Raw genomic sequence first — 144,179 nt, forward strand, 5'->3', positions numbered from 1 at the left:
AACTTTTTATTACAAAAATTTTCAAGCGTACAGGAAAATTGAAATAAAATTACAATGAACACACATACATACCCCTTCTTGATTCAAAGTTGTTACCATTTAGCCATATCTATTTATGTGTTTTCTGGACTTTTTGACAACTAGTTGCAGACACCAATACACTTTACTCCAAAATAGATCAGCATGCATTTCCTAATGATACAGACATTCTCCTAAATAACCACAATATCTGAGGGTGAGTCTGTTTTTTTTTTTTTAGCATCTTGTTTTTAATGTAGAAAACTTAGTTAGAAAACAGATAAGCATAAATAAAAACCATCCATAAATCCAGTGCCCAGAGATAATCACCATTAGTAGTTTGGTACTATCCAGAAAAATAGCATCATCTTGTACCAATGCTTTGTCCACACAGAATGAAGCACATCTATTTTTTTTTTTCTTCCTTAACAAGAACATTCCTTATGCTTTCTGTGGTAGGCAGTATAATGGCCCTTCAAAGATATCCATGTCCTAATCCCCAGAATTTATGAATATGTTACACTACATGGCAAAGGAGACTTTGCAGGTATGATTAAGGGTACAGAATGTGAGCTGGAGAGATTATTCTGGATTATCTGGGTGGATCTAGTTTTAATCACATGTGTCCTTTAAAGTAGATAGGGAGGCAGAGAGTAGGTGGGAGAGATGTGACATGAGAACTAACCCTCTTGCTGGCTTTGAAGATGGAGAAAGGGGGGCGATGAACCAAGGAATGAAGGAAGCCTCAAGGAGCTGGGAAAAGGGAAGGAAACTGATACTTTCCTAAAGCCTCCAGAAGGGAACTCAGTTCTGCCAACACTGAGATTTTAGCCTAGTGAGACCCAGGTGGACTTCTGAACTACAGAATTTTAAGATAATAAATTTGTGTTATTTTAAGCCCTGAATTTGTGGTAATTCACTCTAGCAGCAGCAGTAGGAAAGGAATACATACCCATTTGGAGGGGTTGCCCTATAGTCCTTTTAAGAAAGTCACTTGGACAGCACCTCGCTGACTCAATTTGTAGAGCATGTGACTCTTGATCTCACACTTGTGAGTTCAAACCTCACATTGGGTATAGAGTTTACTTAAAAAAAATCACTTGGAATTATGGAAACTTTATTTTAAGGAAAACAGTTTACTCTTAATCTTTTTCACGGATCTTTGTATTTGCCTTTCATAGCACTTGTGACAATTTGTAATGGCGGATGACTATAACATCTTAACGAATGTCTGCTTTTGGACTATAAGCATTTTAAGAGTAAGGTCTGTCTGGTTTTGCTTTCTGTTGTTTCTTTAGTACTTAGTGCAGTGCCTGGCACATAGTAAGCACAAAAATATTTGTTAAATGATTGGATCTTTGGCTATGCAAAGATCTGGTTCTTGAGTGGCTATTGCAAAAGTAAACTGTGCAGTATAATAATATTTAAAATAATGTTAAATTACATATAACATTAAAGTAACTTTTTTTTAAAGAAAGAAAGAAAAAGCTGTGTTTCAACAAGAGCTTGGGAACTTCTTTGCAGATGAGTATGCTTTTATGGAGATTTCTTTCCTGGATATAGAATCCGACTACACTTTCTGAATATCATTCTGGAGACATCAGTGTGTTCTTGTATATGTGTGAGTTCCTTCCAAAAGTTCTTTCAGGAGGTCAGGAACAGATTGCCAGGAAAGACAAAGAGCAATGTCTTAACTTCCAGCTGACAGCAGACCCTCGAGTCAATCAGGCAGGGAGCCTATCCCGGGCTATTGTGCTCAAATATTGTGCTCAAATCTGTGCTCAGCTTGTAATTTTACCATTCTGGGGCAATGGAATTAAAATAGCCACCGACTAAGAAGTGCCCCCTTGCTAGGGACCTTTCTAAGAGCCACACCTAACAGAAAGATTGCTCTATTTTTCCAGGAACTCACTTCTGGAGGTGTCATTAGCCTGAACACCAGTGTGTTGATCCTGAAAAGCACTTCCACACTAAGCTTTGAGGAAGGAAGGGTGGACCCAAGCCCAACTTTTTTTATGCAACTTAAGTTACCGTTCTGTTTAGGCAAGTGTTTTTGAAAGCAACATTTTTCTTTTCTTTCTTTTTTTTTTTTTTTTTTTAGTCATCTGTTACTAGTGAGGCAGGCAACACAAACTAACCCTGACCAACCTAAGCCTGTGAAAATTATTGGAAAGACATGGGAGTAACTCAGAGAATGGAAATAGATGCTGAAGAAGCAAATCTCAGGAAGGATGGGAAGCAAAGCTGAGAAACAACAAGAGCCAATAAGCAGCCTCTTCAGGAGGCCTCTTCAGCACCAGCTGCAGGAGAATTCAACAGACCTCTTTCAGTCCTTGAGTCCCTGTCCTTGAGATTCAAATGCCACAGAGACCACTGACCCAGGTAAGGTTACACGCCCATTTCATGGCCAGAAGGGCGGGGCACTTTGAAGGACCATCCCACTAACTCCATCCAATGAAAGAGAGATGGTTTTCCAAAGCTGTTGTCAGAAGGGGAAGGATTGCTGGGCAGGAAAAAGCTCTAGATGTCCACTTAGCTTACTCACTGAGAGTGCATTCAGGAAAATTAGTCTTCTCCATGAGCACCTTAGCAAAGAGATTTAGCTACCTATGGAATCCAGGCCAATAACCTCCTATGTGACCTTAGACAAATCTCAAACCCTCTCTGAGCTGTAGTTTACTCATTTATAAAATTTATTGAACAGTTTCGGGGTACCTGGATGGCTCAGTCAGTTAAACATCTGACTCTAGATTTCAGCTCACCTCATAATCTCATGGTCTGTGATTTCAAGCCCTACATCAGGCTCCAGGCTGACAATGTGGAGGCTGATTGGTATTCTCTATCTCCCTCTCTCTCTCTCTTTGCCCCTCTCCAACTCATGTCCTCTCCCTCTTTCTCTCTCTCTCCCTCATTCTCTCTCTAAAAATCAATCAACTGAAAGGGAAAAACCACTTTTTGAAATTTATTGAACTGTTTGGACCAGATGATTCTTAATGGCTTATAGAGTGGAAAGAGCCAGAAGAGAGGATCTCATCTCAGTTACTGGCAATGTGACCTTGCCTGACTCATTTGCCAAATTCTGGTTTTCCCCTGTATGTAAAATAAAGTAGACACCTTAAGGTTCCTTCCAGCTCTTAGATGGAAGTAGCCAGGTCACTTTCCCCCACCCCAAAATCAATGGGATATCTTTGTTTTCAGGAAACACATACTGAAGTATTAAGGGATAAAGGAGTATTATATATGCAACCTACTTTTTTTTTTTAATTTTTTAATGTTTTATTTATTTCTAGGAGAGAGAGAGAGAGACAGCGTGAGCAGGGGAGGGTCAGAGAGAGAGGGAGTCACAGACTGAAACAGGCTCCAGGCTCCAAGCTGGCAGTCAGCACAGAGCCCGCCGTGGGGCTCGAACCCACGAACCGCGAGATCATGACCTAAGCGAAAGTCGGATGCTTAACCAACTAAGCCATCCAGGTGCCCCTATGCAACCTACTTTTAAATAATTCAGAAAAAAATAGATATGTAAAAAGAGAATGTGGCCAAACCTTTTAAAAATAGTAAATTTCAATAAAGTGGGAGTTCTTTGTGCTATTCTTGAAACTTTTCTCTAACAGTAATTATTTCAAAATAAGTTTTAAAAAAAGTCAAAAGGAAATCTGCTCCTCCACTTGCATGTCCAAAGGCTTTTTGATGAATATTTGTGTGACAAATGAATATTTGTATGTGCAGATTGTTAGATCCAAACTCTCTCGGGGAAGTTGGTAGTGCCAAGGCATGGATTCTACAATGAGTTCTCACTGTCAGTGTGACAAAGCTCCACTGTGGACCTGGAAGACCCTGGATAAGGCCCATCTATTTGCTCCTCCTGAGGAGTCTAAGTGGGTGGAGATTTCCTGTCAGCTTTTATGCTTTTCTTTCATTTTAATGGTTGTTTGGGGGAACATATTTCAGACACAGCATCTTTAATGATATGTTCTTTTAGTACTCATCTATAAGCCAACAAATGTCTCTATCAAGTTCTTACTTATTTGATTTGAAGCCTAATATTACTACCTTCACACAGTCATTTCTTATTCCAAAATGCTGTCAGTATCTAGAGGGGTATTCATTGCAGGGTTATATTAGCAAAATGTTGGAAACAACCTACTGGTCCATTAACAGAGTACTGGTTAGTTACATTCATGCAATGAAAAATTGTGTAGATGGTTAAAAAGAATGAAGCAGCTTCCATTTTAGGCTACAGAACAATCTCCAAGTTAAAAATAAAGGAAGCAACTCTATATGAATACATATGGAATAATCCCCAAGGTACAATTTTATTAGCAACATGTAAAATTATGTGTAAGTGTAACACTATTGTATTTAAAAACTGCTTGAGTGAGTAAGCCATGAGTGGACAATTAATGTTTTTGTCTGCTCAGCATGTCTGTGTACACATATGCAAAGCATTTTCTGGGAAAATATACAGGAAATAAGTAGCAGTGGTGACCTCTAGAGAGAGGAGCAATGGGTGAAATTACAAAGCCAGGGAATAAGGATGGGAGAGAGAATTACTATTCACTTACATCTTTATACAGAGTTTTTTACCAAATTTAAAGCAGGGGTCATTGCCCCTTTAAGAGTAAATCCTTAGGGTCCATTCCTATCATATAGGCTTAAGTAAAGATAAGTCACTGTAGCCGAGGAATTTGTGCTATTAGGGTGTGAGTATTCTGGATACTGAGTTCATGGCTTCTCATCTTTTTGCTCCCACCAGCTAACCTTATCTTTGCATGTGGTAGTCACTTATTTATTTATTTATTTATTTATTTTTTACTGTATTGAGTTCAACTGGATTTATCTACAGTGCTTTTAGGGGCACTTTAAAAATTTTTTTTAATGATTATTTGTTTTTGAGACAGAGAGTGAGTGGGAGAGGGGCAGAGACACAGAACCGGAAGCAGGCTCCAGGCTCTAAGCCATCAGCACAGAAAGTGGGGCTTGAACTCATGAACTGTGAGATCATGACCTGAGGTGAAATCAGTGGCTTAACCGACTGAGCCACCTGTGTGCCCCACTTTGGTGCTCCACTTTTTTTTTTTTTTTTTTTTTAAGTAGGCTCCACAACCATCATGGGGCTTGAACTCACAACCTTGACATCAAGAGTCCCATGCTCTACCTACTGAGCCAGCGATGCCCCTTTTAGGGGCACTTCTGTATGCATTCTCACTTGCTGGTTTAAATCTAGGTATATTAGCCCTCCGTTTATTTCCCTCTTTTCTATCCTAAAGGAAAAAAGATAAAATACTCATTTTCTATTCTTAAAAATTTAAAGCTTAGCCATTCAATAGAGATGTAAATTTCTGCCTCCTTTCTGGCAGGTATTTTGGTATCATAAACCAGCATGTAAAACATATTCAGGTTGTAACCCCAGTAATCCCATCCTTAGCAATTTATCCTAAGGAAATAATTACATAGTTCAGAAGATGTATGTACAAGGATGTCCATTGCAGCATTGCTGATAATTTTGAAAAATTGGAAACAATCTTACATGTTCATGGGTAGATAAGTGGCTAATTAAAGAATGGTATGTCCACCTACTGTGCCCATATCGATGAGGAAAGATATCTATAGCATATTGTTAAGTGGCAGAAACAGATCGTATATGTGTATGATCCCATTTTTATCAAATTACATAAATCACTTCACGATAGGTATATATAAATAGATACATGGGAGAAATTCTATCAAAATATTTTAAATGTTTATCCCTGTATGATGAGTGATTTTTAATTTTCCCTCTGTATTTTTTCATATTATTTACATTTTTTCTGGAGTACACATTGTGTCACTTTTACCAAAAACTGAAATTATTAAAAACAAAAAGTACTGCAGTGATTTCCCTAGTTTTACGCTTTGATTCAATAAATATTTGTTGAGTACATCAGAGTATTCTAGATTTATCTCTATCTCTCCTATTTACAGTCTGAAGAATTTTCTATGTGCCATGTGAGAAAATGTTGAAGTTAAGTACTTACTAAACTTATCTTTAAGTTTTAAAAACTTAAGGATCAGAAAAAAAATCAGAATAATAGTTGTCTCTGGGGGAGGTTGGGATGGGGATTGATTGGGAAGGGGTATAAAGGAATGTGTTAGGGTAATGGTGATGTTCTAGAGGTTTGGTTTACAGAGGCATATGCATTTGTTGAAACTTGGCAAATTCACTCTTAAAAACAGTACATTCCTCTGTATGTCAATTTTACATCAAAATGAAAAAACTAAATAAATTGGATTTTAGTTAGTGATATTTGTCTGGAATTTACTTTGAAATGCACCAAAAATAAGACAGATTAATAGATGATTTGAAGAATGGATAGTAATAAAGCAAATATAATAGAACATTAGTTGGAGAATCAAGGTGGGGTGTATACACATGTTCATAATAAAATTCTTATAATTTTGCTGCTTGAACATTTTTCATAATAAAATGTTCAGAAAAATGTAAGCACCAATCATCTATTGATATACTGAATAAGTATATATTTTATCCTTGTAAAGTAAATTCAGCAAATTGAGTTCTGGAAGTTGCCTCCAAGAAAAACTCAACCTTTTTGGATAGATAAGCTATATAAACACATACAGGTACATATGACATAATTAGTGATAGGACTATTTTGTGAGTGTGCTCACTGTACAGTTACCCAGGGTCCCACACTTTAGTTTAATGTTGTGTGCTATTGCTGTACTGAAATTCTTAATAATTTTTTAACACGAGGCCTTGCATTTTCATTTTGCACTGGGCCCTACAAATTATGTAGCCAGTCTTGACTAATGAACAAAAATAATATCACTAACACAAATTATCTTCTCCTTGTGCCAACCACTGTGTTAATCACTTTACATACATTATTTCACTGACTCCTCAAAAAAAAAACCAAAAACCCTAAGGAGGTAGGTACTATTAATATCCACATTTTACAGATGAACATACTGAGGCTCAAAGAAAATAAGCTATTTGCTCAAGTTCACAGATTCATTGTACCTTTATGATGCATAGTAGTGTAGTACATATGGTAGATATTCAATAAATATTTATTGAATAAATAATAATGGTTTCCATTTATTGAGCCTAGATTGCTCTTACTAAAACCTGACATGTTTCCCTACCTGACACTCCGCATCTTTGGCAGTACTACCTCAAGGCCACATTCCCTGGCACCCTAATTTAGGTCAGGTATCCTTTTATAATACCCTAGGCTGCTGCTTTATAGCATTCACCACACATGTAATTAGGTACTTCTTCATTTAATGCTGGTCTTCACTTCTGGAACTGGAATCTAAGTGAAGACAGTGGCTCATTTTTATGTGTTCACCACTCTATCCCCAGCACCCCCTGCTGTACCTGGAGCACAGCCTAATCACCCGCCAAGGTTTGATTATATATTTTCTTTCTTTCTTTTTTTTTTTTGGTTATATATTTTCTCATTTAATCTTCAATCCTATGAGGTATAGATTATCACCATCATTTTATAGGGGAAGAAACCAAGGCTCAGAGAAGTGACGTCTGAGTTACCCCCATAGAGGAAGCATCACTGTGATGTGGCCCAACATTTGCCTGACTCCAAAACCTCTGATCACTTCACTGCAGCCCACTGCTTCCACATGACAATCTGCTCGACATTATTTTCTGTCTCTAGGCACCACTTATTCCTTTAGTATCTCTTTCGGCTCCTATTTTTGCTGTCTGACCTCGGGGCTCTCTAATGAAAAGAGGCATGCTTTCCAAGAAGTAATTACAGCAGGTGACATAACCGGGCTGGCTGTAGCCAGGGTTTTATTTTTTAACCTTGGTGAGTAAAGCAGCTGGAAACACTACCATCTAAAAGCAAAGGATCCAATTTCCTTTTGGTACTAACTCTTCTTTAGTTCTGGGAAACACCTTAAAGTGATCTCTTGGGCTATGTAAATGTAAAGCAATCACCCATCTCTAGTTCTTGGGGAAGGCTCAAAATAATTAAGGTAAAGCAAATGTAGATGCTTTGAGATATTAATAAGACATCTCTTAGTACTTTTATGCCACGACGGTTTATTACTAATGTTAAGTGTGAATTTAGACTGTGCTATGCTTATGCATCACTGAATGTCTTTGCAGAGCTGAGAGAACTATTCTTTGGGCAGTTGTTTGTAAACATCATGGAAGTGGGATGGAAAGGAACGTTGGGAGGGGGCACAGGCTCACTTCCTTTAGCCAGTGCTAGGAGAAAGGCTGTGAACAAAAAATAGAGAGTGCTTGGCCCAACATGCCATGGTGTGGATTGCTGAGTTCCACCTGCGGAGTTATTTAAAGACTGAAAATCCAAATCCTTAGGACTGGAGTGATGACAGCTTATGTTGCACTTTGTCTTTTGTAGGACATACAGCGAAAGAAGACCAACTGGCAGTGATGTAGTTTCCAGAGGACCTGTGTTTAAGCTATTTGAGAATTAGTGCAGACAGTGGACTTCTCAGAGTAACCACTGTGAATAGCAGTATAAGTTATTCTATTACATTTCTTTTCAAGTACTTCCAAAGACTTCCAAAAAGGTTTGTTAATGTCACAGCCTGGCCTTAGTTGTGCTCCTGAGCTTGTTCCACTTTCTTAGAGGAATATCAAGTATTTGCTAAAGTCAGTGGTAGAAATAGTGGTGACAGTCATCTGTGCAAGACAGTGGTACCCAGTGGGCTGCATCCTCATAAGGGTGAGAGACGGCAGGGCTTGACTAGATCCAGAAAGTTGGAGTATAAGAATGAAAGGGATTGATCCTGAGAAAGATCTTGTAGCAAGAATCACATCAGAAATACAGAAGAGGGGCGCCCGGGTGGCTCAACCGGTTAAGCGTCCGACTTCGGCTCAGGTCATGATCTCACAGTTCGTGGATTTGAGCCCCACGTCGGGCTCTGTGCTGACAGCTAGCTCAGAGCCTGGAGCCTGTTTTCAGATTCTGTATCTCCCTCTCTCTCTGACCCTACCCTGTTCACGCTGTCTCTCTCTCTCTCTCAGAAATAAATAAAACATTTTAAAAAAAGATACAAAAGAGAAAGAGGTTTCTATTTCTAGGAAATAGGCCATGAAGGCAGGCTTATACCATCATAATTTGAACACTGAAGGTATGTATTATATTTTGTCATCACTGGCTAGTGAGATATGATGAATATTTGTTACTGTGTGTCTTAGCCAGTCTCCAAGATGGCTCCCAATGATCCTCACTTTTTTGCATTCATGTCCTTATGTGGTCTTCACCCAAAGTGAATCAGGGTTGGTCTATGTAAACAGAGGTTATAGTAGGTAACTTCCAAGAGTAGGTTGTAAAGGACTTGTCACCTCTGCTTTGGCCTCTTGGATTACCTGATTTGGGGGAAGCCAGCAGTCATCATATGAAGACACTTAAGCAGCTCTGTAGAGGGGCCCCCAAGAGGAGAAACTGAGGCCTCCACCAATATCCAGCACCAATTTGCCAGCCATGTGAGTAAGCCATTGGAAGTGGATCTTCCAGCCCCATTCAGGCCCTCAGGTGACTGCAGCCTCAGCTGACATCTAGCTGAACCTCATGAGAAGCCCCTCGCCAGACCTTCCCAGCCAAGTGGCTTCCGTATTCCTGACCCATAAAAACTATGAGAGATAACAAATGTTTATTATCTTTTAAGCCACTAAGTTTTGGAATGATTTGTTGTGCAATAATAAATAAAACACTACACTACTATAGATTCTATAGAATAAATGTCTATCTGAAACTCTGCCTAAATAGGTCAGAAAAGTCTTCAGAAAATGGGGACATGAGTTGAGTCTTCAAGCACGAGTAGGAGCTTACAGATGGATGTAGGGTAAAGGGGAGTCATTTCAGGCTGAAGGAACAGCATGCCCACAGGGCCAGAAGTAAGAGGGCATGACTTGTTCAAAAAACAAAAATCAGTTCACCATGACTGGGGTGCAGTATGTTTAAAGAATGAGGCAGAGAGAGATTAGAAGAGTAGACAGGAACCAGTTCACAAAAAATCTTATGTGCTATGCCCAGGTGTTCGTTTTTTTTTTTTTTTTTATCCTGAAAGCAATGAAGAGCCATTGAAGACTTTTTTTTTTTAACATGATCACTTTTAAATGTACAGTTTGTAATTGTACATTTTAGAGTGATGGCCAAATGGAAACTGGATTGGAGGCAGAAAGGCCATTTAAAAAGCTATTGCAAGTCCAGGCACTAAGTGATTAGCACCTGAACTAAGTCCTTAACATTGTGAACAGAGAAGGGGGAATTGATTCAGAGGGCTTTTAGGAGGAATAATTTTTAGAATGTGAGGGATGAGGGAAAGGGAAGATGTGGGATCCAGGAGAAGGAGCAAGTTTTGGGGCAGTGAGTTTGAGTGGACTGTGGTCGAGCATGTATAGTGGGCCACTAGAAACACTGGTCTGGCAATGAACCCAAAGCGGGCAAGGTCAGGCTGAAGATGAACACTTATGTTTTGAAGGCTTTTTTATGCAAGCATCCCCTACTAAAAATGTAAATAAGCCCATGGGTGGAATAAAATCTGAATAAGATTTAGAGTTTTAGGTTTATCTTTCACTGATAGTAAAGCCATTTATACACATGATTTACAGGATTGAAGGAAGAAAGTTAGAACTAGGTACAGGTAGTGAGAGTTAATTTTAAAGCCATTATTTTTTTAGGTGAACTCTTCACCCAATGTGGGACTCAAACACATGACCCCTGAGATCAAGAGTCATGCTTTATTGAGTGAGCCAGCCACGTGCCCCTTGACAATTATTTTTTAATATCTTCCAGTTTTGCTGGGAATTCAAGCATCAGCAGGACCTGGTGACTGATTAAATATAGAGAAAGAAGGATAGGGTAAAGTCTAATAAATTATTATTTGCCCATCCAAATAAGTTTCCTTTTTTATTTAGATATACTTGTTTCATCACCTCTAATATCTTATGGTCTATGCCCTATTTCTATTATCACTGATCTACATTTTTTCAAATTTAATTATGCTTCTGTTTACTTTGCCTCTCTTCCAGTAAATTTGTATCTGTTTCATGATCTACTTTGTTTTCCCTTTTTCCCATTCCTACTTTTTGTGAACGAAAGAAAATAAAATGTCTCCTTTTCTTGACTATAAAACAAGTATGGCTTGATTTCCTTTATTCAGCATTTTCCAGGTATGGTACAGGTCTTGATTTCATTGTCAATGGCCTTCTAATTCTTTGAAATTGTCTTTCAACTAATATAGTGATTTTCGTCTTTAGCACGTAATAATGGCCTTGAACCTAACACTCCAAGAGTTGGATTTTAACCAGTCATCTGATTTGACCTCATCTATTTATCCAAGAACCATATATTTAGAAATATCATAGAGATAAACTCAGTGTCCATAGCATTAGCATCTTAACGTTTATCGAAAAAGTAACTTGCAGGTCATACAGCCTTGTAATCAACTTGGAAAGAAAGAATTATTGTGAAAAATGTGATAAAATCCCAGACTTTGAACAGTACTTTTTTCTTTGGTTGTTTTTAAACTATTTCTGCCTCAGTAAAAAAAATTAATATCAATGGAATTCATGTAATCTTATTGGTGGAAATAACTGTGGTTTAAAAAAAAAACCACTTAATTTTTGTTAGGAAGAAAGCCCAAGGAAAGTAATGTTAAAAATTAGTAAATGGAGCTGAGTGCTTTTACCAAAGTGCTTAGCGGTTAGCATAAAAAGACACCACTTAATGTACCTAATGTTTCAACATTTAATTGATAAAAATGGAGGCTTAATAAAAATTTTCCAAGGCACAAAAGTCTAATTAATATTCTAAATTTAGCTTTAGATAAAACTGTTTCACAGAACAATTAAAGATAAAACTGCAAAATTCTAAGATGAAACAATTTTTCTGATTACATAATCAAGACATGCTCATTTAAAAAATTCAGTTAATCCGGAAAAGCAGGAACTAAGTTAAATTACATAAACCTCACTAGCCACAGATAAGCATTATTAACATTTTGTGAACTTGCTTCTGTCTCTTCATATACATATTTGTTTATGCATATGTATGCACATGGTTTGACTTGCACAGAATCATACTCCACATTCTGTTCTGTAAACTGATCCTTTCATTCTGTAACACATTGTGTCCACCTTTCCATATCTATAAATATAGATCTGCTCCAACTTTCTAAACAGATACATAGTATTATACTCTATATAAATAGCATAATTTAATCAATTATTCTCACACTGTTGAACATTTAGTTTGTTCCCAGGGTTTTCCTTTAATTAGCAATGCCAGAATGAACATTTCTTTCAGCTTTCCTTCTTTCTTTCCTTCCTTCCCTCCTTCCCTTCCTTCCTTCCTTCAAATAAAACATGGCTCAGAGCTCCCACTCATCAAAGTGGGCAAGAGTTATTTCTGGGATTCTTTTACCCATTTCAGTGAACTGTACAAAACCTCTAGGGCTTGAGTGGTCCTGGGACACTGAATTGTTATGCTATTGATGCTCCTTTGTCTGGCCAGAGACGGTCGTCCCCAGAGGTCTTTTCCATTCTGGGCAGCAAAACAGCCCAGCACTCTAATGGCACTTAGGGCCTTAGTGTTTAGTAACCTGTTTTCCAGACATCCTGCAGCCATCCCAGCCTGAGTACTGTCCTTTGCTGGGTGCTCTGGGACAGGGAGACACTCAGAAATCCTAAAATCCTACAAACCGTTCCTAGATTCAGTGTTGCCTTTACGTAAGAAGGCTGTTTTCTTGAGGAGATGGGAAAAAGGTAAACTACTACTCAGTCTTCCCAGATAAACCTATAACAGACAACTAGACAGTTGACTTTGGAGGAGTTATGGAACTTCCTTAAACCTCAAATTCTTTATCTATAAGATAACAACGAATAGCAATTTCATCCCACTAATTGTAGAGGCCCAAACACTCAGCTGTCTTTAGCTATTCTCATTCTCTCACTGCCACCTATATTCTGCCTCCTGAACCTTCTAAATAAATGCAGAATCTGCCCACTACTCCCTGCTTCCATTGTTTCTAATTTGGGCCATGCCTCCATCATGTCTCATCTGGATCTTTGCAGCAGCTTCCTAACAAATCTCCGATTCTTTTAAAAAAAATTTTTAATGTTTTATTTATTTCTGAGAGAGAGAGAGGAGAGAGAGAAAGCAGGAGAGGGTCAGAGAGAGAGGGAGACACAGAATCTGAAGCAGCTCCAGGCTCTGAGCTGTCAGTACAGAGCTCGACATGGGACTCGAACCCACGGACCGTGAGATGATGACCTGAGCCAAAGTTGGATGCTTAACCGACTGAGCCACCAGGCACCCCCAAATCTCCGATTCTGCCCTTGTTCCCCTGTGATCAATTTTCAAGGCAATAGCTCCTAACTCCTTTAAAAAGGACTATGGCTTCACATCTAATTTAGAGGAAGAGGCCTTATGTTATAAGACCCTCCTATGGGATTTAGCCCCATCTCCTCTCAACTCCAACCATCCTCTTCTTCAGTCACTCTCTCCTTGCCAACATGTGTCAAGCAGACCTTTAGCATTTACTTTTTTCTCTGCCTCCAGTAATCCTCCAAGGTAGCAGTTGTCTTTATTCAGGCTCAAATCATTCCCTTTGCCAATATCCCTATAGTCTGCTTCATTTTTTTTCCCTATAGCATCTATCACTGACATATTGTATGTCTATTACCTGTCTCTTAAACTGCAATGTAAACCTGTTGAAGGAAGGGAGTTGTCTATTTAGTTTTAAGTGTCTGGCACACCTCAGGGGCACAATAAATATTTGCTGAGTTAATGAATGGACAAACACAATCATCATTACCTTGCAGAGTCATAGTAGGAATTCATTCTGATAATGTGGTGCCTACCAAACAGTAAATATCTGGCATATAGAGATTGTTGTTAAACATCATCATCGTTATTATGTTTAAACAAAGCTTTGAAGAATATATTAGAAAAAAGGCATTCCAGCAAAAAAAAAATTTTTTTTTTTTTGACTAGAGCAGAGGCCCTTCAAATAGGAAATACCCTGAACAAAAGTGGATATTGGTGAGAGTTAGAGCTGGAAATTCAGGGCTAGGGCAGAAGTGGAATAAATGAGGGTGGCTCAGTTGGATAAGTGTCCGACTTTGGCTCAGGTCATGATCTCACAGTCCGTGAGTTCAAGCCTCGTGTCGGGCTCTGTGCTGACAGCTCAGAGCCTGGACCTGTTTCAGATTCTGTGTCTCCCTCTCTTTCTGACCCTCCCCCGCTTGCCCTCTGTTTGTCTCTCTCAAAAATGAATAAACATTAGGGGCGCCTGGGTGGCTTAGTCGGTTAAGCATCCGACTTTCACTTAAGTCATGATCTCGCGGTTCATGGGTTCGAGTCCCGCGTCGGGCTCAGTGCTGACTGCCAGCTCAGAGCCTGGAGCCTGTTTCAGTCTGTGACTCCCTCTCTCTCTCACCCTCCCCTGCTCATGCTCTTTCTCTCTCTCTCCTAGAAATAAAAAAAAAAAACATTTAAAAAAAGTAAATAAACATTAAAACTAAACTAAAAAAAAAAAAGGAAGTGGAAGAAATTGAACTCAGAGCTCAGAAGCCTAGATTTATCCCTAATAGGGGGAACCATCCAAGATTTTCAGCAAAGAAAGATATAAAATCTAGAAGTTTTTGAAATTTCTGTGGTGATGATCAGTTATCCTGTGTGACAAAGTTGCATTTTCTAGCTTGTGGGAGGTGGGTTTGTTAATCAGAGAGAACAGTGAAGCTTCTTAAAGGCTGGATTTTTTGAGATAGGCTGATAAGACCTGGCCTGTGACCCTATCTGTGACCACCCTCTTTTCATGCACACATAAAACATGCTCCATGTAGGGGGAAAACCTTGGTGATTCACTCTTAGCCGGTATGAGTTAACCAGCTACCTTCCCTTTCATGATTCTGATTTGTTTAACCTTTGGATTAAGTCTTTTTTAGACTGTGGCTGTGTTTCATGTCTTAGTTTTCCACTTCATTTGCAATTTCTGACCATGTCTCTCTCCATTACATAACCCCACTTTCAGCTGAAAGAGCGTCCTGGGACCATCAGCATTGGCATCACCTGGGAGCTTGCTAGACATACAGAATCCTCAGACCCACTCAGCGCCACTGAATTAGAATCCACATTTTAACAAGATCTCTGATGATCTGTCTGCACATTAAAGTTTAAGAAGCACTCTTCTTGGGGCACCTGGGTGGCTCAGTCGGTTAGGCGTCCGACTTCGGCTCAGGTCATGATCTCACAGTTCGTGGGTTCGAGCCCTGCGTCGGGCTCTGTGCTGACAGCTAGCCTGGAGCCTGTTTCAGATTCTGTGTCTCCCTCTCTCTCTGACCCTCCCCTGCTCACGCTGTCTGTCTCTCTCAGAAATAAATAAAACATAATAAAAAATTAAAAAAAAAAGAAGCACTCTTCTTCAGCATTCCTTAACCAATTCCTGCACCAGTGTCCCTCATCATCTTAAATAAACATACAAGGTGTCTCTTTTCTTTTTCTTTTTTTGAAGCCTATTTATTTATTTTGAGAGACAGAGAGAGAGAGAGAAAGAGAACAAGCATGCAGATGGGAGAGAGGCAGAGAGATAGGGAGAGAGAGAGAATCTTAGGCAGGCTCTGAGCTGTCAGCACAGATCCTGACTCAGAGCTTAATTTCATGAACCAAACCATGAGATCATGGCCTGAGCCGAAGTCAATAATCAGATGTTTAACAGACTGAGCCACTCAGGTGCCCCCAGGGTGTTTGTCTTCTAAGCAAACTTTCTGGATGAGTCCCCCTAACCACTCTCTCCAACTAGAGAGATTTCCACACTTTACTTTCTGTACAGAAAATGTGAAATATTGACTGCTCTGAATGTGCAGTGTTTCTCAAGGTACAATCCTCAGATCACCTACATTAGAATCCTATAGGGTTTGTTAAAAATGCAGATTCCTGCCTCCATCTTATATAATATTATATACCTAAACACTATACTATTCTTCAGGGCCTGGGAGCTGAGGAGCAGAGAAGTGCTAAAACAAGGCCTGCGGTTTACTGCTCTATCTCCTTATCCCTACAGACCAGGTCAAGGGCTCCTGCCACTGACATGAAAGCTGAAAAAAGTGGGTGAAAGAAGGGTAGCACTAGTTGCATAACTATTATGAAATTAGATTACACACTTTGAATTCACATTAATAGATATTAAATGTTAAATTAATAAAATGACACCTCTTGCAAATTAAATTTAAATGAAGTCTGAATCTTAATGAAGAGGGATCTGGAGAGACAGAGAGAGAGAGAGAATAATTTGTATTCCAGCCTTCAGTAAACATCAAATATACTATTAGGCAGGGTATACCAGATATTACAGAACAGAAGCACTCACCGATCAAATTAAAATGCTTCAGTCACAATAAACTTAAAAAAAAAACTTTAAAAAATGCTTGAGTCACACAGTTTATTTATTTAAAATACAGTGAAAACCAAGGGAAAAGAGATGCAAGGGTAAGTTAACACATTATTAGGAAAGGGTGCAAAAGAAGCAAAAGATCATGCTACTTAAATCCTAGGTTATGAAATATTTGTATGTCCTACATCTCTCTGCTGCATTAGCCTTCTCTGCTAATGGACCAGAGTTGAAGTTCAAGCAAGGGAGCCCACAGACAGAATGTATCCAAGGCCAATGACATACATTTGCTCTACCAGAAAGACATGGAGCCAAGTACACCTTGCCAATAGCTGTAGCTTGCCAGTGAACCTGCTAAACAGCTATGGGTTTTATTTGAGCCATGGGTTTATGTGTTTTAGGCAAAGGACACATGGACCAGAAGAGATATTACTAATGAGTTGGTGGATTATGACCTTATAAATATTAAGTGCTCATGTATATTTAGTGTATTCTGGACATTAAATACCTCATATATATTTAATTTGTCATGAATGTTTAGTGCTTAGGTGCCGCATGTATATTTAGTGCCTCTCAAACATGGTCCTTTAATCACTATCCACAATTAACACACATGTGCTCTATCCACCAACTACTTCTCTATACTTTAACACACCTGATGAGTTTCATCTATCCTGTGTTTTCTTCCTCTGTATCATAACTCAATATTCTCTAACAGTGTAACAAATGATATCATACCTCTGCATGTTTCTTCTGTGTAGTGTGACCTTCCTCTGGCTCATCCCATAACAAGCTCCTATAGCCTTTAGGTCTCAGTGGAAATGTCAACTCCTCTGAAAGGCCTTGTCTGATCCACCCTTCTGTTAGAGACTGAATTGTGCCCCCCACTCCCCTGGCCATATTCATAGTTGAAGCCTTAAACCTAATGTGGCTATTTTTGGTGACAAGGTCTTTAGAAAGGTAATTATGGTTAAATGAGGTCATAAGTGTGGGGTCATAGTCCGATAGGACTGCTTGGTATCCTTAAGGGAAGAGGAAGAGATGCCAGATACTCCTAGTCTATGGTATTTTGTTAAGGCAAATTTTGAACTGTTTTTACTAACAATACTTTTGACACCAAATGTGTCAGGTTTTCCCTTACATCAACCAATTCTCCAACTCTCCAGATACCAACTGGGTGTTCGACAATTCAGTTTTGACACTATCTACCCAGAGTTAGCATCAGTTCCCTCAAATTAAAGGGCTCAGTTCCGTAAGACTGCCCTGTCTTCAGATGTCATTTGGAAGTCCCAGGCTGCACCTGCACTTCAGAATGGCTATAAATCAGGGGTTCCTACAACCCTTTCCTCAGGTTTGATGATTTGCTAGAATAGCTCACAGAACTCAAGAAAACCCTTTACTTACTCTTTCCCATGTATTATAAAAGATACAACACAGGCACCTGGGTGGCTCAGTTGGTTAAGCCGCTGACTCTTGGTTTCAGCTCAGGTCATGATCTCACAGTTCATGAGATCGAGCTCCATGCTGTCAATGCAGAACCTATTTGGTATTCACTCTCTCTCTGCTCCCCTACTCACACTTTCTCTCTCTCATTCTCTCTCTCAAAATAAATAAACGTACAAAAAAAGATACATCATAGGAACAGCCACATGGAAGAGAAGCATGGGGAAAAGTAGAGGGGAAGAGTGTAGAGATTCCATGCCCTTGGGGCGCCTGGGTGGCTCAGTCGGTTAGGCGTCCGACTTCGGCTCAGGTCATGATCTTGCGGTTTGTGGGTTCGAGCCCCGCGTCGGGCTCTGTGCTGACTGCCAGCTCAGAGCCTGGAGGCTGCTTCAGATTCTGTGTCTCCCTCTCTCTCTGACCCTCCCCTGCTCGCGCTGTCTCTCTCTCCTAGAAATAAATAAAAAAAAAAAATTAAAAAAAAAAGAGAGAGAGATTCCATGCCCTGTCTGGGTGCACCGCCCCCTGAGTCTCCATGTGTTCACCAACCCAGACACTCTCCAAATTCCACAATTTAGGAGTTTTTATGGAGGTTTCATTATGAAGGCATGAGTGATTAAATCACTGGCTGTTGGTGGTTCAGCTTCTCTTCTCTCTGGGAGGTCATGGAGTGAGACTGAAAGTTCCAACCCTCTAATCAAGCCTCTGTCTTTCTGGCAACCAGCCCCCACGCTGAAGCTATCTAGGGACCCCAGCCACCAGTCATCTCATTAGCACACGAAAGATACTCTTATCACTCCAGAGATTTCCAAGGGTTTTAGGAGCGGTGTGCCAGGAACTAGGGACAAAGACCACATACTTACTTTCATTATATCACTCGGAGCCTGCAGGCACATATGCCAACTATCAGATCCATCTAAAGTAAGACTTCCCACTCCCGTTAATCTGCTTCTTACCATGAAAAAAAAAAAATGGATCAAGAAGATGTGGTTTATCTATACCATGGAATACTACATGGCAATGAGAAACAATGANTCTGCTTCTTACCATGATGTTTACTTCTTCACACTTAACATTAATCATCATTATTTTAATTATTTGCTTTTTTACTTTCTTTTTACCTGTTTTCCCCAATAAACTGTAAGCTTGCTGTGGCTGCAACGATGTCTGTTTTGCTCATTTTTGTAACCTCAGCAAGTTATCAATATTTATAAATGGAACTTCAAAGCTCATGCTGAAACTGAATGAAGGAAACTCCAAAGAACATATTAATGCTTGACCAAAACAATAATCCTACAAATCAGCAAGTCTGGCCCTCAAAATTTATTTTTACGTACTTACATGCCTAAAGCCCTAATTTCTTTTATTGTGGTAAAATACACATAACATAAAATTTACCCTTTTAACCTTTTTTTAAATTAAAAAAAAATATTTATTATTGAGAGCCAGAGAGAGATAGAGTGTGAGCATGGGAGGGGCAGGGGTGGGGGGAGATACCGAATCCGAAGCAGGCTCCAGGCTCTGAGCTGTCAGCACAGAGCCTGATGTGGGGCTTGAACTCACAAACCCTGAGATCATGACCTGAGCTGAGGTCGGATGCTTAACCAACTGAGCCACCTAGGGGCCCCTTGTAACCATTTTTTTAAGCATAGAGTTCAGTGCCATTAAGTCCATTCACATTGTTGTGCAACTTACCACTATCTCTAGAATTTTTCATCATTTCAAACTGAAACTTTGTACCCACCGAACAACAACTTCCTTGTTTCCTCTTTCTTCCAGCTTCTACTTTCTGCCCCCATGAGTATAGGTACCTCATATTAAGTGAAATCATACAATCTTTGCTTTTTCCTAAATTTTTTTTTAACGTTTTATTTATTTCTGAGAGAGAGACAGTGTGAGCAGGGGAGGGTCAGAGAGAGAGGGAGACACAGAATCTGAAGCAGGCTCCAGGCTCTGAGCTGTCAGCACAGAGCCCGACGTGGGGCTCGAACCGACAAACTGTGAGATCATGACCTGAGCTGAAGTGGGACACTTAACCAACTGAGTCACCCATGTGCCCCACAATCTTTGTTTTTTGTGTCTAGCTTAATTTCACTAAGCATAATATCTTCAAGGTTCATCTATGTTGTAACATGTCCCAGAATTTTTCTTTTAAGACTGAATAATATTTCATTGTGTGTGTGTGTGTGTGTGTATAAACACATTTTGTTTATCCTATATAGATGGACATTTGGGTTGCTTCCACATTTTGGCTATTGTGAATAATGCTGCTATGAATACTGAGGGACAGGTATTTGTTTGAGTCTCTGCTTTCAATTCTTTTGAATGTATACCCAGAAGTGTGTCTGCTGGGTTATCTGGTAATGCTATGTTTAATTTTTTTGAGGAATTTCTATACCATTTTCTATCATGGCTGTATCATTTTAAATTCCCACTAGCAACATACTAGGGTTCCAAAACTAACACTTGTTATTTTCTGGGTTTTGTTTGTTTTTCATAATAGCTATCCTAATGAGTGTGAAGTGGTTTCTCACTGTTATTTATTTGAATTCCCCTTATTCTATAGCCATAGAAATTCCCCTAAAAAAGAGGTTTTTGAGCATCTTTTCATGTGTTTACTGACCAACTGTACCTCTTATTTCGAGAAATGTCTATTCAAGTCCTTCTACATTTTTGAATTGCGTTGCTTGTTTTTTGTCATGGTTCAAGTTGTGGGAGCTCTTTACATATTAATTATTAGATATTAATCTCTCCTCAGATAAATTATTTGCAAACATTTCCTCTTATTCTGTAGGTTGCCTTTTCACTCTGTAGATGGTGTACTTTGATGTTCTCAATTTTGATGAAGTCCAATTTACCTATTTTTTTATTTTGTTGCCTGTGCTTTTGATGTCCTATCCAAAAAAGTCATTGCCAAATGCGATCGCATGAGGTCTTTTTTCCTATGTTTTCTTCTACGAGCTTTATAGGTTTAGCTCTTATGCTTAAGTCTTTGATGCATCTTGAATTACGGTTGACTTTTGAACAACACAGGGGTTAGGGGCACTAGCCTCTTGCACAGTTGAAAATCAACATGTAACTTTTGACTCCCCAAAAACATTACTAATAGCCTATTGTTGAACAGAAGCTTTACCAAAAATATAAACAATTAACACATATTTTGTATGTTATATGTATTATAAACTGTATGCTTACAATAAAATCAGCCAAAGAATGTTATTAATAAAATCTTGAAGAAAATACATTTACAGTAGTGTATGTTTATTTTAAAAATCCACACATAAATGGACCTATGCAGTTCAAACCTGTTTTATTCAAGGGTCAGCTGTATTTTTGTATATGGTATAAGGGCACAATTTCATCTTTTTGCATATGGGTATCCAATTTTTCAAGCACCATTTGTTGAAAAAACCATTCTTTCTGCATGGAAAAATCATTTGATCATACACCTAATGGTTTATTTCAAGGCTCTATATTCTATTCCATTGGTCTACACGTCTGTCCTTAAGCCAGTACTATACTGTTGAGGTAACTGTAGCTTAAAGCAATGTTTGTAATCAGAAAGTGTGTCCTCTGACCTCTGACTTTGTTCTTCTTTGAAACAAAAATTTTAATCCACTTTCTCAAATCATTCATAGGGAGTTCCCACCTTAGTGACACTGCAAAAATACATACTTCATAGAAATTCTTTCTTTCTTTACAAAGTTTATTTATTTTTTTTATCTGTGCTGCCAGCATGGAGCCCGACACTCAATTTCACGAACCAGGAGATCATGACCTGATCTGAAATCAAGTGTCAGACTTTTAACTGACTCAGCCACCCAGGCGCCCTAATAGCAATTATTTCTAATGAGAACTAGTCTTCTTTGTAAATACTTAACATCAAGGCATTAGGAACAGCAGTACTAATTTGGAATCATTGCATTTCCTTTATTTTCTTTAGACACAAGTCTTACAACAGAATTAGAGTTGGCAGTGTTCTAGTATTTTCTGCAGGCTGGCACTGCCTCGTTGGGAAATCAGCCAGGAAGGCTTTCTGGATTAAGTTTAACTTAGCTAACTCTTTTAGTTTCAGCTACCAGACCCCATTAGTTTGCTTAGAATACAGAAGAGAACAAACATGTTCTCGCTGTTTGGGATTTTTTTCCAGGCAGGGATGCTACACATTCAAGGTTAGCCTAATAAAAAGCAAAAGTCAACAAAAGAAAAACCATTATAGACATCGAAGGCAATCTCTGATAATTGAGGCAGAGCTTTACTATTTTCCCTCTGTAAATGATAAAAAGAGAGTCAAACTTATTTTAGTGTGATATTTGAGATTCGCCATTGTAGGTTGAACAGAAGAAAAGTTTCTCAGAGAAACTTCTTGGTATTTTGCTGTTCTCCTAACAGAGGTAGGGTGGGGTGGTAAGAAAGAATGTTGGACTGTGTCTAAGGAGGTCTGGCTTCTAGTGGTATTTTGCCATGGGAACTAAGTCACTGGCTCTTTGAGTTTCAGTTTCCTCAACCATGTGTTGAAAGAATTCTTGGATCTCTAAGAACTCTAGTGGCTATAATAATATTACAGATTTTTTTTTTACCTCCCCTAGATATTATTCCTTAATGTTCTCTGATTTTCAGAGAATATTGTATATAACTGTTATTAGCATTAATGTTTTGTCTGCTCTGCTAAATTATAAGGTCCTAAAAATCACATTCAGTTTGCTATCCCTCACAATTCAGCACTATAAGTTTCATAAATTAAGTATTTGAAGAAGGAAGAATGAGTTTTCTTTTCTGGTTCTGAAGGTCATTTACCAATGATAATTCTTTCTTTCTTTCTTTCTTTCTTTCTTTCTTTCTTTCTTTCTTTCTTTTTAACTTTTTGGTGAGATAAATATCCTTTGGCTAGAGTATAATCATTATATTATAGTAATCATAATATTTTTTCAAATTAAAAATAATTTGTGGGTTATTTTATAATATAAAACCTAGAAGCAATACATTATATTAGTATTCTATAATACTGCTTTTTTGGTAAATAAACTTTCAGGGCAGATTTCCTATGAGCACTTGATGTGGTAAAATGTTAATATGATGAATCAGGATTATTTACCATGTGTAACCATATTAGTCAGGACTCTCACAGTTGCAAATGTCAGAAGATCTAGCTGAAACTGGTTCAACCAAAAACGAAAGTATATTTGACTCATGTATCTGAAAAGTTCAGACTTGATTGAATCCAGTCCTGAATGATGTCATTAGGACTTAATCTTACTCTTTACATTTCTTGTTTTTTTCTCTGTTGGCTCCATTCTGGGCCTAGCTCTTCATTTATAGTGATAAGGCTGCTAAGAGCTCCAAGCTTACCTTCTATCCTGTCTGCAATCCTGATGTTAGGACAGTGCCTCTTTCAGAACAGCTCAAATGACTGACAGAGTTAAGTTGCACTGTTTGATTGGGTCATGCATAAGGATGTGTCCATACTTATCACTGTTCTAGGTATACGGAATACACTGATTGGCTAAGACTCAGTTAGGTGCCCACACTGAAGTTCAGGGATAGCATTTACCTCCTCCTGACGCATGGACTGAGAATGATGGGCGGGCGACTTCCTGTTGAAAAACTGGGGACTCTCCAGCAGAAGAAGATACAATGGATGAAGGGCAAATAAGAGCAGTGCGAATCCAGAAAAAAAAACAAAAAACAAACCCAACCAAACAAAAAACCAAATCCTAGTTCTGCAAAACAAAACTATCTTTTAAGTCTGTTTTTGTATAAAAGCAATTAACTGAGTAGTGAACTCTAAATACAAATTTGTTCTAACCCTGCCTACCATTTGAGTTTTTTGATGTAGCTTTGTACATCGTAATAGTTTTAATGCAAAAGCTGACTCATGTCAGTTATTAATTACATTTAGTTGCAAGTCACAGTTCTAACTACAGAGGCTTAAATGGATGAGAAGTCCAGAGATAGGTTGTTGGTGACATTGGTTTGGTGTTTTATGGATATGGGTCTCTTGATATTTTCTTCATAGTCCCAGAATGGCTGTTGGAATTTTGACCCTTATGTCTAGGTTGGCAGGAGGAGGAAGGTAAGGAGTACAAAAGGGCAAGAACTGCTTGCTGTGTTTATTTACTTTTTTTTCTGTGTGCTTTCTAAAGAATATAACCAGATGTCCCGATGACCACTTTTGCAAACATTTTATTCATCACATGGTCACATATATTTTTCTATGGAGGCTGAGAAATACAGCATTTGACTTGTGCTCAGTGCTACCCCAAATTAAATCAGGCTACATTCCTAAGGAAAAGGGGGATAATGGCTATCGGGTGGCTATGTTAGTCACTTTGAGCTGCTGTAACAAAATACCATGGACTGGATGGCTTAAACCGTAGGTATGTATTTCTCACAGTTCTGGAGGCTGAGAAGTCCAAGATGAAGATGCTGAATGATTTAGTTCCCTGGTGAGTGCTCTCTGCAGGGCGTACACATGCCCCCCTTCTCTCACGTGGCAGAGAGAGAGAGGGCTCTGGTCTCTTCTTATAAGAACACTATCACATCCCGGGGCCCCAGACTCATGACCTCATCTAAACCTAATTATCTCCCAGCTCCAAACACCATTACATCGGTAGTTAGAGCTTCAACACATGAATTTTGGGGACACACAGTCAGCCCATAATATTCTACCCTCAGCCCAGCCCCCAAATTCATGTTGTTGCGTGCAAAATCTGCTTATTCAATCCTAATAGCCCCCAAGTCTTAACTCATTCTAGCATCAATCCTAAAGTCCTAAAGTCTAAACTTCAAAGACGCATGAAATATCTTCATAATCAGATATGGGTGAGATATGATTCATCTTGAGGTAAAATTCCTCTTCCTCTCTAGCTGTCAGCCTACAAAACCAGATAAGTTATATGCTTCCAAAATAGGATGGTGGGACAGGCATAGGATAGACATTCCCATTCCAAAAGAGAGAAATTGGAAGGAAGAAAAGGGTGTCAGGTACCAAGTAATTCGGAATCCCGGTAAGGCAGATAACAATAGGTCTTGAGGCTTGAGAATAAACCTTTTTGTTGTTGTTGTTGGATGCTCTGCTTTTGGACTCTCCTGCTTCTGCAGCTTTGTCAGGTGGGGGGTCACACTCCCTAAGCTTTGGGTGGCCCTGACCCCAAGGCTCCAGGTGGCTGCTGTCTGGCATAATGAATAGAAGCAACAGCCACTACTTCCTGCACCTCCCACCCCCAACAACACACACACACTGAACTGAGGAGGCAGCCCTGATGATCTCTGAATCACCTCTGTGGTTATTCTTCCTTTGTCTTGAAGAATAGCACATGTTTGCACCTGCATAGCTCGATGATCCAGCCCTGTCAGATCAAAATCTGATAGCCTTCCCTCATTTTGTGTTGGGGTGGCTACTGGTTCTGTGGTTAATCTCCTCATCAAACTGTTGTTTGGCCACATCCTAGGGTTCTCTTCAGACCAAATTCTCTCTCTCTATTTTTTCAGTATGAATAGGCTGATGATTTTCTGGTTAATTTTTGCTTAACAATTCCTTCTTTGATTCATTTCTCTCTTGCTTTTTTTTTTTTATTTCTAGGAGAGAGAGAGAGACAGCGTGAGCAGGGGAGGGTCAGAGAGAGAGGGAGACACAGACTGAAATAGGCTCCAAGCTCTGAGCTGTCAGTCAGCACAGAGCCCGACGCGGGGCTCGAACCCACGAACCGCGAGATCATGACCCAAGCGAAAGTTGGACGCTTAACCGACTAAGCCACCCAGGCGCCCCCTTCTCTCTTGCATTTTACTATAAGCAGTCAGGAGGAACCAAACAGCCCCTTAAGTACTTGGCTTAGAAATCTTTTCAGTAACTATCCAATTCATAGCTTTCAAGTTTTACCTTTCCCAAAACACTAAAAATATAGTTTTTTAAAAAAAATTTTTTTAAATGTTTATTATTGAGACAGAAACACAGCATTAGTGGGGGAGGGGCACAGAGAGAGGGAGTCACAGAATCTGAAGCAGGCTCCAGGCTCTACGCTGTCAGCACAGAGCCCGATGTGGGGCTTGAACCCGCGAACCATGACATCATGACCTGAGCCTAAGTCGGACACTCAACCGACTGAGCCACCCAGGCACCCCAAAACACTAAAAATATAGTTAAGTTCGTTTGTCATTTTATAAGGATCACCCTTTCCTCCACTGTCCAAAACCATGTTCCTCATTTCCTTCTGAAATGTCACCAGAATGGCCTTTACCTTCCATATTTTATTAACATTCTTTTGCTGATTATTTATGTATTCTCTAAAAAGACAGAAGCTTCTTCTCCAGCTCTCCTCTTTTCTTTGTGAGTCCTCACCAGAATCATTCCCCTTACCAGCCATATTTCTGTGCACATCAAAACTCCTCTAGCCTCAACGCCAATATCCAGTTCGAAAGCCATTCCACATTTTTAGATATTTGTTATATTAGCATTCCACTCTCAGTACCAAAGTCTGTATTAGTCTCCAGAGAAACAGAACCAATTGGATGGAGACTTACACTGGGTGGGAATTTTATGAAATTGGCTTGTGCGGTTGTGTAGGCTAAGTCCCACAATCTGCAGTGGCAAGCTGGGGACCCAGGAGAGTCAATGGCAAAGCTTCTATCCTACTCAAAGACCTACACACCAGGAGAGCTGATGGTATAAGTTCCAATTTCAGTCTGAGTCAGAAGGCAAGGGAAGACTGATACCCCAAGTCAAAGATAGTGAAGCAGAGAGCAAATTCTTCCTTACTCAGCCTTTTTATGGATTGGATGAAGCCCTCCCACACTGGGGAGAGCACTCTGCTTTACTCAAGTCTACCAATTCAAATGTTAGTCTCACCTAGAAACACCCTCATAGACACACCCAGAATAATATTTAACCAAATATCTGGACATCCATGGCCGGTCAAGTTGACACATACAATTAATCATCACAGTGGCATAGCAGTATCTGCCACAAAGATATAAGTAAAAGCATTGTAATTTAATGTCTTTCCCTTCTGCTTTAGCTGATTTCTCATTACATATATTGAAAAAAAGCTTTCAGGGGCACCTGGATGGGTCAGTTAGTTAAGTGGCTGACTCTTGGTTTCAGCTCAGGTCATGAATCTCACAGTTCATGGGTTTGAGCCCCACGTTGTCTGAGCTGACAGCTCAGAAGCCTGCTTAGGATTCTCTCTGCCCCTTCCCCACGCACAGGTGCTCACCTATGCTCTCTCTCTTTCTCTAAATAAATAAACTTTAAAAAACAGCTTGTAGTTACCTAAATCTTAAACAGATGAAGAAAACAATGTTTAATTCCAAACAAAAAATTTCTATGTCAGGATATTTTGCATCAACTCTAGCGCTTTTTTTTTTTGCAAATAGTCCATTAAAACAGGATCGTTCACTATATATTTTGTGGCCTACCTTTTTCTACCTAAATATGTATGTTGAACAGTTTTATGCTATAAAATATTCTTCTATGACATTTTAAATGGCTGTATGATACTCTGTTGACTGGATATAGGATATTTTTCAGTCAGTTCCCTATTGTTGGACATTTAGGTGGTTTCCAGTTTTTCACTATTGTAAGCAACTCTTTTACACTCTTGTTATTTCTTAATGTTTAGTGACAAAAGCAATATACGCCCTCTCTAAATAACTAAAACAATACAGACGTGTATAAGATAGAAAGCAAAGTTCCCCATTTCTATTCACCAGCACCTCTATTTCCCACCATTCCTATTCCCCATGAGGCAACCACTGTTAACAGTTCACTGTGTCCTTCTGAACTCTGTTCTCCAATTCTTTTTTTCCTTTTCCTTCTATTAACCTGCAGCCTTTTGTTTTCTGCTGTTTTCATGCTTAGCCTCAAGCCTCCTCAATTTCCTTACTTGCTGCTTACCCTTGTCTGGGAAGCCAGGCAAGCATATCTTTAGAGTTATATGTGAATTTAGACAAAATAATGTGTAAGTGAAGGCCTCACACCTCTGATAAATGATCATGAACTTTATGGGTTACTTTTTCTGATTTGCATGTTGACTGCTAATAGGCCTACTAACCTGTCTCCTGGTACAAACGGGGTCAGGAAGTTGGAAAAGTAAATTTTCAAATAAGTGAGGTGTTACTATCTTTGGTTCTCATAAACTGAGAGAGAGCTACCTTTAAGAAACATTTTTATATTGGGGTGCCTGGGTGGCTCAGGCAGTTAAGAGTCCAACTCTAGATTTCGGCTCAGGTCATGATCTCATGGTTCCTGAGTTTAAGCCCTGCAGTGGGCTCCATGCAGGCAGTGTGGAGCCTGCTTGGGGTTCTCTCTGTCTCTATCTCTGTCTCTTTCTCTCTCTTTCTGTCCCTCCCCAGCTCACTCTCTTTCTCTCTCAAAGTAAATAAATAAAACTTAAAAAAAGGAAACATTTTTATATTAAGTTTTCATGTGTTCTTACAACTGACCATGAAAGGAGAACTCTAAAATAGGAGATGAGCAATTAGAGATTTTTTAAAGTGCATTCATCCACTTGGTAAATATTTACTGAGTTCCTGTCATGTACGAGGCACCAAAGAGCCATAGAGATATTGGGAATGTAAAGATGAAAACCAAAAGCTCTTCATCTTCTTTTGTTAAGCTTTCATAAACACTATTTAGGAAGCACCCAACAGTGTATTTTAGTGTCTTCTTTCTCTGGATTCTCCTTTATAAATGTGCAGTTAACCATTTTGTCTCCCAGAGATGTGGCAATAAACTCCATTCTCTGTGTAACACGTTGGCATTTGAGCCTCTGTATCTTTCTCCGTGTATTTTCTTACCACCACAAGTGGAGTTATGCTGCAGCAGCTGCAGCAGTATTTAGCTCAAAACCAAGAGGGAAGTCCTCTAGCTGCCTACGTAGGTGGATATCTGGGGCATTTGGACTCCCTCCCTTTTAGGAAAATTAAGTCCAGATATCTGGCATTGCAATTCACACCATTATCTAAAGCTCACCCTTTCTTTTCAATTTTCTTTCTTCTTTTTCTTTTTTTTTTTTTAACCATAAAAATTGCTGAAATGCCAAGAGTTTGGTTGGGGTAAACAGGGAAGTTTGGAATGTTTTTAATCCTGTCCTCAGTGTTGTTGGTAATATTAGAAGAGCAGCAGAGCCATGAATACAGTCATACTCTTGGCTAAAGCAGCCTTCCCTGACTTACGTACTCCTCACATGAAAAAAGACCCAGGGATTTAGTTGACAGTGAATGCAACCTGAGCCAGTGATGTGACCTGGCTGCCAAAAGAAACAAATGTGATCTGAAGCAGCATTAATAGAAGGCTGGTGGCTGGGACAAGTAAGGTAATAGCCCCCGAGGACACTCTACAGTGGTCAGATCACACCTGGAGGATGGTGTTTCCTCCCGGGCTCTGCATTTTAAGATTGATGTTGATAAGTTGGAGTATGCCCCAGTTGGACAACAGGTTGAATGGCCTACAAACTACATCCTTTGAGGAACGGGGTAGTTTACTCCGGAAACTAGAAGACATGTGGATGTGGGATAACCATTTTCAAATATTTGGAGGGCTATCATGCAGAAGAGTTGGACCCTTCTGTGTAATCTCAGCAAACACAACTTAGACCAAAGGGTATACATTACAAAGTGGCTGATCTTGTCTCCATAAAAGGAAGAATGTTCTAGTTCTTATGAACATCCAGAAAATAGCAGCTTTGCAAGATACTTTACCTTAATATGGGGTGTTGGAATCGCAGCTGGCTGACCAAACATCAGAAAATTCATGAACAGGATGGGAAGTTTGGAGAGATGACTTGATCAAAGATCCTTTCAGAGTCAAAGGTTCTAATGACAGAACCTAAAGAAGGAAAAAAATATTATTAGTACTTTCCCCCTAGCACCCATGTAAGTATTAGTACTTTCCGCCTAGAACCCATATAAGTATTATCGTTAATATCTATGGTTAGAAACTAGGTTAAAATTGGTGCTAAGGCCAAATATCAAAGCTATGAGGATGAAAAAAGAAAACCATAGGAACTTTCTGTTTTCCTAGTGGCTGTGGACTTTGTGTATAAGAAATTTAGTAGTGTTTGTTAGGGGCGCCTGGGTGGCTCAGTCAGTTTAGCACACATCTTTGGCTCAGATCATTATCTCTCAGTTTGTGAGTTGGAGCCCCGTGTTGGGCTCTATGAGCAGACTGATTTGGCCACAAAGTTGACTTTTAACTTGAATGCTGTCCCTAGTTCATCTTATGTCCTAAAAATAGTCTTTAGCAAACATCACTGTTGATGTCTGATGATAATTGACCCTTTCCTTGAAATTGATGCTACCACTCCAAATAAAAACCAGAAGGATGTGTACAGAACAATGTTTGCCAATTGGGGTAGATTTGACTGGGCAGTGCAGCAAAATGCTTAAGAGCTTTGGCTGAGTCAGAGATCTGGGTTTTAAGTCTTTGTTCTGCCACCTATTGGCTGTGACATCATTATCATCTCATGGAGCCTCAGAATCCTTACCTGTAAAATGGGAATGATAATAAGACCTGTCTTTTTGGCTTGGTAGGAGGATTAGATGAGATAATGCATGTAGAAGCATGTAGACCGTGTTGTTTTTTTAAAAAAAAAATGTTTATTGTGGGGCACCCGGGTGGATCAGTCAGTAAAGCGTCTGACTTCACCTCAAGTCATGATCTCATGCATGGTTTGTGAGTTCTACCCCCGTGTCGGGCTCTGTGCTGACAGCTTGGAGCCTGGAGCCTGCTTCATTTTCTGTGTCACCTTCTCTCTCTGTGCCCTCCCTGCTTGTGTGCTCTCTCTCTCAAGAATAAATAAACATTTTAAAAAATTCTTTTTAAATGCTTATTGTGAGTTATCCATTGTCTTTTACTCATTTTTCTATTAGGGTATTGTTGTGTGTTTCCTATTGACTTTCACTGTGCTGTTTATACTCAGCATAGTAGGTGCTGAATAAATCCTAATCAGTAGTATCACACTGGGCCAATAATCAGTAATAATTCAATAGATCAAGTGCCTCCTTGGCACAGGATGCAAACCTGCTTGGGGTGCCTGGCTGGCTCAGTCCCTAGAGCATGCAACTCTTGATCTCAGGGTTGTGAGTTCGAGCCCCATGTCCAGTGCAGAGATTATTTAAAAATAAAAGCTAAACAACAATAAAGCTGCCTGAGACTAGGCCCTTGCAAAGAGAGAGTGATCCACAGGTTGCTGTGGAGGCCAACCTGGGGTTTCATAAAGCACTGCAGATGTTGTATGAGCATTGAATGAGTCACAGGCAACCAGGCCAAGAAAGGTGGGTGGAGCCTTGGTAAAAGGGAGCAGCTAAGCGAAGGAACAGATCTCTGAATCAGGAGACAAGAGAGCAAACTGAAAGCGGCATTCGAGTTGTAGTAATACTTGTCGGACTAGTCATGTAACCTCTCGGAATCTCAATTTCCTTATCCGTGAAAAGAAATCATGAAGTCTACCTACTAGTCATGATGTGAAGATTCAGTGGAGTAATATTTGTAAAGTACTTGTTGGCACATCAAGTGGCACAGAGTTCAGTAAATGTTAGCCACCTTAATCATTATGTGTAATAATTTTAATAATACCTTATAATTATGAACCTTGTCCTGCCAAGCATAATACCTCCCCAGATCGTTGAACTGCGAAGAGTGTCGGGATTCATAAACCACTCTTGAAGAGCTTTAAGACCAAAGTGCCAGGGCAGGATTCACAACTCCAGCTAAGCTCCAGCACTACGACTCCACGTCTGCGCGGTGACAAGGGACAGCCGGCGCCGAGCCCAGCTCCCAGGGTCACGTGAGCCCCGNCTAGGCCCCTCCTAAATACTTGCTGAGGTTCGTTTTTGTTCGTTTGTGTTTTTAACCCGGTGTCACGGGGTGACTGAAATGGTTAGCGGCACCCCGAGAAGGCTGCAGGCAAGATGTTGGCGACTTTTTGAAGAAACGAACAATGCCCCTGACATAGGATGAACTATAATAGCCAAACATCACACAACCAACTTCTTGGTTTCGGTCATTTCCAGTAACTCTTAGACTTACTGTTACTCTTAGACCACCCAGACTGAGCCGAAATGCTGATCTCAGCAGGATTTTCTCCGTTTTCCCCTTTTGTTCCTCATTTCTGTTGTTTTGGTTTTTTTTTTTTCTTTTCTGTTCTTAATTGATGTTGCTTCTGAAACAGTTGGCTTGAAAGCTACAGTCAAGATGACCGTAGGGAAAATCCTTTGCTTGTGAATCTGTCAAGTTTTCCATTTATATGGCACCTTATTGAAAGGCCTTCCAATGTTTATTCTTCACATTGTTTAGGATCCCTTTTGTAGCATAAGACGTTGCTCATCTTTGTGTCCAAGGGAAACGTTATCAGAAGGAAGCATGTTTAGATAATTTCTGTTTGTTTTGGTGACAATGTCAGCTTTTAACAAACCATCTCATTCAGACTTTAGTGGCGTGAGTTGGCTATGAAAATTGGCCAGGGAGGTTGCAAAGCTACTGCTTTTGTATTCAACCTGTCTTCTCTGTTTTATCATTACACAGTGCAACCCATGCATTAGGTTTCCACTAAGATCTAGGCATTATGCTGGTTGCTGGGCATCCGAATGTGAACCAAATGCTTCAACCTGTATTTGCAGGTTTAGACTACAATTTAGAGGGGAACCAAGAATTAATCACAGGAGGAAATAGGGGACAAATGCCATGCCTGGCACATAGTGGTGTTCCATAATACTTAATTGTTAGAATAAGTGAATATGTGAGCAATTCTTTATCTTACCCTGACAGAAGCAACAGTTTCCAAAGACTTTAGAGATGTATAAGCCATCTATTGTTTACATCGACGTGTTGTATGTGTAGTAAAATACAGTTTAACCAGAAACTGTAGGATTGAGTTGTAGTTGATTGCATTTTAAAATAGCTAAATGAGATCCTTGTGGACTCTTGTCATTTGGGACATTATTTATAAGGATGTTTTTTTGACCAAATAAGCAGTGTTTAACATAATTGAGGTGCTACAAAAATGTGAATTAAAGGACTTATTTTGAATTTCATTTCCAATGGAATATGCTACTCAACAGAGTTTTCTTTAGGTCATTGGTTCTTTTTTTGCATCCTGGACCTTTTAAAAATTAAGAACTCCATGAACTCCGTTACAAAAATGCTTACTAATACAAAATTATGTATATGCTTCTGTGGATTATCTGGGGGTCATCTATGGATCTTCTATTTAATTGTCCCCAGATTAAGAATCGCTCATTTTGTTAAGAAAACATTTTTTAATGTTTATTTTTGACACCGAGAGAGAAAGACAGAGTGCAGGTGGGGGAAGGGGAGGGAGACACACAGTCTGAAGCAGCCTCCAGGCTCTGAGTTGTCAGCACAGAGCCTGATGTGGGGTTCGGACTCACAAACCACAAGATCATGACTGGAGCCAAAGTTGAACGCTTAACTGACTGAGCCACCCAGGCACCCCAAGAGTCACTGATTTTAGAAGGCATAAGATGAAGTTGGGGAAGATTCCCTAATAAAGGTTCCAAAGAAAGAGAAATATATTAAAAGAATTGCAACAGAACTTAATTTTGTTTTGTTTTCCTGAGAAATGTAGAATATTGTACTTTGCCACTTTTAAAAGAAGAAAAAGAAACACAAATTAGTGATGAATATAATGAAATAGTTGAGAAATATATTTCACTTGTGTATTATAGCTGTATCCAGGCCAAAAATGGGACAAGAAAGTGAATATAGAATCATGTTGGAGAAGTGACATGTAGTAGCTCTAGCCCTAATTCCTATGATGCACAACCACGGAAATCAGTTAAAGAATAGGTAAAAACTAAGTCCTAGAAGCCACCTGTGACATCACCATCTTTGAATCTTAGGGTTAAAAGAGATGTGAGAATCTGTTGTGGCATGACAGAAAGTACCAGTTGCAAATTTTAATCAGATGCATAAACAGTGCCACTTAGTTAAGCTTAAATCCTTAACAAAGAGGGGCTCAGTCCGTTAAATGGCCGACTTCAGTTCAGGTCATGATCTCAGGTCTCATGGGCTCAAGCCCTGCATTGGGCTCTGTGCTGACAGCTCAGAGTCTGGAGCCTGCTTCAGATTCTGTGTCTCCCTCCCTCTGTGTCTCCCCCACTCACACACACTCTCAAAAATAAATAAACATTAAAAAAATTTTTTTAAATGCTTAACAAGGAGACAATATATATAGGACATCGATCAAGGACTTAGACTCCAGAGCTGGACTGCCTAGGCTTGAGTCTGTGACTTTGGGCATATTAGCTTCCCTCACACTCCTCTGTAACAGTACCTGCATCATGGCATTGCTGTGAAAATTAGATAAATTAATGTTGGTGAAACATTTGGAATAGTACCTATGACTCAGTAAGACCTATGTCAGTCTGTATTTGGGAAGTATTGAAATCCTTTTTTTTTTTTTAAATGTTTATTTATTTATTTTGAGAGTAAGAGTGGGGGAGAGGGAGAGAGAAAGAATCCCAAGCAGGCTCCATGCTAATAGTGCAGAACCTGACACACAGCTTTATCTCACAGACTGTGAGATCATGACCTGAGCTGAAATCAAGAGTCAGATACTTAACCAACTGAGCCACCCAGTTTTTATTTTCAATGGAGAGAATCCTTAACTTGATTGTAAAGATGAGGCCTTTGAACCTTAATTTCCTCACTAGTAATATGAAGTTGAGGTAGTAGAATCAATACTTTTATTTTAAAGGGAAACTTTTTTCCTTGTGTAAATAAAAATCTAATATGGGACCTCAGTGGCTGACCTGGTTGAGATGGGGCCTATGTTGTGTATGTTTGTTAGCTGACAACAGAAACTAAGCTATAGCTTAAGTGGAAAAGGAACTTGCTGTAAGGCAACAGAGATTTTTTTGAGCTCTCCAGGGTCCAGACCTGGTGGGACTTCATAAAATGGCTTAAAAACCAGGAAGCCCCTGGCTTATGCTCTTGTTTTATGGGATTTTGTTTATGCTTAATGCTCCCTGCAACTTCTATTCTCTGCTTCTATAATCTTTTTTGGTGGACAAGTTGTGCTTTTCAGCCACATTAATGAAGAGACACCAGAGGAATGTACTCAGGCCTGGTTTGGGGCTAACCATCAACTGAAGACCTGTGTGGTTAGGGGAGTGGTCCATGTTGCATAAAATGTCTGTTAGGTCCTATTCTCAGTAAAGGGGACAGGGAAGGGTATCTTTTAAGTTGGAAAGAGACTATAGGAGGTGTGCTCAGCTTCTTCCTTTTCCCCTGAAGTGGCCCTGAAACATCACCACAGGATCCCAGTGTCCTCTGGAACAAGGTTTGAAATCCTCTGGATTTTATATACTCTATGGATTTTATATACTCTGTGTTACTTCTAGCTCTGAAATTACCTGATTATGTAGTAAAGCCTTAATTATCTGAATCCAGAATTGCCTCATTTATTCAAAAATTTTCCCTGATTGAGTAATAATATGCTCATTGTTGAAAACTTGGCAAGAAAGAAAATTATAAACACTAGAAACATCACTCGTAATTACTGAGAAACAAGTGCTATTAATATTTGACATTTTTGTTAATGCTTATTCTTCTTTACGTAATTTTGTATCTGTCAAGAATTAATTTGTTAGAGGGGCACCTGAGTGGCTTAGTTGGTTAAGCGGTTTCGCTTAGGTCATGATCTCGCGGTTCGTGGGTTCGAGCCCCGCGTTGGGCTCTGTGCTGACTGCCAGCTCAGAGCCTGGAGCCTGTTTCAGTCTGTGTCTCCCTCTCTCTCTGACCCTCCCCTGCTCACTCTCTCTCTCTCTCCTAGAAATAAATAAAAACATAAAAAAAATTAAAAAAAAAAAGAATTAATTTGTTAGAAACAGAAACTCTCTGACATAAATTTAAGAAAAATGATTGTAAGGAACCCAGTCGCAGGAAGAGAATGAACCTCATGGGATCTGGAAGGCCCCAGGCTTTTTGGTCTTTGTTTCTTTGGAGTTGTGTGGTCTTTCCTCTCTGCTTCTCTTTGCGAGTCTGCCCTGTTCTCCAAGCTGAGGCTGGTTTCTCCTGCAACGGTCTCAGTTTCTGCTCCCCCATTTCTCTTGACTTTGGATTACTGTAGCTCTGATTTTAGCCAAACTCTACTTTTGTATTCTGGAACCAGACTGAAGCTTAATACAAATACGGAGTATCTGATTGACCCAGCATGGGTCAGGTACTCCCTTTTGTTCAGTCAGCTGTGTTAGGAGACACGGTTTCTGTCTACAGTAGTGGCAACTTAGGTTCACCCTTGTGAAAGGAGGAGGGGACAACTTCCAAAGCATGGGCTGGACAGCAGTCCCCCAAACAGGTCTACTGTAAGAGTCTGCTTTTATTGATAAACATTCTCATAAAAAATTTGCCAATTGAATTTGCCAACAGTTAAATACTTCATAAATACAATTTTATGAACCATAATTTATTTAACCATTTTCTTTAATTTGGATATTTAGTAGTTTCTTTTTTCTTAACACTGTAGAGAGTTATTCGCTGCTTGTGCATACATCTTAGCGATGTTTTGCATTTTAAGAGCCTTTAAATCATGCAAACTTCTAGAATGTCCTAGGAAGTTGACATTTCTACAATTAAAAAAAATTTTTTTAATGTTTTATTTATTTCTGAGAGAGAGAGACAGAGTGAGCAGGGGAGGGTCAGAGAGAGGGGGGGATACAGAATCTGAAACAGGCTCCAGGCTCTGAGCTAACTGTCAGCACAGAGCCCAATGTGGGGCTCGAACCTGCGAACCATGAGATCATGACATGAGCCGAAGTCGGACGCTTAGCCAACTGAGCCACTCAGGCACCCTGACGTTTCTATAATTTGAAGTCACTTCCCGAAGCTCTCTAGTTTCTGATTTTATAAGAATTGAGGCATCCTTGGTGGTTTTCCCCCCTTGAAGGCTTTATCTGTCAACGCTTTGAACAATTTTGAACTAGTGAAAAGAGCACAAACTGGGGTTTTGGACATCTGCTAGTTGTCTGATTTTTGTCCAGTTTCTTCAGTTAAGTGGAAAAATAATATCCTGAGAGTGTTGCTGGAAATACGAAGAGACCTAATGCATGTAAGAATTAATGCCTGTCATTTAATACATGCCCACATATCGATCCCTTTTTATGGTTAGTGTCCTGGCATATTCAGTAATCAGTGTAGGACTATTTTTGGCTATTCTCTCACTCTTATTTTGCCTTAAATTGTTTTAAAAAAGAAAACCTCATGGTTTTGGATGTGTATCACAAGTATGTAAAGCACTTCCTAGGGGGACACCTGACTGGCTTAGTCGAAGAGCATGCAACTCTTTTTTTTTTTTTTTTTTTTTAATTTTTTAAATTAGGTTTCCTCAATTTGAGAGAGAGAGAGAGAGAAAGAGAGTGCGTGCACATGCATGTGACCACAAGCAGGGGAGGGGCAGAGAGAAGAGACAGAATCCCAAGCAGGCTCTGCACCATCAGTACAGACCCCAGTGTAAGGCTTGAACTCATCAACTGTGAGATCATGACCTGAGCTGAAGGCAAGAGTTGATTGCTCAAGTGACCAAGCCACCCAATCTTTTTTTTAAAGATTTTTAAAAAAATGTTTAGTTACTTTTGAGAGAGTGCGTCAGAGATGGGACAAGAATATCCGAAGCAGGCTCTGCACTGACAGCAGCGAGCCTGATGTGGGTCTTGAACTCACAAACTGCGAGATCATGGCTTGAGCTGAAGTTGCACACTCAGCCAACTGAGCCACCTAGGTGCTCCCACACCCTAAAGTTTTAAAAAACAAATTGAAGATAAAGCTCTGCTCTGGGGGGGAGGTGAACTTCTATGTCATTTTTTAAAAAGCACTTAAAGAATTGACTACCCTTTCTTTTTCACTTCTGCTTTTTAGAATCACTGCCTATTCCCCTTTATGCCTTAAGCAGGGTGGAGCCAGAGTAGTCACCACAGTTTACTTTTCCTAGCAAAGTTTCTTGTTTATTATTCTGAGAAGGGTGAAAGCAGTTGTGTGAAGGGTTGTTTCCTTTCTTTCCCTCTTAAACTGGGTGTTCCATAACCTCAGTATTTGATCCTTAGCAAATTTACTGTTTTAATGAAAATGGATGTTATGCTTAATTGTATGTTGCTGGACTGTCTCATTGAACTGTCTATTCTTCAGATATTGGGTAACTACCACATCCAGACCCCATTGTGTTCTGGAGATAAAACGTTGAACAACCCTCCCTAGACGAGCGTACAGTCTAGCATGGATGGTAGGCCATTAAACAGTGAGGGTTTGCGGACACTCATAGTGGCCTGTACATTTCCTTGTGAGCTTGTAGCACTTCATAGTAGCTTGATGTAGTTCTGTGGTTTGAGAGTTAAAGCTTTAGTGGCCTCCTGAGCTTAGGCTCCCAGATTTTACAGAGACTTCCTCAGTGTTACTAAACTCTGGTTCTGATATGAAATTGTATAATTCCAATATGGAGATAATCTGGGATGTCCCCATGCTGCCTAGTCTGTTCACACATACTTGGTGATGAATGATGTGAAACATGGACAATTGTATCTAACTTTATTCTTATTAGAGAGAAATGTTTCACTGTCTATTCCATGTGCAAACTGATCACATTTCCAGTAGCATAGTGTTTAGGTATTGAATGAGCTATAATCTTATACTTAGATCCATCCTGTTCTGATACTGTGATGTCAGGCCATTTTTTTCTACTTTTTAAAATAAGTAAACATTTTTTATTGCAGTATAACGTACATGTAAGAAAGTGTACAAATCCTAAGTTCAGTGAATTTACATTAAGTGAGCATACTATTTCACTACCATAGAGATTAAGAAATAGAATATTATCATTGCCCCAGAAATTTCCCTTATGTCCTCATTCAGTCATTACCCATACCCCCCACCCCAGACCCTGGCAACCACTAATCTACTTTCTGTCTGTGGATTCTCCTCTTTCGTACATTTCATATGAGTGGAATCACAGCCTATGGCATTTTTTGTCTGGCTTCTTTCACTTAGTATAATGTTTTCAAGGTTCATCTATGTTGTAGTATATATCAGTACTTCATTCCTTTTTACGGCTGAATTTTCTGTCATTTTTAAAAATTTTATATCATTAAATGGAAATACGACATTTGGTTTATCCATTCATCATTCCATGGAAATTTGGCTTTTTTCCCCCATTTTTGGTTAGTATAAATAATGATGCTATGAATATTCACTTATAAGCTTTTGTATGAACTTATGATTTCAGTTGTCTTGGAGTGAAATTGCTGTGTTATAAAGTAACTCTCTCTGTTAACTTTTTTGAGAAGCTACTAAGCTGTTTTCCAATGTGACTGTTTTTTCACATTTCCATTAGTAATGTCTGAGGGTTCTAATTTCTCCGTATTTTGCCATCACTTGTCACTATCTATCTGTGATTACAGCCATCCTAGTGGATTTGAGGTGGTATCTTATTGTAATTTTATTTGCATTTCACTGATGACTAATGGTGTCGAGTGGCCTTTCATGTGCTTATTGGCTATTTGTATATCTTTTTTGAAGAAATGTCTAATCAGATCCTTTATCCATTTAAAAATTGGGTTATTTTGACTTTTCTGTTGAGTTGTAAGAATTCTTTATATGTCTGTATATTAGACCCTTATCAGATACATGTTTGCAAGTAGTTCCTTCCATTTTGTGGGTTGTCTTCACTTTCTTGGTAGTGTTCTTTGAAGCACAAAAGTTTGTTTTTGTTTTCGTTTTATTTTTTATACTTTCGTTCTCTATCTTTATTCATTCATTCATTCATTTAGAGAGAGCACAGCGAGAAGCGGAGGGGCAGAGGGAGAGATTGAGAATCTTTTTTTCTTAATGTTTTTTAATTTATTTCTGAGAGAGAGAGAGAGAGAGAGAGCATGAGTAGGGGAGGGTCAGAGAGAGAGGGAGATATAGAATCTGAAGCAGGCTCCAGGCTCTGAGCTAGCCATCAGCACAGAGCCCCAGAAATTCACGCAGGGCTCGAACCCACGAACTGTGTGATCATGACCTGAGCTAAAGTCGGATGCTTAACTGACTGAGCCACCTGGGTGCCCCAGAGAGAGAATCTTAAACTGAGTGCGGAGCCCATTATAGGGCTCAGTCTCATGACTGAAATTGTGACCTGAGCCAAAATCAAGAGTTGGATGCTTAACTGACTGACCAACCCAAGCACCCCGAAGCACAGAAGTTTTAAGTTTTGATGAGGTCGACTTTATGTTTTCTTTGGTTGCTTCTGATTTTGTTATATCAAGAAACCATTGGCTAATCCACAGTTATAAAGATTTATTCCTATGTGTTCTTCAAAGACTTTTGTAGTTTTGGGGTGCTTGGGTGGCTCAGTCAGTTAAGCATCTGACCCTTGCTTTCAGCTCAGCTCATGATTTCATGGTTTGTGAGATCAAGCCCACGTTGCTGAGCAGAAGGTGTGGCGCCTGCTTTGGATTCTCTCTCTCCTCTCTGCCACTCCCCCATTCCCATGCACTTTCAAAATAAATAAACATTAAAAAAAAGACTTGTAGTTTCAACTCTTACACTTAGGTCTTTAGTCCACTTTGTGTTACTTTTTGTATATGATATGAAGTAGAAATGTTACTTTTTTAACCTTATTTTGATACAATTTTTGGCTTACATAGTTACAAAAGTAATTTATTTAGCTTTGTGTAAAGTTAACATTTTACATAAACATAGTGCAATAATCCAAACCAAGAATAGATCATTGATACTAGTTACTAGACAACAGAGTTGGAGATTCACCAGTTTTTCTACTAATGTCCTTTTTCTGTTTCAAAATCCAGTTCAGTTTCCTACATTGCGTACAGGTATCATATCTCCATAGTCGTCTTCGATCTGTGGAAGTTCCTCAATTTTTTCTTGTATTTTATGACCTTAATACTTTGGAAGAATATTGTTCATATATTTTGTGGTATGCCTTTCAATTTTGGTTTTTCTGGTGTGTTATCATGATTAGTCTTAAGTTATGAATTACTAGGAAGAATACCCCAGATATGACATGCCCCTCTCAGTACATCATATCAGAGAGTACAGGATGTTAAAATAAAAAAGTCTTATTATTGGTGATTTAAACCTTGATCACTTGGTTAAGATGATGTCTGCCAGGCTAATCTACTATAAAGTTACTAGTTTTCTCTTTGTAATTAATAAGTGTTTATTTTGTTAGAGATTGAGACTGCATTATCTTGTTTTCCAGACTTTGCCTGCTAATTTAGCATCCATAAGTGTATCTTACCTGCAGCAGTTATTCTGGTGTTCTAAGAGTGACTTTTTATTTTCCTTACTCCTATATTTATTAGTTAGAATTCTTTTAAAAGGAAAAGTTGACCCTTCTTGCTTATCCATCCGTCTGTCTATATCAATGGGAACTCAAGGATACTTACCTTATTATTTGGGTTATCTAATACTATCATTATTTTGTTAACCAAGTCATTACAGATTTGAGCATTGGCATCTTTTTAGGTTGGCTCTTATGTCCTTTAGACATGTTTCCCACCCCCATCCCCCAACTTCTTTTGAACACTTCCTTTCTGGCATCACAAGATGCTCCATGCTCATTTTGCATTTTTCCTGTCCTAGCCCTGTAATCAGCTACCTCCCTGAGAAGCCCTGATTCTTTTTATTGCAGAATAGTATTTAGCAATCAGCATCTTGGTGTTAGGTGTACTTACTGCTACTGAGGTGTCATTGCTTTATTTTTCACATTAAATGCCATTAAAAGAGATATTATATTGTATTTAATATATCTTAAAGTATTTTCCAGCCAGTTTTTAAAAATTACATGGAAAAGGTAGACTTGTTTTTTTGTTTTGTTTTGCTTTTTGGGTTTTTTTTTTTTGCCTGTAAGCAGTTTTCCATTTTCGGCCTGGAATAAATGTTATTGTCTAATATTGGAGACATAATTTTTTTTAAGAATTTGTTTTTAAGTAATCTCTGCACCCAACGTGGGGCTCATAATTACAGCCCCATGATCAAGAGTTGCATGCTCCACTGACTGAACCAGCCAGGCACCCCTGAAGACATAACTCTTATTGAGTTTACAATTGATCCTCTTTTTAAGATTTTGGTGTTTGTATGTGAGTTAATTTTTATGTAGGAAGTCAAGGCAGGCCTGAGATGACCTAGGATGTAGTTTCTGCCAGGCCTGAGATGCTAGGTAGGGTTGTGCAATGGAAACAGACACTGAGTGACATGGCAGCAGGCAGACAGCTGTTCACAGATCACTGGGTTGCATGGGAGGCATGAATTTTTCCCATGTCCAACTGGTACTAGCAATAAGTTAACTGGTGTTTCTAATTTTCTTTCTCCTGGGACCATAATTAACTCCCACACTGATATGGGAATGCCATCCCCATTAGGGTGTGCAGGGGCAAGTGGCAGATAGACATACCTGGGAAGAGAATAACCTAATTTAAAACATTTTATAATACTATTTTCCAGTATAAATATTAATATTTTTTCTGGGGTGCATTTTTTCCTATAACATCATGATGTGAAATATTTATGCTACATCAGCATTTTTAGGCCTTGATAATTATATCAAATAAAATTTATGTTTTTCTTGGCTTATTACCTGGCCACCTCTCCCTTATTTCTCATAACATGGAAGATCTTAACATAGGTCACAGATCCAGGGTGACATTAGCTGATGCTCTCTGTCCCCCTTTGATGCCTCCCAGGAATGCCAGTGGCCTGGGGGACAGAGATGCCTGGACTTGAGCTGTGGAGAGAGGAAACTTCAAGCGAGAGGCGTCTCCAGGTACTGGGGCCAATCCACAGTTGATTAATGCCTGTATAGTTATCAGGAGCTAACTGACTAAACTAACATTTATTGCCCAAACTTATATTTATCCTTTTTTTTTTTTTTTTCAAGATAAAGTATGTACAATGATAATCTAGGAGCTGTGGCAATTAGTGCAGTTTGAGATACTTGACAATGGTTACTTTTCTTGATTTTTTATGGAGTTTAATTGAGGTTTTAAAATTAGAGTTTTTTTCTATTTTTTGATCTCAAGTGCAGTGTGGACATTGGATACCTATAGCATATAAAAATGCATTATTTTTTTAAATATCTATTTCAAAATAAAACATTGGGTAGTCCTGACACAGTAAAGTGAAATGAAATTCTAGAATACTATTTGACTGTCTAGTACAATCAGAGTGTTTAAAAGGCACACTTGATAGGTTACGGAGTTCTTACATCTTTTTAGTTTACTTAAATATAGATAGCATACATAAGCCCCTGATATACACATACATACACAGAGATATACACACATGTTGTGTATATTTAAGGTACTCATATATATGGGGAAAACATACAAACATTTCTTTTCCATATTGTCAAGCTGGTGTTTTAAACCATAGGAAACCAAAGTCCAAAGAAACCACTGTGATGTCTTTATGTAACAAAAAAAATGAAATTGTGTATATTTGCTTTTGTGTTTATGCTTTAATTGCAGGAAATAAAATTCTGAAGGGCACTCACATAAAACTGAGTTTAGAGTCTAAGATAAAGCTATTATGGACCACTAAACTTACCAGTATGATAACTCTGAGATAACTTACATGTACTGAAATTTTCATAAAATAGGGCTAACTTGTTTATAAATTTTCCGTTTCTGCTTTAAAGGTAACAAGGCAAAATGGTTTCAGGGTAAAGCAAGGGAGATATCTGTATGCATTAAAATAGAAGCACATATTATTAAATACTAAGTTGTTGGATGGTACTAATTTGAGGGTATATCCACTGGTTGAAGAAATATATATATTTGTATATATATATATACACACACATATATTTTATAAAGTATTATTTGTTACATTAATGTAAGGAATTTTTTTTTAATGTTTTATTTATTTCTGAGAGAGAGAGAGAGACAGCGTGAGCAGGGGAGGGTCAGAGAGAGAGGGACACACAGAATTGGAAACAGGCTCCAGGCTCTGAGCTGGCTGTCAGCACAGAGCCCGACACGGGGCTCAAACCCATGAACCATGAGATCATGACCTGAGCTGAAGTTGGATGCTTAACCAACTGAGCCACCCAGGCACCCCTGAAGAAATATATTATTAGTGTTTACTATGTAGCAGAGACTGTTCTAGGTGTAAACATAGAGTTGTGAACAAAACAGACCAGATTCTTGCTTTCATGAATTGTGGAGCCAAGGGTTAAATCAGATTGGTCAGAATGGAGATAACAAAGCAGAGTAAGTAGAGAGAATATTGGCTTTGGTATCATTCTCTATATCAGGAATGGTGTTTGGTTTTCATGTAATATACCAGCTCTCTAGACCCTCTCCTTAGCCCTGGATTGAGAAGGATTATATGTCACATTCTTGCTAGGTGGGAAAGAGAGCTGTGATTGTGCAACAATGATTGCTTCTAGGCACAGGGAGTGAGGAATGGTGGCTTGTGTACTTTGGAATCAGACAGGCCTAAGCTCAGCCCCTATCTCTGGTACCTAGTAAAAAGTAAATTTTAGGAGAGTTATTTAACTACTATGAACTTGTCCCTTCTTCTGAAAAGGCAGGGAGAATTGACACAATTGTGAAAATTAAAAACTCTGGAAGATACTCATGAAATTGATTCTCCCCATCTTTTTTCTTACCTTAGTTTTCTTACATAAACAATGGGGATACTGGGCTGGTCTGTTATTTTGAGAACTAAATCAATGAAGTAAATATGTGAAACCACTTCAATATGGTTTATAATGTGATATTACTATATGTTATATCTGGAGATGGAAGACTTTTAGGCTCTTGGGCAGCTAGGAAAAGGAAGAACTCATGAATTCTTTCAGAAGTGGGAAGTCATGGATCCCCACATTAGCAACCCAACGTTAACATAATGTAGCTACATTTTGTGTTATTGTCTCTCCTTTTTGTTATCAGCCACTAGCTAACCTGCCGCTCCTAATCGCATCTCTTCTTCACATTCCTAAGAGAGTCTGAATCAGCCCACTTGAACACTGGTATTCTTTTGGGCAGAATTTTCACACCCAGTCACATCTAGGCAGTTGGTTGACTGGCCTATAGAGTTGTTTTTGGATCTAGTGTTCACTAGTGCTTATTCTGACAGTAGTTTGTACTATTCTTGCTTTCTTTGCAGTGGCTATATGCAGGAGTTTCCTTTAGAAGGTGGCTGTGATCACTGCAGACGCTAAACTGACCTATCCTAAGAAAATGCAATGATTATTTAAAGGGATTGAAGGAATTAGGATAGACTTTATAGTGGGAGATGGCCTTTAAGATTTCTCAAGCTATGGATAATTATTTTCTCCTTTCATTTTTCTTTTAATAAGTAGCTGGTGATTTGCAGTACTTCTTGGAATTGATTGAAAATTATACTTCTTGAAGTATTTATCAGCTGATAGATCAAATTCTCTTTAGATTTTAGGCTTCCAAAGAAAAGACTCAGTAAACTTTCAGTTACTAGTAATTCAGTTGGTAAATTCTTTTTTTTTTAATATTAAATGTTTGTTTATTTTTGAGAGCGAGAGAGACAGAGCATGAGTGTGGGAGGGCCAGATAGAGAGGGAAACACAATCTGAAGCAGGCTCCAGGCTCTGAGCTGTCAGCATAGAACCTGACGCAGGGCTTGAACCCATGATCTGTGAGATCATGACCTGAGTTGAAGTCAGACACTTAACCAACTAAGCCACTCAGTGCCCCTAAATTATTCTTGATAACCCAAGATTTCACCAGTCTGTTAAGTCTTTTACATTTTTTTAATGTTTTTATTTATTTCTGAGAGAGAGAGAGAGAGAGAGACAGCATGAGCAGGGGAGGGTCAGAGAGAGAGAGGGAGATACAGAATCTGAAGCAGACTCCAGGCTCTGAGCTAGCTGTCAGCACAGAGCCCGATTCAGGGCTCGAACCCATGAACCGTGAGATCATGACCTGAGTCGAAGTTGGATGCTTAACCAACTGAGCCACCCAGGCGCCCCTTCACCAATCTGTTAAAGTTAATTTTGACTCAGACTTTGACTTGGAACTTTTTTTTCCCCTCATGTAAATCCTACTTAATTCTTCCAAGCTTCTTCCATGTTTCATTATTGGAGTTTGTGAACTATTTCTTTAATGTTCATTTATTTGTTTTGAGAGAAAGAGAGAGAGCAAGCAGAGGAGGGGCAAAGAGAGGGTGAGAGAGAATCCCAAGCAAGCTCTGCACTGTCAGCACAGAGCCTGAGGTGAGGCTTGATCTCAGGAAGTGTGAGATCATGACTTGAGCCAAAATCAAGATTTGGATGCTTAATCAACTGAGCCACCCAGGCACCCCTTGTGAACTATTTCTTAGAACTATTTGACCATAGCCAACTAGTATTAGAAGTACCTGCTAATGTTTATAATATATACTCAGTATGATTATCTAACAAAATTTAATTCTTTTTCTTCCAGGTAATTTATCCTCAACATTCCAAACTTACTGATAAGGAAGTAAGTAACATATTGCTTTGTATAGTCTACTATGGTGTTTGTGTTTGTTTTTATTGGTGTATGTGTGTCAATGTATATAGCTTTTGTTTTCTTTTTCAGAAAACCAATATTTGCTATTTGTCTTTTCCAGATTCAAATTCAGGTAACTATTTTCCATGTGGTATTTTTGTTGAATTTTATACTGAGAATGTTGATTATACTCTTAATATATGAGAATGGATTGAAATGGAATTTTAGAATGCAAACTCAATTTCAGCCTAGCAAGTCAGTGATTGTGATTCTTAGTTTTGTGTTGCCAGCCATGTCTTTTTGATTTTAGTTGTTTCAACTTTTAAAATAACTGTTATGTTGTAATGAGGTAAAACATCAAGGAGCAATAAAATGTTGAAATAGTGAAGAGGCTGAAAACCAGCAACGTTGGTATGTTTGGGGATTTATAGTAAGTAGTCTACTTTCGGTTTGGGATTTGGAAGCTGACCAAGAACTCTTTAAAAGCAGCAAGTTGAAAAAAAAAAAACAAACAAAAGAGTGAATCTGGTATGAAGCATGGCCATCAATTACTTGTAATAGTTTGTGTGAGTTAATATACGTAAAGACTTAGAATAGGGCCTGGTGTATAGAAAACACCATATAAGTGTTTGCTATTATTATTAAGCTTGGTTTTACTGGTCTTTTTAAAATTCTCCCTTTGTGTGGTCCTAATTGTTGAAATCTTTCAGGTTACCTCTTTTGTTTCACTTTCAAAACAGCTTTTCAGTCTTATAGTGACCAAAACATTCAACATTTTAGACCACACACAGCTAGAACCCTATGAAGCAGAGGCAGTCCAGTGTTCCCTTTCCTTTTGTGGTTACTTCTAATATCCTTTAAATTTAGTTTAGTTAATATGATTTGGGAGATTTGACATTTTAATTTTTAAGAGCATTTTCTCCTTTCCTTGTGAATCCTTCCAGAGTTCTTTCCTATACATTTCCAACTCAGCTTTCATGAATTATGTAAAAAAGAAATGGTATCCTGGTTAAAAGAAAATGCTTTTGAGAAATCCCAGTTGGACTTTTGTTCTAACCTGGAATTATTAGAATTTCTTAGTATGTTTGTCCATTAATGAAATAAATGATAGAGGGGTCTTATAGGACTTTTCCTCATTTTGGTTAACATTTTCCTTACAAAGTCCACACATGCAGTTCTGAATGTAGTGAGTGTTGGATAGGACTTCCAGGACTCAGGGTAATGAGTTATATGCATTGCACGCAGGGTAAGCTGACTTGATGTTATTGGAGTCCCTGTGGGTTACACTGCACACTCTTTGAGATCATAGCTGGTTTTCATGGCTCTCTTTTTCACCTCTCTGCATGAGTTTCAAGGAAAAGAAGATAATTAAATAGTATTTGGGTAGCCTTTTTCATTTTTATTTTTTATTTTAGTCAGTTTCTTCATGTACCCTTTCTTGTTAGAAGTTAAACTCCAATGTAAATCTGAATTTGTTCAGTATTTTAGTCACTAGAGTGACCTACAGGTGTTTTGTAATGCCTTTTTTGAAAGCTGCATATCAAATGAAGGAGGGTTTGTTTGATTTAAAGTACAGTGGATATTTAGAAGTGGAAATGACAAAGGGTCTTAAAAAGAGACACCTTATCATCCTAAGAGATGAATATTAATTTAGATAGCAATAGGCTGTGAGTTTTGATGTATTTGAGCGTTCTGTTCTCAGTTGTGATTATTCAAACAATTTGTTTCACTTACATATTTATGAAATGCAAGTTGGGATTCCTGTGCCACTTCTTTTTTTTTTTTTAATGTTTTTTATTTATTTCTAGGAGAGAGAGAGAGAGACAGCGTGAGCAGGGGAGGGTAAGAGAGAGAGAGGGAGTCACAGACTGAAACAGGTTTCAGGCTCTGAGCTGGCAGTCAGCACAGAGCCCAATGCGGGGCTTGAACCCACGAACCGCGAGATCATGACCTAAGCGAAAGTCGGACGCTTAACCGACTAAGCCACCCAGGCGCCCCTCCTGTGCCACCTTTGAAATGGATTTAAATTTTTCTCAAAATAGCTTTTATTGTTTTGGAAGGAAATCCAGGCACAGTGGAACAGTCTTTAGGAAAGAATCATAATCTTAAGTTTTGTTTCCATAGGGCACACTTAAAAACAGTAAAACAAGATTCAGAGTCAATGGTATATAGATAAAGAAGAATGCTTTTGGGATTCCCAATGGAATGATTTGCCAATCCTCTACTTCCTCCACCTGCTATCCATACATACCTTATTATTTCTTGACAATATTAATATATTTATTTTTTTTAAGTATATTAATAGCTCAGTGGTAGCATCTGGGATTTATTTATTTTTAAATTTAAATCCAAGTTAGTTAACATTTACACATACCTTAGATCCCATGACTTTAGAAAAAAAATTTTTGTTTGGTTTGTTTTTAGGTTTCAGTTTCTTGTTCCATTTGAGTGACTTTTATCTTTAGGAGTCTAAATTTAAAGTGTGCCTTCTCTCTGATAAATAGCTGTCAGATTTTTTTTTCCTCCCTGTTGCTTACCATTAATATCATCTGGATGTAGGTGTTTCTGAGGCTTAAGTTGTGATAGGTACACAACGACTATAATCACTATATTTTAAATATGTTCAGAGCGAAAATTCTATATATTGAAACGGAAAAATCACTTCCAAAATAGTGACGAAATAACGAAAATAATTTTGACCTGAGATTGTGTTTGAGTTCTGTTGTAAGAACATAGTTATTTGGAAAAGGATGGTGGGAGAAGGTTACAGCAATTTTCTTGGTTTAAAGTGTGTTGGTTTATTAATTCTGTTTTCTAAGCTAGTAACCATGGTTTTGATTAAACTGGAACTTACCTTAAAGCTGTGGGGGTCTTACTGAGCAGATATGCTGCTTTCTTAATACCTGCTTTTTTATCAAAGGAAAGGGTTTTTGTTGCTCTTGATCAAGAACCCATGTTAAGGTGTATTTTCATTGGAGAAGAAACTTACGTAAATTAATCCCTATACCTTGGTTTATAGAAGGAAAAAGTCATTTCCATTAAAATGTTTTCCCATTTTTAATTTAATTAGAAAGCTGTGGTGCAAATAGCATAACTTTTAGACCTTTTTGGAGTTTTGTAGAGCTTAGTGAATATGTTGGGTAAAGAATACTTAGAATTCAGTACAATTATAGCTTAGTTGTAGAGTTTTATTTTAGAATAATTTAACATAGCTGCTGGAAGTGACTTTAGAGATTATCATATGATACGCTTTTTTTGACAAGGAAATTGAGAATCTTTGGTTAAGTGACTTCTAGAATGCTAATTATTGAGAGACTTGGGACTAGATTCCTTTGATCGTGATGCCTTTGTCCTCAGGTCCCAACTTTCCCCCCATAATCACACTCATGCAATCGGCTTTCACATGCAATTATTATGTTGTTTGTGTAGAGCTGCAGTCTTTTGTTACTGACAAACTGAATGGCTCGTACTAACAGTATAGATTTATTTTTGATGAGGTTGTAGGGTATCAAGATTTCCTTGCTCTTTCTAGGTATCATTTTCTGCATAGCAAATGCAAAAAATCTGGTTGCCAATCTGTAATGCTTCCTTTCCTATCATAATGGTGAGGTCAGAATGGAGAACAAAGGTCTGGCAAGATAAGGAGTTTTTCTTTCTTCCTTCCTTCTTTCCTTTGCTTCATACCTGGTTTGGAGACCCACATGGCTTGAACTCATGACCCTGAAATCAAGACCTGAGCTGAGATCAAGATTCGGATGCTTAACTGACTGAGCCACTCAAGCACCCCAGAAGTTGATATTTCTTTAGTAACCTTTAGTGTGTGAGGGGACAGACTTCTGAAACATAAAACAGGAACCATTTACCTCAGTTGTCAAGGATAACATGGCTAAAGCTTTTTGATTTGGTGAACTATCTTCCTGACCAATTCTGTACAGCTTGTGGGTGCAGCTGATTACTGGAAAGTTCTCACAGCATGCCCATGATTTGAGAATGGAGCTGGATGGGTAGGGACTTAAGGCTATGGGAGCTTCATTACTTCTCTTTCACAAAATTCAACATTCCTTGCATTTTCCAGATGCTACATATCTGTTTCTTAAAATCCATTACATTTTCCTGCTCTATTCTAATAAATATCTCAGAAAAATTAATGTGTACTTCTTGGGGGGGGGGTTTCTTTCTTTTTTTTTTAATATTTTAAGTTTTTAATTTTAATTCTAGTATAGTTAACATACAGCATTACATTAGTTTCAGGTGTACAGTATAGTGATTCAGCAATTCTATACATTACTCAGTACTCATCACAAGTGCACTCTTTAATCACTATCACCTGTTTCACCCACCCTCACCCCCTTCCCCTCTGGCAACCATCAGTTTGTTCTCTATCATTGAGTCTGTTTCTTGGTTTGTGTCTTTTTCTTTTGTTTTGCTTCTTAAATTCTGCATGTGAGTGAAATCATACGGTATTTGTCTTTCTCTGACTTTTTTCACTTAGCATTATACTCTCTAGATCCGTCTTTGTTGTTGCACATGGCAAGATTTCATTCTTTTTTTATGACTGAGTAATAATCCATTGTATGTATGTATAATGTATGTATATGTATTGTATATATATTATCTACTCATCTATTGATGAACCTTTGGGCAGCTTCCATAATTTGCCTTTCTAAATAATGGTGCAATAAACATAGAGGTGCATATATCCTTTTGAATTAGGTTTTGTATTCTTTGGCCAAAAACCCAGTAGTGTGATTACTAGATCACAGGGTAGTTCTACTTCTGATTTTTTTTGAGGAACCTCCATATTGTTTTCCAGAGTGGCTGCACCAGTTAGCATTCCTTCCAGCAGCGCATGATGGTTCCTTTTTCTCCATATCCTCAACACTTATTTCTTGTGTTTTTGATTTTAGCCATTCTGACAGGTGTGAGATGGTATCTTATTGTGGTTTTGATTTGCATTTCGCTGTGATGAGTTATAGTGAACATCTTTTCATGTCTGTTGGCTCTTTTTTAAAAAAAAAACACAATATTTAAATGTCTTCTAAAGGGAAAAATTGAACAATCAATATATAAATCTCTTGAACTAAAACAATGGTAGCATTTTCTATTATTTCAGGTTTCATGGGTTTTCCTTATTTTTTAAACTATCTACTGTAACAAGTAAAGAAATTGACTTGACCCATCCTCCAGTCCCCTGTGTTTCTTTCCTTCACCACCAAAGAAATAATAGTTTCTTTGAGCCTGGGTGGCTCAGTCAGTTAACCAAGCTAACTCTTGGTTTTGGCTCAGGTCATGATCTCATGATTTATGAGATCAAGCTCCACATCAGGCTCTGTGCTGACAGCGTAGAGCCTGCTTAGAATTCTCTTCCTCTCCTTCTTTTGCCTCCCCTGCTTGTACCGTCTCTCTGAAAATAAATAAACATTCAAAAAATTAAAAATAAATAAATATTAGTTTCTATAATTGCAGTTAGGTATATTGAGTTGTTTTTTTAAAAACTTAAACATATTAACAAGTTTCTGCTTCCTTTATTGAGAACCACATATGTTAAGGAAATATAAGTACTTCTGTGTGTAATAGTAAATAATAAAATCTTGAGCATATTTCATATTTAATATTACCTTATTAGTTCTTAAATATAATAACCAGGAAGAATTTCAGTGACAAGCTACTTAAGTTGTCTTTGACTTTTTAGACTTTGGTCTTTTGTAATTATTGCCAGACAATTTAGGTAAAGTTTTCATGTTTAAGAGGTTTGCTAGAAATGATTAATGTTTAAAAACTTTATTAATCAAAAACCTTTTAAATTAAAATAAGAAAAATAGTGAATCTATTACTTGGGCTCTTCCTGAGTTTGCTAAATGATGTCTTTTTTAAAAAAAACTTCTCATTGTGAAATACAAAATACATACAAGGTCTAGAAACAGAACATTGCTAAGGTCTTAAAAGCCCCCACATATTCCCTCATGGCCCCTCCTAAATGCTGTTTTCCTCCTTGCTCCAAATGCAACCACAATTCTGATTCTTACAGTGATAAGTGTCTTGCTTTTCTTTATACTTTCATCACCCAACCATGCATCCCTAAACACTATAGTTTAGTTTTGTCTGCTTTAAAAAGAAGAACGAAAACTGTATAAAAGAATTTGAACTGTATACATCCTCTTGTATTTGGCTTCTTTTTTCATTAGTATGTTTGTGAGTCAACATTACATGCCAACAGTTTAAAATTTTTTTTAACTACTTGGGGAAAATGGAATAGGAAAAATAGTAAAGAAATATAGGAGTTAAGATGCATGTTTTGCTAATGGCTTTGCCTCTAACCAGCAAAGATGGCTTTGGACAAGTCACTTGAATTCTCAGGACCTCCTTTTCCTCTTCTAAAACATGATAGAGGCCTCTTAAACAATTGATAGTACCTCTTTAGCTCTAACTTTTGATGAATCTGGATAAATAAATGTTACACTATGCTATTCTTAATTACTTTCATTTTTGTGATTTTGTGTTTTGTAATTACTTAATTACTTTCATTTTTGTTTTCAATAGGTTGTCTTGGAGATACCCAGTTTTGTTTTAGATTTCGACAATCTTCTGGGAGGAGGGTGTCACTGCATTGTCTCCTGGATCATTATGACAAAGATTTACCAGTTTACTTAAAGGTTGGAAAAGTAGTAATAGAAAAATACCCATGTGAGAGGAAACTTTAGAACTCAGTTACCTCTTATAGCATTCAGAAATATTTTATTTTTGTGTTACTACTATACAATACTGCTAGATTTCCTAAGTGAGTCTAATTCATAAAGAATTAGAAACTTTATAAAGTTACTATTCTTGAAACATAAAATGCCACTGTGAATTTTAGAAGTCGATTAGAATGTTGAGGTCATTTTCTTTCATTTGTTAATACCTCTTTGTTTAGATATGGACTTGGGGTGGTACCATATAAATATCACCAAAAGTTGAAGATTCCCTACTTTATGATAGAATTGTAGTTGTCTCTTTTTGAGTGTTGTTTTCCAGTTATTTATTAAAAACAATTTTAATAATTTAGATGATTTTGGAGTATAGATTTCTGTTTGGTATTCCATCTTTACATCACTGACTGTGTGAGGAACCTTTCTTTCTGAATGTCCTATCAGCACATCCAGTATGACATCATTTGCCTAAAATCAACATTTACAGTTAACCTCCTGGTTCCAGTAATGACAGAAACCCTCTCTCCCAGTTAGCAAAGCTACTGGGAATGTCTTTCGAAATGTCTTAGAGCCATCTACTCCTCTCCATGACATTTTGCTTTTGCTATTAACAAATTCTCTTAATTGATAATAACAGTTACTATTTATTGGTGCTTCTTTTCTAGGCACTGTATTAATAAGCTTGTGTTATCTCGATAGTCCTCATAGTGTTCTGAGAGAGTTCCTTTTGTAAATGAGGGAATTGAGGGCTGATGAGGATAAGAATTTTGCCCAGACATCCCATCTTTTGTGTTTTTTTCAATGTAATATATTTTACACAGTGTTGGCAGCTGAAGTATACATATATGTTATATACAAATAAAATATAAAATGGCTATCTGTTGCTTAATGAGTAAAGAGACAATGATAGTGCTGTTTCCTTGCCCTCACTTTTTGGGCCTTCCAAAATAAGACTTTTACCTTTCCAATTTCCAACTTTATCTCCTTTCTGTACATGTGCCATATTTNGAGAGAGAGGAAGGTACAGAATCTGAGACAGGCTCCAGCTGTCAGCACAGAGCCCTAGGTGGGGCTCAAATCCATGAACTGTGTTCAGCTGTGCAATCATGACCTGAGCCAAAGTCAGACGCTTAACTGACTGAGCCACCCAGGCGCCCCTACATGTGCCATATTTTAACCAAACTGAACTCTGTACTTTTTCCTGAGATAGCTTGTATTTTTCAGTCTCTGTGTGTTTTTGTTCAAACTCCTGGCTCTCTAAATCTGGGATGTTTTTGTCTTTCTTTAAATCATATCCAACTCTTGAATGCTGAGAACAAACTGAAGGCTGATGGGGGTATGGGAGAGGGGAAGGGAGGTGATGGGCATGGAAGAGGGCACTTGTTGGGATGACCACTGGGTGTTAATATGGAAACCAAGTTGACAATAAACTATTTAAGAAAAAAAAATCATATCCATCCTTCAATGCCCCATTCAAATACAGCTGCCTCTGTGAAATCTTTACTGATCCCCACAGACAGAAGTAATCTCTTTCCTCTTGGCCTCCTGTAACACGGTGGTTTCTTCATAGTACCAGCCTTGAGGTTTGTTTTTTTCCCTCTTAGATTGTGGTCTTCTTAAGGAACTATATCTATGCATCTTTTAACTTCTGTAACACAATGCCTTGTTCAAAGTGGATGGTCAATAAATATTTGTGCAAAGAATAATAATCCAGTTAGGAACTGGGTTAAAGTTTGTTTCATTAGGATGTGAAAACTTCTTATGTTTTTTGAAATGTAGTTACTTTCAAATTATATTTTGATAAACAATTTCAGTGTTTCATTTTTATTAGGTAAAAATAGAACTGGCTATGTAAGATTTAGATTGGCATTTAACTCCTTTTTTTTTTCTTTCAAAATTTTAGATTAGGATACCTCATTTTATTAAGACCCCTAGCTCATACTTGTAGGCACAGTTTAAAAGTATATATGTAGCATTGGGGAAAACATAGAATTTGATTGTTTCCTGATGTCCATTAACTAGTACGGATATGAATAAACAACATAAGCTGAGTAAGTTATAGTGGGAAAAATCTAATTTTAGTACTTTAGTTCCAATTATTTCACCTTTGGGCAAGCTAGCAAGTTTATATCTACTGGTTACTGTCATGATTGTGTCGGTGGAAAAGCATAACTAGATCTTTGTGTATACTTCATATCTCAGTTCAGCTTTGTGTAAAGAATGTGATGTGAATAATAAAGAAAGGACAGCAATATGTATTTTTTTATTTGTTACTTCTTTCATAGAAGGATCCTGCTTATTTTTATGGATATGTGTATTTCCGACAAGTTCGAGATAAAAGTCTAAAGAGAGGCTACTTCCAAAAGGTAAATTCATATGCACTAACAGGGAAATTGTTTTTATATTGTGGCTAGAAATTTAGAAACTGTAAAGATGAAATAGTCTTTGATATTTTCTTTAAACATATTAGAACTTACATTTTATTTTTGTTTTTTTAGATGATAGACACCTGTCCCTAGATTTTTTTTTAAAAGTAGGTCTGATGCCCAGGACCAAGACCTGAGCTGAGAAAGAGTCGGATGCTTAACCGACTGAACTACCCAGATGCCCCTGTCCCTAGATTTTTAACTGGGAGTGAATTTTGCCTTTCTGCTATCTCTGTGATAGATTCCTGACTGTAAGTTATAGATCTTATATGAAATTGTCAAAAACCAAAAGAATTTGCTTAATTTCCACATTTTGGAATGAGGGAAAGAATGAACAGATGATTGTACTACTGTTACAACTAATTAAAGTCTGCAGTGTCTTTTTTTGAACAACTAAGAGTCACTAAATACACCCTTAGCAATATCTTAGTCATTACTATTTCCTCTCTAAATGTATGGTCATTTTATTTTCTTTAAAAAAAAAAAAAAAGTAGGGGCACCTGGTTGGCTCAGTCAGAAAAGCATGTGATTCTTGATCTTGGGTTTGTTAGTTTGAGCCCCACATTGGATATAGAGATTACTTAAATTGATTAATTAATTAATTTTAAAAATACCAACCAGCATTTAAAATAATAGTAGTTGGTTCTGATTTAATTACAGCTAACAGGGACACACCTTTACTTTTTGTAACTAAAATGTGCCTTGACCACTAATTGATATTGGATGGAAAGATAAAAAGTAGTTTTTAAGCCAAGTAGACTAAAAAATTGGCATAATCCATATCTGAAGTGGTCCAACTATAAACTCACAGTTTCTAAGTATATGGCTATGATCATTGAAAACTGAAATACAGCAATCATAGGTCTTAAGTTTGAAAAAGCATCACAATTTGCTCTTTCTATATTAGGAAGAGTTCATCTCGCTAATTCCTGGTACTACTGCTTTGCTGATGACAGTAGTAGTGAGGCCTTGGAAATTATCCATGACGTTTGTCTCTTTATAGGAAATTCTCTTTCCTAGAGAGCAAGAGAATCTGTGAATATGCCCTTATGCTCTTAAGGGATAATAATAAGGTTAAAGATCTTGCATTCTGCAACTGTAGTTTTATGCAATTTTTCTTTTAACTATCGACTACAAAAACTTTCTTTCAAAATCCACACTTTTTGCTGAATTTAGCTTGTTAATAATTGATTTTATAAGAAATGACAACTTTAAATTATAGTCATTAGGAAAATAAAAAATCATGTTTTCTTTTTTCTCTCCAGTCCTTGGTTTTGATCAGCAAACTACCTTATATTCATTTTTTTCATACTGTGCTCAAACAGATAGCACCAGAGTATTTTGAAAAGAGCGAACCTTATTTGGAAGCAGGTAAGTTAACCATTGTGTGAGTTAGATACTTTATGAAGGAGTTTTAAAAATTTTCCTGGAAATGGCTGATAAATATAAAGTTGACTTCCTCAAAAAATTTAGTTAAGAATTTTAAGGGCTAGAGATGCCTGGGTGGCTCAGTCAGTTAAGCATCTAACTCTTGATTTCAGCTCAGGTCATGATCTCACGGTTCATGAATTCGAGTCCTATGTTGGGCTCTGGGCTGACATCACAGAGCCTGCTTGGGATCCTGTCTCACCATTCTCTCTGCCCCTCACCCACTCTGTCTCCCTCTCTCTCAAAAAAAAAATTAAAAAATTAAAAAATATCTCTTAAAAAATTTAAAAAAATGAATTTTAACAGTTATATGTAGGAGAGAAATGAAAATCTATTCTTCTTCATCTTTACCTACAAACACAAAAGACCATTATCTTTTATTATCTCCTTTTGCAACATAGATGATGCCTGTTTATTAGGATAATAATGAACAAATAAGAAGTTGACAGCTCTGCGGGTGTTATGCTTTTGTAGCTAATTTTGATAGTAATGAGTGAATAGGAAAACTCTCTTTCAAAAAATTTATGAACTAGTTATATCTTAGAACATAGGTATATTTTGGGGTGCCTGGGTGGCTCAGTTGTTTAAACATCTGACTCTTGATTTTGGCTCAGGTCATGATCTCATGGTTCATGAATTCAAGCCCCATGTTGGACTCTGGGTTGACAGTGTGGAGCCTGCTTGGGATTCTCTCTTCCTCTCTCCCTGCCCCTCCCTCTCTCTTTCCTTCTCTCAAAATAAAATAAACTTTAAAAAAAAGAACACAGATATATTTCTGGTGAAATGTAAGATATTGTCACCACTTTTACTTCTCTGTTACCTTTTTAATTTTTGCTTTTATTTTATTTTAGAGAGAGAGAGAGAACACAAATGGGGGAGAGGGACAGAGGGGGTGAGAGAGAAGGAGAGGGAGGGGGGAAGGGGAGGGGAAGGAGGGAGGGAGGGGAACTCAAGCAGGCTCTACACTCAGCACAGAGTATGATACGGGGCTCAGTCCCACGACCCTAGGATCATGACTTGAGCCAAAATCAAAAGTCGGATGCTCAACTGACTGAGCCACCCAGGCACCCTTCTTTTATCTTTTATCTTCTGTCCTTCCTAGTATATTTTTCCTGCTCTGTAGAACATAGAGTTCTAACTTCTTTTTTTTTTTTTAATTTTTAAAATTTTAAATGTTTATATTTGAGAAAGTGTGCAAGTAGGGGAGGGGCAGAGTGAGAGAGGGGGCAGAGGATCCAAAGTGAGCTCCATGCTGACAGCAGAAAGCCCAATATGGGGCTTGAACTCATGAACCACAAGGTCACGACCTGAGCCAAAGTTGGACGTTCAACTGACTGAGCTACCCAAGCGCCCCTGGAGTTCTAATTTCTAATGGTCCATTTTTCATATTTTACAATTTGAACTTATACTAAGGAAATATTGTATTACTTTTTCAGCTTGTAATGATGTTGATCGATGGCCTGCCCCAGTGCCAGGGAAGACATTACACCTGCCTATTATGGGGGTTGTAATGAAGGTAATAGCTTTTATCATTTGTCTTCTTTCCTGAGACCTCTAGGAAGTTCATAGATGAGTTTTGCTTTTTAACTTCCTAATAATGTTCAGTGTCAGTATTGTTGTCATTTGTATGTGAGGAGTTACAGAGATCCCACAGTTCATCCTGCTGCACAGAACCATTAGTTCCACAACTCCAGGGGCCACCTGTCCCATTTCATCCTGTAGAGTTTGCACAAGGGTGTCATTTTTCTATAATACATGTAACTATAAATACAACCTTGGAGACTTCAGCAACTCCATGGCCCTCCAGAGATGGATGGCATTGTAGAATACTTGTAGAGTCGAGTATGAATTAGTAAAACTGAAAAGAAATTAGGAAAGCCATTGGTTCTTAGTAATAAATTTCTTAATGTGTGATGTCAGACCAAACATGTCCATCCTAGGATACTGTGTTTTTATTTAGTTTTCTTTTCTTTTCTTTCTTTCTTTCTTTCTTTCTTTCTTTCTTTCTTTCTTTCTTTCTTTTTTTTTGATGAATTAACATTTTGCTCTCAGGCTTTGTATGAATGTGCTCGGAATGCTTTTGCAATTCATTTTCAAGTTGGACTTATTTTTGGCAATGCTGTGTTTTTAGATGTACTCATTTCTGTAGGATGTGTTCTGTTTTTTCCCTGGGAGATTATCAAAGTAGTACTCTTAGCTCTGGGTTGAGAGTTCTCATGGTTCCCTGTGAGATTTATCCCATAATTTGGCAAGCTTGAGAGGGTGTGTTTGGGTGTGTGTATATTAATGAAGCAAAGATTGGAACAATAAACAGGAAGCGGTATGAAGTTGATGCCCTTTTTCCATTTTTCAGCACATTTGCTTCTCAGTGAGTTAGCGATTTCCATGTGTATGGGAATATGGAGATGTTGGTTCACCTACCTTCTGCTGTGACTAAAGATAAATAAGACTGTAGTTTTTAAATCTGGTATAAAAACTTTGTTTTTATGGCTTTTTAGGCATTGCTGAGTGTACTTTCTTAGTGGTAAGAATATCTCTGATCTTTTGTTGTGGTGGGACCCACAAATTATGTAAAGGACGTTCTTTTATAGTCAAAGTTAATTTCTTCTCTTTCTCTTTAAGGTACGGATTCCCACATGTCATGACAAGCCTGGGACCACTCAAATAGCGCAGTTAACTCAGCAGGTAGTGTGGTACTTTGGTAGCATAATCCAGCATATATCGTCTCTTTAACAGAATTCTTAAACTAGCAAATGTAGAGCTTCTTGGGGTTTTGGTGTATTTCTGAATATTACTGAAATATCCCATTAAATAATTTTGTAATAAGTTGATAATAAACTTTCTAATGTTTCTCAGATTTTCTTGTTTGTTATCTAGCAGACACTGGAGAACTCAGAATTTATACTCTAACTTGTGAGGACTAGGGGAAAGTACATAAAACCTCTCATCTTCTTAAAAGAATGGTCAACAGTCTTTTGTTTTTAGGAAACTCAGGCAAAAGGATTCTTTAGTTATGATTGCCTTTCATTTCCTCCACAGCCACATCTGTTCGTGGGTGGGGTTGAAGTTTTTATTTGAAATGTTTTAACTGGTATGTTAATGCTCCCATTGTGTGAATTTAATTAAAATGGAAAGCAGTAGGAAAACTAATTTTGCCTGTTATATATATACATCAACTAGTATTATGGTAATATTTTGTGCAGTTGTGAATTAATCTGTCATCTGACTTTTGGATTAATGTTTTATCCAAGGAATCTGTCATCCTTGACCTTCTACTATGTTAGGAGAGATTGCTAAGGCCCAATCTCTTTGTGGCTGCTCCTGGAGGAAGAGAATCTTAAAAGATAGGGCAACATGGCTTATTGATCACTAGATAGGTAGACATTTTTAAAAAAATCAATTTCTGTACATTTTAGTGACATCTTCTGTATTTTTTCTTTTTTATCACAGGCAGACACACATATATCTGTTATTTTACCTACTGTTCATGAGGTGGATCTTTTCAGGTAAATTTTATTAAGTGCCTTTTCTCCTTTGCTTTGTGATATTGTTTTTAATTTCTTTAGAAAATGAATGTTTTTAAATGTGGAGAAAACTGGAAAATGGTTTATCTCTGACTACATGTTACAAGCTTTGATTTCCCTTTCCAAGGGAAATTTGGATGTGGATTGGCTATTACATGGTAGAAACAAATTATTTTTTGTTTGGTTTAGTGTGAGAATGGTATTGTAATGGTGTAAGAAAATGGACTTGGTTTTTAGAGATGGATTTTTAACTATTTTGAGGTGAAATGTCATGAAATTTGTGTTTTATTTTAAAATACTTCAGTAAAGGGGTGCCTGGGTGGCTCAGTCAGTTAAGTGGCTGACTTTGGTTCAGGTCATGATCTCACAGTTCATGAGTTCGAGCCCCACATCAGGCTCTGTGCTGATAGCTCAGAGCCTGGAGCCTGCTTCTGATTCTGTGTCTCCCTCTCTCAACTCCACCTCTGCTTGTACTCTGTCTCTCAAAAATGAATAAGCATTTTAAAAAATATTTTAAAAAATAATAAATAAAATACTTCAGTAAGGGGTGCTTGGGAGGCTCAGTCAGTTAAGCACCTAACTTCGGCTCACATCATGATCTCATGGTCCATGGGTTTGAGCCCCACGTTGGGCTCTGTACTGATAGCTCAGAACCTGGAGCCTGCTTCATATTCTGTCTTACTCTTCTCTCTGCCCCTCCCCCACTCATTTTCTCTCTCTCTCTCTCTCTCTCTCTCTCAAAAAATAAATAAATGTTAAAAACATTTTTTTTTAAATACTTCAGTAAGAAGTGCCCAGCTAGCTTAGTCGGTAGAGCCTGAGACTTAAAAATACTTAAGTAAGAAAAAAATTAATTAAGTAAAAATGGTAAAATATTGTTAACTCTAGATGATATATCAAGGGGGTTCTTACACTATTGTCTTTATTTTTTTGTATGTTTGAAACTTTTTAAAATGCAAAATAAAAAAAGGAAAGAGAGAATCTAGCACATAAAAAAGAATAGGAAAAAAGTACCAATGCCTGTGCCTTACCCAGGGCAGCTGAATAGAAATCTTTGGATTAGTGCCCACGTTCCAGCTCCCGGGTGTTTCTGCTGTATAGCTCAGCCTGAGAAACCACTGCTATTGCTGAGTAGTTATTAAATAGTAATACATACAATCGAGAGTCCTGTGAAAGACTCAGAATGGGATTTTTGGTTTGATTTGTGTGTGTGTGAAATTATGTGTATGTGTGACCTTTAAACTGCATGGAGTACTACTAATCATCAAAGGATGATTAGTTCTATGTGCTTCATTTGTTTTATATACTTGGCCCTAGCACAGTCTACTTATCCCACTTCTAGGAGTTTATCCAGTAAAAAGGAAAGTGTATATCCTCACAGAGACCTATATGCAAATGTTTATAGCAGCTCTATTCATACCAGCCTAAAACTGGCAACAATGCAAATGTCCATAAGCTGGTAAATGGATAAACAAATGTGATTCTTGTATGTGTGTGGAATACTACTTAGCAATTAAAAAAAGAGAGCACCATTGATACAGCCAGTCACATAGGTGACTCTCAGAAGCATTGTGTTTGGCAAAAGGAGCTAGATTTTAAAGAGCTACTTATTGAATGACTCCATTTATAGATATTTTAGAAGAGGGACAGAAATCAGATCAGTGGTTGCCTGGAGGGTGGGAGAGGGAAATTGAGTAAAAGGGGATGAGGGAATTTTTGGAGTGATGGAAGTGTTCTATAATTTGTTAGGTGTGAATTTTACTATATATAAATGATAAATCTTAAAAATAAATTGATTTTCTTTTAAAAATGTTTTAACATTTATTTATTTTTGAGAGAGAGAGCATGTGCAAGCAGAGTAGGGGCAGAGAGAGAGAGAGGGAGACAGAGAATCCAAAGCAGGCTCTGCTCTCTCAGTGCAAAGCCCGATCCAGGGCTTGAACTTACAAATTGTGAGATCATGATCTGAGCTGAAGTCGGACTTTCAACTGACTAAGCCACTCAGGCACCCCCAAATTGATTTTCTTTTAAAAAATTAAATGTGGCATTCTTAGAATAAAGAGGGGGAGTGCCCTCCAAATAAATGAATAATTATTACAGGAAAAATATACTAAGAGGGATCCATACTGTTTGTAGTTTTGATACTTCATTCATTTAGGAATAAGTGAAGAGCTGGCACAAGTTATTATAGAATTTGATTACTTGACATGTTTTCTTTTGAACTGCTGGGTGCAAGTCTAAATGCTTTTCAGTTTGTTTTCAGTTATCTTTGCTTTCATGGTAATTAATTATTCCTACCACTAACACTTTTTACTAGGATGTATCTTTTCTCCTGATTACGAATGACGTTATTATTTTTAAAGTAGGACAAGTTAGTGTGTTGTTCTTTTTCTTTTAATTTTTAAATGTTTATTTATTTTTGAGAGAGAGAGAATGAATGAGCAGGGGAGAGTCAGAGAGGGAGACACAGAACCCAAAGCAGGCTACTGGGTCCGAGCTGTCCACACAGAGCCCGATGTGGGGCTCAAACCCACAAACCGCAAGATCCTGACCCGAGCCGAAGTCAGTCACTTAGCCAACTGAGCCACCCAGGCACCTCAGTGTGTTGCTCTTTTAATTCTTGTTGCTCAGGAGGTGAGAAAATGCAAACTTGAATAATAGCCTCACACAGAGATAGCGTTGCGCTGAGCATTTAACATCTGATGCTCAGATTAGTGCTTTGTCCAGGACAGCACTCTTCATTTTGTGTGTGAGGAGCTTACATTGTACGTTTATTCCTGTGAATAAGAGTTTGAATGTTTATCATTATTTTGAAGGTGATATTTTTATACCAAGAGTGAGCTTGAGAGCAAAGGACAAAAACCTGGAAAGAGTTTGATGCTGAGTGCCAGAGATGCAGTTGAGTGTAGAGGCTTGTCTCCTTCCTTTTACCAGGTCAAGGCTTGTTAAACTATCACACATCCATGGACCATGACTTTGTTCGGATCTCTCCATCACATAAATGGTCTTCTCCTTCAGTTTTTAAGTTGGACTTAGAAATGAGGGACAGTTTTCTGTTGAAAGAAATGGACATTATCTTGCCTAGAGTCAAGGACCTGATGATACTTGCTGTTGGTTCTTCACACAGCAGGAGGCACATCAGTTATGTGTTGTCCTGTTCCTCCTTGCCCTCGTCTTGAGAATGAAGCCATCTTGGCTTTCTACCCCATTGGCAGGACACATAACAGGAGTGTTTTTGTGTTTCAAAGAGTGTAAAAGGCTATTACTGTTACTACATAAAATGTGTCTGATGCTCTTTGATAGATGTTAGTTTCTTTTAATTTTCAAGATTATAATAACATGCTATATCATTCTGAAAAAGGTTGAAACCTTTATTAGTTATTTATATACGTATCTCTTCATTTATTTATCTATTTAGAGTAAGTTTCTCATTTTTGCCAGGGGATGGCTTTTGGCAGGGGTTGGGGATGGTAGGAAAGCTTAGCCTAAAGCGTGGCACTCCAGAATGGAGATATAAAAATAATACTGAGAGGCCTAGGTGGCTCAGTCAATTAAGCATCCGACTTTGGCTCAGGTCATGATCTCAGAATTAGTGAGTTCGGGCCCCGCATCGGGTTCTGTGCTGACAATTCATAGTCTGGAGGCTGCTTCAGATTCTGTGCCTCCTTCTCTCTCTGCCCCTCCCCCGCTCATGCTCTGTCTTTCTGTCTCTTAAAAAATGAATAAACATTAAAAAAATTTTTTTAATAATACTGAAAAAATACCCTATGATTTCCCTACAGACCTCTCATTTTAGTAATTTTATACTGCAGTTAATTAGATGCATACCATCAATATTTATTAAAGTTAGAGCTGGAGATAGGTTTCTTTCTTGAATATTTAATATTTATCTCCCCCAATAAAAGTACTTTATATAAGAGATATTGCTAGTGTACTGTAATTTCAGAGAATGCTTCATCTTATAACTGTACTTGCTGTCTATATTTGCCTTACTGATAATATATACAGTACTTGTGAGAAAAAGTAATTTACAGCTTTAATGCCTTAAGGTATTCCACTATTAAATATATACTTTCCCACATACACATACTTGCCACTTTTCTGTAAATTTGTGACTGTTTCAAAATTGTATATATATTATCCATGTAGAAGCCTGAATCATTTCTTTCATTTTATGATGTCCTGTTGTGTGGCTATCACATTTTATTTACCATTAATTCCCTGAAGGATATTTGGATGACTTCTATTTTTTTTGTCTGTTATGTATAATGCTGCTATGAACATTTGTGTATAAGCTTTTGTGTGGATATGTGTTATCTTGGTTTCCAAGATTTTCTTGTACTTTTTTTTTCCTTAGCCTTGGAATCAGCTATTTCTACAAAAAGCCTTGCCTTTTTTTAGTGGAGAATAGGATTCAGAAGCCAAAATCTGGGTACTGGTTGTGCTCATTGCTATTGGAATATCACTGATTTTAGGCCCTCTCAGTGGACAGAGCTAGGGAGTATGTATAATATATTTGTACAGGGATGCATATGTACCTACTCATATATAATACGTATACATTTTTGCATATATATTTATTTCTATATCCATGTATATTGAAAACCGTAAAGTCACACCAGTACCCCCAATTCCAATCTTATAAGACCAGATTAATTCTAATTTTCTTTCTTTCTTTCTGTATTGGTATTTCTTTTCCCTTTCTGAGGAACTACCTCCTATTATCCTTAATTTATTTACTTATTTGATGAGTCCATGTTAAAACCAGTATCTCATCGCTGCTTAAACCCTCTCCTCTGTGCAAATAACTTTCTTACCCAACTCGTGCTCTGACACTCCACACCCACCTGCCCTTCTTCATAGATGCCCTTCCTCAACCTTCTCAGGCTGTGCTCCATGCCAGATTACCCCCACGTTACCCTCCTACCCCAGTTAGGCATCTGTATTGCACATTAGGCCCCCTGTCCATATGCTTGCTTGTGCTCTAGCTCCTGATGTTAGGCCAACCCCCACAGAAAAGCCCATCTTACCCTCCAGTGCTCCTACACCTCATCCCAGACCACTTCTCCTTGCACACACCCTATTTCCCCTGCTCTTACATCGCACCATTGGACAACTTCAACATACTCTGGCTCTGATACTGCACACCAGGCTGCCCCTCCAGGCCCTTCACACTTTTTGGCCTCTGTCATCTCAAACCAGTTCACCTTCACAAATATACACCTTCCTCACCACATTTGAGTTCCAACAGCCCTACAACAAGCCACCTCCTCCATGTGAATGTCTCCCTTATCTCACATAAGCCCTCATAGCCTGCTGTGAGCCCTCATGTCTTCCTTTCTTTCCTGGCAGAGATGCCTACCATGCACCGCGTTCTGTTGGATTCAATTGTTTAGGAAAGAAAAAGGAAGAAGAAGAGCTCCTTTGCCTTATTCTTGAATTGTTTATTGTTTTGTTTTTGGGTTTTTTTCACTTCCTTCACATTTATTTTCTTGCCTTTGAATAGTCAAAACTAAATTTCCCTAATTTCTGTTTCACAAATCTGTTTTGTATTTTTGCACTTGAGCTTTTTTCTTTTTCTTTCTCTCTTTCTTGTTTAATTTTCTTGTTTTCTTCAAAATATTTACAATAGAGGGGCACCTGGGTAGCTCAGTCGATTGAGCGTCATGATCTCATGGTTTGTGGGTTTGAGCCCTGTGTCGGGTTCTGTGCTGAGCTCAGAGCCTGGAGCCTGCTTCTGATTCTGTGTCTTCCTTTCTCTGCCTCTCCCCAGCCAGAACTGTCTGTCTCCCTCAAAAGTAAATAAACTTAAAAAAATTTTTAAGGGGCGCCTGGGTGGCTTAGTTGGTTAAGCGTCCGACTTTCGCTTAGGCCATGATCTCGCGGTTGTGGGTTCAAGCCCCGCATCGGGCTCTGTGCTGACTGCCAAGCTCAGAGCCTGGAGCCTGTTTCAGTCTGTGACTCCCTCTCTCTCTGACCCTCCCCTGCTCACGCTGTCTCTCTCTCTCTCCTAGAAATAAATAAAACATAAAAAAAAAATTTTTTTTTTAAATATTTACATTAGAAATTCAAATGCAAGAAAACAATGTTGATAAAATAGGTCTACCATATGGTACGATTTAATCATTTTATATGCTTTTATTATTTGGCAGCCATTCTTTGTGTCAATATATTGCATTTCATTTTCTTTTTCTTTTTTTTTTTTTTTACAAATAGTTTATTGTCAAATTCGTTTCCACATAACACNTTCATTTTCTAAAGGAATCAGTCAAATTGATGTTTTTTAATGTGGACAAAAGAGGCTTTCTGTCTTTTTTTTTCTTATGTGTATTTATTTATGTTTTTAACTAGGTAGATTGATTGTGATTTTTATAAATAGATAAGTATTTTTTTTCTCTAACCTAGTAGGAAAAGTTGTTACCCTAATGGAGGAAATTACTAAATAAATAAAGGTCACCAAATGTCTGAGGCTAAGTCATGTACCAGAGCTGTCCTGATAGGCTTCCACCTGGTTCCAGGGCTACTGTAAAAATAGGCACCATTTCTGTAAGGGAAGGATCTGCCCAGGAAATCATTCTGTTCTTTGGCCTTAGAACTCCCTCTTGTGATTTGTTTCCATCATTTTTTAACATTGAATGCCTTGGCTTTTAATTAATTACATCCAATAAACATCCTTTGGGAAATTAATTTTTCCTGTTCTTCAAAATTTTACAATAGAAATTCAAATGTAAGAAGCACCATTGATGAAATAGGTCTATCATATGGTACAACTTAATAACTATTTTATGTGCTTTTATTATTTGTGAGCCATTATGTGTGTTTGTCAGTATATCACGTTTCATTTCCTAAAACTTGGAATGAGTCAAATTGATATGTTTTTTTATGTGGACAAAAGAGACTTATGCATCACCATATTCTAAATGAATTTGTATGTCACAGCAAGGTGCAAAGAGCTGGAAGAATCTATCAGTATGAAGTTTTTAGAATGATTATCTAACAACTTAAACAGGATTGGATAAATAACACTTCTTCTGTATAAACACCTTTCAGGTGTTTCTGCCCAGTTTTCCTTCATAGTCAGATGCTTTGGGAGCTGGTCCTGTTGGGGGAGCCCCTCGTGGTCATGGCACCGTCACCTTCAGAGTCGTCAGAGACTGTACTGGCACTTGTGAAGTGAGTATATTTGGTTCCTGATGGCGATAGTTGCAGCATTTTCCCATCTGTGATATGTTTGTACACTCGTTGCACTGATCCAGACAACACCTCTCTTGTAAGAAGGGTGTGCTCATTATAGCCCTGTTTCATGGATGAGAAAAGTAATTCAGGCTCCAGGAGGACTGGACCCATGTTTTTGGGTTTTGTTTTTTTTTTGGTTCTGTTTTTTTTTTTTTTTTTTTTGTTTTGTTTTTTTTTTTTTTTTTTTTTGAGCAAGAAACATTCATTCACTTGCACAAAGTTGGCCCCTGCAGACTTTACATGAATGGTAAGTGTCTAGTAAAAGACCTGTAACTAGGGAATGGTAATGCCAGAATTTCAACTCATCTTCTGCCCCAAGTCCCGTGTTCTTTCGAACACGATATATCGTACTCCATTCGATATAATTATGTATTTCCATTTGTCTTTCTAGTTTCCTGAAGTGAGTTTACTGTTTACTGAAATCAGTAATCCCATGTGGGTATACTGTGTGTATTGATGTTTTATAGTTATTGAGTAGGGCCTTTAATTTTTGTGTCCTTTATTGTAAATGTTCTTACTCCACAGCTGTATTTCTCCATTAAAGTACTTCAGTGACTTCCGACCTTATTTCACTATTCATGATAGTGAATTCAAAGAATATACTACTCGTACTCAAGCCCCGTGAGTAAACAAAATAACTTTTATTGACCAAGTATTTCCTATTTAATCAAATTATGTAAAATTAAATTTTGAGCTTATTGGCATCTTGATTTTGTAACAGAAGGTTTGAGGAGCTGCTTGTTTCTTGTTTTTGCTTTTGTTTTTTTTTTCTTTGAGGAGCTGCTTGTAATACTTCTACATGTCAAGTGTCAAACTTATTTTTTTTCAATGATTTTATTTATTTATTAGTGAAAGCTGTATTGTCATTAATAGCTATCTGACTATGAGTTCTGTTTTCTTGCTTTAGGCAAGAAGCATCAGTTATCTCTTATTGCTCTATAACTTCCTTTTCCTTCTTCCTCTTCATTGAATTGGCATGGAAACAGGGAAAATATTCCCAATATGTCAAAGAGGAAAAAATTATCTTACCCTTTCCCCTTTAGCTCCTTCTCTATTGCTTACCTTCTTTTCATAGTGAAATTTCTAGAATAACAACAACAAATCTCTGCTTACTGTCTCTGTCTCTACTTCTTGGCTTTCTGGTTGCTTCTTAGTCCACTGCAGCTTGATTTCTTTTTTATTTTTCAAGTTTATTTATTTACTTTGAGAGAGAGTGCACATGCTTGTGCAAGTTGGGGAGGGACAGAGAGAGAAGGAGAAAGAAAGAATCCCAAGCAGGTTCTGTGCTGTCAGTGTGCAGCTGAATGTGGGGCTCAATCTCACAACTCTAAAATCATGACCTGAGCCCAAATTGGGAGCCGGACGCTTAACCACCTGAGCCACCAGGCACTCCACAGGTTGATTTCTCCACTTCCACTAAAGTCATTCTTGCCAAAGTCATCAGACCCTCTCACTGCCCAACCTCATGCGTACAGTATTGCCCTATTTTTCCTGCCTTCCCTTTCTTAATAACACTTAAGCTGTTGAACTTGAAAGCATTTTAATCTTTGACACCTGCCTGCCTGGTGGTGCATCTCAGTCCCCCGTGCAGCCATCTCTGTCTCTGCCAGCACCTTAAGTGTTGGTGTTCTCAGGCACTGTGTTCTGGGATCTGATTTCACATTGATAATTCTTTCTGAGCAATCTTATCTCTACCCACAGACTCTGTTAACACCTGTTTATCGATGACTGAATTTATCTGCCTAGCCCAGATCTTTGCAAGGTGCAGACCTATATGTCCGGGGTTTTGTTGTTGTTGTTGTTTTCTTTACCACTTTACCACCTGGGCATCTTAATGGCACCTGAAACTAAACGTGCACAAACTGAATTCTTTCTGTTTGTGCTTCTTGTTTTCTTCCCTAAACCCATGGTTCTTCCTATTTTCATGAATGGTACTGCCTAAATTGTCATAAATTTATCCTTCTTAATATAAAACACCAAGTTTTACCAAATTCTGTCAATTTAACGCCATAAAATATCTCTCATAATAACATTTGTTATCTTCTTTCCAAAAGTCTATTCTCAGCCTTACTGTTTCCAATCTTTGTCATATCTGCTGTTGATTTTCCTAAACCTCTTCCACTCTTTGTAGGACACATTTCAAATCTCCCCCAGAGTGATTTTCCTACATTTTCATTCATGTGGCATCCTTCCACTTGGTTCTCTAGTAGCTTCCATTTGCCTATAAGATTTCTAAACTTCTTAGCATATTAACTTGGTACTTAATGATCTGGCGAGCATCCAGTCATCTACTTTCATTTCTAACCCATTCATCCTTCTTGCTTTGTGCTGTAGGACTACTGAGCTATTTGTAGTTCTTCAAGCACTCCCCTATTTCATTTCATTGCTTTGCATGTATTATTTGTTCTTCTACATTACCTTTACCTCCCTATCCACTTGGCAGAGAACTTCTGTGCATCTTTCATATCTTTGTGCAAATGTCATCTCTTTGGTGAAGCTGTCTTTTAATTCCCTGGTAGACATAGTTTCCCCTTTGTAGTTATTGGATGTTTGATGCCACCTTCACCGTTTTCTAATTTGTGGCATTGTATTTGGGTATGCATACCTTCTTCCTGTATACTTTTAGAAAGATCATGTCTTTCCGTCTTTACTTGCCTAGGGCTAAATATGGTGCCTGGCATATAGTTGTTATGTAATGCGTTGAGTGAAGGAAAAGATAATGTGTTGTTCAATCTAAAGAAATGATAAACTGTTCTTCGCTAATGGAGCATTTGTCTTTTTCTCACTTCTGTTTTGTTTTATGCAGGCCCTCAGTCATATTAGGAGTAACCAACCCTTTTTTTGCGAAAACACTCCAGCATTGGCCACACATTATTCGAATAGGAGACCTTAAACCTGCAGGTAAAGTATAAACTCATTGTTCTGTTTTTACTGTGTAATGTGGCTGAGCAGGATTATTTCTTCCCCTTCGTTTATAATCTCTTGATTCCTTTTTAATTATGTTGATGATAACCTTTTTGGAGGCAAACTGCGTAAAGGCCTTAAGAGAAGAGCATAATAACTTCCCACTAAAATTATGTGTAACCATCATGTCCTCATCATGTCCTCCTATTAAAAAATGCACATCTAGTGTTACAAACATGGAGTGAATTATAACAAAATGAAACCTTAAAAATTTGAGCTATTTTTTGTATATATATATATGTACATAAACCCAATTAAACGGGGATTTCCAACACTGAATAAAACCTTGTAGAAGCTTGAATTATTTAACTTGGCACAAAATTCTCTGCTAGGTTTCAAAACAAGTATTATATAATTTCTGTGGCACCGGTATTAATTAAGGAAGTGGTCAAATGTTGTACTTTCCTTGAGGAAAAGATATTTTGCTTATGCTAACAACTTAATAAATGTATTTATTTATTTAAGGAACAGTGTTAATTTATTGGAAGGGTATAAGCTGCACTTATGTTGCCAATGTTGAGTTGATAATAGAGAGCTGGGTCTCTTTTTTTTTTTCCAGGTTTATTTATTTATTTTTACTTTCTATATTTATTTTTTATAATTTAGATCCAAGTTAGTTAGTACATGGTACAACAATGATTTCAGGAGTAGATTCCTTAAGTCCCTTACCTATTTATTTATTTATTTAAAAATTTTTTTTAATGTTTTATTTATTTCTGAGAGAGAGAGACACACAGCGTGAGCAGGGGAGGGTCAGAGAGAGAGGGAGACACAGACTCGGAAACAGGCTCCAGGCTCTGAGCTGACTGTCAACACAGAGCCCGATGTGGGGCTCGAACCCATGAACAGTAAGATCATGACCTGAGCTAAAGTCGGATGCTTAACCAACTGAGCCACCCAGGCACCCCAGTCCCTTACCCATTTAGCCCATCTCCCCATACAACCCCTCCAGCAACCCTCTGTTTGTTCTCTATATTTAAGAGTCTCATGTTTTGTCCCCCTCCCTATTTTTATATTGTTTTTGCTTCCCTTCCCTATGTTCATCTGTTTTGTATCTTAAAGTCCTCATATGAGTGAAGTCATATATTTGTCTTTCTCTGACTAATTTCTCTTAGCATACTACCCTCTAGTTCCATCCATGTAGTTGCAAATGTCAAGATTTCATTCTTTTTGATTGCTGAGTAATACTCCTTTCGGTATATGGAGTATTACTTCTTTATTCATTCATCCATTGATAGACATTTGGGCTTTTTCCATATTTTGGCTATTATCAATAGCGCTGCTACAAACATTGAGGGCGCATGTGTCCCTTTGAAACAACATACCTGTATCCCTTGGATAGATACCTACTAGTGCAGTTGCTGGGTCATAGGGTAGTTCTATTTTTAAGTTTTTGAGGAACCTCCATGCTGTTTTCCAGAGTGGCTGCACCAGTTTGCATTTCCACCAGCAGTGCAAAAGAGATCCTCTTTCTCTGCATCCTCGCCAACACCTGTTGTTTCCAGAGTTGTTAATGTTAGCCATTCTGACATGTGTGAGGTGGTCTCTCATTGTGGTTTTGATATGTATTTCCCGGATGATGAGTGATGTTGAGCATTTTTTCATGGGTTGGGTGGCCATCTGGATGGCCTTCTTCTTTGGAGAAGTGTCTATTCATGTCTTGCCCATTTCTTCACTGGATTATTTGTTTTTTGGGTGTTGAGTTTGAGAAGTTCTTTATAGATTTTGGACACTAACCCTTTATATAATATATTGTTTGCAAATATCTTCTCCCATTCTGTGGGGTGCCTTTTAGTTTTGCTGATTGTTTCCTTTCCTGTGCAGAAGCTTTTTATTTTGGTGAGGACCCAATAGTTCATTTTTGCTTTTGTTTCCCTTGCCTCCAGAGATGTGTTGAATAAGAAGTTGCTGCGGCCGAGGTCAAAGAGGTTTTTGCCTGCTTTCTCCTCAAGGATTTTGATGGCTTCCTGTCTTACATTTAGGTCTTTCATCCATTTTGAGTTTATTTTTGTGCATGGTGTGAGAAAGTGGTCCAGGCTCATTCTTCTGCATGTTGCTGTCCAGTTTTCCCAGCACCACTTGCTGAAGAGACTGTCTTTATTCCATTGGATATTCTTTCCTGCTTTGTCAAAGATTAGTTGGCCATACGTTTGTAGGTCCATTTCTGGGTTTTGTATTCTGTTTCATTGATCTGAGTGTCTGTTTTTGTGCCAGCACCATACTGTCTTGATGATTAGAGCTTTATAATACATCTTGAAGTCCAAGATTGTGATGCTTCCACCTTTGGTTTTATTTTTCAAGATGACTTTGGCTATTTGGGGTCTTTTCTGGTTCCATACAAATTTTAGGATTGTTTATTCTAGCTCTGTGAAGAATGCTGGTGTTATTTTGGTAGGGAATACATTGAATATGTAGACTGCTTTGGATAGTATTGACATTTTAACAATATTTGTTCTTCCTATCCAGGAGCATGGAATATTTTTCCTTTTTTTTTCTGTATCCTCTTCAATTTCTTTCATAAGCTTTCTATAGTTTTCAGTGTATAAATTTTTCACCTCTTTGGTTAAATTTATTCCTAGGTATTTTATTGTTTTTGGTGCAGTCATATATGAGATTGAATCCTTGATTTCTCTTCCTGTTGCTTCATTATTGGTCTATAGGAATGCAACTGATTTCTGTGCATTGATTTTATATCCTGTGACTTTGCTGAATTCATGGATCAGTTTTAGCATTGTTTTGTGGAATTTTTTGGGTTTTCCATATAGACTGTCATGTCATCTGTGAAGAGTGAAAGTTTGACCTCCTCCTGGCTGATTTGGATGCCTTTTATTTCTTTGTGTTGTCTGATTGCTGAGGCTAAGACTTCCAATACTATGTTGAATAACAGTGGCAAGAGGTGGACGTCTCTGTCTTGTTCCTGACCTTAGGGGAGAGCCTGAAAATATTTTTAAATAATGTTATGATGTGTTACTTTTAAAGACTTCTTTTGGTATACACATGTGTAGTTTACAAATTTTTTTAAGTTTATTTATTTATTTTGAGAGAGACAGAGCAAGAGAGAGCAGGGAGGGCCACATAGAGGAAGGGAGAGAGAGAAAATCTCAAGCAGGCTCTATGCTAGCAGCATGGAGCCCGATGCAAGGCTAGATCCCACTAACTGTGAGAGCATGACCTGAGCGGAAATCAAGAGTCGGCCGCTTAACCCACTGAACCACCAGGTGCCCCTACACAGGTATATTTGAAATATTATTTAATAATATTATTTTATGAACGATCCCTTCAGGGATGTACATAAATCTAAATAGATATGTTAGACTCAAGCAATACCAGTTCAGATCATATTATTTACAAATATTAGACTCAGTCTTAAACCAAAATCGTTAGAAGCCTTAAGAAATAGAGGAAAGAGCAAATAGCTTTACCTTGGCAGTCCGATCTTTGTGTTTTTAGTCAGAACAGCTGCTTAAGCTTCAAATTCTTTGTTTGCTGGGAGATTAAACAGTTCCTGACTCATGGCACTCTGTAAATGTCGTGTAGTCACCTCCATTTCACTGGTGTCCTCTCTGATTTAATGATAATTTAGAACACAGCAGTCACCAGAGTCTTAGCTTTAAGAAGATACAGTTTTTTTAATCTTAATTTAATATTGACATTTTATTTTCATGCTTTTGTTCTATTAATCTAGACTATTTGATTAATTGTAATACTGTTGTCTACTGTTTATTGTCTTTTTACAATGAAAAAGTCTCTTTGTTGGGGCTTTAAGTAGAGGAACTTTTGCATAAAATCATTGGTAAAGTAGCGTGAATTGATATGCCTGTTTAACTTTTTAAGACACTCCAGACTGTTTTCCAAAGTGGCCCACCGTTTTACATTAAAGAATTTTTTTTTAAGTTTATATTGTTGTTTTTAAGTTCCAGTATTAGTTTTGGGTATACAATATAGTGATTCAACACTTCCATACAACACCCGGTGCTCATCACAAGTGCACTCTTTAATCCCTATCACCTATTTCACCCATTCTCCAACCCACCTCTGCTCTGTTACCATTCAGTATATTCTCCATAGTTAAGTCAGTTTCTTGGTTTGCCTCTCTCTTTTTTCCCTGTGCTCATTTGTTTTGTTAAAGTTCACACATGAATGAAATCATATGGTATTTGTCTTTCTCTAACTGACTTATTTCGCTTAGCACAGCACTACTCTCTACGCCCAGTGTGGGACTTGAACCCACAACCCCGAGATCAAGAGTCACACTCTTCTGACTAAGCCAGTCAGGTGCCCCTCATTTTACATTCTCACCAGCAGTGTGGAGGGTTCCTATTTCTTTATACCCAGCCAGCATTTGATACTGTCTTTCTTAATATAGCCATTTAGTGGGTTTGAAATGGTGGTTTTCATTTGCTTTGCCCTAGTGAATAATTGATGTTGAACTTCTTTTTTTTTTTTTTTTTTTTATTTTTTAAATTTTATTTTTAGANAAATTTTATTTTGAGAGAAAGAGAGAGCACAAGTGGAGTAGGGGCAGAGAGAGAGGGAGAGAAAATTCCAAGCAGGCTCCACACCATCAGCGCAAGGCCCCACGTGGGGCTCAGTCTCATAAACTGTGATCACGATTTGAGCCAAGATCAAGAGTCGAATGCTTAACCAACTAAGCCGTCCAGGTGCTCTGAACATCTTTTCATCTACTTATTAGTTGTTCATATATCTTCTTAGATGAAATGTTGATTTAAATCTTTTGCCAATTTTTGGGGTACCTGGGTGGCTCAATCGGTTAAGTGTCCGACTTCGGCTCAGGTTATGATTTCATGGTCCATAGGTTTGAGCCCTGCGTCAGGCTCTGTGCTGACAGCTCTGAGCCTGGAGCCTGGTTTGGATTCTGTGTAACCTCTCTCTCTGCCCTCCCCCACCATGCTCTGTCTTCTCTGTCTCAAAAATAGATAAACATTTAAAATTTTTTAAAATAAACTGCCAATTTTTTATCAGATTACTTGTTTAGTTGTAGAGATCTTTATGTGTTTTGGACAGAATTCTGTTTCTCGATATATGATTTACAGATATTTTCTCACAGTATTTGGCTTCTTTTTTTTGTTTTCTTAATGGTGTCTTTTGAAGTGTGAAAGTGTTTTTACCCACCAGTTTTATTGAGATATAATTGACAAACAGCACTGTGTAAGTTTAAGGTATGCAGCATAATGACTTACATATATTATCAAATGATTACCACACTAAGTTTAGTTAATATCTATCACTTCATACAGATACCAGAAAAAAAGGAAAATAATGTTTTTTTGTGATGAAGATTCTTGGAATTTATCCTCTTAACAATTTTCAAATATACTATACAGCAGTGTTGAGGAAAGTCATCATGTTATGCATTGCATCCCCAATACTTAATTTATCTTATAACTAGAAGTTTGTACCTTTTGATCATTTTCATCTCTTTCTCCCACTCCTAACCTCTGATAACCACAAAAATGTGTCAATTTTGATGAAGTCTAGCCTATCAGTTTTTTCTCTCCTGGATTGGCTTTTTGATGTTGTGTCTGAGAACTCATTGCTCAACCCAAGGTCTCTAAGATTTTCTAAAAGTTTTATTATGTTAGCACCTACATTTAAGTCTATGAACCATTTTAGTTGCCTATTGTGTATGATATGGGTTAAGGATCCAAAATAATCTAAGTCTATGAACCACTTTAGTTATTTTTGTGTATGATGTGGTTTAAAGGTCCAAAATAATCTTTTGCATGTTGACAATTTAGTTGCTCTAGCACTATTTATTGAAGACTATCTTTTTTCTATTAAATTGCCTTGGTACCTTTGTGAAAAAGCAACACTAATACAATGTCTTTATTACTGTAGGTTTTTAAAAAGTGTTTATTTATTCATTTTGAGAGCGAGCATATGCAAGGGTACATGAGTTGGGCAGAGGGAGAAGGAGAGAGAGAATCCCAAGCAGGCTCTGCACTGTCAGCACAGAGCCCAATGCAGGACTCCCGAACTGTGAGGTTATGACTTGAGCTGAAATCAAGAGTTGGACACTTAACCAACCGAGCACTCAGTGGCCCCTACTGTAGTCTTATAGCAAGTTTTGAGATCAGGAAATGTAAGTATTTTTTTGTTTGTTTAAAGTCTATTTATTTTGAGAGAGTTGACACTTAACCAACTGAGCCACCCAGGCGCCCCTCTAATTTTGTTCTTCTTATCCAAAGTTATTTTAGCTATTCTTGGTCTTTTGCATTTCCATATAAATTTTAGGATCACTTTGTCCATTTCTGCAGATAGCTAGGTGGGATTTTGATAGCGATTATGTTAATATGCAGTCAGTTTGGGTTTTTTTTTTTGTGTCTTCCAATCCAGGAACTTGGGATGTCTCTCCATTGTTTAGTCTTCTTTAATTTTTCTCAGCAATGTTTTGTAGTTTTCAATATACACGTCTAATTATGTTAGATGTAGTTTTTCATAGATGTCATTCATTAGATTGACAAAGTGCCTTTCTATTCCTAGTTTCTGGAGAATGACTATCATGAATTGATGTTGAAGTTTGTTAAATGCTTTTTCTGTATCTATGGAGATTGTCATGTGGTTTTTGTTCATTATTAATATGGCATCTTACTGCATTTTTTAAAATATTTTTTTAGTTTATTTATTTTTGAGAGAGAGACAGAGACAGAACATGAGTGGAGGAGGAGCAGAGAGAGGGAGACACAGAATCCGAAGCAGGCTCCAGGCCCTGAGCTGCCTGCACAGAGCCCGACATGGGGCTCGAACTTGCAGAACCGTGAGATCATGACCTGAGCCGAAGTCAGACACTTAACCGACTGAGCCACCCAGGCGCCCCCATCTTATTGCATTTTTGATGTTAAACCAACCTTAACATTCCTTGTATAAAGCCCATTTGGTCATGGTTACATAGTCCTTTTTTATGTTGCTGTATTTGATTTGCTAATATTTTTGTTAAGGATTTTTACATCTGGATTCATGAGGGATATCAGTCTGGAGTTTTCTCTTCTTGTGATATCTTGCCAGCTAATATAATTGCTACTCTGAGAAGCCTCTTTAGGCAAGTGAAGTTACAATTTATTTCAATTTTTAATTTTTTTTAATGTTTATTTTTGAGAGAGAGCGAGTAGGGGAGGGGCAGAGCTGGAGGGAGAGAGAGGATCCAAAGCAGGCTCTGTGCTGAGAGCAGAGAGCCCAGTGCGAGGCACAAACTCCCAAACCATGTGATCATGACTTGAGCCAAAGTCAGACGTTTAACCAACTGAGTCACCCTGGCACACCTGATGTTACCATTTAAAGGTAAGACAAGTACCTGGGCACCTGGGTGGCTCGGTTGGTTAAGCATCCAACGTCAGCTCAGTTCATGATCTCGCAGATTGTGAGTTCGAGGCCCACGTTGGGCTCTGTGCTGACAGCTCAGAGCCTGGAACCTGCTTTGGGTTCTGTCTCCCTCTGTCTCTGCCCCTCCCCCACTCTGTCTCTCTGTCTCTCTCTGTCTCTCTCTCTCTCTCAAAAATAAACATTAAAAAATTAAAAAAAGATGTTACCTTCTAAAAAAACTAAAATAAATAAAAATAAAAGTAAAACCTAGGACACCAAGGTAGGGGAGGGGACACTTCTTGAATTTATTTTTCAAAATGTGGGTGAGGGCAGGTATGGAATATTAGACTTTATTTTAAGCAGCCAACTTTAGAGAAGAGCTAGCGTATTCTTTCTGATTATTGCTGCACATGTCTTGCTTCAGGTTCTGTTTCTATCCAGGAGTAGTACTCCACATGGCTTCTGTTTTATCCTATAGGCTTTTCTCTTTCACCTCAAACTCTGTTGTGCAACATAGCAACCCTGCTCAGGAGTTCTGTCCATCTGTGACTCAGATCTGCAGTGTGGCTTACTGTTATCACCACCTGGTGTCAGGGAGTATGTTAAGTGCAGATCTGATCCTGTCAGCTCATTTTCCCTAACCGCCATCCCCCATGCCCATGCTTTCAATCTCTCAGTCACCTTAGATGTCAGACATCTTTATAGTTAAACTTTGATCTGACCTTTGAATACCTCTCTAGCTTTATCTCTTGCCCTTCTTAGCATACTCTCCATTCCTACCTTGTAGCGTAGTGGATAAGAGTGATGGCTTAGGGGGTTAGATTGCTTTATTTCATATCCTGGTTCAAGCGTGTTATCTGTGTGTCCTTGGACAACTTGTTCCTCTAGAGCTAACAACGTGTCTAAATGGGACATTGACTAATGAGGGTGGATAATGTGTTGGTGCCTACCAAGTTTGTTTTATCCATGCCTTACTTTTTTCATCTGTGAAATGGGCATGATAAAATATACTTCTTTATGAAGATTAAAAGCGATCACCCGTGCAATATTCTGAGACCAGGACTGGCACAGATAAGGATTGAATAAATGGTGGCTACTACTATTCTTAACATATGTATAACTCTGTAGGCAACATACTCTTTATGCTTCTGGTCTCTACCTAAAAAGGTCTTTTTCCCCTGGATAACTTTTTATTTCTCTTTTTATTTATTTTTTACTTTTTAACATTTATTTTTGAGAGACAGAGCATGAGTGGGGGAGGGGCAGAGAGAGAGGGAGACAGAATCTGAAGCAGGCTCCAGGCTCTGAGCTGTTAGCACAGAGTCCAATGCCGGGCTTGAACTCATGGACCACGAGATCATGACCTGAGCCGAAGTAGGATGCTTAACCGACTGAGCCACCCAAGTGCCCCTCTTATAAGACTGCTTACATATCACCTGCTTTAGGAAACCTAGATAATTTTTTCGCTTCTCTTTGGCCAAGACACTCTTTTGTGTTTCCATAGTATCTTGTTCATAATTTTATCCAAGCATATATCCTTTTGTATTGTCATGTATGTTGATTTGTCTTACTTTGCCATTAGATTGTGAATATTTGATGCCATGAAGTATTTGTTTTATTTTTTATTTCCAGCATCTTCCATTTACTGATATTTACTGAATCAATGAAAAAAATTAGCCTGTATCCATGATATTGATTTCTATAACAAGGGTCTATTTAAAGTTCTTATTAGGGCAATTAATAAAATTAGAATATCACCTTTTTTATACTGCAGCTTTTCTGTAAGATTGAAATTGTTTCAAAGTAGAGAGTTGACAGAAATACCTGTTTTATCATAGTACATCATCTTAAAAATCTTGATACAAGATTACCCGTGAAAATCCTCTTTGTTCCTAGAATTCCAACCCCAGAGGTAACTGTGGATAGCAGTTTGATGTACAACAATTTAAACAAAACAACAACAGTTTAAACAAAAATATGTTGTCAATTTAGAGCCTTGAATTAGATCATCTCTAAGTTGTCTTTCAGTTTTTAGGTCCTCTGACTCATAAGCCAAGAGGAGGAGGACAGAGAAAGGAAAGGAAAAAGTCGGATAAGATAAGTTTAGTGTGCTGATGACACTTGTAAGTGCTTATCTTGAGGCAGTTTTCTGCTGATGAGACGATTATTTACATTGTAGCTTCTCCTGACCCCAAGACCAGAACCACAGCATTTGCTGTGCAAGCTGTCACAGCAGTCCTGCTCAGGAGTCATGTCCACCTGTGCCTCAGACCTGTGGTTGTGACATACGCTGTCACCACCTGGTGGCAGTGTAAGTTTCTACAGTGCAAAAACAGAATTTTGGGAGGTGTCCAAAAAAAAAAAACTTTTCAATAATATATCTGCATACTAACTTAGGAGTTCCTTGCAATTCCATTTACTCTTCAAGGGTATTTTATTAATATTTGCCACATTTACTTTCAATTTCATGTAGTTGGAACAAAGATTTTAAATTACAAGTTGAGTGACAAAAGGAAAATTTTTGAGTTAATGATACATATTAGTGAAAGATCAAATACCCATTTTATATAATTTATACACATTGTTTCTGTAATACTATGATAATCCCACATTCCCTTTATCCAGTTTTAAAGTACCAGGAATAAACTCTTCAATATTATTTGATGTTAAGAATACTTCATGGGATGCCTGGGTAGCTCAGTCACTTGGGTGAGCATCTGACTCTTGATTTTGGCTGAGGTCATGATTCTGGGGTCATGAGATCAAGCCCTGTATTGGGCTCTGTGCTGAGGTTGGAGCCTGCTTAAGATTCTCTGTTTCTTTCACAATAAACTATTTGTAAAAAAAAAAAAAAAAAAAAAAGATTCTCTGTTTCTTTCCCTCTGCCCCTCTCCCCTGCTCATTCACTTTCTTAAAAATAAATAAAAAAGGGGTGCCTGGGTGGCTCACTCAGTTAAGTGTCCCACTTCGGCTCAGGTCATGATCTCGTGGTTTGTGGGTTTGAGCTCCGCGTCAGGCTCTGTGCTGACAGCTAGCTNAAACCTGGTATTAATTTTTATTTTTTTAAATTATTTTAAAATATATACTTAAATGAATACATGAGTCTCACTGTTCATCTTATTTTTTTTCCTTTACTTCTTAGGAGTTTATACTTCTTATAAGCCATATCTAAATAGAGATGAAGAGATCATAAAACAATTACAGAAGGTAATTACTTGCTCATATTGTTAATTTAAATTTCCTCATTCAGGTATGCAATATCCAGTTAGGCAGTATGTGCGTTAGGTATAATGATGTGAAGTGAGGTCTTTCATTTGAACCAAAGCTTTATAAAAATCAATAGACTAAAGCAGCAACAATTATGAGCTTGAAATGTGGGACTGTAGTTACACTTTCTAGAAACTTGGGAGTTACAGTAAAAAATTTATGGACTCTTCTTCCATGAGGTAGTTTAGCACCTAACGGGATAATTACCATTTTTTGGGAAATGTAAATAATACTAATACAGCAAGTTTGAAATAAAGACCATTCATTGTAAACTGATACTTTTAAGTACAGGATGAACATGTGATATTTTACTCTAAGGATTTTTTTTTTCTTAGGATATTGCACAATGAACTTCAGGTTAAATTACTTCAAGGTGAAGTTCTAGGGTTTTTTTTCTAAATCAAGTAAAAATACATATTTACGTATCAGTTGAACTTCTATAATTATCCACTGTTTTATATTCCCTTAGACTAGAATGTAGGTTCTCATTGCTTTTTCTTTCAAGGGCGTACAACAGAAACGTCCTTCTGAGGCTCAAAGTGTTATTCTCCGACGCTATTTTTTGGAACTGACACAAAGCTTCATCATTCCATTAGTAAGTTAACATATATATTCGTTTAATTTAATGACTAGTTGAAGGATATATGCATGTTTTTCTCATTCACAAAAACCTTAAGTTGTTTTGCTTGCTCATGTGTTTGGTGATTAAAAATAGAGCGCTTTACAGGAGACCTGGACTCTGTTCTAATATTAACGTTGTGACTTTTGCAAGTCACTTCCTTTTTCTGACACTCATTTTCTTTATCTGTAAAAGTGACTAATTCCACTTTTCCTAAATATCTTTCAGAGTTGTTGTGAATCTTAAATGAGATCATTGCAAGATGTTATATAATTATTGTATTTTGCACCTTAAAGGAAAGTTAACCTGGAGCTTCTTTCTCTGATACTGTTTTTTTGAGCACAGTTTGGTATGATCTCCATGAGACTGGTAGCTGCATGATGACAGGGGCCTTGTCTGTCTTGTTCATTATCTTTTCCTCGGTCTGGCATCTGATAGCACTCAATATTTATGGAATAAATGGCTAGATGATATGGGTATTCTTTGAAATTCAGTGGAATAACATATTAAAATACTAAAAGATGCCTCCAATATCTAACAGTACCATAATGTGGGTCCAGTCTGAATACTGCATCACAGAGAGATTCCATGCAGTTACTAACAAATATTTTATGGGAGCAACCTGGAGATCTTTGCTCTTACATTTTGAGATGAAATATTCTTTCTTGTTAATTAATTTTGATGCATTTAAATCTGTTTGTCTCAGTAAATTAACTTTACTGTAGTCTTTAAGGGCATGGGCTGAAGTCAGTAGACCCGAATTCAGGTTCAGGCTGTGTGACTTTGAGCACGTTATCCAGCCTTTCAGTAACTGCCACATGGGATGGTTGCCAGGATTACAAGAGATCATGCATGTAAAATGTTGAGTACATTTTTCTGGCACATACTCACCCAGTAAGGTTAATGATTATGCAGACCCTTGGATTATCTAAGAGTTAGTTAAATTTTTATTGAAAGTCTGACTTGCCATTTGAATCTAAATTTTGCTCTGTCTGTTGTGGGGAGTGATGGCATTGCTGCTGTCCATTGAAAGAGCATATGATGAAAAACTTAGAAACCTGTTTGTCTTAAGTGGGTCTGTTTAAATGTTTTGGAAGACTCTCCAGGTAAGAATGCCTTACTTTGACTAATTTTTTTCTTGGTTTTAGGAAAGATATGTGGCAAGCTTGATGCCTTTGCAGAAAAGTATCTCTCCATGGAAGGTATACCTTATTTAGTTAAATTCCTATTTGAGTTCTCTAACTGTAATTAACTTCTGTGAATATATCTATTTCTAATTTTTAAATCAGTATGTCCTAATTTCTAGAGTCCACCTCAATTAAGACAATTCCTTCCAGAAGAATTTATGAAAACACTTGAGAAAACAGGACCTCAGCTCACCTCTAGAATAAAAGGCGATTGGATTGGACTTTACCGGTTGGTCTTTTTTTTTCACCTATCTGTAGAGCTTTATTTAAAAACAAAACAGGGGTGCCTGGGTGGCTCAGATGGTTAAGCATCCAACTTCGGCTCAGGTTATGATCTCACGGTTTGTGGGTTCAAGCCCCGTGTCAGGCTCTGTGCTGACACCTCAGAGCCTGGAGCCTGTTTCAGATTCTGTATCTCCCTCTCTCTCTGACCCTCCCCTGCTCATGCTGTCTCTCTCTCTCAGAAATAAATAAAACAAAAAAAATTTATAAATAAATAAAAACAAAACAAAGGAGCACCTGGTGGCTCAGTCGGTTAAGCATCTGACTCTTGATTTCAGCTCAGGCCATGATCTCATGGTTCGTGAGATCGAGCCCTGCATCGGGCTCTGTGCTGACAACACAGAGCCTACTTGGAATTCTCTCAATCCCTCGCTCTCTGCCCCTCCTCTGCTTGCATGCACTTCCTCTCTCAAAATAAATACACATTAAAAAAATAAAACAAAAAACTGGACTTAAATTTTTTAAAAAAATTTCATTGTTTCACATGGTTCTCTAAGCTGTAATTAGGAAAGATATTGAGGAGAGCAAATAAGTCATAATTGAGCTATGCATTTTTAAAATTTATTTTTATAGGCATTTTCTAAAATCTCCAAATTTTGATGGTTGGTTCAAGACCCGGCGGAAGGAAATGACCCAGAAATTGGAGGCACTCCATTTAGAAGTTCTTTGTGAAGAGGTTAGAAGACACTGTGTTGTGTGATGATTAACAATTATTGAAAATAAAGATAACATTATCCTTAGAAGCCGGGAGATGATACTCATATCCACTACTTTGTAAATAGTAATAACTAACTTTTCTAGATCGTGTGCTATATGCCAAGGACTGTATAGGTATTTTATGTGGATAACGTCTTTTAATCCACACAATAACTAATTGAAGTGGGTGTGTTATGATCTGCATTATGAGATACCCCCCAAGGATTTAAAGTTCAGTGACTTGCTTCAGATCATATCAGTGCTAAGTAGTGGAGTCAGCAGTGAGCTAGAGCCCACATGCACTGAGCCAGGGAGCTATGTACCTCTCTTCCCAGCTTTGCATTTGGTGATCTCAGGTTGGTAGCTTGAAACTGGCTACCGTGGGAGCATGACACCACTCTGGTACATGCTACAAACCGGAGACGTTTCCTGGAGAAGTGGTGGTTAAATATTTACTAGCATATCACTGGATAGAATCAAGATTCAGATTTGAGCACCTTATACAGTTATTGTTAACAATTTTTTTCCTGTATTTTGATGGTTTATAATCTATAATTTGTTACCAGACTATTTTAAATTAAGCTACTCACTACTTAGTAGGGATGTAAATTAGTAGTGAGTAAATACTCAATACTTAGTAGGGATGGGGGTTACTATTATACTTTGAGTTGCAGTTTTTTCTTTATTCATCTAAAAGGGCTATCTCAGATAGGAGTTTATTATATTTTGTTTTATTTCCAAGTATTAGACAGTTGTTCTAGCTAATGTCAAAAATGATCTAATTAATGTTGTTAGAATATTATGTACAGAATTATTCTTGTACTGTGATGCTGTGTCTGATCTACATGCTCTGTTCTCCTTGTTCTTCCTGTCCTTCCGTCAGTAGCCTTGCCTGTTACAATAGAGCAGTTTGAAAAGTGTTTTGAGTATTTGCTGATTTGGGATTTATTTATTCTTCTAGGACTTACTTCTCTGGACCCAGAAACACACAGAGGTAGAAACAGTTGACCTTGTATTGAAGCTAAAAAATAAGCTGGTATGTAGCCAAAACAGCAAAGATCCATGACAATATTTTCCTCACAGTTGAGGTGATAGTTCATGACATGTTGCTGAAGTAGCTTTTTAAAGGAGAGGACTTAAGATTGGTCAGTAGATCTGACTGAAAATACTTGGTCACTCAAAGAGATCATAATGGTGCCATATTATTTTAAAAGTATTTATAAAGGGTCTGTTGAGCTCTACAAAAAACATTGTCGGGGCACCTGGGTGGCTCATTTGGTTAAGCGTCCATCCTACTCTTGATTTCCACTCAGGTCATAATCTCACAATTCGTGAGATCAAGCCCCACATTGGCCTCTGTGCTGACAACACAGAGCCTGCTTGGGAGTCTCTCTCTGTCTCTCTCTCTCTGTCTCTGTCTCTTTCTCTCTCAAAATAAATTTTAAAAAAAATTGTCACATATATATATATATATTTTTAAATATTTTTATTTATTTCTAGGAGAGAGAGAGAGAGAGTGTGAGCAGGGGAGGGTCAGAGAGAGAGGGAGTCACAGACTGAAACAGGCTCCAGGCTCTGAGCTGGCAGTCAGCACAGAGCCTGACACGGGGCTCGAATCCACGAACCGCGAGATCATGACCCAAGCGAAAGTCGGACGCTTAACCGACTAAGCCACCCAGGCGCCCCAATTGTCACTTATATTTAATACCATATGGTACTTACAGGTATTATCTATTAATTTACACAGAAGTCTTTTATTGAGCCAGCAATATATTGTTTAAATGGCATGTTCTTTGCTTTTTTTACAGTTTCTGTAAATTCTGGTGTAAGTTTGAATCTTCCAAATCATTAGTTCATTAAAACTGTTCACTTAGAGAATATAATGTCCTAATACAGACTCAGAGAATAATTTAAATGCTTCCAAATGTTCCTTATGTAGTTGCAGGCCGATCGAGAACATTTACCTGTGAAACCTGACACTATGGAAAAGTTACGGACACACATAGATGCAATTATCTTAGCGTTGCCAGAGGACCTACAAGGCATATTGCTCAAAACGGGCATGACATGATATTTGCCAGGATTTTCCAGCCGCAAAGGATTGTACACCATGAAGCATACTGACATTTCAACCCGACGCACAAAGAAGATGTCTCAGCATGGAAAACAGCCGTGAATGCTAGCTACAGGGTGGAAAGACTATACTGACTAAACAGACCTTTTTAGTGCATTATTTTTAAAAATGGGTATCTGTGGTGGTTCCACTTTAATACTGAAACACTGAAAGGCATTTTTTATATTTTTAATCATGTTCTAAAGTGCTCTTATGAGAGACCTGTGGGGCCATCAGTATAAGTGATTCCAAACTGCAGTGCTGGCATTGCAGATATTTTTTTAAATTGGTGCTGCTTTGCCCAATCATGTTAAAACTCAGGGGGATATAAAAATAACATTCACACTGGCTCTCTTCTTAAGAAGAAGGAAAAGACTGAACTGTCCGACTTAGTTAGAAGTGATTAATGCTTTTGTAGTGCCTTCTGTTGTCCTACATGTTTCACAAGCCCAGCTGCTAGTCTTAAAGCTTTTTCTTGATTATGATACATAATTTTATAAGGCATTCTTCTGAGTAATCACTGCTTAAAGATGCATTTCTTGCCTCCCATCATGTTTATTAGTAGTGCCCTGGTGGGTGATTTTTTTCCAATGGTCATGTAGGTTTCATTTCAGTACATTCTATACCATTTCACATTTAATCTTATCACTTTCTCCAAAGGCATGAAAACATCTAGTATTAATTATGGAAGAGTTTATTTCCTCTTGCCATTTACTGGTTGGACCTGTTTAAGTTAATTAGCTTGGATGTTTTTCAGAGACATTCTAATTGTAAAATTCATAATCAGCTCTATTTCTTAAACTGAACTATTCTTATTTCAAAGGCATTCATAAACCTTTTGAGTCATTTGAGTGATTATAAGATTAATTTTCAGCATTATTTGTTTAGTGGGGGTTTTCCCCCCAAATTCATATTTCTCAGAACACTTTCCCTACTGTTGTTAGACATGGGGAATTTTGCCTAACTCGCTGTTAGAGCTAGTTGTTTGTTGTTGTTTTGTTTTTGTTTTGTTTAAACTGTACTACCTTGCCAAAAATAGAAGACTGTGGTTTGGTAGAGTAAGAAGATTGTTTGGTTTGTGTTTGACTAGGAGTGTCCTCCAGAAGCCACTATTTAAAATAGCCACACATGACATAGCACATATGTAAATAGCTGTGTCTTGAATTACCCTCTAAGTAACCAAATTTAGTTTTTATGTGAATGTAATAGAAATGACGTCAGAGGCTAGCTCTTGTTTTCTGTTACTGCAACTCTTAAGGGCACTGCTGACCCAGAAAGCCTCCTTGTGTTTGTAACTGTGGTCTTTTACCCAAATATGCCCTTTTCTCATGGATACAGTCTCTTGAAGCATACCTCAAAGTCATAGAAAGAATATGGCATTTGAAAGAAATCATTTGCCTTGGATCATATGAGTTATTTTGTGAAACAGCATTGTCTTTATGGAAAAGGGGCAACTACTTTTATATGCTAAAAGTATTTCATATCTTTCTGGGAAACCTTATTTAGGTATAAATGGTCATCTTATTATTTTTCAAAAAGGGGTATTTTAATAATCTTACAATTTATATACAGTTTGTGACCAGAATTTGAAAGTCATTAGTGTCGTATCAAGGATCTTTTAAATTATACCACTACAGGATGTATCATTTCAAGTTTATTTTGCACAGCCAATGAGTAGCAAAGGATGCCAAGTAGCATAATAACAGTATCTTCATATTTAACTAAAACCTAACACATGTTGAAAACCATATCATACTTACCTGGTTTATCTATTAATTTCAAATTATGGATTTGTAAAAATAACTTACAATTGCATTGGGAACCTAAGAAAGACTGACTAGTAACAATTTTTTGTGTGATTTTCAGTGTTGTCCTTTTTTTTTTTTTTTTTTTTTTGAGGCGACATTGTTAAGATCTAAAACCTGCCGTTTAATGTTTATCTCCACCAGCATCAGAAGGAATCACTGCTTTCAGGGTGTTAATGTAATGCCTAGTGCCTTCTGTTTTCAGTGAAAAAGAGGTTTTATGAAGGCATTTATGGTCATTACTGAAAAATGAATTAAAGGCCTTGGATTTTAAAGCATTTGGATATCTTGTGTTATTTCTGAGTAAGGTTGGAATGCTTGAAAAAGCACATAATAAATAAAACTTGTGCATTATGGGATTTCTTTTACTTCCTGACTTATTTTTAAAAATTCAAATGAAAGCCTTATGTTTACTATGAGCAAGTCCATTGTAATAGATAACTAAGTGATGTCATATCCTTCTTGGTAGCATATTGATTTCATGAAATGTTCTGATGAAAAATTTTAGCTTACTAATCTACATAGTTATTGTTAGATTCTCCCTTATTTACTACTTTTTTTTAACCTTTTTTTTAATCTCAAATTATTTCCTCATCTCTATTTTTTAAAGTATATGATACTATTCTTTGGATTTTAATTTATTTGTTAATAATAAAATATATTGGATGTTATTCCTTTTGAAGTCACTAGATAATATCCTTGAACGTGCACTATAAAATATTTCAGTTCATTTAAAAGAGATTTCATTAAAATATGCTCTTTTGTTTTCATTTGCTCATAACTTAATTCATTTGTTTGTGTATGACTGAATTTTACTGACTTCCTCCTTTTAGCATAACTTGGGGAAAAAATTACTAACTTCCCAATATTAGTCTTCTAAAAAACAGTTCAAGAAGACAAAAAATGTGTCTAATTATGGATAAATATCTAAAAACAAAATATGTTAACTCATATTAATAAGGAAATTATCATTAACAATTCAATATCTTCCCATGTATCCAAGATATAATGTATATATGCCATCTACAACTTGGCTGAATTGTGGTATTTATTATTAGGCCAGTAGAAATTAGCACTTGTTAATAAAGTAGAGCTCCTAGATTTTTTTCAGTTACACTTTCCAGTTTGTTTGAAATAGTTAAAGCATGCCAGGAGAATTCTGCTATATCCTATTCTCCAGGTTTACTTCTGCACTTTTGAATTCTAGCCTTTCTCTGTTACCCATTACTTGAATGCTGTGCCTTTCCTCAAATTAAGATTATTGTTTTCTAATAATCATAGTTCTCATTCCATTTTACTGGTGTCACCATTAGGCTTTGGTTCTTCTGTTTTTGTTTTTTGTCTTTTGGGTTTGTTGTTGTTGTTGTTGTTTGCCTCCCCATTCTCTTTGTCATCATAATATCATTTCTGTTTAGCCAGTAGAAAGCTAAACTTCATAGATCCTTCATTTTTTTTCCTGTTCCTCATGTTTTTCCATACTAACCAGTATGAATATATTGTAGCATAAATTACTTCTAGAATGGTTGAGGTGCTTTAGAAAAATAGTTAACTTTACATTCCAGAGTTGTCAAACTTGCCATTAAGTGAATAGATTTTTAGACTTGAGTAGGAAACCATTGAAATGATTGCTTTTGATCAAATGAAATGCATAAATATTTTTATAGCCAGAGGCTGTGGTGCTAGAACCCAGCAATTTGTGTTTCTAAAAACCAGCTTTATTGAAGTATAATTGACATATAATAAACTGAAGACTAAAATTTAAAGTGTACGATTTGATGTTTTGACATTTGAATACACCCATAAAACCATCGCCCCAGTCAAGATAGGAACATACCCATCACCCTCCAAAATTCGTCCATGCTCCTTCACACTCTTTCCTGCCCCTCTTCCCAAACCACTGATCTGTGTTCTGTCACTGTATATTGGTTTGTATTTTTAGAGTTTGATATAAATGGAATTACACTTCTTTTTTTGATCTGATTTTTTTTTCTTAACATCTTATTAATATAGTATTTGTCTTAACATCTGGCAAGCTCTGAGCCAACCACTCGCCCCTGCCCGCCTCGTGGTATAGAGGAAAAGGAATATATAGAGCAGATGAGACATGGGAGAAAGAACTAAGTGGTGGAAGGGACTCCTTAATATGGTGAAGAGGTTGGAAAAGGCTACCATCAGGCAAAAGAGTCCCATGACCTCTGAGAGGGCAAAGCCTAGAATGACATATGAGAAGAGCTGTTGTTTCAAAGAAAAGTTCCTGACATACCCAGTGATGAGGCTTCCGAACACAGTCCCAATCCCAGCCCCAGGGCCAGCCATCTGGTGGTGGCAGCCACAGCCCCAGTGAATTTAGCTGCTGTGTCAGTGTCCCTTGAAACGGCACTGATTTAGAAGTTATGACTAGGGATAAGTGAGGCTGTCCAGTTCCTGAGGGTCTCATTGGCAGTCTCTGTTTGTTTTAGCACTGCTGCAAAAAGTGGTCAATTCTGCAACTGAGTGGTGTTCCTGACTAGTGAAGGGGTGAAGACAAATTTGGTACGCGTGTACATTTTCAGGTAGGAAGGAGCTGTGGCAGGAGAGCTGCTCCCTGTGCAGAGAAGAATCTAACTTCTTTCACTCGGCATAGTTGTTCTGAGATATGTTCATGTTACATGTATCAATAGTTCATTCCTTTTATTGCTGAGGAGTATTCTATTCTATAACAAAAATGTCTTATCTACTTACCTGTTGATGGACATTTGGGTCATTTCTAGTTTCTGGCTATTACAAATAAAGCTGCTATAAACATTCATGTACAAGCATTTGTATAGACATATACTTTCCTTTTGGGTAAATACCTAGGAATTGTATGATGAGGTGAATGTTTAACTTTTTAAGAAACTCAGACTTTTCTGAAGCGGTTGTACAAATGTTTCCACCAGCTGTGTATGATTTCCATTCTCTGCTCATCCTAGCCAGCACTTAGTATGGTCAGCCTTTTTAGTTTTAGTCATTCTAATTGGTTTGTATTGTTACCTCATTGGGATTTTAATTTGCGTTTCCCTAATCTATGACATTGAACATCTTTTCTTGTCCTTTTCATTCATCTACATTTTTTTTTGGTAAAGTTTCTGCTAAATTCTTTTGCTCATTTTAAAAATTGAGTTGTTTAATTTCAAATGGTTGAGTTTTGAGAGCTCTCTATATTCTTGATACAAGTTCTTTTTCAGATATATGGTTTGCAAACATTCTCCCCACCCTAGTTTGTGAATGGTCATTTCATTTTCATAACAACATCTTTTGAATAAAGAAAAGTTTGTGAATTTCTACACAAAATCTTCCTGGGATTTTGATTGCAATTGTATTAAATCTATAGATAAATTGGCAAAGAAGTGATATCTTACTAATTTTGTCCCCTGACCCATAAACAAAATCTATCTCTCCATTATTTATGTCTTCCTTAATTTCTCCCAGCAATATTTTCTGGTTTTCAGGGTGCAAATGTTTCATTTCTTCTGTCACATTTATCACTAAGCCTGTCTTATTTTTGATGTAAATGATATCATTTTTAAAATTCAATTTTCAGTTTTTCATTCAAAAGCTTAGTTCAAAATACTTATATAGTTGATCTTTGTATACTGATATTATATCCCATAACCTTAATAAATTCACTTACTAGCTTTTTTTTGTAGATTCCATCATATTTTTAGAAGATTATTAAATCTGTGAATAAAAACTATTTACTCCTTTCTGGTAGATGACTTTTATTTATTTTTCTTGCCTGATTGCACTGGCTAGAACCCCCAGTACAATGCTAAATAGCGCTGGTGAGAGTGGGTATCACTGTTCCTGATCTAAAAGGAAAGTATTCAGCTTTTAATAATTAAGTACGATATCAGCTGTAGGTGTTTTGTTTTTGGTAGATGTCCTTTATCAAGTTGATGAAGGCCTCTTCTTTTTTAAAAAAAATAATTTTTAACTTTTTAAACATTCATTTTTGAGAGACAGAGAGAAACCGACCAAGCACAAGCAGGGCAGGGGCAGAGAGAGGGAGACATAGAACCTGAAGCAGGCTCCCAGCTCTGAGGTTGTCAGCACAAAGCCCAACGTGGGGCTTGAACCCATGAACTGTGGGACCATGACTTGAGTTGAAGTCAGACATTTAACTGACTGAGCCACCCAGGTGTCCCAATGAAGTCCCCTTCTAGTCCTCGTTTGCTGAGACTTTTTTTTTTTTAAAATCAGGAATGGCTTTGGATTTTGTTAAATGCTTTTTCTGAATCTATCAAGATGCTTTATATGGTTTTGCTTTCTGAGTGTATGAATGTGAATGGCATGTTAACATTGATTTTTGAAAGTTATATCAACTGTATTCCTAGGATTAACCCCACTTGGTCTTCATGTGTTATTTGATAATGATATGCTTTGATGTAGTTTTATTCATGTTTCTTGTGCGTGGGGGTTAGTTGATCTTCTACATGTGGCTTTATAGTTGTCATCAAACTTGGAAAATGTGGGGGCATAGTTCTTTTTCTAATTTTTAAAAATTTTAAAATTTACATCCAAGTTAGCATATAGTCCAACAATGATTTCAGGAGTAGATACCTTAGTGCCCCTTACCCATTTAGCCCATCCCCCTCCCACAACCCCTCCAGGAACCCTGTTTGTGCTCCATATTTAAGAGTCTCTTAATGTTTTGTTTCCCTCCCTGTTTCCATAATATCTTTGCTTCCCTTTCCTTATGTTCATCCATTCTGTGTCTTAAAGTCCCCATATGAGTGGAATCATATGATATTTGTCTTTCTCTGACTAATTTCACTCAGCATAATATCCTCTAGTTCCATCCATGTAGTTGCAAATGGCAAAGATTCATTCTTTTTGATTGCTGATTAATACTCCATTGTATATACATACATATACCACATCTTTTAAAAAATTTTTTAGGGGCGCCTGGGTGGCTTAGTCGGTTGGGCGTCCGACTTTCGCTTAGGTCATGATCTCGCGGTTCGTGGGTTCGAGCCCCGCGTCGGGCTCTGTGCTGACTGCCAGCTCGGAGCCTGGAGCCTGGTTCGGTCTGTGACTCCCTCTCTCTCTGACCCTCCCCTGCTCACGCTGTCTCTCTCTCTCCTAGAAATAAATAAAACATTAAAAAAAATTTTTTAAATGTTTATTTATTTTTGAGACATAAAGAGAGAGAGAGGTGGAGGAGGAGCACAGAGAGAGGAAGACACAGAATCCGAAGCAGGTTCCAGGCTCTGATCTGTCAGCACAGAGCCCGATGTGGGGCTCGAACCCACAAACTGCGAGATCATGACCTGAGCTGAAGTCGGACGCTTAACTGACTGAGCCACGCAGATGCCCCAATACCACATCTTCTTTATCCATTCATCCATTGATAGACATTTGGGCTCTTTCCATACTTTGGCTATTGTTGATAGCACTGCTATAAACATTGAGGTGCACGTGCCCCTTCAAAACAGCATACCTGTACCCTTTGTATAAATGCCTAGTAGTGCAATTGCTGGGTCATAGGGTAGTTCTATTTTTAATTTTTTGAGGAACCTCCATGCTATTTTCCAGAGTTTGCATTCTCACCAGCAGTGCAAAAGAGATCCTCTTTCTCTGCATCCTCGCCAACATCTGTTGTTGCCTGAGCTGTTAATGTTAGCCATTCTGACAGGTGTGACGTGGTATCTCATTGTGGTTTTGATTTGTATTTCCTGGATGATGAGTGATGTTGAGCATTTTTTCATGTGTTGGTTGGCCATCTGGATGTCTTCTTTGGAGAAGTGTCTATTCATGTCTTTTGTCCATTTCTTCACTAGATTATTTGTTTTTTGGGTGTTGAGTTTGATAAGTTCCTTATAGATTTTGGATACTAACCCTTTATCTGATATGTCATTTGCAAATATCTTTTCCCATTCCATCGGTTGCCTTTTAGTTTTGCTGATTGTTTCCTCTGCTGTGCAGAAGCTTTTTATTTTGGTGAGGACCCAGTAGTTCATTTTTGCTTTTGTTTTCCTTGTCTCTGGAGACGTGTTGAGTAAGAAGTTGCTGTGGCCGAGGTCAAAGGGTTTTTTTTTTTGCCTGCTTTCTCCTCAAGGATTTTGATGGCTTCCTATCTTACGTTTAGGTCTTTCATCCATTTTGAGTTTATTTTTATGTGTTGTGTAAGAAAGTGGTCCAGTTTTATTCTTCTGCATATTGCTGTCCAGTTTTCCCAGCACCAGTTGCCGAAGTGACTGTCTTTATTCCATTGGATATTCTTTCTTGCTTTGTCAAAGATTAGTTGGCCATACGTTTGTAGGTCCATTTCTGGGTTCTATATTCTGTTCCATTGATCTGAGTGTCTGTTTTTGTGCCAGAGGGCATAGTTCTTGAAGTATTTTTTCTGTCCCCCTTCCTTTCTTTCAGGGACTTCAATTACTCATGTATTAGGCTATATGAAGTTGTCCTACAGCTCACATATACTCTTCATGCTTTGTTTTATTTTGTTACTCTTTTATCTCTGTATTTCATTTTGAATAGTTTCTACTGCTATGACTTTAGGTTTATTAGTTTTCTGTATTGTCTAATCTGCTGTTAAATTTCATCTAGTCTCTTTTTCATCTCAGACGTCATGGTTTTTATTTCTAGAAGCTCGATTTGTCTTTCTTATGCCTTCCATGTGTCTCTACTTATATTTAAGATAACACTGTTTCAGTTCTGAGTTGGTTTCAACTGATTGTCTCATTATTATGGGTCATATGTTCCTGACTCTTCATGCCTAATAATCTTAGGTTAAATGCCAGAATTTTACTTTATTGAGTGTTGGATATATTTTTGTATTCTTACAAATTTGCTTGAGCTTTGTTCTAGAAATCAGTTACTTGAAACTAATTTGGTCCTTTCAGGTTTTTTTATGATTTGTTAGGTAGGCCCAAAGCAGTGATCAGCTTGTTTATTTATTTAGTTTTAACATTTCTTATAAAAAACTTTTAATATTTGAGAGAGAGCATGAGACAGAAAATCCAAATGACTTGTGTCACTTAGCCTAGTACTCTCTAGCTCCATCCATGTCATTTTTTTATGACTGAGTAATATTCCATGGTATATAGATACTACATCTTCTTTATCCATTCATCTGTCAATGAACATATGGGCTCTTTCCATAATTTGGGTATTGTTGATAACGCTGCTATAAACATCGGGGTGCTTAGCCCTTTGAATTAGTATTTTGTTTTTTTTTTGTAAATACCTAGTAGTGCAATTGCTGAGTCACAGGTAGTCCTATTTTTAACTTTTTGAGGAACCTCCATTCTGTTTCCCAGAGAGGCTGCATCAGTTTGCATTCCCACCAACCAGTGCTCAGTTTAGAAGTAACTATTCTTGGGGCGCCTGGGTGGCTCAGCCGGTTAAGCATCTGACCGTGGCTCAGGTCATGATCTCACGGTTCGTGGGTTTGAGCCCCGCATTGGGCTCTGTGCTGACAGCTCAGAGCCTGGGGCCTACTTCAGATTCTGTGTCTCCCTCTCTCTCTCTCTCTGACCCTCCGCTGCTCACGCAGTCTCTCTCTCTCTCTCTCAGAAATAAATAAAACATTAAAAAAAAAAAGTACTTATTCTTCACTATGGAGGCAAGACCTTCTTAAATACTCTAGCCACTATCTTACAAGTTTTTCCAATCTGGCTAATAGGAACAGGCATTGTTTCCAACCAACCCTGGGCACTATTCCCTTTTAATCTTATTTCTGATGGTTCTTTCCGGAGCTTTGGGTCATTCTTCACATGCATTTGCTTATCAGTACTCTGCTGAATACTCTAGTGAACCTTCAGCAGATCTGTACAAGGGTTTTGTATAAGGGTTTTTTTCTTTCTGTGCTGCTCTTTTCTCTCTGGAATCCCGTCCTAAAGTTTGGTTTTCCCAGACTTTCAGCTCAAGAGTTCACCAAGCTACCCTCTATTCTCCTTTCTATGCTGTGGCCTAAAAATAGCCTCCAGATAGTCAACTGGGGGAATCTCAGGTTCAGGACTCATGGCATTTGTTTTTGGTCTCTCAAGCATCACTATCCTTCACTGCCTGGCATCTAGTGTCTTGAAAACCATTGTTTTGTATATTTTGCTTCCTTTTTGAAAAATTATTTTAGGCAAGAGGGTAGATCTGGTCCTTGTTACTTGCTTTTGACTAGAAGCAAGGGTCTCAGGATTCTGATTTTGACAGCCCTCCAAGGAATTCTGGTGCATGTTAAAATTTGAGAGCCAGATAGATATATGAATTGACTGTTAGGTGATTATTTCACTAATACTCTCAACCATCATAAAGTAAAAAGAGGTTTACATGAGTCAGTAAATCTAATATTTGGAGGAAAAAAATTTTTTGTAAGGAAATTCACTAATTTCTATGCTTTGTAGCATGAAAGATATGTCAGTAATTGTGAGATATCTGTATTCATAACTGAAATATTTATATAGTCAGAGATGGATAGACGGAGACTTGGGCAAGAAGAGGAAGGTTTTGTGAAATTATTTTTCACAAAAATTATTTTGTGAAATTATTTCACTAATGTTGCTATTGTACATAGTCATCAGACATTTAGCTTTAAGCTACTTAATAATTTCTTTCACTGTGAAATTTATTTACATCTTAAATGGTAAATACAAATTTGAGTAGAATTAGTGGCCTCAGGCTATTTACCTACCAAGAAAATCACTCTGCTTAAAGCATACAGAAAACTAGAGTACCAGTTCTTCTGGAAGTTAGAAATGTGACTGCTGTAAATACTTCGAAGGAAACTATCAAGTAGTTACATACATTACAGTTAAGATATGTATATAACTTATGCAACCTTTATGAAGCAGATAAAGCAGAAGTATTTTAAACTGGGGAAGTAGGTAAGTATTAACTTTAATAAACTTTACCAAAATTGTTAAAAAACAAACAAAACCCTGACTCCAAGGAAGGATGAGGGCATAGATTCAGATATATAAGCCTTCCCACAAAATCAAATGGAATCAATAAAACTGTTTTTTAAAAGAAGACTGAATAAAAGGTACTGAAACTGAGGAAAGTTCTTAACCACATGGCAGAAGCTTTGAGTTGCTGAGAGGTAACAGGTTCGGCCAAACTATCCAAAGACTCTGGGAGTTCACATGCCACTCCACTTTGGAAGAGAAAGTGGGTGGACAAGATTCTTTGTAGAAGTATAGATTCTCTTCCACTAGTGCAGATAAATAAGTGTTCAGAGAATGTGAACTTTAAGAAAGATCAGTGATGAATTACGGTCAGAGAATGATACCAAAATGGAGTTTACAGAGGTTGGGAGGAAATGAGGTAAAAAATAATTATACTATTGTACTACTAACAAGTGGACTAGAAACAGAGCTGGGTTCTCCCGAGTCTAGTTGTGTGTCATTCTTGCAGAGAACAAAGTGAATGAAATGGATTAAACTGTTGAAAAGAATATGGGGAGGGGGCGCCTGGGTGGCTCAGTAGGTCATGATCTCATGGTTCATGGGTTCAAGCCCCACATTGGGCTCACTGCTGTCAGCACAGAGGTTACTTTAGATCCCTAACCCCTCCCCTGCTTGTGCTCTGTCTCTCCTTCAAAAAGAAATAAAACATTTTAAAAAAGAATAATGGGGGGCACCTGGGTGGCTTAGTCGGTTAAGCGTCCGACTTTCGCTTGGGTCATGATCTCGCGGTTCGTGGGTTCGAGCCCCGTGTCGGGCTCTGTGCTGACTGCCGGCTCGGAGCCTGGAGCCTGTTTCAGAGTCTGTGACTCCCTCTCTCTCTGACCCTCCCCTGCTCACGCTGTCTCTCTCTCTCTCTCATAGAAATAAATTAAAAAAAAAAAAAAGAATAATGGGATAATATATATTAAGCATGATGTTTGGCACATAGTAAGTGCTCAGTAGCATCAGTTGTTGCTATTAAATATTAGCACTATTTATATAATACATATTCTCAAGTGCTTTGAACATTTCAAAGAAGTAATATGGTTTCTTTAAGAAGCTTACATTTTTAATGTTTATTTATTTTAGAGAGCACAAGCAAGCATGGGAGGGGCAGAGAGAGGGGGACAGAGGATCCGAAGCAGCCTCTGTGCTGACAGCACTGAGACCCATGCAGGGCTTGACTCATGAACTGTGAGATCATGACCTGAGCCAAAGTCAGACACTCAACCAACGGAGCCACCCAGGTGCCCCAAGAGGCTTACATTCTAATGAAACAAACAATCAGCAAAAGTAATTATATTATTAAACCTAAAGAATTGGAATGAATACATATATATGTATATGTATGACTGAAAAGATCCCATAAAAAAAAATCAGGCTGGCTCAGTTGATAGACTGTGTGACTCTTGATCTCAGGGTGGTGAGTTCAAGCTCCACGTTGGGTGTAGAGATTACTTTAAAAAATGAAATCTTAAAAAAAAAAATCAGAGATGAGGAAAACATAATGTAGTGTGTTGTTTACTAATACACACTTTAGAGTTGGGGCAACCTCATAACACCTTCCTCATAGTTGTTAGATTAAATGAAGTATAGGACTTGCTACATGGTAAATGATCAATAAACAACAGCAATTTCTCCCTTTGGGACTCAATTTTCTCATTTTCAAAAAGAAGGCAGTGATAATAGTGGTTAGGAGTGTCATGAGGCACCTGGGTGGCCCAGTTGATCTGACTTCAGCTCAGGTCATGATCTCAAAGTTTGTGGGTTTGAGCCCCTCATTGGGCTCTGTACTGACAGCTTGGAGCCTGGAGCCTGCTTCAGATTCTGTGTCTCTCCCTCTCTCTGTCCCTCTGGCACTTGCTCTGTCTCAAAAATAAATAAATGTTAAAAAAAAAAAAAAAGAATGTTGATGTCAGGGGCTTCTGGGTGGCTCAGTCTGACTCTTGGTTTCAGCTCAGATCATGATCCCAGGGTCATAGGATCAAGTCCCAAGTTGGGCTCTGCACTGAGTGTGGAGCCTGCTTAAGATTCTCCCTCTGCCCCTCTCCCCTGCTTGTGCACTCTCATTCTTAAAAGAAAGGAAAAGAAAAGAAAAAGGAAAGGAAAGAGAAAAGAAAAGAAAAAAGAAAAAAACCCATCAGGAGAAATGGGTTCTTAGCTGCAATGCTAAAAAAATTTTTTTAATGTTTATTTTTGAGAGAGAGACAGAGTGTAAGTGGGTGAGGGGCAGAGAGAGAGAGAGAGAGAGAGACACAGAATCTGAAGTAGGCTCCAGGCTCCGAGCTGTCAGCACAGAGACCAATGTGGAGCTTGAACTCGAAAACTGTGAGATCATGACCTGAGTCTAAGTTGGACACTTAACCATCTGAGCCACCCAGGGGCCCCTCTTATCTGTAATTCTAATGCTTATTAGCTGTGAGGCCTTTAGCAGGTTACATAACCTATCTGATACTGATTATCCTTATCTTTACAATAGAGACATTTCAGCAGGCCATTGACATCCTGTTTTGTGACCTCTATTAGCTACTTGATGTGTAGCATATTTTAAATGGAAATCTGAAAAATCTACTCTGACATCTTCATTTATTCTTTGGGTTTTTTTGTTTTAGGTTTTAGATGCTAAAGATGGGCATCAGAAGTCTTTCTATCTATTTTGCTTAATTAAACCAAAAACATGGATTAAGATTTGGAAGAAGTGGGGCACCTGGGTGACTTAGTCGATTAAGTGTCTGACTTTGGTTCAGGTCATGATCTTCCGGTTCACAAGTTCGAGCCCCACGTTGTACAGCTTAGAGCATGGAGACTGCTTCAAATTCTAGGTCTCCTTCTCTCACTGCCCCTCCCTCACTTGCACTCTGTCTTTCTCTCAAAAATAAATATTAAAAAATTAAAAAGAAAGGTTTGGAAGAAGTTATGAGAAAGAGGATCCATTTTCATTTGTCTTGAGAAATTCAAGAAATTCCCCAGTCAGCTGGGGAAGACCCTTAGAATCAGGTGAACATTGTTTTAAGGAATTCTATATAAAACGCCAAACAGACATAAGGCTACTTAATCTAACAAGCTTCCAAAATGCAATTTTAAGTTACTCAACCGCTAAGCAACTCATTTTATGTATTTCCAGTGCAAAGTACGGTTCTTTTCAAGGGAGATACAGTCTTTAACTCCATGTAAGTTAAATTCTAGGAAAATGTGTAGATCTCTCAGGTAATTATATAGACTTTAGGTTATTACAAATTAAATAGTATTTTGCTTCACACCAGAAATTAATAAACATTTCTATTAACTTGCTTAAAGAGTTTAGCCAACTGAGCCACCCAGACACCCTGCTTAAAAGTTTAAAAGTCTGAGCCCAAAAAACCAATTGCTTTCTCTTTGCATTTCCCTGGTGCTCTTTAAATATTGTGTACTTAGTTACATTTAATTTCACCTTACTTAATGCTATTTCTGGAATATCTGGAAATTTTTACAAAGGGCAAAATAAATCCATTGTAGTCTATAAAATGGCTTTACCTTATTATCCACTAGAGTAAAGTTTTTGCTTTTGACTGCTCAGGGTCATTCTGAGAAATGACAGCTTCTGAAGGGTAGTTCTACCAAATGAAGCTTTACTCAGCAGGCCTTCAAGAATACGAAATATCTTACTCTTTTTCACACCCTGCAGATTTTTCTTATTCAACCCCATCAGGCAGAACGTACCATTTGAAATAAGCAACTACAGAACCTCTTAGGATAGCACTGTTAGAAAGAGATTAAATATTTATCCTGGCAATGGGTCTACTGCCTTAATTTATCATTGTGAAATCATAAAATTGTAGCAAAGTAAAAGCAAAATTGGAATATCTGGACTAGTGACCAGCAAGAGAAAGAAACAAAAGGTGATTAAATGTTTTATTTTATTCATTAAAAATTTTTTTTAAATATTTATTTTTGAGATAGAAACATAGCATGAGTGTGAGAAGGGCAGAGAGACAGGGAGACACAGAATCCGAAGCAACCTCCAGGCTCTGAGCTGTCAGCACAGACCCCGATGCGGGGGCTCAAACCCATGAAACGTGAGATCATGACCTGAGCCGAAGGCAGACACTTAACTGACTGAGCCTCCCAGGTGCCCAGGATTCTTTTTTTTTTTTTTTAAATTGATGTTTCCAGTTTTCTCCATTACAAACAATGATTTAATGAACATTGTTTGAACACAATAAACTTGAGGGAAATTTTCATTACCATAAATTCCTCAAAGTGGAATTTTTGGATCCAAGAGTATGCATGTTTTATAATCTTACAGATCAGTTAAATAAGTTATTTTATGTACCTACAATGGAATGCACCTATTAAAAAGAATAAGTTAAATCTATAAGTACTGTTTTCTTTTCTTTCTTTCTTTCAGAGAGAGATTGTGAGCTGGGGAGAAGGGCAGAGGGGGAGAGGGAGGGAGGGAGAGAGAATTTTTTTTTTTTAATTTCTAGGAGAGAGAGAGAGAGACAGCGTGAGCAGGGCAGGGTCAGAGAGAGAGGGAGACACAGACTCTGAAACAGGTTCCAGGCTCTGAGCTGGCAGTCAGCACAGAGCCTGACGCGGGGCTCGAACCCACGAACCGTGAGATCATGACCTAAGCGAAAGTCGGACGCTTAACCAACTAAGCCACCCAGGCGCCCCCAAAGATTACTTTTTAAATTATGAAAGTAATGCATGGATATAGATTTCTTGTAAAAATAAATAAATACAGATATACAAACACTTGTACTCAAATGTTCAGTCTTATTCCTTAAAGCTCAATACTTTAAACAACCCAAAGCCTATCACTTGGTGAACAAAGAAATTGTATATCCACACAGTGGAATATCACTCAGCAGTGAAAAAGAACAAACTTGATACACACTATAACACAGATCAATCTCAAAATCATTATGCTAGGGGGAAAAAACCATACACAAAAGACTACATACTGTATGGTTTCATTTATATGAAATTTGGGGAAGGGCAAAGCTATAGTGACGGATAAGTGTTTAGCCAAGGGCTGGAGGTGAGGGACAAAGATGAGTACAGAGGAGTAAGAAGGAACTTTTGGGGGTATTAGAAATGATTGATATCATGATTATGGTATTGGCTATGTTACTGTATACATGTTTGTATTCATACAATTGTACAGTTAAAATTGGTTAGTTTTATTGCATGTACAAATTATATTTCAATAAAGCAAAAATTTTAAAGTACAGATTAAGCTCTCTTTTGACTACTACACCAAAACCAGGTTCCCTCACTTCCTGGGGAGGAACCCTCCTCCCTCCAAACAGGATAAAGGAGTAACCACATCACTACAGCAGATTCTATTTCAAAAAAAAAATTTTTTTTTTAATGTTTATTTATTCTTTGAGAGAAAGAGCATGAGCGGGAAGGGGCAGAGACACGGAGACCCAGAATCTGAAGCAGGCTTCAGACTCTGAGCTGTCAACACAGAGCCGACGCAGGGCTCCAGCTCAGGAATCGCAAGATCATGACCTGAGCGAAGTGGGCGCCCAACCGACTGAGCCAACCAGGCGCCCCTCTACTTCAATTCTTATTCTGCATTTATACACCACACACACACACAAACGGGAAACCCACACTTTAATGTTGTTTTACACTACTTAGTCATCATTTGGTATTTTCCACTAGCTGTGTCTTGGACACCTTTTCATTAGAATATATAATTCTGTATTATTCTAACTTGTGATAGTACTACCGAGTACGTATATAACGGCGTATTCAGCCATCCCGCTATCATGCAACCATATTTGAGTGTCATGGTGTGCCAACTCCAGGGAATACAAGCACATATAAAAACCGACTAGAGTCCTGCCTTCTCAGCACTTTCAGACAAGGGTGAGGAAAAGGGAAGAAGGTTGTCAATATTAAATGTGAAATCGTAACAATGAAGAGCGGCTATGATTCTTTGAGACTAATTCATCCAGTGAGATCAAGAAAGTATTTTCCAAGGGAGTTAAACAGATCTGAAGGGCTGGTGATGGGGACTTAACCAACGTATGGGTTTAGGTAGAAGGAGCTCCTAATCTTGAACTGCATTAACGGTATAGAGGAAATAATGGGGATGTGGCGAAAATTATGGGGAACATGCTTTATAAATTGTTTTAACAGGATATATACCAAATTTTGGAATCAGGAAAACGTTAAGATTATAAACATTAACAATTTTTAATGTTTATTTATTTTTGAGAGACAATGCGAGGTGGGGAGGGGCAGAGAGGGAGACACAGAATCAGAAACAGGCTCCAGGTTCTGAGCCGTCAGCATAGCTCCATCCCACAGACCGGATCATCATGACCTGAGACAAGTCCGAAGGAAGTCGAGGTTTAACCGACTGAGGCACCCAAGCGCCCCCAAGATCATAAATATATATATTTTTTAAGTGAGGAGGCTTTCCACTTTTTCAACATAAGGAATAAGCTTTCCAGGGTCCGGGAGGAGAAAAGATACAAGAAAAGCAATCCTGGGGCGCCTGGGTGGCTTAATCGGTTAAGCATCCGACTTTCGCTTNAAAAAAAAGAAAGGCAATCCTTCTTTGTTGGGTTTTTTTTTTTAATGTTTTATTTCTGAGAGACAGCGTGAGCTGAGGAGGGTCAGAGAGAAGAGGGAGGCACAGAATCTGAAATAGGCTCCAGGCTCTGAGCCTGACGTGGGGCTCGAGCCCATGAACCATAAGATCGTGACCTGAGACAACGTTGGACGCTTAACCAACTGAGCCACCCAGGCGCCCCCCATGTCGGTTTCTCTTTGAAAAGCTGCACTAGTCGATGAAAATGTCTCGGAGCTAATCTCATCCTGGCATTGGATTAGGGATGTTCACTACGACCTGGAGTGGGGACGGCAATGCGGCTAGGCCACAGCCTCTAACTGCACGACAGTTTTTAACCACTTATCTCCTGAGAATGCAGGGCCCGTCTTCACTTCTTCACTAGCGCAAGTGCCTGGTTCCGCGCATGAAACGTGTAGTTTCGTGGACCGGGGAATCCCCAGCGTGCATTCAGTTTACGAGTAGGTCGCCCAAAGGCAGGAAGAACAGGTTCACTTCCTAACCCACAATGCACAGGGCGCCTTTCCGGAAGTAAGGACAACAGCCTCCTGAAAGTATTTATCCGGGTGGAAGTCTGATTGGAAGTGACCAGCCAAGGCATGGTGGGACTTTGTCCGTCTCCCAGCACGCATGTGGTAACTGGCTTCGCCCCGCCGGTCCACGTCCGGGAGGAGACCACTGCCAGAGAATCGCGTCCGCGAAGCTGGCCAATCCCTTTCGTGCGCAGGCGCAGTGGTTCAGGCAGCACCGGAAGCGCAGGGGGTTGGGGCGGCGGTGACGCGATTCTGTCCGCGTTGGAGGGGCCGGGCCGCCGCCGGAGTAGCCGCGGCTACCGCGTGACGTGGCATAGCCAAAGCCTAAAACGCCAGAGCCGGAGCTGCCGCGCCAGTCGTCGAGCAGGTCCTCGCCCCGTTAATTCTTCTTCTGGGGCTTCGTCCGACACGCCGGCCAGCGAGCCGTCTCTGTCGCCTTCTTTCTCCCTCAGCTTGTCTTCCTTCGCTCAGTTTGTGGGGAGAGGGAAAGGAGAAGGCCCGGGGACGCCCCAAAACCCCTTCTGCTCCTGCCCATCGCAAGTGCCACTATTGCCATGGGCCTCACCATCTCCTCCCTTTTCTCTCGCCTCTTCGGCAAGAAGCAGATGCGCATTTTGATGGGTGAGTGAGGGGCCGAGAACGGAGGGCAGGCCCCAGTAGGGATAAGGGAAGGCCGGATCTCCGTGCCTGGGGCCGCTTTGGGGCCTGTGTGTCCCTCCGCCCGTCGTGGTGGGGGAGGGGCGGCGGGCTCGGGGTCAAGAGGAATTCTTAACCGGGAACAATGGGGCGAAAGGTGGGCGGTCGCCCCAGAGGTGTGTAAAAGGCCCGGACGGGGCCGCGGGGCAAGGTTCCTTCCTCCTGGCTGCGGTTTTCTCTACTCGATCTTCCTGAAAGCGGGACCCGATCGGGCGGAGATGTGGGGGTAGCGAACTCCCGGTTCGCTAAGCCCGGAAGACACTGGCGAGGCCCGTTCTGAGAGTGCGGTGTGGCTCGTCTCTTCTCCGGTGTGGACAGCGGTCCGCAGGGAGGCCGAACTCCTCTAGCCTTTCTCCTCCTCCTCCCCCTTTCGGCACCGTGCGCACACTCTGCACACTCCAGTGCTGTGTGAGCGAGCGGTCGCCGGGAGCCCGGGGCCGGCTGGGCCAGGAAGTGACCAGGCCCGGAGCCGGGGCCAGGGAGCACCCAAGGTTTCAGAAGAGTCCGGAGTCCTCAGCGCTCACTTCGCCAAACTTCGCGCAGGACTCCACTTCATATTTATTTATTTTCCCCACTGATGGCCCCGTATCTTTTGGCCAGTCTCAAAAACTAAATACATTTGGTTTACTCTCTTCGGTTTTCAAATTGATTTTTATTTAGCTGGCTAAGGTTTAATAGGAAAAAACGTTTAAAGCTATTTTTTTTAAGCCTATAACAAATTTCCAGTAACTGTACATCCTGATACTTAACTGTAAGGTAGCCTTGCTAAATAACAATTCCAAAGCGTTTTTTTTTTTAATTCTTTGGGGAAAATAGGCTTTAAAAAATGCTTTTCAGTGCCAGCTTTTTTGTTTTGAGTTATTTCAGCTGAGGGAGAAGAGGCTTGCATGTCACTTGGGTGATGTAAGCAACCCCTCCCCCATATTACTGTGAGTAGTCTCTACATCACAGCTAAGCTCTGTGGAGCTCAGCTAACTGTAAACGTTGAAACTTGGTTCGTTAGACGTTTATTTTCCACAATAGGGAGGAAGCTTTATTTTCTAGTTCTACTACCATTAAAAGTTTTCCAAAGCAAGATTCAGTCATTGGAGGTGTATGAAGGTTAAGGACATGCCACACTTCGTTCTTTTTTCACTTAACTGTTATTCCAGCTTCTTCACAATTCATGGAGCAGTTGTTAGTAATTTGTTCAAAAATGATGATAAAATACTTTCTCTATAAAAGTTGTTTAGATTTCATTTATAGAGATCATCTTTTAAGGAAGGCAAGCATATTAAGTTTTTAAGGTGGCTGAAAATTGACAGTCTAAAAAGGACCTGAAGTCCTTAGGAGGACTTTGGACTGTGATAAATGAACTTCCAGGCTGTTCCTTAAGGAAATTAATTAGTACGTAGTTATGTTCCTGGAAATGTACTACGTTGGTCCTTTTACTTAAGATATATTCTAAACAACTTGCAGTTTCTTATTCTATGTTTTCTGTGATGGCTAAAAGTTTCAGAGGGAGGAGAAACAATTATCCTATAAGCACTTTCCTAAATTTATAATAAGAGGAGCATTTCTCCCCCTACCCCTAAAAAATAATGACTGAAAGAAAATGAAAAAGTGTTTAACTTTGCAAGGGATTGAAGTCATAATGTGGAATTCACTTATTTTATGTTAAATGTTTTATTGCTCAGGTTTTCTCTACTTGTTTTGCACTTTAATTTTGGGATAATCAGGTTTACTTAATTGAAAACACTTCAGTCAAAAGGTCAACTTTTATAGTAACTCATCAGATGAAGTCTAACCTTAGAAAGGTATGTGCATGGATAGGGAAAGAGGTGATTTGGAAGTTTGAGAAATGATTTTTTTTTTTTTTTTGGTCTAGCTTTATGAGTGTCTGCATAAATAATTACTCTTAAGGTCCTTTGCCCCCATTCAAATTTAAAAATTAGGAGTTGATTATTTTTCCCCCCATGTTAATGTTCTCTTGCAGATATGTGGGCTTCCTTTTCCTTTATAAGGCTCACATAAAATTCATACCTTCTTGAGTCAATGACTTTCATTTTCAAGTGTTACTGAAAGGTAGTAGTGAGCTCATGAAGTTTAAAATTTTTTTCCTACACTTGTCCCAGAAAGTTCAAGTAATTTTCAAAGATGTTTGAAGTTACAGCTTGTAGTTAAGTAATTAAAAACCAATACGATGTTTCAAATGTAATGTCATTTAAAGTATAGATTGACAAAAATTGTCTCCTTTCTTTTTTTTGGAGAAATCACTCACATGAATTATGTAATTGAGCTTAAATTCAAAGATGACCAGTTTCCATCTTAGATTCCTCATGTAGCCCTGCATTATCTTATTTTTAGGCTGATCTCCAGTGTCTTGGTCTGTGATAAGATATAATTTTGTAAATGACTCCCCAAGTTTTGTTTACATTGGAAACCACTAATGTAGGTTCTGTAGAGGAATAATTAATTCTACCCTCTTTGAACTTGAAAGTATTTGTTGAAAAGCTGGAAAAAAGTTGCTTTCTAAAAGATTGCTAATTACAATATAATTCTGTATTGCCTTATGTGTGACTGTTTTGGGGGAGGCGGGGTAGAGAGGTTACTCTATTTGCCAATTTGAAAAATGTTACTAATATTTTAAATGAAGCTTCAAGCCAAAGAGTGGCATTTCATGCTTTTTCCCTAGCATTTTTTGTAAATATAATTATTATGTGATTTTTAATTTTTTGTCCTCAATCTAAAAATAAAATGTCCTGGCGTACCTGGGTGGCTTATTCAGTTGAGCATCTGACTGTGGCTCAGGTCATATCTCACAGTTCGTGAGTTCAAGCCCCGCATAGGGCTCTGTGGTGACAGCTCAGAGCCTGGAGCCTGCTTTGGATTCTGTGTCTCCCTTTCTCTCTGCTCCTCCCCTGCTCATGCTCTGTCTCTCTTTCTCTCAAAAATAAACATTAAAAAATAAATAAAAATAATATGTCCTTTTTGTTAAATTTTAAAAGTACGAAAAAAGAATAAAATGATAGTTAACTATAATTCTACCATTTTACTATTGTTAATATTTACTCTCAGGATTTTATTTTAAAAAATTTTTTTAATGTTTTTTATTTATTCCTGAGAGAGAGAGAGAGTGTGAGCAAGGGAGGGTCAGAGAGAGGGGGAGATACAGAACCTGAAGGAGGCTCCAGGCTCTGAGCTAGCTGCCAGCACAGAGCTGGGTGCAGGGCTCAAACCCACGAACCGTGTGATCATGACCTGAGCGGAAGTTGGACGCTTAACCGACTGAGCCACCCAGGCGCCTCTTCTCTTAGGCTTTTAATAGGATATTTGTGTTCTCTCTTTTTGACCTAACATATTATGAGCATTTTCTGAGGTCATTGGTTGAACACATAGTTGCCAGCCTTTAAAGAAAAAAATGCCCTGGGGCGCCTGGGTGGCTTAATCGGTTGAGCGTCCGACTTTCGCTTAGNAGCCTGTTTCAGAGTCTGTGTCTCCCTCTCTCTCTGACCCTCCCCTGCTCACGCTCTCTCTCCTAGAAATAAAATATATATATATAAATTTAAAAAAAACTCCCTTTTGATTAGTTATGTATTTAAAGAAACAGAAGAGGCAAAAGTCTTTAGTTTGATGCCACTAGAAGTTGATAGAACAATTTTTAATGCACCCTATGGCACTATTGCAAATGGATTTCAGACTGATAATATGCTGCTAATTAACACATAGATCAAAGTACAGATATTTCTGATCTATTTGCTAGAAGTAAAACCTAAGCTTATATATATTTTTACCTGGTGGCTTCACTTTCAGGTTTGATGGTCAGACCTCTGAGGGATTATTAACTTTTAAAATGCAGTGTGTCCATCAGAGAAACCTGAAGTCAGGATGGCAATATATAAATATCTTTTGAGAGCTCTGGCATACACTTAGGGGTTTTTTTTCTTTGCTTTAATTAAAAAAATTGAGATGCAGTTCACATAATATAGAACTTATACTTTTAAAGTGTACATCACATAACGTAAAATTTATACTTTTAAAGTGTACAGTTCACTAGTTTTACTGTATTCACAAATTTGTGTCACCACCACCAGTCTTAATTCTAGAACATTTTAATTAGCCCAGAAAGAAACTCTATACCGTTAGCAGTTACTGTTTCCCTTCTTCCCCACTTCTTTCTGCAACCACTCATATACTTTTAGTTTCTATGGGTTTGTCTATCCATGACAGTTAACATAGTGTTATCATATGATGTGTCCTTTAGTGTGGCTTCTTTCACTTAATACAGTGTTTTCACATTTCATATTAGATCATGTGATGTGTCAGTACTTCATTCCTTTTTATGGCTGAAGAGTAATTCCATAGTATAGACATACCACATTTTGTTTATCCATTCATCATTTGGTGGAAATCTGATCCTTTCCCCATTTTGGCTCTTGTGAGTAATGCTGCTATGAACATTTGAAAACAAGTTTTTGTAGGGGCATATGATTTTAATTGTCTTGGGTTCTGTGTAATTATATTTAACATTTTGAGGAACTGACAAAACTTTGCCAAAACAGCTACACCATTTATATTCCCATCAGCTTTGTATGAGGGATCTAATTTCTCTATAAGACCTGGGGTTTTGCATACCTGTTCTACTCCTGTGATTCTGGGGACATTTCTGAACCTTAGATGCTGTGTGTGAAAAATGGAGGATAGTCGTGAGGTTTATATTATAAAAATGTATGGAATCCACCCAATGTGCTCAGAACACAGTAAACACTCAATTTGAATTATTTTTAAATTGTGAAGTTGTATTTCAAGCTTTCTTGTAGAAAATTTTAAAGAGAAAAGAAAACATGAAGAGAAGTTATTCTGTGTGAAAATTTACCTATCTGAAATACACTTTTTTCATCTCAGTCTCTTTTCTGCATTGTTTTTCCCCCCAAGTTAAGATCACTGGAATCTAGAGGTGCCTGGATGGCTCAGCCGGTTAAGCACCCAACTTTGGCTCGGATCATGATTTCATGTTTCATGGGTTCGAGCCCCGTGTCGGACCCTGTGCTGACAGCTCAGAGCCTGGAGCCTGTTTCAGATTCTGTCTCCCTCTCTCTTTCTGCTCCTCCCTCACTCATGTTCTGTTTTTCTCTGCCTCAAAAATAAGTAAACAATAAAAAAAATTTTTTTTTAATTGTTGGAATCTAGCATCATTAACTTAGAATATTTCTTGCTGCCACATTTTAGTAGACAAATGTTTTAATGATTGGCAAAGATTTTTGGGGGTAGTTTTGCTGCTGTTAATACTTTGGTCAAAGTACAGGTCCAGTTAAGGAGAACCAGTAATTCCAGTATATCTTTCAATACAGTAACTTGTTTATGGGGTGGAAGGGAGGGAGGGCATTACTGGAATGTACAGATTAGTCTTATCTTGACTAGTTGAGAATTGGTTATGGTTTCATTTTGTGGAGACATCTCATTGCCAAACATTGCAACATTAAGGAAATACATACTTAAGAAATGACTCAAGTAGCATAAAATTGTTAGATCAACATGTTTTTGAGTAAAGAACTATACAGTGAGTTTTCAGTGATGGTATATATTAATTGTGCATCTTTAATCTTGCAGTAGAAACTCCTTTTTAAAAACTTCTGGTTTGCATTTATTACAGCATTAATTTGGTTGCAACTCAAAAGAAGCTCTTGTGATTTTAAAGTCTCATGTGGGTGTGAGCTATTTAACTGTTGTCTTATAATTTTTATTTTATTATTTTAAAGTTTTATTTATCTTGAGAGAGAGAGCATGGCACATGTTGGGGAAGGGCAGGGAGAAAGGGAGAGAATCCCAAGCAGATTCCCCACTGTCAGTACAGAGCCCAATTTGGGCCTCAATCTCATGAACCTTGAGTTCGTGACCCAAGCTGAGACCAAGACCTGGCCACTTAACTGCCTGAGCTACCCAGGCACCACACAACTTTTATTTTTAAAATAACTTGATTAAAAACCTTATGGTTCACTATTTTATAAACATTTTCCCCCTTATTTTTTTTATTAAAAATAATTATACAAAATATATTCAAGGCTCTTAAGTAGTCATTCATCTTAAAGAAATGTAACCAGCCCAACATTAATAAAGGAAATCTGCTACTTGGGATTTATTTTTTTAATGAAAGTAATGCATGTTTATCATGTAAAAAAAATTCTAACTAGAAGTAGAATATTAGTTATATACACAAGCAGGTATAACATTTTCATTTATTTTTTTGATTTTAATGTTTTTATTTCTGAGAGAGAGAGAGCGAGAGAGAGATACAGTGTGAGCAGGTGAGGGTCAGAGAGAGAGGGAGATACAGAATCTGAAGCAGACTCCAGGCTCTGAGCTAGCTGTCAGCACAGAGCCCGACGCGGGGCTCTAACCCACGAACTGTGAGATCATGAGCTGAGCCGAAGTTGGACGCTTAACCAACTGAGCCACCCAGGCGCCCCTAATATTTTCATTTAAAAAAATTGGGTTACTTCTCTGCCTTTCTAGAATTTAAAAAATAGTTATATTATCATAATTTGTCTTGGGTTTCTTCCATTGCTTGTCAGTATTTTTGGATTTAAATTGTTTCAGTGATGGTGTGAGGTTCATTTTGACTTACAGTGAGGATGGGCATGTGCTGTATTTCTCAAAACCTAACTCGTGTTTGTTTTTTTCTTATAAATAAATGAATTATTATTATTATTATTTTAAGTTGGGCATGAAGCCCAAGTTGGGGCTTGAACTCATAACATTGAGATCAAGACCTGAGCTGAGATCAAGAGTCTGACACTTAACCAACTGAACCACCCAGATGCCCCTTGTGTTTTTTCTAATTAGCATCTCAGTTTCACTTCTTCTGACTTGGGTTTAATCATATTTTGACTTAGTTACTTAAGGGTGGATTTTGTTTTATTTTTAAATTTCATCAAGGGGCGCCTGGGTGGCTCATTCAGTTAAGCATCTGACTGTGGCTCAGGTCATGGTCTCACAGCTCCTGAGCTCGAGCCCCGCATCAGGCTCTGTGCTGACAGCTCAGAGCGTGGAGGCTGCTTTGAATTCTGTCTCTCCCTCCCTCTCTGCCTCTCCCCCACTTGCATTCTGTGTGTGTGTGTGTGTGTGTGTGTGTGTGTGTGTCTATCTGTCTCTCAAAAATAAACATTTAAAAACTTTTTTTATATCAAAATTACCTGAGAAGTACTTACTCTTTCAAGACCACTTTTTTGAATAAGGAAACAGTCATTTTGTTCTACCCTTCATTTTCTGTATTTTTACTGAACATGTCAAACTTAAGGCAGTTATTTTTGTTTCTTTGTGTATATTTTAGATTTAGGTTTCCTGATTTTTTTTTTTTTATGCTATCCCATACTCGGAAAACAAAACACCTCCTGGTGCCAGTTGGTTTGTCTTATGCCTGTGACTGAGGGCTTAGCTGCTCACTCTGACTAGTAAGCATCATAGTCTTTTGGAAAGAATAAACCTGAATATCTCAGTATGAAGAAGTAGGGAATAGAGTTTGATTAGAGGACACAGGATATGAAGATGTATATTGCTTGAGTGTCCAGAGAGATCTCAAAGCTACCTCCGTAGGGTACAGAACAGAAACGCTTGTTACATGGGTAGAAGGGGTCTGAAATTGCCTGCAGCCTGTAAGTCTATTTTAGGTAAGTAGGGTGATTTCTCTGTGTTTGTTTTTTCAACTTAATAGCATTTGTTTCGTGTGCCAAGTCATGCTTTGATTTAAATATTTAAAAAGTGTCCTTGCTCAAATCAATACTCAGTTGAACTCATTTCAAAATCTGTGATAGTGTAAATCTAGGTAGGCAAATCCTTGGAACAGTGATACATTCCATGAGGTTGTTAGATACCGACCTTCCATTTGGAAAGGTTTGACCATGGGGAATATGCAGGTTTTGAGAGATTCGTACTTACAATGAGCATTTAATTTGCTCGTCACTATCAATGTAATAAAGAGATACACCATCTTGTTCCAGTATGGATTTTTTTTCTTCAGAAACAAGCACTTTCTTCCCTATTTGTATCTGCCCCAAAGGAGTCATTTTAAGAATTTAGACATTAGTTGGGAGCCTGGGTGGCTCAGTCGGTTGGGCGTCCGACTTTAGCTGAGGTCATGATCTCACAGTTTGTGGGTTCGAGCCCCGTGTTGGGCTCTGTGCTCACAGCTGGCTCAGAGCTTGGAGCCTGCTTCGGATTCTGTGTCTCCCTCTCTCTCTGACCCTCCCCTGCTCATGCTGTCTCTCTCTCTCTCAGAAAAAAAAATAAAAAACAGAATTTAGTCATTAGTTACATTGGAAGTGAATATGATAGGGCCTTTCGGTTACCCAAATTAATCAATTTTTTGTTCTCATTTGTGTGCATTTGATGTAGGAATGGATATAGATAGTGGTAAAATTGGCCTCATCTTCCTTTATTATTAAGGATACTAGGGCATAGATACATATTTTTTAAAGATAATTTTTATTCACTTTAAAAATTTTTCATTTTTCACTGTTTTTTAACGTTTATCATATTTTTGAGAGACAGAGAGTGTGAGTAGGGGAGTGGCAGAGAGAGTGATACACAGAATCTGAAGCAGGCTGTAGGCTCTCAGCTGTCAGCATAGACCCTGACCTGGGGCTTGAACCCATGAACCATGAGATCATAACCTGAGCTGAAGTTGGATGCTTAACTGACTGAGCCACCCATGCAGCCCCCACTTTTTAAATTTTTTAATTAAAAATAAATTTATTATTATTATTTTTTTTTTTAGAGAGAGCACGCAAGTGGGGGAAGGGGCAGAGGGAGAGAGAGTCCAAGCGGGACTTGATCCCACTACCCTGGGATCGTGACCTGAGCCTATCGGATGCTTAAGAGACTGAGCCACCCGGTCACTCCTTTATTCACTTGTTTCTGTGTGTTTTCTGATTCAGTTTGTAAATTGTGTTTTTAAAAATAAGAGTAGTTCATAGAATTAAATAAGAACTTGAATTAGAAAAAATCTTATATTAAATGATTCAGTCTCCTTGTTTTCTAGAGTGACTTGTTTAAAGGGAATTAACTAGTTTGTGGCAAAGCAAATCTAGAAGACAAGAGCCTGAGTCAGCCAGAAACTCTTTTCTTTTCCCTACTACATGTTGTCTCTCTAGGTCTAGAAAGAAAAATGGAAAAGCTTTGTGTAGCAAGTGTTGCCCTTGGGGATCAGAAATGAAGTAATTTCTGTTCTAACTCATTTGTGCCTTGACCAGTTGACTTTTGCTTTCAGACTATGAATTTGTTGTAGAATTAATTCTCAAGTGTGCTTTTGGTCTAGATTTAAGATCTATAATGTCTTTTTCTAGTTGGATTGGATGCTGCTGGCAAGACGACCATTCTGTATAAACTGAAGTTAGGGGAGATAGTCACCACCATTCCTACCATTGGTAAGAAAGTTTACAGATGACTTTAATTTATATCATAATAGTATGCTATAAAATGAAATAGAATATGGTTTAATATTGAAACAATTTTTATGGTTTATTTCTTTAGAGCAGCTTTATGTTCGCAGAAAAATTGAGAGGAAGATACAGAGATTTCCCATATACTCCCCACCCTCATGTGTAGATAGCTTCTCCGTTTATCAGCATCACTCATTTGAGTGGTACATTTGTTACAATTGATGAACCTCATTGACACATTATAATCATCCAAAGTCTGTGGTTAACCTTAGGGTTCACTTTTGGTTTTGTGCATTCAATGGACAAATGTCCTGTGGCATATATCTATCATTATAACTGGCTTAGGTTCTTTTTAAGTTTGTTAATTAGTAGGACTTTAAAAAAGCAATTCTGAGAGAATTCTATAATAAAGAGGTTTATTTTCTTTATGACATTTTGCACCACTGTCTTTTTATTCTTTCTAGGTTTTAATGTGGAAACAGTAGAATATAAGAACATTTGTTTCACGGTATGGGATGTTGGTGGTCAAGATAAAATTAGGCCTCTCTGGAGGCATTACTTCCAAAATACCCAGGTAAGGGAATGCTATGCAGTTTGTATAACTTTTCTTTATATGTTTTATGCTTTAAGGTTTCTGTTAATATCTACTATTTGACTGGGTGTTGGTGTTTACTATGTGAGTTGGCATTCTTATCACTGCTTACATATTCTTCAGTGAACTCTCTCACTCATGCCTTTGAAGGCTAAATTATCCAGTGTGGATGATTTACATAGCCATCATAACAGTACATGGAAGATTAGGTGGAGGGTGATTCTCAAGATTGAATGAGATGTCTCATCCATAGTTCTCTTGGTTTTGTTCTTAGTCTAAAAAGTAAGGTCTATATAACTTTATCATTGTAATTTTTAATGAGTAAAGGGTAATTAATAGTCCTTCATTTAGCCCAGTTGTTTATTAAAATACATTAAGAAAAAATTATATTAATATAGATCTACCTTGTTGGTTTATAAGGTATTTTTGTATTTTCATGTAGTATATATAATAGTGGCATGAGAGAGACCTTAGTAATCCTGTAGAGTAGGAGTTCTCAAATTTGGCTACACATTAGAATCACCTGGGAGCTTCAAAAAAACAATCCCAAAGTGCTGATCATTAACTTGAATTGGAATCTCTGGGGATATAAACTAGGTCTCAGTAATGCTTCTTAAACTTTTTTTAATTTTTTTTTTTGTTTGTTTTTAATTTATTTCTGAGAGAGAGCAGGGGAGGGTCAGAGAGAGAGATACAGAATCTGAAGCAGGCTCCAGGCTCTGAGCTAGCTGTCAGCACAGAGCCCAGTGCGGGGCTCGAACCCACGAACTCTGAGATCATGACCTGAGCCGAAGTCAGACGCTTAACCAACTGTGCCACCCAGGTGCCCCTGCTTCTCAAACCAACAGCATCAGTACCACCACCAGAGAATCTGCTAGAATTTCAGGCCTTGGGGCACCTGGGTGGCTCAGTTAAGCATCTGATTCTTGGTTTCAGCTAAGGCCATGATCTCACAATTCATGGGTTCAAGCCCTACATCAGGTTCTGCACTGGCAGTGTGGAGCCTGCTTGGAATTCATTCTCTCTGCCTCTCTCTGCCCTTTATTTCCTCGTGCTCTGTCTCTCTCAAAATAAACAAACATTAAAAATAGTTAACAGAGTAACTATTGTTGGGTGAGGGGAGGCTGTCTGCATTGTAGGATGTTTAGCAGCATCCCTGTCCTCTACCCACTAGGTGCCAGTAGCAAACCCCACCCCACCCAGTTGCAGTAACCAAAAATATCTACACATATTGCAAAATATCCCTTGGGGACAAACTTGCTCCCTTTTGAAAACCGCTGCTCTAGTCTACCTCTCACATAGGAGCAAGCTGAAGCTTGGAATAACTTACAAGACTGGAGGGGTGGTTCTTGTTCTGCATATCTCTTGAAACTTGTTCCAACTCCCTTGTGTTGTCTACCACAAGAGAAGTTTCTCATCAGTTTTTATTTACTCCTGGAGTTGATAAATACATTTTTAAGTAATGTGTGATGTTACAAACCCTTCATATGTGTTAAATTTGCAGATGTCATTCTTGGTCTCCAACTCTTAGAACGTTGTATGCAAGTGAGGTATGTTGCCACCAGGTGGCAGTGAGTACCCTAGGCAGTGGCTGGAACTACCAGGTTTAAGTAGTATGTCATGTCCAATAAACGACATGCTTTTTTATTTAAAAATTAGAATGTTTCAGTTCATTAGCTGTGATTAGAAAAGTTATTTTGAGGGACGCTTGGGTGGCTCGGTTGGGCTTCTGATTTTGACTCAGGTCATGATCTTGCAGTTTGTGGCTTTGAGCCCCGTGTCAGATTCTGCATTGACAGTGTGGAGTCTGCTTCAGATTCTCTCTCCTTCTCCCTCTGCCCCTCCCCTGCTCTTGCTTGCTCTCTCTTTCTCCCTCACAAAAATAAACATTTTTTTAAAAGCTATTTTGATATGAGTCATGTGCTTAAAAAATATTAATGGAAATTGTCAAATGTATGCAAAAGTATAGAGAATAGCATATAAACTTCCACATCTCTTTCACGCAACTTCAATTATTAGGATACAGCCAGTATTGTTTAATCGATATTCCTCTCAATTAAGATACACCTCATCTTTTAGATTATTTTAAAGCAAGTCATAGTCCTTTGATTTACATTTTTGAAGTAAAATTAGGGATGAAGTAAGACTTTGCTAATCCTTAATTTGTTATTCTTGACCAAGAGTAACCCTAATCTCATCCTAGATTTGTTTACAATGCTTTGTAACTTACTTTAGAGTTTTTAATTGAGATTAGACTCATTCCTGGCCTTTTATTTATTTATTTAAAAAAAAATTTTTTTTAATGTTTTATTTATTTTTGAGAGAGAGAGACAGCATGAGCAGGGGAAGGTCAGAGAGAGAGGGGGAGACAGAATCTGAAACAGGCTCCAGGCTCTGAACTGGCTGTCAGCACAGAGCCCGATGTGGGGCTCGAACCCATGAACCGTGAGATCATGACCTGAGCCGAAGCCGGACTCTTAACCGACTGAGCCACCCAGGTGCCCCCATTCCTGGCCTTTTAGATCACCTCATAATCAAAAGTCCAAGAACTTCTTCCTTGAGAACTCATGCCTACAGGAGAAAGTTTTATGTATTACCTGATGTAATCTCAGCTAAGCTTTTGCACCAGCTTTTCTAGTATTCCTGATCAGTTGTTTTAGCTATAAAATACAAAAGAAACCAATACCATTTAACCATGCTTCTCACTTTTTTAACAAGCCAGGACACGGTTTATTGTGTAAATTCCTCTTCCTTCATTAGACAATTCAAATTATTTCGCTATTCTAAATAAGTAAGCATTTGGCCTTTTAAGTAACCTTTTCTTACTGTAGCCAAACTTATCTTTAGGATCTAAGCTTTTCTACAGTCTTGATTCTAGGTTGTCTCAGGAAGTGAATAACTCTGAATTTATTGCTGAAATAGTTCTCTCTCCCAGTGGTGTTACTTTGGGACTGAGAGCATTATTTTACATTTTATTTTACTTTATTTTTATTTAGCTATTATTAGCACACTTGTGCGCAGGACGGGGGTGGGGCTAGGCAGAGGGACAGAGAGAGGGAGAGGGAGGAAGGGAGAGAATGAATCTCAAGCAGGTTCCACACCCAATGCCTAAGGTCATAACCTGATCAGAAATCAATAGTTGCACTCCTAACCAGCTGAGCTACCCGGGTTGCCCCTACGTTTTAAGACAATAGAAATGGATTGTTAGTAGTCCAGGTAAATTTGGATCCCTTTTGGAGGCATTGCCTCTTCCAAAGGGGTAGAACCTAAAAAGGAATAGCTTTTGGAATAGAAGAAGGAGACAGCCTTTCCTGAATGCCTGTGATAAGCGATTCGATGCTAGATTCTTACTGTATCTCTATGGTTACATTTAACAGGCTTATAAAGTTGACAGCATAGTTTTATAAAAGAGGAGGCATGTTCAAGGATTAGATAATTTATATGATAAGTAGTCTTTGATTTGAATTTGGTTATTTTTCCATTATGCCATACTGGCACTCATAGCACCAGAAGTATTTTCAGTGGTTAGGATGTTTAAAATAATGGTTTCCAGCAGAGATTAAGGAAACGGGTTTGCAATTTGCTAGACCAAAGGAAATTGTTATTTAATGACCATAGCCTAAAGTAAATATTTAGTAACCCTGGCAAGCTTAGTACTGTGGTGGTCCTGAGGGGTAAATACAAAATAATATAGCCCCTTGCCCTAAGTGGATTTTATGCTCTCAGTGGATTTAATCTATTTACCCACATAAATAAGTAAACACAAGACAGTTTGTGCTACAGTGACAAGTGATCATAAATACTATAATGGTTAGCGTTGTAGGGAGAATAATATTTGAAGTAATCACTTTAGTATTAATAGGAATAGATTTTAACAAAGTTATCAAGGTAATCTACCCTCTCTCACTCCAGTTGAAAATTTTATACTTTTCCATTTGAAAGTTTTTAGAAAAGTCTTAACTGTTTCCTTAATTCTTCTTCTTTTCTGGCATAGAATTTTAATATTTGTGAATATCAGAATGGTTACTACTTTTCTTTCTGTTAAGGATTTCTTCCTTCCTTCCTTCCTTCCTTCCTTCCTTCCTTCCTTCCTTCCTTCCTTCGAGAGAGAGAGAGAGAGAGAGAGACAGCGTGAACAGGGGAGGGTCAGAGAGAGAGGGAGACACAGAATCCAAAACAGGCTCCAGGCCCTGAGCTGGCAGCACAGGGCCTGACATGGGGCTTGAACCCACAAACCATGAGATCATGACCTGAGCCGAAGTCAGATGCTAAACCGACTGAGCCACCCAGGCGCCCCATCTGTTAAGGATTTCTTATCAGGGCACCTGACTGGCTTAGTTGGTTAAGTGTCCAACTTTGGCTCAGGTCATGGTTTTGTGGTTTGTGGGTTCAAGCCCCACATCGGGCTCTCTGCTGTCAGCATTAAGCCCTTTTCAGATCCTCTGTCCCCCCAACTGTCTCTTTCCATCCCCGCTCTCATGTACACTCATTCACTCTTTCTCAAAAATAAATAAAAATTTTTAAAAAATTAAAAAGAATTTCACGTCTGGAGGCACCTGGCCGACTCAGTCTGTGGGACTCAGGAGCTCAGGGATGTTGAGTTCAAGCCCCACGTTGAGACTAAAGCTTAACTTTAAAAAAAAAAAAAAAAAAAAGTATTTTTTAATCAAGTTAGCAACAGTCTGGAGCAGAACTGACTTTTCCCTAAGAAGCCTATAAAAACTGTAGGGGTGCCGAAGTGGCTTACTTGGTTAAGCATCTGACTTCAGCTCAGGTTGTGATCTCGCAGTTTGAGTTCGAGCCTCATGTCTGCTGACAGCTCAGATCCTGGAGCCTACTTGGAATTCTGTGTCTCCCTCTCTGCTTTTCCCCTGCTTGTGCTCTTTCTCTGTCTCTCAAAAATAAATAAATGTTCCAAAAAAAAAAAAAAACCCCACAAAATTGTAGGGTTCCCTTTCCCCCTCTTACTTTTTTTTAAACACTTTATGCTTGCCTTTGACTGAATAAGCTAATTTCAGTTAGTAAATTCATGGATCTTTAGTCTTTGGTTTATTCTTTTATCTTTACTCCCACCTATGCTTTCCTGCCTAAGGGAAGAGGGATAAAATTTATTCTTAGTGTAGTTGAGAAAAGTGATCATTTGTTTAAGAGTAAGATTTTTATTTTATTATTTTTTTGAATGTTTATTTTTGAAAGAGAACACCAGCAGGGGAGGGGCAGAGAGAGAGAGGAAGGGCAGATACAGAATCCAAAGCAGACTCCAAGCTCCGAGCTATCAGTGCAGAGCCAAATGCAGAGCTTGAACCCAAGAACCATGAGATCATGACCTGAGCCAAAGTTGGACGCTTAACCAACTGGTTGAGCCACCCAGGGCCCCAAGATTTTTTTTTTAATAATGTAAGTTAAAATCACAAATAGTGCTCATCTCTATTTTTAGTTAGGGTCCTGTTCCTTTTTCTTTTAATAAGGAGACCTTGTCTTCCTTAACATTGAACTAAATATAGTTTTTCTGCTTGTACTTGTTTTATATTTAGTGTCTCCTTTAAAGTTAACTGCTACCATTTATTTACACAATTTTTCCCTAGGGTCTTATTTTTGTGGTAGATAGTAATGATCGTGAAAGAATTCAGGAAGGAGCGGAAGAGCTGCAGAAAATGGTAAGAGTATTTTTTAAGTTTATCGTTTGCAAGATGTGTTTTTCAGGGTGACCGCGGTATTGTTAGTGGTTGGTACCTTACTGTGATTAAATAATAGCAGTGAATTTTTTTAGGGCTAGGAAAAACCATGCACATAAAAATCTCTTACAGAGCTTTTTAAAAAACATACAAGAAGAGTAGCTACTTCATTAAGATGGGAAGAAGACTCAGCTTTTTAATGTTCATGGGTGACATGCTCCTCTGGTTGAGGATGTCTCCATTAGTCCAGTCCTTTATTTAATGGATAAAAAAAATCTATGGTTTTGAAACTATTGTGATATAAGAATCTTGGTTCAAATCCCTTATTCCCAAGGTCATTGGGTTCGGTTTTCTCTGTGCTATTCCTGTATAACCTATACTTTGAAATGTTTTGTAATAGCAGCCATGATAAAGAATTCCACCTGAAGGTAGTAGCATTTCGGTTGATGATGGTATTTTGGCTTTGCCATGTATCAGATTGTTTTCATATACAGTTGACCCTTGAGCAACATGGGAATTAGGGATGCCAGCTCAAGCCCCACCCAACTATGTGTACAGCTGGGTACAGTTGAAAATCCACATATAACTTTTGAATACTCAAAAACTTAACTGTTGCTTTCCTGGGCTATAATTTAGTGGCGGGAATGTTGGCTTCTTAGGCCGCATCTTCCCATCCCAGGTGGCTCTTTGTGCCAGTCACAGTGGAGAAGCAGCCTGAAGAGCAAAGCGGCCGCCAAGCCCTCGGACTCTGGAGCAGGAGGCGGGGTGGGGAAGGTGGGCAGCACAGGCCATGGGTGCCCAGGTGGTGCAGCCTGAGGACCAAGGACCGCTCAACCCTGCTGCTCAGGCTGCAAGCACAGACAAAACAACTCTTGGAATATAAATCAATGGTTGATGTAAAGGGAAAAAAAAAAACCAAAACCCAAAACTCCAGCAGAGCAAATCATGCAAGATAAGCAAATTGAAGCTAAAATTGAGGACCTGGAAAATTGCTTTTGAAATGAAAAAGCTTGCATTAGACAGGATGCAACTTTTGACTGCACTTAAAAAAATCTGGAGAAAATTAACCCTAAGTGTGTTCATGGATCATATGAAATCTGTTTTAAAGCTAAATTAATAATGAAATCCTACCAAGAATCTTGTGATTTGGAGGAAAAACTGTTGATGTTGGAAAGAAGAGATTACAATTAAACTTCAGAAAGTAAACTTTTAAAAATACAGACTGAAAAAAATAATACAGACTGAAAAGAGTAAATAGTTGATTTGGACAATATGGAAAATTCAGGCAAGATAAAGCCAATCCAACAAAGCCTACAAATTGGAGATACGCATTTATTCTACATGTGTTCCAAAACCTCATTTAGGGAGTAAAGCCAATTGGGCAAAGGATTTTACTTTAAGGAACCTGTTCTGCAGCTTGAGAAGAATTTCCCCGTGATCTAATAAGAATCCCATTGTGTCAGTTTTTGTTTCAGTCTTTGATAGGTCATTTAAATAGCAAATTTCAAGTAGTTTTTTTTAGTGTTTTCAGAACTATTCTAATACCTGCAGTTTTTTTGTAGCCTCACACTATAACATGGAATCTGTTGTTTTAAATATATTTAAAGTGACTGGCATACTCTAAAAGAATCTGAAAATCTCAGCATTGGGAGGGTCCCAAAAGACCTATAATCCAGCTTTCTGCTGAACATGGACCTTTTTCCTGCAATACTCTTGGCAGTCCCAACTCTAATTTGGAATGTTTCTGTGCATTTGCCAGTCAACTAAAATATTAGAAAAATTAGAAAATGATACACCCACATCTTGATTCTTTTTCTAACTATCAGTTGTATTTTATTGAACTAAATCTCATTTTAGATTTATCTCCCACACAAAAAAACTTAACTAGTAGTATAGTAATAGCCTACTGTTGACCAATAAGTTAACACATTTCACCTATTGTATTTATTGTATACCATATTTTTACAATAAAGTAAGCTAGATAAAAAATGTTATTAAGAAAATTGTAAGGAAGAGAAAATGCATTTACAGTAATGTACTACAAAAAAATCCACATATAAATTGACCTACACAGTTGAAACCCAATTTATTCAAGGGTCAGCTGTATTTATATAGTGAAAGCTTGTTAAGGAATCTTGCTAGAGAGGCACCTTGTCATGATTTCAAACTTGTATAGCCATAAAATATTTACTGAAGTGACATCTTAATTCTCATTCATTACTTCTAAGACTGTAGTGCATTTTGTAAAGCCATTGTGCCAGTAGATGTATAACTAAGTCACTGGTAGTTTGTCTGATGAGATAACTATCACCCCTTCTACTCTTTTTTGTAAATAGCTTTATCAAGATACAATTCATATAGAATAAACTTCACACATTTAAAATGTGTAAGTTACTGGTTTTATGATACAGAATTATGCAAACATTACCACAGTCTAATTTTAGAACATTGTCATTGACCTAGAAAGCCATTCTCTAGAACTATTCCACATTCCTTCCCCTACTCCACCCCACTCCACCCCATACCCCCAACNATACAAATAGAATCATACAGTACGTGGTCTTTTTTAACTTTTTGTTACTTTTCACTTAGCATAAGTTTTCAAGGCTTGTCCCTGCTGTGTCATGTGTCAGTACTCATGCCTGCCATCTTCTACTGTGTACTTTTATTTATTAATTATATTATGATTTACTCTTGCATTATTTCTTATTATAATATACTCTTGTGTTCTTGTATTTTTCATAATACTGCTAATACCCTAATAATTGTTTTGTTGTCCCACTATTGTATGGTCCAGCTGGCTAGAAAGGAATACAAGTTCAAAAAGAATCCTCTAAATACCTTTACTACTGAGTACCATAAAATTCTGCCATAAATACGTATTCCTGTATGTTTCTTGTCCTTGCCAATCCTGACTCTTAATGGATGATCATGAAAGCTGAAATGAATGATTTACTTTAAAGGAGTGCAGGCTGATTGCCTTGAAAAATAGTTTTGCTTTATTTGAAAGATGTATAATTATTTGCTGGGGATTTAAAAAATTGAAGGATATGAGGTTTAAGTTCTAAGAGTGTCTGAACTTCATGTAGTGAAATTAGGTTGATGTTTAATAATGTGCTTAATGTTGAATAAGTGATATACACAGGAAGACAGTATTTTCCCTCATTTGTAACAATAATTGAGTTCCAGTTTGTTAGTTGTTAACCTGTTAGCTTTTATTTCCAGCTTCAGGAAGATGAGTTGCAAGATGCAGTGTTGCTGCTTTTTGCAAACAAACAGGATTTGCCAAATGCTATGGCCATCAGTGAAATGACAGATAAATTAGGTCTTCAGTCTCTTCGTAACAGAACAGTAAGTATTTGGAGATTCATATTAACCTCATGACTTTCAGAAGTAATAGTATAATTGTTTAAGCAAGTATTCAATTTAAATACATACTAAGTAATTGTTCCTTTTGAATAGATAATAAGTACATCATTTGAAATAATACAGTAATATAGTCTTGCTTACAGACATGAGTCCTTTCAGGTTTTTATAAATGTGTGTTCAGTTTTAAACTACCTTAATATCTTCTCCTTTTTTAAACATTTAATATTTATCCCTTAAGAATCCAAATGTTTTGATACCTTTATTTGATTTGATTTGTATTCACTTTACCCTCAAAACATTTAGTATTGATAAAGATATGGAAAATTGTACTTTATGAGAATTATATAAGGATTATTGATATTGTTAATTTAATTTTAATTTTTTTAATGTTTTATTTATTTCTTAGAGAGACAGCGTGAGCAGGGGAGGGTCAGAGAGAGAGGGAGACACAGAATCCGAAGCAGGCTCCAGGCTCTGAGCTGTCAGCACAGAGCCCGATTCGGGGCGGGGCTCGAACCCATGAATCGTAAGATCATAACCTGAGCTGAAGTCAGACGCTTAACTGACTGAGCCACCCAGGAGCCCCTAATTTTAAATTTTTTTTTTTTAATGTTTTGTTCATTTCTAGGAGAGGGAGAGAAAGACAGCGTGAGCAGGGGAGTGTCAGAGAGAGAGGGAGTCACAGACTGAAACAGGCTCCAGGCTCTGAGCTGGCAGTCAGCACAGAGCCCGACGCAGGGCTCGAACCCACGAACTGCGAGATCATGACCTAAGCGAAAGTCAGTTGGACGCTTAACCGACTAAGCCACCCAGGCGCCCCTGTAATTTGGTTTTCTTATTAAAACTGCAATATTTAGCAACCATATTTTACATAATATTTTATACTGTTTGCCTGTTAACATCCAAAGCTTGTGAACTATAATTATGACATTAAACAAATTTTGAATTTAAAATTATAAGAGGGGTGTCTGACTTTGGCTCAGATCATGATCTCATGGTTGATGGGTTCAAGCCCTGTGTTGGGTTCTGTGCTGATCCTCTCAGAGCCTGGAGCCTGCTTCGGATTCTGTGTCTCCCCCGCTCTCTCTCTGCCCCAACCCCCCTATTCTGTCTCTCAAAAATAAATAAACTTAAAAAAAATTAAAATTGTGAGAAATATTATACTTGGTCTCCAATAGCTTGTTTAGGTCAGCAATTTAAATACTGGGAAAACACAGTGTACTGTTTTATATACAAAGATATCACAAACTTTAGTGTGACTTGTGTTTTACAAGGTTTTTACGAAGTTGTCAACAAGGTAAATAGTATGTTATGGCAGTAACTATATAGTTTGAGATGTCCCAGGATGATTTAAACAAGATAAACTGTAAATGCTACCAGTTTCCAGTTCTGTGAAGATAAGAATTTGTGCCTTTTCCCAGCCTTCTAGGTTACTGGGTGTTTGGTATTCAAATAATAATTGGTAGCACAGTATACTTGCATTGACCTTGCAATAATAAAGTCTTTATTGTAAGACAGAATAAAACTAGTCAGTGAAGAAAAATATTAAAAAGAAACTATCCCTCAAGGTAATTAAATTGCTTTCTAGATCTTTTTCTTGCTCTTTGTTAGCTTTTCATGTTATTTCGTGCAATTATTGAGATATGATTCATTACCATTTTAAAAAGTGAAACTTTTTGGAATGCTTGAAATTACAGATAGTGAAATTATCTGAAAAGCCTTCCTCTATTAGCAGCTCCTACTTTTTTTGAAAATTTGCCTTCTGTACTCTATACTTAGTTCTATGGGAAATAAGAGGGTTATAAGGACCTGATAGGTATTTAGTTACTAATCTTCCTATGAATGTTCTTTTCGGATTAAGGAGTATAGATCATTGATTCAATCTAATGGATCAATAAGAGTAGATTTAAATGTGGCAAGAGTTTGTGAGAAGCATGTATTAGAACACTCCGAATCTATATAGTCAGTGAAATCATTATAAAATTAATCATTTGTGAGATCCAAACTTTAACAAATTTATGTCGTTCTTCCTGTTGTTTTACATAGTTCTTTTTTCCTATATATTTATGGTAACTGCTGACTAAATAATACTTTGGACAGTTGGGAGCAAGTATTTAATCTTCTGATTAAGAAATTCTAAAGACTGTGGTTATATATAGTCTTCTGTTAATCACGTACTTTCTTGTTCTTTCTCTACAGTGGTATGTTCAAGCCACTTGTGCTACACAAGGAACTGGTCTGTATGAGGGACTTGACTGGCTGTCAAATGAGCTTTCAAAACGTTAAATGAAACTGGATATCTAACCAAGGACACATTTGATAGAATTGGTCTAGGCTTGTTACAACAAAATTAGTTTGCATCTTGGTTATTAAACAGTATCTGGGACTGGTTTGGGCAGAATATTACAGCGTTTAAACTTATTTTGTTGCCAATTATTGTTTGCCAAGTATAATATTGCTTTTTAGCAATATGCTTGGTTTTAAAGAAATTCTCCTTAACTTGGGAAAAAAGTGTCCTCTTAATTTTACTTCCCTTAAGCCTAAATGCCTGGACATAGCTATTGTGACACCTTTACATAAACCCGTTTTTGAATGTTTTTCGAGCCCACAAGAAATAACGTTTTAAAGTTATCCCCTTGCTACTTTACTGATACCTTTATCATTCCTGGGACAGTCTGCTGATTTAAAAAATGTAGCATTCCATTTGTATTTATTTTTCTCCCTTGCCAAAAAGATTTTCTAATACTGCTTGTACCAGCCAGGGAAATGCTCCAAAACACTATTCAGATCTCTTGCACTGAGGAACTTCTGTTTTCTCCCCATTATTGAATCCTGGCTTTTCATCAGCCAAGCTTACCTTAGTGTGGTTTGGATTTGATAGCTAATTAGTTCTGTGCTGGTTGCAAAGAGTTCATATTGAAATGATTTTTTAATACCCAGCAGATTGTCTTCCTTTATATTGTATCTTTTTTATGTTGCATGTTGCTTTTTGGTATCAGCCTGACTCTTTGCCCAGTATATGATAGTTCTGCTGATGTTTTATTGTTTATTGGTGAACATATCTTCATTAAGAGTTTTTGGAAAACTCATCAAACTCAGTAAGTTTTCTTCATAACCCATTTGGAATTCTTCCTAATAAAATGATAAAAATATGTAATTGTGTGTGTTCTTTTTGAGTCTTCAAGATGTTTGAAATGGATTTTCTTATTTAATGAAGTTTATTTGCATATATTTTGTGAACAATAATAGAGGCCTCAGTGAATTTACTAATTGTTTACATTGGAAATAAAATATAGGTTGCTATCATGTATATAACAGAGTGGTGGGGAGCAACTTCAAAATTTTAGCTTCTTTTAGAGTTTGACATTGTACATTTCTAAACTCAGAGGCAAAAGCTGTAATAAAATGAACTGCCCAAAAAGCATGTATGCATGTGTTTGTTTCACAACTGATAGCTTTTTTTTTTTTAATATTTTATTTATTTCTGAGAGAGAGAGAAAGACTGCATGAGCAGGGGAGGGTCAGAGAGAGAGGAAGATACAGAATCTGAAGCAGGCTCCAGGCTCTGAGCTAGATAGAGATCACCACAGAGCCCAACACAGGGCTCAAACCCACGAACCGTGGGATCATGACCTGAGCCGAAGTCGGACGCTTAACCAACTGAGCCACCCAGGTGCCCCTGATGTTAGCTTTTAAAAAATGTAAGTGCTGTTTGCATGGCAGACTGCAGACTGTTAGCAGTGCTACTCTCCTGTGTAGAAGAGTCACAAGCACTTTCCTTTTTGTCTTCACCTACTTCAGAACTGCAGAGAGCTGAGTGTGACTAATTTTTTGTTAATAAGGTAGTAAAGGTATATATACTTTGTTAACTACATCTATTGTTATTAAGGACTCAACTTGGTAACCTTATGACTTAGTTTTTGTCTATACTGTTTTATGTATTTTATAAACCTTTTTAAAAAAGTTCTTAGTGGCTTGTATAGATTCAGATAAATTTGTGGATTGAAATTTTATTTTCAAACCAAATACATGCTAGTAAAATATATTTTTGAATAATAAAGTGCGGAACCAAGTGAAAGGAAATTAGAATTAAATGCTTGATGATTGTCATACAGGTTACTGGGGTAAAGTGTGTGTTTAACATCGGTCACTTGATAAAAGTACAACTTTCTTAGCCCACTGAATGAATTCTCCATTCTCTCTGAGTAAGAAAGGTATTCTTTCATTTTGGATAAAACTAAGATATGGTGTAGTATGTGTAGTTCATGGGGTTCAACTAGAGATACTAAATTTCTAATGGTTCACCATTATGATCATAATTAAGTCACTGTTAATTTTTAAAACAAGTTCAGGATGCTTTCACAGATTCTGAAAAAGGAATAAAGACAATCCATAATAATCTTATTTGTGATGTAAAGCAACTTTTACTATCCTTGTTGTAAATGATTGCATTAAGAAACTAAAATTGCTTAATTTTCACCAAATGTATTAGATTTGTAAGATTACTTTTTTTTTAAAGAAAACATTAACTTGGTAACTTGGCATGTTTTTTACCCTAAGAAATTATATTGCTTTTTCTTCAGTCCCAGTGGTGGTAATTTTTTAAGTCAAATTGAAAAGTTCCTTTTTTCCCCCCAAATAGGCTAAGTAAATTCTTTGGGAAAAAGTATAAATTGAGAAATAACCCCCATAATGCCTTACCCTGTGTTTTAACATTCTTTGCAAACGATATTAACTTACAAAGTCACTATCACTGTCCCAACTTTTTGACATGCTCAGTACTCTTAAGAAGTACTTGACACCATCAAGATTCAATGCTTACTGTTCACACTAATGTTAAACTTAGTGTTGGTCAATCAATAAGAGGTCTCTGTGACCTCCCCTATTAATACAAAACAGTTGATTATATCCCTAGATTAAAAAGTATTCTGTCAAGTAATTGTTAAGTATGTTAATAGGAAAACTGAAGAATTGTGGTTCTCTTAAAGGCTGATGAGCAGCAGCATTGGAGTTGATGGAACCATTATGTTTTCTATCCTGACCAATAAGCTTTTGGGGAGGGTGGTGGGCATATTACCCATTGTCCTTTACCTAACTTATTGAGTTGCTTTCCTGTGATGTAATGTCTTGGTATTTTGTTAACGTATTTCTGTTCACTTGAATTTTTCCCCTTCACCTTAAATATTCTCTGTTGAAAATACAAGTGAAATGTTCCTTCAGTTTTCCAGAATATTCATGTCTCATTAACTGAGACTTCCAGTGTTCTTTAGCGTATGTGTAGAATTACCTCATGTAGTCATAATTAATAATCACTTTCAGATCATTTATTGGGGTCAGACTTTTTTAAGGATCTTATTTTTTTTTTTAATGTTTTATTTATTTCTAGGAGAGAGAGAGACAGCGTGAGCAGGGGAGGGTCAGAGAGAGAGGGAGTCACAGACCGAAACAGGCTCCAGGCTCTGAGCTGGCAGTCAGCACAGGGCCCGACGCAGGACTCAAACCCACGAACCACAAGATGATGACCTAAGCGAAAGTCGGACGCTTAACCGACTAAGCCACCCAGGTGCCCCTTAAGGATCTTATTTTTGAATAATCTCTACACCTAGTTTGGGGCTTGAACTCATGATCCAAAGATTGAGTCACATGCTCTACTAACTGAGCCAATGAGGCACCCCTGGGATCATTACTTTTTAATGTTTATTTTTGAAGAGAGAATAAGATGGTGTGAGTGGGGGAGGGGCAGAGAGATGGAGGCAGAATCTGAAGCACACTCTGGGCTCTGAGCTGTCAGCATACAGACCAATGTGGGGCTCCAGTTCACAAGCCATGAGATCATGACCTGAGCCTTAGATGTTTAACCAACTGAGCCAGCCAGGCGCCCCTCAGACTTTATTTTAAAAGTCCATAAGATCTATAGTGATGTCCCCTTTTTCTGATTTTAGTGATATGTGTCTTTATTTTCCTTAAGTGTGGTTAGAGGATTATCCATTTTACCTTTTCACAGAACCAGCTTTTTGTTTAATCTGTTTTATTGGTTTATTTTTATTGCTATCTGCTGATTATTATTTCTTATGCTTTAATTTGCTCCTCTTTTCTAGTTTCCTAAGAGTGGAAGTGTAGATGATTGATTTTCAATCTTTTCTAATGAATTCAGTGCTGTGAATTTCCCCTCTAAGCACTTCTTTCAGTGTATCCCACAGGTTTTGATAAGTTTTTATTTTCACTCTTTAAAGTATTTTTTAAATCCTCTAATAAGATTTCTTCTTTGACTCGTATTATTTAGAAGTGTGTCAAGTGAGGATTTTCCAGCTATGTTTTTGCTTTTCATTTCTTACAGAATTCCATTGTGTTCTGAATGCAGATATGTAGGATTTCTGTTCTTTTAAATTTGTTCAGGTGTATTTTATAGGCAAGAATGTCTTGGTGAATGTTCCATGTAAGCTTGAAAAGAATGTTTCTTCTGTTCTGGGTAAAGTTGTCTATAGATGTCAATAAAATCCAGTTGATCTCAGCTCTTTTCTTACTGGTGTTCTGCCTGCTGAATCAGTCACAGAGAAGTGTTGGAAGTCTCCAGCCATAGAGGATTCATCGATTTCTCCTTACATATCTGTCAGTTTTTGCCTCATCTCCTGTAGTTTGACACATGTTTTAGGTGTATATGTGGTAACAGCTGTCTTGTATGACTGATCCTTTATCATTTATCTTTATCCCTGATAATTTCCCTTGTTTTGAAGTCTACTCTATCTGAAACCAATACAGCCACTCCTGCTTCCTTTGATTAGTGTTACAATGGTGTATCTTTCTCCATTTACATTTTTTTGAGACTTTGTTTCAGAGCAGTTTTAACTTACAGAAAAGTTAAGGAAAGACTCCCATGCATACCTAGCATCTCCCATTATTAACATTCCCTGCCAGCGCGGTAACGTTTGTTGCATTTGACAAACCTTTATAGATACATAATCACCCCAAATCCAAGTTTACATCAGAATTCACTCTTGGTATACTTTTTCTGGGTTTGGACAAATGTGTAATATGTATCCATCATTATATGCAGTATTTTATATCCCTAGAAATCCTGTGTTCCACCTGTTTATTCCATCCCCAGTGCCTGGCAACCACTGATCTCCACAGCTTCTATAGTTTTGCCTTTTTCAGAACATTGTGTGGTTGAAATGTAAAATGTACCTTTTCAAATTGGCTTCTTTCACTTAATACGCATTTAAGTTTCTTTCATGGCTTGATAGTTCATATACCACAACGTATCCATTTATCTACTGTAGTATTCAGTAGGCTGAGCCCAAGTTTTGGCAGTTATCAACTCCTTTGGGTAAATACCAAGAAGCATGGTTGGTGGATTGTATGTACAAGTACGTTTAGTCTTGTAAAAAAACCATTAAACTGTCTTCCACAGTGGCTGTACTACTTTGCTTCCCCTCTGGTAGGGTTTGAGAGTTCCCATTGTTCCACATCCTGACCAGCATTTGGGGTCACTGTTTCAGATGGGGCCATTCTAATAGAAGTGTAGTGGTATTTCATTTTAATTTTTGGATTTCCCTGATGGCATATGAAGGGGGACATTTCCTTTGCTTATTTGCCATCTCTACATCTGTTCTGGTAAGGCTTAGTTCTGGGCCAATTTCTTTGGCTGGCCTTTGTAATTGGATTTTTTTTAATGTTTATTTTTGAGAAGCAGGGAGAGACAGAGCACAAGGAAGGGAGGGGAAGAGAGAGAGGGAGACACAGAATCCAAAGCAGGCTCCAGGCTCTGAGCTGTCAGCACAGAGCCCGACGCAGGGCTCGAACCCACAGACTATGAGATCATGACCTGAGCTGAGGTCGGACATGCAACCGACTGAGCCACCCAGGCGACCCTTGTAATTGGATTTTAAGAGTTCTTCCTATATTATGAATATAGTCCTTTATCACATGTGTCTTTTGCAAATATTTTCTTCCACTCTGGTTTGTCTTCCACTCTGGTACCTGTTTACTTTTAATCTATGTGTGTCTTTATGTTTACATTTAAAGTGGGCTTCTTGTGGACAACATATAGTTGGGTCTTATATTTTGATCCGTCTGACAGTCTGATAACTGATGGCATTTAGACAATTGGCATTTAAAGTGATTACTGACATAGTTGGATTAATATCTACCGTATCTATAACTTTTCTAATTGTTGTCCTTGTCCTTTGTTTACAATTTTGTCTTCTTTTTTTTGCCCTCGACTTTTTTTTTCTGCCTTTGGTGTTTTTTTCTGTGCGTGTGTGTTATGTGCGTGTGTGGTGTTTATCCTTAAGGGAGAGAGGGGCAGAGAGAGAGGGTGACACAGAATCCAAAGCAGGCTCCAAGCTCTGAGCTGTCAGCACAGAGCCCGATGTGGGGGCTTGAACCCATGAACCGTGATATCATGGCCTGAGCTAAAACCAAGTGTCAGATACTTGACTGACTGAGCCACCCAGGCACTCCTCTCAACATTTTAAAAACTTCACTCTTCTTGCTTGCATGGTTTCTGAGAAGTCAGATGTAATTTTTACCTTTGTGCCTCTAATAGGTAAGGTGTTTTTCCCCCTCTGGTTTCTCTTTTCCATCTTTGATTTTCTGTAGTTCAAAAATGATATGCATATATGGAGGATTTGGAGCATTTATCCTGCTTGGTGAAATCTGAGTTTCCTAGATACGTATGTGGTTTGATGTCTGCCGTTAAGTTGAGGAAATTCTCAGTCCCTATTGTTGCAAGTATTTCACTTTCTCATCTCTTGTTATTCCCATATGTGTATGTTGCACCTTTTGTTGTCCAACAGTTCTTTGATGTTTTTCCCTTTTGGTTTTGGTCACCCCGCCCCAGGTCTTTTTTTTCCCCCTTCCTTTTCAGTTTGGGAGGTTTCTGTTCAGTGTCCTCACACTCAGAGATTCTTTCCTTAGCCATGTCCAGTATATTAATTAGCTCACCAAAGGCATTCTTCATTTGTTACAATGTTTTAATCTCTAGCATTTCTTATTGATTTTACTAGAATTCATCATCTCTGCTAACATTGCTCATCTGCTCTTTTCTATTGTCTTCTTTATCCATTAGAGCCCTTAACATATTATAGTTGTTTTGAATTCCCAGTCAGATAATTCTGTCATCCCTGCCATATCTGAAACTGGCTCTAATGGTTGCTGTCTCATCAAGCTGGTTTTTGCCATTTATGTATGTATGTATGTATGTATGTATGTATGTGGCTAAATATTTACCTATTTATCTATTATTAAATTGGTTCTATGCTGAACATGGGGCTTGAACTCATGACCCTGGGATCAAGAGTCATATGCTCTACTGACTGACCCAGCCAAATGCCTGTTTTTTGCCTTTTAGTATGTCTTTTCATTTTTCTTTCTTTCTTTTTTTTTTTGATTGCTGGATATGATGTACTGGGTAAAAGTAACTGCTATAAATAGGACTTCAGTAATGTCATGGTAAGGTGTGGGAGTAAGGCCAGCATTTTATAATCCTATGATTACAGTTCTCAGTCTTCTAGTGAGCCTTATGCCTCTGGACTGTGAACTTCACATGTGCTTCTCAACTATTTTTTTCTCCCTCTTTGGTGGGATAGGATGGCTACAGTGGGCTGGAGTTGGGCATTTCCCTCCCGCACCCCCAGGTCAGTTAGTCTCTGATAAAAGCCCTGTAAGTGAGGTTTGGGTTCGTTATTATTTATTTATTTATTTATTTATTTATTTATTTATTTATTTATGAGAGCAGAATTTTGTTAAAAACAGGATGCTCTGGCATATTTCAAAATGGTTTCTTTTCCCTTTTCTCTGCCAGAAGCATGAGATTTTTCTCCAGTATTCACTTTGAGAAGCTGGTAGAGATCCAGGAGGTTAAAAGTCACAAAAGTTGTGGGGGCCTGTGAAGCTTTTCACTTAACTTGGTTGTCCACACTGAGCCTTTAGTAAGTCCTCAATTACAGTCCCAGTGTCCCTCCCCTGGATTTCTGTTCCTGCAGGTTATGATTCTCTATATTCCCCTGTGGGCTTTAATCAGGATGGGGGGAGGGGAGGAGCGTGGCACCGGTTTACCCTATGACATTTCTCTTATGGATTTAAGAATAGTTATTGATTTTTCAGTTTGTTCAGTTTTTGTCTTCTCCATAGGACAAGAGTGGCAACTTCCACTTACATGCATGCTGGACCAGAAACCAGATGTTCTGGATCAAACTTCCTTAAATGTGAAAGTTCTCATTCTTGGTATGGAGGTGAAGGTGACTTCTGACTTGTCACTGGAAACAACTGCTTATCCTTCCTGGTGGCATTGGATGTTTCAATAATGTAAATATTAGCTACCAACTTCAGCAGGATTTATGGGAACTTAGATTGAATAAGAAAGAGCAAATAGTTGGTATATCTGCAAGTACATTATCTGAAGATCTGGTATAGGAGGAAACTAATGAAACAGTTCTAGAGTCTGATTATGTTTCAGATGGTTAAATTCTGAGAAAGTGACTAGAAAGAATCTATTAGCAGCTTTTTCCCAAGAATTAGTAGTTAGTGCTGGGAACAGTATTGGTACCCCAAAAGCTCACCCAGATGACATTTATTTATATTACCAGCTCAGTTATTTTTAGCACAATGTTAGGAATGAAATAACAGTCTTAATTTGTAATCTCATTAAGGCAATCTAAATACTTTGAAAGCAACATTAATATAAATATGGACTTCATTAGGATTTGGTTCTAAAATTTACTCCTGAGAATTATTTAAGCCCAGCATCTTCTTTCTACTTCTTTTTATTCTCAAGTTAGTTAACATAATGTACTGTAGAACACTTGGCTTCAATAGAACGCAGTGATTCATCTTTTACATACGATACCCACTGCTCATCCTGAAAAGTGCCCTCCTTAATTCCTGCCCCCCATCAACCCTCAGTTTGCTCTCTGTATTTAAGAGTCTCTTATGGTTTGCCTCCCTGTTTTTATCTTATCTTTCCTTCCCTTCCCCTATGTTCATCTGTTTCTCAAATTCCACATAGGAGTGAAGTCATGATACATTTCATCTAGCATATACATCATGACATTATATTCAGGTGCCTAACTTAAAGAAGTTACCACTACTGGAAGGTTACTTTGCTGCTTTTGTTTCTTACTTGCATATATCCCTTTATTCCTATTTCTACGACCACATAAAAAGTTTAAGTGGTTGTAACATTCTAGCAACAAAAATTCTGAGAAATCAATAGCAAAAGCAATAATCTGGACTCAGGCAAGAAATAATTAAGGCAGCTGTATCTAGTTAGTGAGTAGAGCCTTGCAAGGTTGTTTGTGTTTTAAAGAACAAGGGAGTCCGGTGTCTTCCTGATCTTGTCCGGTATTTCTGCATTGTTTCCATGGTATGCTTTCAATTATATTAGGCACCTAAGTATTCAGCTGTTTTGGGGCTTGGCACTGCCATCTGTAGGCAGGGAACTAACTGGCTCTCAGGAACTAATTGATTATTTGGTGGCACTGATTCTTTTTTTAGGCTGGGTTCAATGCCATTCGAGTAACAGAGATATATTTCACACAGACTGGCCAAGTTTGACCTTGGCCTGCGTAGCCTTTGAAGAAGTGAGGAATGATGATTTTTAAAAAGGGGGGGAAGGGTTGCCTGCCAAAAAGGCAACACAATTTTTTAAAGGGACCCCAAAGATATACAAATGGCCAGTAAGCACATAAAAAGTATTCTCAACATCATTAGCCATCAGGTAAATGCAAATCAAAACCATGATAAGATGCCATTTCATACTCGGGATAGCTGTAATAAAAAAGATAACAGGTGTTAGGACGTGGAGAAGTTGGAACCCCCATATATTGCTGATGGGAATGCATTTAAAATTGTGCAATTACTTTGGGTAAAAGTCTGCCAGTTCCTCAAAAAGTTAAGTATTTTCCATATGATCCAACAATTCTGCTTCTAGATATATGGCCAGGAGAAATGGAAACATGCACACTCAAAAACTTGTACACAAACGTACAGCATTATCCACAAAAGTCAAAAAGTGGAAGTAATCCAAAAGTCTGTCAACTGACAAATGGATAAAACGTGTTATGTCCGTACAGTGGATTTTCTTAAAAAGCAATGAAGTACTGATATGTACTACAACGTGGAAGAACCTCAGAAACATACTAAGTGATTAAGTTGGTCACAAAAGGCTATGTAATTACTTCATTTATATGAAATGTCCAGAAGAGGCAAATCCATAGGGGGAAAAAGTAGGTAAGTGGTTGCCAAGAGCTGAGGGGAAGGCGGAATGGGGATTGACTGGTAATGAGCATGGAGTTTGTTTCTGATGCCAGTCTTTAACAGTTGATTTCATGGGGGCACCTGGGTGGCTCAGTCAGTTAAGCGTCCAACTTTGGCTTGGTCATGGCCTCGTAGTTCATGAGCTGGAGTCCTGCATTGGGCTCTGTACTGACAGTGCAGAGCCTGCTTGGGATTCTCTCGCTTTCCCTCTCTCTCTGCCCTCCCTCACTTGTGCTCTCTCTCTCAAAATAAACTTTAAAAAATGAAAAATAAAACAATTGATTTCATGTGCAGTGACGAAAGCCCTTAAAAAGAAAAATAAAGATCAATTTTGGATGGAAGAACCATTGTGGGATTCTTTCACTTAGAATGAAGAAAAATGACTCAAGCCAGGCTGTAAAAAGCCAGATTTTTTAAAGGTATGTAATACAAGGATGAAAAGGGTAATAGAATTCCATTATTTAGAGTACTTAAAAATTCGGGGCGCCTGGGTGGCTTAGTCAGTTAAGCGTCCGACTTTTCGCTTAGGTCATGATCTCGCGGTTCGTGGGTTCGAGCCCCGCGTCGGGCTCTGTGCTGACTGACAGCTCAGAGTCTGGAGCTACTTCAGAGTCTGTGTCTCCCTCTCTCTCTGACCCTCCCCTGCTCACGCTGTCTCTCTCTCTCCTGGAAATAAATAAAAATATTAAAAAAAAAAATTCTACAGCTTCAACAGAAATATTTGTCTTTGGTTTAACAGATTCAAAACACTATGCCTAACCCAGCTTTTCTGAGAAAGGCCAGCTCTATTTCTAAATGCTTTTATCCGTGGATACACCATTTCTCCAAACTATTCTCGACGGGAAATAAAGATTGTATGTAATACTCTTTTAAAAGTGTGTATATTGTTTAATATGAGAACTCCAAATGAAGCCTATCCAATTACCTACTGAACTGTTTTCAGTTTCAAGAATAATGAGGTGAAACCAAAAATGCAAACTAGGAATACTTCAGTACCCTAAGGTGAACATCAACAATCTAATACCAGTAAAGTGTTACTAGGGAAAATGGATTGTACCATATAAACCTTTTAACATACAACCAACACAAAATGGATAGAAGATGGAGATGAATGATAGTTTGCAGGGAGTTTCTCAAGGAAATTGAAGATTATGTGTAAAAACCTAACACTGACAATATGAACATGGATTGTAACAGCTGCAACTTTGTTGTGGAAGCACAAATCCAGCTATATAGTGCTTGTTCTAGAGAGTGGCACCAGCCAATTGAACTAAAAGATTTAGTAATTTTAAGGTCTACAACTTGTATTTATCATTTATATGTAAAGTGTTAATTTTAGCATCTGGCTTCAGTATTATTCAATACAATGTAAAGATAGCCCACTTGCAAAATAGTTTTGTTCCATATAATTTATTTATTTATTTATTTTTAATTTTTTTAATGTTTTATTTATTTCTTGGAGAGAGAGAGAGACAGCGNATAATTTTTAATTATTAGCTCAAGGTTTTAAAAAATATATTAAAGCTCATCTTGAATTTAAGGTTTTCTCTTCAAAACCTATTTTTTATAACCAGCTGAGTTTAGTCTTTTTTGTGATTATGTGTTATAACTTGGTGAGTTATATTCCACCACAGCCATCTCAGTTTCTCAGGGATTTGTCTGTAGGCATTCTTGCTATCAGCTCCTCTGTACCTAAAATGGGATTTAAAAAGTGTGAGGTAATAGTGGATCATGGCTAACCCATTTAAAAGCCAATGTTGGTAGGCAAGGTTACTCTCTGAAACAAATCATTGAAGTAGACCCATATTTTTTAAGTGACCTTGTTTTGTTTTCTTAGGCTGCTTATTCTATTTACGTTCCAAGACTTCCTTATTTTTTATGCTTTTCTCCCCAAATATCTCTCAAAGAAGCAATGATACCGACCTCTGCAACTTGACAAAAGCTCAAAGATTAAATAGGAATTGCTGAAGATGAACTCTGAAAAAATATGAGGTTGGGTAATCCATTGTGAATAATCTAGTTCACGCCTACAAGACTACAACATAATTAAACTAAACAAGATAAAAATACATTGGTAGAGATACCACTTCACACCCACTTAGATGTCTATGATAAACACGTAATACATTAGTGAGGATGTGGAGAAATGAACTCTCATATACATCACTGGTGGGAATGTAAAATGGTGTACCTACTTTGGGAAGCATTTTGGCAGTTTCTCAAAAGGTATATAACCAAAAGAATTGCAAACAGGTGCTCAAACAAAAACTTGTATATGAATATTCATAGGAGCTTTATTCTCCTTTGTACTGTTTCTCAGATAAACCTCCAGACTAAAACTACCACATTCTGTATGAGGCCTTAGTTCTCTCAGAAAAGTCACCACGCAGTGAAATACTCAGAAATTTTAAACAACTGATTTTGCTATTCAGAATTTTAAAGATCACGTCTACAGCCAGAAATGATTTTTTTGCTAACATACCATAAACTACCAGTGCATCTGTCTGTAGTGGCAACTGTGTAAGAGTTCATTTAACAGGACAGTGCTCTATAATTTTCTTAGTCATTTATAACCAATAATATACAATTTGGGGAATATTAATTCCTATAGCAAGAACTTGTGACATCATAAAGTGGGTTCACTACAGAGGTGCTAGACTTTCCATACTTTATTAAATGTACTATGAAATACAAATGTAATAGAAAAATTCAATCAGACACGGCTTGAAACACAAACATTTCTGAATAACACTTTATTCTAACTCATGAGTACAAGATAATTTTGGTATTCTATTTGTACAATTTTCTTAGTGTTCCTTACGTTTGGATTCCAACCATACTAACATCTGTATACTGGAGATTTGACCAGAGTATATGGCACTTCACAATAATATTCTACATTCTACTATTCTGAAATGCCTGTCTATAATCTGATCACACTCTTAAGTCAGTAAATATAAAATTTAAAGATTCAGGACATGGAATGTTTGGTAAGTGATTAGTTCCTCCAACTAGAGTTCAGTCTAGTTAGCCAGGGTGTTTGTTAATACAGAATCCGAAGGTTTTTCTCATGGGCATGAGTGTGTCATGTAATTTCTTCTTTCAAAATGTTTCTCAACTTTTTGCTTATAAACTTTTTCTCTCACATTATTTTAAGGGTCCTGTCAACATGTTTGTTTGAAGGCAGACTGAAAACACATTTTAAAAAGGAAGAAAAAAAGATGTATTTATTTTGCAAAAGAATCAGATTCTGGCTTTAATATATTCACGTAGTTGTAAACTGATGTTAAAATGCTCTCAAAAATGTTATTTAGGAAGGCACAATTTGGTAGCATCAATTTTTATAGCTTTTTCTAAACAAGATCCCCAAAAACTGCCACTCTAATTTTTCCCTTCCTGTATTTTAAGTACTTCAAGGTTCAATCTGAACTGTAAGTAAAACTCTCATTCTCAAACCTACTAAGAGTTAACAATACATTGGACAGTGAACAGAATATGGAAGTACAGCCTACTTTTTACCATAAGAGGAAAGTTCTTATGGTATTGGGTTTAGAGATTAAAGAAATTGGGCAAAGACTCTCATGACTGTGGAAAATCAGAACTCTTCTTGAAGTCTGAGCTTTTCATATCTAAGCTAGAAACTAATTGCAGAAATAGGAGGTAACATTACAGTTATCCTGAACATCCACAAGCAACAGCTAAAGCATCACAAATAAGGTATGGTGATAACTGAGTAGAAGAGCTCAGTTACCACTCTAGGTTAGAAACTAATCAGTAAAACTAATTCTTAATTTTAAAAAGTTAGGCTTCCTATTTTTTTACATCATATAATAAATTATATATGATGTTTTCCTATAACTCAAATGATAATGCTATAAAAAGGATAGTTTATTTCACAAATGCCCAAAAGATCCACTACTCCCCTTTCCCCTATTTATAAAAACCAACACTTCCGAAAATACTTCCAGCACAGAAACGCTCAGTGGTCCTCCCAAAATGTCAAGCCCCTATCAGTAGGCAGTTTCTCATAAAGCAATGTATTATGCTGTATTCTCTAATATCAAGTGCCCAAATACCCTGATGGTTTAGGAACATTTTTCATGGGCAAGAATAATTAGAGAAAATGGGATCAAGTTTGACTATGTTGCTATTCACTTTGAATACTAAATTGTGCTTGCATCCTAAAAGTTCAAATGAGCTGGTTAGAGTAAGAATATAAGTATGTCCATTTGTACCATACACTAAAAAGTAAAATCCTAATAAGAGAATTAAAATATCTTACACTGATTGAAAAGTGAAAGATGAGAAGCAATAATAATTAGTGGATGGCATATTTTAATCTTTCATTAAAGCTTGAAGTTGTATTAAATTGCTAACCAAATTGAGGTAGAGGTAGACCCTAATGTTCTTTCATGTCAGACTTACGCCTCTCACCTTAACCTGTATGCATTTTTTCCTAATTATATAAACATGATTCAATTTGAAATGTGTTATGATAGAAAAATTATAGGATCAAATGGTTTTTTATAAACTTCTTAATTCCTAGTTAAAAAAAAGTACTTATAAAATGTACATAATTCAATGTTCTTCCTGGAGTCATATATATATTTGTTTTTCCTTCAACCTTAGGGGGAAAAAAGTAGAGAAACTGCAATTATGAACAGTCATAATGAAGACACTGGAACATAGAATAAAAAAACATTTTGCCTTGGTGTCTGTGTAGTTTTCCTCTTTGAAGGTTACATATAAGCTCTGATTCACATTAAATTTCCTACTAAAGCAGACTTAAATTCCATTAAACACGAATCTATTTCCATTTTAAATCACATACAAGTGCTATGTGATCAGACGGATGGGAAACACTAGGTAAGGCCTGGTGGGTGGTGACTTCTTCATGACTAGGTAATGGAATCACCTGTTCTACCTCTAGAGCATTTAAGTCAATGAAAATGTAATCCAGACATCCATGAAAGCCGCCAACATAATTTGTGTAAGCAGGTTCACCACAAGCACTTTTCAGTTTGAAGACATGAGTGAGGGACATGTTGCATCGTTCCTCTTCCCCATTGGAAGCCCAGTCCTCATGGTCCTCTGGAATGTTGCCATTGACAGCAAAATGATACATTCCTGTTGATGGGGTACTATTAAAGTCTCCACAAAATATGACTGGTATGCCAGGATACAGGTCACATGAGACGTGTCTAATGTGAGCCAAGGCTACTGCCATTTGAATAAGACGAATGTACCCACCTAGGAATATAGAAAACATTAATGTAAGTATTTTTTTTAAGTTGCCTTTAAAAGAAAGAAAAACAAAGCCCACAAACTACATACAGTATCTGGGCGACATTCAAGATATATATTTGGAGGAGGGGAATTGGATGAAGGTGGTCCAAACGTAAAAAAAAATAAATAAAGTCCAGTCGTAAGAAACGATGTAACATACACATGATGACCACAGTTAACACCACTATTCGGTATGTTTAAAAGTTGCTGAGAGTATATCCTAAAAGTTCTCATCACAAGGAAAAAAAATTATTTTTCAGATCTATATGAGGCGGTGAATGTTAACCTGACTTATTACAGCAATCATTTTGCAATACATTTAAGTCATTATGCTGTACACTTTATACTGTACGATGCTGTTATGACAATTCTATCAATAAAACTGAAAGAAACAAAAAAGATGTATGTAAAACAGCCTTACCGAGCTTAAGTTACCATGTTTATGTCACTTGTGAAAACCAACAAAACCTACCTTTTGGATGCCAGTACAGATGGGTATTAGCAACACATATCCTTTTAGAAGAGTCCTTTGTAGACTGAAGAACAGAAACCTAAAATAAACAAGTGCCAAGAGTTCAGTTGCTATCTGCCAATCTCCTGAATGTTTTTTAATCTAAGACTATAAGATGAATGGATATGTCATAACCCCTGACAGATGAAGTATGATTGCAATTATAATATTTAACTTTTGCTATAAGTTTTAGGTTACACATGAATAGGATTCATTCAGCCTAACATGTTTTAATAACAGTCCAACATATACAGAAGAGAGTAAGAAAAGGATGTATTTTAGATAACACTAAGGTTGGAGACAGTGTTTTTAAGTAAGGGAAGGCTCTGGAGTCAGGCCCACCTAGATGGAATCCCCACTCTTAAACATTTACAGGGGCGCCTGGGTGGCTTAGTCGGTTAAGCGTCCGACTTTCGCTTAGGTCATGATCTCGAGGTTTGTGGGTTCGGGCCCCGCGTCGGGNTTTACAGCAGTGTGACCTGGAGATCAATACTTTTTTCCTAAGCCAGCTTGGTCACTGGTTAAGAAAAAGGCAATATCGACCAAGGGGGACTTTTGTATGGATTCAACTAAATGAGCTTACAGAAAGAAGTTCATGAACACATTGGAGGCTCAAAAAAAAAAAAAAAAAAGTAGCTCCTCTAAAATCTTACAATGAACAAAACCATTTACCTAAAAACTCTGGACAAACACAAATAACATTTTTTTTAAACTAAGACAGCTTTAGTGTCACTGATCAGTGATGATGGGATATATAATTCACTGGCTTCACACTTGTGTGAACTTGAATAAGTAAACTTGACCATTTCCCTATTTATAAAATGGCAAGAATAACATCTGTAAAATGGAAATGGCAGCATTATTCCTGGAAGACTTCATTAAACGTACCACTTAAATTTTAAGTATTCTGGGTTTTTGTTTTTACTTGAATTTTTCTGTTTCAAGTTTTAAAATGTGTCAGAACAGTGCTTGGCAGGAAGTGAGAAAATATTAGCTACTGCTATGTTCTTGTACTGAGCACGTGTCTCTCCTATGAAGTGTAATAAGCACTATGAAAGTCCGTTAGTCCCATTCAAGGCAACCTGTAGCGTGTGTGGCACATTAAAGGTGCTCAATAAATACCTGCTCGTGGGTTCGAGCCCTACGTCGGGCTCTGTGTTGACAGCAGGCTCAGAGCCTGGAGCCTGATCAGATTCTGTGTCTCCTTCTCTCTGTCCCTCCCCTGCTCACGCTCTCTCCCAGAAATAAAACATTTTAAAAAAATCCGCTCAATGAATGAATGAAAGTTAACCTTTGTATAGATAAAAGAGCGAACACTTTTCAGTAAAATCTGGAAAAAACCTTCCACGCCCCCTAAAAAGCGACGTGTGCGTAGTAAAGAGAATGGCGGAGCTACTGTACCTGGAGGACAGAAGATCTCTGGAGCACCCTCTCCTGCGCAGACGGGTACAAAGCTAGTTTCTCCAACAGTTCTTTGTGAAGTACGTCGGACTCCAGGGCTTCATGGAAAGAAATGTCGTGCTGGCTAAGGAGGGTGAATTTGGTCTTTCGGTAGAAAGTAGCCAGGCCTTCGTGTTGCTTGATTCTGAACACGCCCTCCAGCCCAAAGGCCTCGAGGGCCGGCACCAAGCTGTCGGTGAACACGCTGCGATCTACCTCCTGCAAACAGATGAGGTCAGCATTGTAGCCTGTGAGCTCCTTCTGGATAAGGTTCTGGCGGTAGTCGAGCTCGAGGGCATAAGGGGCACAGTACGGGTACAGGACGCTCCTCGAAAACTCCGTCTGGGCGTACGTGTCGGCCAGGAGGTTGTAAGAGACAGTGCGGATGAGAGAGTCGTCCGTCACCTTCTTGGTGTAGAGATGCCGGTGGTCAAAGGTGCAAGTACCGGGCCCAGCCTCCACCGGACACACACTTTCCAACTCCCGGCTTGGCCCGAAGCGCTGCCCATCGCCTGGGGTGCAATGAAGCTTGAGTCGGCGCCCGATGTCTGCATTGGACGGCGTGTAGACGCGCTCGTTCACACCGGTCTCTGTCCAACTAGGAAGGGGTGAGGACGGAGACAATGACGAGAGGCTCCCGCCCTCGGGCTCCGCCGCTCCGGGTTTGGCTTCCTTGTACCATCGGAAGAGGGAGCCGGCGGGATCCCCAAATTCGAGGCTGAGTTTAGGGCACACCGGGAAGCCGGCCATGATGTAGCGTGGCAACTGCAGCTCGGTGAAGGCGGGCGGGTTGCGCTCTACCTTGTACTTGACATCGCCGATCTGCAGCACCGCGCCGTCCTGCCAGGCGTCCACGTTGAGCACGTCCTCAGCCACTGCCTCCTCCCGGTAGTAGAGCTTCACGACGGGCTCGCAGGCCGCAGCCGGCTCCGGCACAGGCCCCGCGCAGGCCCCGCCGCCACTTGCATTTGGCCGGTTCTTCCTGCTCTTCTTGGCGGCGGCCGCCTTAGCGTGGCCTTTGAGGGCGTTGGTAGCAATCCGGCTGAGGGCCCGACCCAGCGGCTCGCTTTG

General features: G+C 38.0%; 3 protein-coding genes and 2 pseudogenes across 3 annotated transcripts in view; 3 read left to right on the forward strand and 2 right to left on the reverse strand.

The window, feature by feature from the left end:
* Positions 1-23,867: 23,867 nt before the first annotated feature.
* On the forward strand, positions 23,868-88,133 carry DENND6A (DENN domain containing 6A). Its single transcript, XM_077776750.1, has 22 exons — positions 23,868-23,917; positions 24,712-24,851; positions 42,535-42,614; positions 46,252-46,290; positions 46,390-46,432; positions 52,840-52,952; positions 55,274-55,354; positions 56,680-56,785; positions 58,279-58,358; positions 59,465-59,527; positions 60,293-60,348; positions 67,417-67,539; positions 68,128-68,223; positions 70,409-70,503; positions 80,066-80,197; positions 81,032-81,093; positions 81,659-81,748; positions 82,921-82,974; positions 83,079-83,188; positions 83,815-83,917; positions 84,899-84,973; positions 85,877-88,133. Exons 1-22 carry the CDS (start codon positions 23,868-23,870, stop codon positions 86,006-86,008), a joined length of 1,923 nt encoding a protein of 640 aa, XP_077632876.1. The 3' UTR covers positions 86,009-88,133.
* Positions 88,134-89,856: 1,723 nt separating this feature from the next.
* Positions 89,857-90,468, reverse strand: LOC144242000 (ATP synthase F(0) complex subunit C2, mitochondrial pseudogene; annotated as a pseudogene).
* A 13,714-nt stretch (positions 90,469-104,182) lies between these two features.
* On the forward strand, positions 104,183-126,770 carry ARF4 (ARF GTPase 4). The gene is made up of 6 exons (XM_077776683.1): positions 104,183-104,486; positions 113,882-113,962; positions 114,442-114,551; positions 120,155-120,226; positions 123,470-123,595; positions 125,813-126,770. Exons 1-6 carry the CDS (start codon positions 104,420-104,422, stop codon positions 125,897-125,899), a joined length of 543 nt encoding a protein of 180 aa, XP_077632809.1. The 5' UTR covers positions 104,183-104,419; the 3' UTR covers positions 125,900-126,770.
* LOC144241995 (centromere protein H pseudogene) lies at positions 120,768-122,770 on the forward strand (annotated as a pseudogene).
* Positions 126,771-138,525: 11,755 nt separating the features above from the next.
* The window catches only part of PDE12 (phosphodiesterase 12), a 6,174-nt gene continuing 520 nt past the window's right edge, over positions 138,526-144,179 (reverse strand). The window contains exons 1-3 of the mRNA XM_077776721.1: positions 143,070-144,179; positions 141,630-141,708; positions 138,526-141,121 (exon numbers count right to left, since the gene is read on the reverse strand). The exon at positions 143,070-144,179 is cut by the window's right edge and continues 520 nt beyond it. Of these exons, the coding sequence (XP_077632847.1) occupies positions 140,679-141,121; positions 141,630-141,708; positions 143,070-144,179 (1,632 nt within the window). The 3' untranslated portion in view covers positions 138,526-140,678. The remainder of the gene's footprint in view (positions 141,122-141,629; positions 141,709-143,069) is intronic.

The sequence above is a fragment of the Crocuta crocuta genome, unplaced genomic scaffold, assembly GCF_008692635.1.
Source record: "Crocuta crocuta isolate KB4526 unplaced genomic scaffold, BGI_CrCroc_1.0 scaffold87, whole genome shotgun sequence".
NCBI classification, from domain to species: domain Eukaryota; kingdom Metazoa; phylum Chordata; class Mammalia; order Carnivora; family Hyaenidae; genus Crocuta; species Crocuta crocuta.

Bases quoted from the DNA above. Each gene is read 5' to 3' on its own strand.
- DENND6A (XM_077776750.1), top strand. From the start codon at position 23,868: ATGGCTGTTGGAATTTTGACCCTTATGTCTAGGTTGGCAGGAGGAGGA. The intron at 23,918-24,711 runs GTAAGGAGTACA...CTTCCTCTCTAG, and splicing joins AGGTTGGCAGGAGGAGGAAG to CTGTCAGCCTACAAAACCAG. The intron at 81,749-82,920 runs GTAAGTTAACAT...TCTTGGTTTTAG, and splicing joins AAAGCTTCATCATTCCATTA to GAAAGATATGTGGCAAGCTT.
- ARF4 (XM_077776683.1), top strand. From the start codon at position 104,420: ATGGGCCTCACCATCTCCTCCCTTTTCTCTCGCCTCTTCGGCAAGAAG. The intron at 113,963-114,441 runs GTAAGAAAGTTT...TATTCTTTCTAG, and splicing joins CACCACCATTCCTACCATTG to GTTTTAATGTGGAAACAGTA. The intron at 114,552-120,154 runs GTAAGGGAATGC...ATTTTTCCCTAG, and splicing joins ATTACTTCCAAAATACCCAG to GGTCTTATTTTTGTGGTAGA.